The sequence below is a fragment of the Mytilus galloprovincialis genome, chromosome 4, assembly GCF_965363235.1.
Source record: "Mytilus galloprovincialis chromosome 4, xbMytGall1.hap1.1, whole genome shotgun sequence".
Taxonomy (NCBI): Eukaryota; Metazoa; Mollusca; class Bivalvia; order Mytilida; family Mytilidae; genus Mytilus; species Mytilus galloprovincialis.
In genome coordinates, this window is record NC_134841.1 from 29891464 (window position 1) to 30035642 (window position 144179).

Sequence of the window (144179 nt, forward strand, 5' to 3'; positions counted from 1 at the left end):
GTGGAGTCTGCATGCACAAAGCGTGATAGATGTTGTTCGGAACCAAATTGCGTTCTGAAATTCTCTTGACTTTTTATTACTTTAACGTATTCCCAATCATTTATTTATTTAGTATATTGATATATAATTTTTGTTATTTTATGTTCAAGTCTTAAAGATCTTACTACCAGAATCACTTTCACGTAACTTTTTAAAGATCCTTGACAATGAGGTCAATGTTGTGGATATCTTCTTATATCTAGAATGTACATCTTACAATCATTCTATATGCCAAATATAGTTGATATATTGCATATAAATGTAGTACTTGAAAAACAGACCAAAACACAAAAAACTTAACATTGACCGTTAAACCAAAATATAGTTGACATATTGCGTATACATGTAGTCAGAGATAATGTATTGTATGTCTCTGATGTAGTACATGAAAAACAGACCAAAACACAAAAACTTAACATTGACCGTTAAACCATGAAATGTGGTGAATGGTCAGGTGAAATATGTCAGTATGCAGTTCTTATCCCTTAGAGTCTTTCCATACACCACATACGAAACACCTACTGCTTAAAGTAACCGAGAAAGGACCTTATTAAGTAACTTTAACCTTGATCACTGATCCATGAAATGGGGTCAAGGTCAGGTGAACTCTATTTAAAGAGCATGTAGACATTGCAAGGAACCATAATTATGTACCAAATATAGTTATCCTATTACTCATAAGTGAGATTTTTTTCTTCAAATAGTCGTTGCACCATGAAAATGGGGTCAAGGACATTGGACTTATGCCAGACAGAAAATTCGTAGCATGGACAAATCAAATGTCCTTTCAAAGGCAATTATGCGGGCACTCCGGCTTCCTCTACCAATAAAAACTGACCGCCACGAAATAGCCTAAATGCTGTGTTAAAACACAAAAAATCAAACCAAATCTTTCAAAAGCAAGAACACATGTAAAACCATACATGAATTGTATGTGTGTACATGAATTGTATGTGTGTGTCCTCGTTAAAAACCCTTTGTTTTAATGGCAACAATTTTCACTGTGTTTCACTTCAAAGAAGAATAGTTGTTCTCAATGCATAGAGCAATTTTGAAGTTTGCACTTTTCATTTTGCTCTCATAGTTTTTCACGAGATAAAAGACAAAACGGTAAAGAAGTGCATTTTATGGACAGCAACTATTCGAGTCTTTAGATAATTTCTACAAAATGTCAACATTTGTAATGTAGACAGTGAGGGTCTGATATTTTTTTCGGAGCCTAGGTTTTTTTATTTTTTATATAAGTCAACACAAGTTAAAATGTTTCACCTGCTTAACTTATCATTATTGAACTTATATTGAGTTTTTAATATTTTTACAACAAGTTTCACATAAACTTAACAAGATCATTGGTCCATATACTTGAGACAAAGGTCAGATGAACCCTACCAATTACAATCATAGCATCACCAAATATTGTCAGCCTATTGGTTAAAGCATCTGAGAAACTGACCTCATTACGATAAATGAATAATAAAAAAAATAATATGGAATGTGTCCTTAGGGACACAGAAAATACTTCCGCTAGCATGTAACATAATAAAGGGGCATAACTCAAGAACTGTAGAGTGATGCTTTTCAAAAACATTGCATTTTATAAAGCATTGGTTATAGTTGTTGTAAATTAATTTTTAAAATTGGGAGTTATCTTCCTTTGTCCCTAACTTTAGTTGGTTAAAAATCATTTTTTTTTTTAAATCTTCCTTTGTTCATAATTAATTATTTTGTTTAACAATTATACCATTGATATTTTCAGAACAGATATCGGTTTCATTTTTTTCCATTTGGAAAGGAGCATAACTCTAGAACGGTGGAAGTGACACCACAAAAATTCAAACTTGATCTGTATTTTGAGGTAATAAGCATTGTGTATAAGTTGAAAAACATTTGGTTGAAGCAAACTAAAGGTAGAGAACAGAAACAAAAACAAATCAGTATTTTTTCATTGGTAAAGGGGCATAACAAGACAATGGTAAATGTAACGCCATCAAAATTCAAACTTGATGTTTGTTTTATCGTAATAAGCAATTTGTATAAGTTTGATAACATTTGGTTGAGGCAAACTTAGGTAAAAGAACAGAAAGTAAATTTTTTACAATTTTTCCATTTATAAAGGGCATTACTCTAGAGCGGTTCTAATGACGCTACCAAAATTCACTCTTGACATATTTTGTGATAAGCATTGCGTATTAGTTTTATAACATTTGGTTGAGGCAAACTTAAGTTAGAGAATGGAAACTAAAAATTAAGCAAGTTTTCCATTTATAAAGGGGCATAACTCTAGAACGATTAAAGTAATGACACCAAAATTCAACCTTGATCTGTGTTTTGCGGTGATAAGCATTGTTTTTAAGTTTCATAACATCTAATTGAGGTAAACTCAAGTTAAACCAGGTGCTCCGCAGGGCGCAGCTTTATACGACCGCAGAGGTCGAACCCTGAACAGTTGGGGCAAGTATGGACAAAACATTCAAGCGTGATACAGCTCTGAATTTGGATTGTGATCAAATTTTTGACATTACATGGGTTTTTTTACACAAAACAAATGTCAAGATTTTACAAATCAATTAAAGATTTCTTCTTATTTAAATCTAAAATTAAATAGTTGACACAGCATAGGTTTCTGACACAGAATGAATGTGGTCTAATGAACTTAAAAGTTTTTTTTTGCCTTTGAGCAATTGACTATGCTGTTGAATATTAATCCTCTCAAAAAAATGTTTGAAGAAATTTTCTTTTTATTTATGAAATCTGAAATGAGAAAAATTTAACCCCCCCCCTTTTTTCACATCCCCGTTTCCCTTTTTCCAAAACTGATATCAATTCAAATTTCTAATGGAGTTTGCAACAATAACTACTCTTTTAAATACATCATAAAATATTAAAATGTAAAATAAAGTGCTTGTTATCACTGAATGGTAAAGATTGGTTGGTAGTAAAAGTGAATATACATTGTTTATTGTATAAAACAATAAAAAAAACTTCATCAGCAACATTTTATATTGGCAAATTTCCAATGAAGTTATTTACATAAAGTTATTGGCAAATAAAAATAGAAAATGACATCATAGTCATGTCTGGCAAATTTCCAACATACATTATCTAAAACATTTTAGATAAGATAAGGAAAAAAAGCTTCATCAGCAACATTTTATATTGGCAAATTTCCAATGAAGTTATTTACATAAAGTTATTGGCAAATAAAAATAGAAAATGACATCATAGTCATGTCTGGCAAATTTCCAACATATATTATCAACTACTATTCTATACAAAGAAAGATAACTCCAATTGAAAATTAATTGCTATTGCACAATATTGTGCAATTAGATATTTCTTGCTATTGTGCAATACTGTGCAATTGAAAATTTCTTGCTATTGCACAATACTTGATATGGAATCCTGATTTGGACCAACTTGAAAACTGGGCCCATAATCAAAAATCAAAGTACATATTTAGATAAAGCATATCAAATAAGCCCAAGAATTTAATTTTTGTTAAAATCAAACTTAGTTTAATTTGGACCCTTTGGACCTTAATGTAGACCAATTTGAAAACTGGACCAAAAATTAAGAATCTACATACACAGTTAGATTTGGCATATCAAAGAACCCATTTATTCAATTTTTGAAGAAATCAAACAAAGTTTAATTTTGGACCCCCATTTGGACCAACTTGAAAACTAGGCCAATAATTAAAAATCTAAGTACATTTTTAAATTCAGCATATCAAAGAACCCCAAGGATTCAATTTTTGTTAAAATCAAACTAAGTTTAATTTTGGACCCTTTGGACCTTAATGTAGACCAATTTGAAAACGGGACCAAAAATTAAGAATCTACATATATAGTTAGATTCGGCATATCAAAGAACCCCAATTATTCAATTTTTGATGAAATCACACAAAGTTCAATTTTGGACCCTTTGGGCCCCTTATTCCTAAACTGTTAGGACCAAAACTCCCAAAATCAAACCCAACCTTCCTTTTATGGTCATAAACCTTGTGTTTAAATTTCATAGATTTCTATTTACTTATACTAAAGTTATGGTGCAAAAACCAAAAATAATGCTTAATAGGGCCCCTTTTTGGCCCCTAATTCATAAACTGTTGTGACCTCAACTCCAAAAATCAATCCCAACCTTCCTTTTGTGGTCATAAACCTTGTGCTAAAATTTCATTGATTTCTATTTACTTATACTAAAGTTATTGTGCGAAAACCAAGAATAATGCTTATTTGGGCCCTTTTTTGGCCCTTAATTCCTAAACTGTTGGAACCAAAACCCCCAAAATCAATCCCAACCTTCCTTTTGTGGTCATAAACCTTGTGTCAAAATTTCATAGATTTCTATTCACTTAAACTAAAGTTATAGTGCGAAAACCAAGAAAATGCTTATTTGGGCCCTTTTTGGCCCCTAATTCCTAAAACGTTGGGACCAAAACTCCCAAAATCAATACCAACCTTCCTTTTGTGGTCATAAACCTTGTGTTAAAATTTCATAGATTTCCATTCACTTTTACTAAAGTTAGAGTGCGAAAACTAAAAGTATTCGGACGCCGGACGACGACGACGACGACGCCGACGCCAACGTGATAGCAATATACGACGAAAAATTTTTCAAATTTTGCGGTCGTATAAAAACAGAAACCAATTTTAGGACTTTAGGACGTATGTACGTACAGACAGGCAAGCTCCCTCCGCTACAGCAGGCGCATAAAAACATAAAATGAGGTCAAGGGCATATGATCTCTGCAAGACACCATGTACATGTAATCATTGTCAATATTTACAGAAAACTCATCAGTCGAAAAACAAACTAAGAATGCCATGGCAAAAGACTAAAAACAATCAAAAGACAAACACTGCACAAAAAACAACATGGAAACTGAAGACTGGACAATATGAACCCCACCAAAAACCAAAGTGTAAAGAAGCTGACATAGTTTACTATGGTATATATTTTGCTCTTTGATGAAGGCCAGGTGGTGACCTATTGGTGTTAACTTTGTCATTTGGAGACTGATAAATATTTGTCTTACTTGTTATCATACCACAATTATTTTCAAAATGTATTTTGTAATAACCAGATGAAATTAGACATCATTGAGATGGGAGTCATCTCTGTGAGCCCACTGTGAATAACGTGTGGTAAAATATGTGTATCTTTACCTCAGGACATGGGGATGTCAACTGAAACCAAGTTTTTGACTTTTACCTTTGAACTAGGATGTTGTATATACACTATGACACATCCTCTGCTGTTGGTTAATATTTATGTCAAGTATAAACTTTGAAATTATAACGGTTCTCAAGATATTGAGCGAACACAATCTTAACCATAGAACATGGGGTTGTCAACTGACACGAGTTTTTGACCTTAACCTTTAAACTAGGAAGTTGTATATACATTATTACACCCCCTCTGCATGGTGTTGGTTAATATACATGTGAAGTATAAACTTTGAAATCATACATGTACTCTAGATATAGAGCAGACATAATTTGTTTTGGACACTGATCAGTACAGGGCGACAAAGCCTTTCAGCTGGGGTCTTACTCAGACATCTATTTCACAGTCAGACAGATTAAAATAAATTGCTTTGTAACAGTAACTGCTGGGGCACAGGGCAAAATATTCGCGCTTGAGACAGGTCTTAATTTTGATTGCAATTCAATATTTGAAACATAATACATTTCTGACACAGAAAACTGTAGTCAAAGAGCTTAGAATTGGTAATATGATTTGAATTAATTTATATTCAATTTTTTGATATTGTGCAGTACACCATGCGTTTGGGAATTGATCCCCCTTAATTTTTTATTTAAAAAATCACCCCTTTTTTTTAGTTTGTGCAGTACACTAAGTTGTTGAGAATTGACCCCCCACACCTATTTTTTTTATTACACCCCAACCAACCCTTTTTTTTTGGCAAACATAATAATTAAAGAAATTTTCTTTTTCATTTTTGAAATCTTTAGAAAAAATTGTCCCCCCCCCCCACACCTTTTCATAAAAAAACAATTCTTTCCCTCAAGATATGGACATAATCTGAATGCAAATTTCCAATGAACTTTGCAACCATAATTACCCATTTAATAATTTTAAAGCAGTGTAAGGAAGGTAATCCAAATTTTACTTAAAAGTAATTGTCTATTAACCAGGACCCCTTTTTCCTAAATGGTTGGAGCCATAACCCCCCAAACTGCAAAGCCAATCATTACCATCCCTTTCTGGTATGGAACCTTGTGGTATATTTTCAGAGAGATCCATACACCGTTCCCTTATTCCTGACTGTTGGGACCATTCCACAACACCCTAAATCAATCCCTTTTGTGGTTATAAACCTTATGTTTAAATTTCAAAGATTTCTATTCACTTATACTAAAGTTATTTTCCAGAAAACAAGTGTCTTCTGATGACGAGGACAACCTGATAGCAATTTCATCTGCAAAAATTTTGCATTCGTATAAAAATGTGTCTGAATGATACAGCTCATCCCTGTCAAGCTGCTGACAAAATATCTTATCAGTAGTACATGTACATGTACAAACGAGAAATGTGAAAGAATTTTTTAATGTATGAACAGAAGGACAGACAAAGAAAATTCATTTAAGACCACACTCCTAGAGTTGGGGTACAAGCTTGACTAAAGTTTTTGTTGGATAACTGATGAAAAGACTGACAAAGTAAATGCATAATACCCCACTACTAGAGATTAAGAACAACTGTAAAAGATTTCACAAAATTTATTTATCATTTTCAAACATGGAAGTTCAGAAAAGACAGCTATAACGACAGATATGTATATACAAAACAATAACAGAGTGAGTCCATGTGTTTGAAAAGAAAGATAAATTTCACAAAACATACAAAAATACACAATATTAACATGTAAATGTTTTTACCAAATCACCAGGCATATAAAAATAGTTTATCAAACAGATAAAATATGATAGAAGTTATACGGTCTGCCATGAGTTTTAAAGATATACATTTGAACAAAATATATAACTTGTTTTATTTTTCAAAGGACAAGGTTCACTTATGGCCCAAAATGGCCTAAAATATCAACTTTATTATAAAACACCAAAACGTTTACAAATGGGTTCATAAATGGGTCTAGTTCAAAAGTCTTAATGCTCAATAAATCAGTTCCTTTCATAAAAGTACATAATACACTCTAAATTAGGCCCATTTTGTCAAATTTTGATTATTTTGGGCAATTTTCAGACCTAAAAGCTTTAAGAAAAATTTGGCCGCCACCTACGATCTAAAATGTTTTGTAACCAAAAGATTCCCAATGTGATATAGAATTCATCAATATAAAAACTTTTTGGGTCGTGGATGGCGGCCAAGGTTAATTATGCCAAAAACTGTTAACATTTTGGATAAAATTGACCAAAACTGACCCAAAATACAAATAATGTATATTTAATTAATTTAATAAGGGGTCATAGCTCCAAAACATTTAAAGAAAGGTGCCAAAAAAGTATATTTTAGTCTTAATAGTCTTATCATAAGTATTTTTATTTGAAATTTGTAATCGTTTGGCCCAATTTAAAAAACATTAAAAATTTAGGGCCAATTTTAACCCTTCGTGAACCTTCTCCTTTAACACACCAAAGTTACTTTTTCTATTTAAAGCAATTGTTCAAAGAAATAATAAAATTATCTAGTTTTAGTCACCATTGTTTCAAGGATTTTTAAAACATGAAGAAATTCCAAAATTGAACATACTTATTATGTATACGTAGCATTATTGTAATACAAATCTACCAGGTAGTTTAGCATGATTAATGATAATCTGAAGATGGCCATTGGCGGAAACATCTACCAGGTAGTTTAGCATGATTAATGATAATCTGGCAATGGCCATTGGCGGAAACATCTTCAAAATGTTTTTTACTGCAAAAGTTATTTAGAAATTTTTGCTTATGTGATTCAACCTTTGTATATCTTTGTTTTTTCCCCCATCAAATTTAATAGATTTGTTTTTATTAATTTTGTAATGTTTGTAACTACGAAATGTAATACAACTACAGCATTACAAAGTATACAATTCTAAAATAGAAGTAAAGATTGTCAACTCTGGATGAAAAAAGTAGGTACCCTAAGAAAAATTATGTTTTTCTTGTTGCTGATTTGACCCTCAGGTCAATTGGATGCTAGTACATTTGTTTTTGCCTTGCACAGAAAGTGTTTAAATCGAAGTTACACTGAGAGTCTTTGCTACATCAGAATATCTAGGATGTATTTAGGTCAGGTTTAGAAATTTATTGTAAAATGTTCAGACACCTTGGATGTCTTCCTACATTACAGGGTAAAACATTTTGCCCCATTAATTTCTTTTCATATTAGATTTCAATAGCTTATATAGGCTGGTTTGCCAAAATTAAAGTAGATTCTAGATTTCTTTTATTTTCTTTTGAGACTAAAATAATACCAAAGCAAATACAAGCTTAAAGTGAGCTAGTTTTTTCCAGTAATTATTTTTTTTTAGATATCTCAAAAAGGAGCTGATCAATAACCTATCAATATTTCTAGATATGTTGAAATGATATTTCAGCTAGTGTGTAATATTACCTAACAAATCCAAAAGATATAACGAACATGGTATTAAAGGGCTAATGCACAATAACAAAAGCGCTAAAAATAAGTTACATTTTTTTTAATACATTCTTGACTGATTTCTGAAAAACAATTAAGGAATGACTGTAATATTTTTCTGTCTATGAAGAAATAACATAAAAAATGTGGTGCACACTGAATAACGCGCGTAGCGGGTTATTTAACAGTGTGCACCACATTTTTTATGTTATTTCGAATAGATAGAAAAAATATTACAGTCATTTCTTATAATTCAATTCTAAATTCCATTTTAAACCGTAGAAAACCATGAAAAAACGTTGATGATGTCACGGTCACATGACTAAATTATGTCTATGGGCTCATAACAAAATAACATCAGCCAATCAGAAGACGCGTTACATCCAAAATTAAATTATTTCAATATAATAAAGACAGCAAAGTTTTAAACATGAGATTTTATAAATATATTTTTTTTTTTTTATCAAAACTTGATTATCAAACAGGAAATTATTTGTAATACAGAATATACAATAATTTTAGTTTTTGTTGCTATTTAACAGTGCAGCACCAATTATTTATATCATAATAAAACACAGTTACACATTTTACATATTCTTTTAGCAAAAGTTTAATCAAAATACAGAATATCATCAACATAGGTTAACATATACTGAATTATATAGGTTTATAATTATTACCTTAGTACAAATGTATGTTTGATTATCTGCTGAAAAATTCCACTTAGCAGTGAAAGCACTAACATTCATACAATTTTGATTCACATAATCACAATGATTGGTCAATACATTTATTTACTTTAAACACAAAAATTATTGGGATTTATTACATGTATGAAGAATGAACAAACATGCCAGATTAGTTATTGCAATTTTTTGAAACACTGAATAAAGAATTTAAGATATATGTATCAGATACCAGAATGTAAGATATCATTAGTTGCAACAATTGCAAGAATATCTCTCAATAATTTCACAATTTATAGTTTTACAATCTTTTTGACATTTTTAATAACATTCCACCAAACTACTGTCTTTTTAACAAAATTCTTTGAATGCAAAATGTGTTGCCTGACACAGCTGGTAAATTTGTTGAAGGGTGTAGGAATTCATAACTACTAATTCGATAGGTTACAATTTGGTACTAAAATGTCTTACATGGTTCTTTTTTTTTAGTTGTACATCTTCAGTACCATATGGTACTTGTAAAAATAGTGATTAAAGATTGGGAGCTAAGTTTTATCAAATGGTGTATTTAAAGATTTAATGGAGTAACAAAAGTCAGTATGACAGGAGTAACAAAAGGTCAGGATGATAGTGCTTTATATTTGTGGACTCTGCTGTACATTCTTTATGTACAATGTCCCAACACAATGTATGCATACTATGATTGATATAAATACAGCTATTGCAAATGAACACTTCAAGGTAAAATGTAACAAGACTAGTATTGCTTATACATGTATGGGTAAAATAGTATCATTCCTGTTTCAGAGAGAAAGAAGTGTTACAACTTACAGACAATGTACACACTATTTTAACTGTAATGGGCAGTTGTCCTATTTGAAAGTGCCTTCTATGTGTACCATGTTTTTAAAGAAACAGCACTATGGCTAAAATTCTTGGTTTTTGTTCTTTAAATAAAAAAATATAATAAATGTAGATCAAACATTGGTAGTGATAAATGAATATAACGACAAAATATTCTACAATGTCACTTGAATGTAAATATATGTATATCTTTGCACAGTGAGATGATGTCCACATCCTTATATAACATGTATAACATGTATAACTATATTTGTAGGTTGGAGAATTAAGAATATAGGAAATCTAATTAAAAAATATAAGATGAAAACTAACCAACCATGATGTTAGTTAGTTTATAAATACTGAAATATCACCGGCAGTAACCTGAACCTTAGTCATTGGCACATGGCTAGCTATATACTTTTTTTCTTTCATTAATTTTGTGTTAGTTTTTTTCATACATTAATTTTGTATCAATTTTCCAGATTCAAATAATTTCTTGTAACAATGTATATGAGTTTTATAAATAACTTTTGCCTATTTATGATTCCTGGTTATCATCTGACACTAACACTGCAGCAGCAACCTTAAGACCTGAACATATTCAACTTCAATTTAATAATAAAGCAAAAATATTCCCTTTCTAATTATATCAAAAATTATTCATAAACAAATTCTATTAAGGAATAGAACAAATGTATATAAGCTTCTCATCTATCAAAATTCAAGTGTGTGATAACCTGTGTAAGAAAACTTATTGATTTTTTTTTGCGTAATCATGTTATCAGATAAATGAATATAAATAATTATATAAAATCATAACTAGAGGCTCTAAAGAGCCTGTGTCGCTCACCTTGGTCTATGTGCATATTAAACAAAGGACACAAATGGATTCATGACAAAATTGTATTTTGGTGATGGTGATGTGTTTGAAGTTCTTACTTTACTGAACGATTTTGCTTCTTACAATTATATCTATCATGAACTTTGCCCATTAGTAACAGAGAACTATATTTGGTAAAAATTTACATAAATTTACCAAATTAATGAAAATTGTTAAAAATTGACTATAAAGGGCAATAACTCCTTAAGGGGTCAATTGACCATTTAGGTCATGTTGACTTATTTGTTGACTTATTTGTAGATCTTACTTTGCTGAACATTATTGCTGTTTACAGTTTATCTCTAACTATAATAATATTCAAGATAATAACCAAAAACAGCAAAATTTCTTCAAAATTACCAATTCAGGGGCAGCAACCCAACAACCGATTGACCGATTCATCTGAAAATTTCAGGGCAGATAGTTCTTGACCTGATAAACATTTTTATTCCCTGTCAGATTTCCTCAAAATGCTTTGGTTTTTGAGTTATAAGCCAAAAACTGCATTTTACCCCTATGTTCTATTTTTAGCGGTGGCGGCCATCTTGGTTGGTTGACCAGGTCACGCCACACATTTTTTAAACTAGATACCCCAAAGATGATTGTGGCCAAGTTTGGATTAATTTGGCCAAGTAGTTTCAGAGGAGAAGATTTTTGTAAAAGATTACTTTAATTTACGAAAAATGGTTAAAAATTGACTATAAAGGGCAATAACTCCTAAACGGGTCAACTGACCATTTTGGTCATGTTGACTTATTTGTAGATCTTACTTTGCTGAACATTATTGCTGTTTACAGTTTATCTCTATCTATAATAATATTCAAGATAATAACCAAAAACAGCAAAATTTCCTCAAAATTACCAATTCAGGGGCAGCAACCCAACAACCGATTGACCGATTCATCTGAAAATTTTAGGGCAGATAGATCTTGACCTGATAAACATTTTTATTCCATGTCAGATTTCCTCAAAATGCTTTGGTTTTTGAGTTATAAGCCAAAAACTGCATTTTACCCCTTTGTTCTATTTTTAGCCGTGGCGGCCATCTTGGTTGGTTGACCAGGTCACGCCACACATTTTTTAAACTAGATACCCCAAAGATGATTGTGGCCAAGTTTGGATTTATTTGGCCAAGTAGTTTCAGAGGAGAAGATTTTTGTAAAAGATTACTTTAATTAACGAAAAATGGTTAAAAATTGACTATAAAGGGCAATAACTCCTAAACGGGTCAACTGACCATTTTGGTCATGTTGACTTATTTGTAGATCTTACTTTGCTGAACATTATTGCTGTTTACAGTTTATCTCTATCTATAATAATATTCAAGATAATAACCAAAAACAGCAAAATTTCCTCAAAATTACCAATTCAGGGGCAGCAACCCAACAACCGATTGACCGATTCATCTGAAAATGTCAGGGCAGATAGATCTTGACCTGATAAACATTTTTACCCCATGTCAGATTTGCTCTAAATGCTTTGGTTTTTGAGTTATAAGCCAAAAACTGCATTTTACCCCTATGTTCTATTTTTAGCCGTGGCGGCCATCTTGGTTGGTTGACCGGGTCACGCCACACATTTTTTAAACTAGATACCCCAATGATGATTGTGGCCAAGTTTGGTTTGATTTGGCCCAGTAGTTTCAGAGGAGAAGATTTTTGTAAAAGTTAACGACGACGGACGACGACGACGACGACGGACGCAAAGTGATGGGAAAAGCTCACTTGGCCCTTCGGGCCAGGTGAGCTAAAAATCATGTATGTATTACAAGGAAATTTGGTGTACATGTCATGATTCAGAGTAAATTACAAATGTTGTTTCAGATGAAGAGATAATTCTTCCTGGACATCCTTGGCCTCCCATCTACCTCGTATTCACCAACACTGAAAGATCATGGTAATGGAACTCTAACTATTCTTCTCCATGAATAAAAATGTGTCCTTTCACAGTCAAATGACACGATAGAAATGAACTGAATTCAGTACACAATATACTAGTACATTGTATGGTAAGGGTTAATACCATCAGATCCAATAGTTATTGTCCTCACTGATTCAACTGTTTTAGAATACATTTGAATGCAATTTTGTTTCCTGTTATTTCTACGTTACTGGTCTTCGAAACAGTAATATATGTGGCTCTGAAAAAAACATACAAAAAAACATTAACATAGTAGTCAAACTAGTCATATACATGATATTTCTGACTGAAAATGTATTTCACTAATTAACTAAATCATGGAAAACAAACCAATAAACTAGGTGCAACTCACTGCTTTAGTGTCATTTATAGAAGTCACTAAAGGCTATTACATGTATAATATACTCTCAATGAAATTGACATTCAGTAATGTAATTTGTATTTATGTATTAATATTCATAACCAGCTGTGTTTCAATGATTGAAGATAACGTTTGATTAATATCTTTATGAAACATGCTTTTTACATGTTATCATTGCACACAATAAATGACCTTTTCATGATTGGCACCCTGCCCTTCAGAAAACCTATCTAGGACACTGAGTCACAAGCAGTGAATGTACCATGTAATTGAGATTAAGGATTATGCACATATAACAGACTGAAATTTAGTTTCATAAGGCATTTTTTTTACGAGGTGTAGGCATGAGATCATTTACAATGTTTTTCCATTGTATTTCTCGTTCAAAGAGGAACAACTCCTGCAAAACTGTAAAATAATACTGTGGATTCATTTATTTTCGTGGGTTCCAATTTTCGTGGATTGAAGAAACTTTGTATGTTTGTGCATATTTGATTTCGTTGTTTTACTATGGTCTGCATACAAGCCTATAAACTAGTTCTTGTTTGAACATTTGAATTCGTGGTTTATTAGAAACCACAAAATCCACCAAAATTGGTATCCTACGAATAATAATGATCAATCCACAGTAGATCTAAACAAATATTAATGTACACACAAATTTTCAAACTCACCCCAAGACATTGCTGATATAAATCTATGATATAAATTTAATAACAGTCCTACAAGAAATAAAGGTGTGAAAAACTATTGAACTTGTCAAGAGACAGCTGTCTCTTTCCATGTCACATAATACACAAAATATACCTATACATTATATACATACTTGTATAAGTGTATTTTATTCACTTGAAGAAGTAAAAAAAAATATACACATATAAGTAAATAAATAATGTTTGAATAATCTCCCCTTAATTTTCTAAAAAATTTTCTTGTACAAGTAAATTTTTCTTACAATCACACAAAAATCCTCAAGTTTTGAGATGTAAAATCCTGCCTTTAATGATTTTTCCCAGGTTTACTCAATGTTTTTCATTAAAGTTCAATGTTTCATTTCATTAATTCATCAAAGAAACTGATTGAGCAAAGATCTTGTATATATATTTGCACAAGGCAATCAAAAATTGCTCCTTTGGGGCTTGTAAATGAGCAGTGTTATGAAGATAACAGACAAATGGGATTTTCATTGTCCATGAAATTACACTTAAACGATTAGTAAAGACATCTGTAAAGGGTACACAATTTAAAATTTTATTAGAGTAAAGAAATCTGAAGAATTCAAGAAAAGAAGAAAGGATGATTTTTTTACTTATACAAGTAAAAAATTATGAATGCCTTATGGACATAACTAAGCCAATTTTATTTTTACCTATACAAGTAAATAAAATTCACTTGTAAAGTATCCTACAAATTTACTTATATGTATATATTTATTTTACTTCTTCAAGTAAATAAAATACAGTTGTACAAGTAGTACCCCTGACTGACATTGGGGACATAAACTGTTCGTTTAAAATTTTTAAGCAATGCATACCAATATATAGATGCCAAGTATTTCTATGTCCCCTGTAATTCATAGCAATAGCTACCCAGTATTCATATCCCCCTGCAATGCATAGCAATAGCTACCCAGTATTTTCATTTCCCCTGTAATGCATACCAAAGGATGCCAAGTATGTCTATGTCCACTGCAATGCAATGAATGTCCCCTACAATGCATAGCTAGCACATGGACAATATAACTTGCACAGCATTGGGAGACATTTGCCAGATGTTTCCATTTTTATTTGTCAAATATACCTGGATCATGTCTCATATAGTGAATCCACCCTACACTCTGCTGAACTCCTAAACTTCTCCATTCTGTTTCTGACATTAAATGCGTCTTTGGCACCAATTTAGCAATTTCTTTTGGTAGCATTACATGCCTGGAAAAAAAAGATCACCTTTTAAAATTTTGAAAAATAAACAGACAACATATATATACCAGGTGCTCCGCAGGGCGCAGCTTTATACGACCGCAGAGGTCGAACCCTGAACAGTTGGGGCAAGTATGGACAAAACATTCAAGCATGATACAGCTCTGAATTTGGATTGTGATCAAATTTTTGACATTACATGTTTTTTTTTTACACAAAACAAATGCCAAGATTTTACAAATCAATTAAAGATTTCTTCTTCAAACTTTTTAAATCTAAAATTAAATAGTTGACACAGCATAGTTTTCTGACACAGAATGAATGTGGTCTAATGAACTTAAAAGGTTTTTTTTGCCTTTGAGCAATTCACTATGCTGTTGAATATTAATCCTCTCAAAAAAATGTTTGAAGAAATTTTCTTTTTATTTATGAAATCTGAAATGAGAAAAATTTAACCCCCCCCCCCCCCTTTTTTTTCACATCCCCGTTTCCCTTTTTCAAAACTGATATCAATTCAAATTTCTAATGGAGTTTGCAACAATAACTACTCATTTAAATACATCATAAAATATTAAGATGTAAAAAAACTGCTTGTTATCACTGAATGGTAAAGATTATTTAAATTAATCAGTTGGTAGTAAAAAGTGTATATACATTGTATATTGTATATAACAAAGATTTAAGTTGATTCTGGACAAAGAAAGATAACTCCAATTAAAAAAAATTCTTGCTATTGCAATATTGTGCAATAGGATATTTCTTGCTTACTATTCTGGACAAAGAAAGATAACTCTAATTAAAATTTATACGACCGCAGAGGTTGAACCCTGAACGGTTAGGGCAAGTATGGACACAACATTCAAGCTGGATTCAGCTCTAAATTTGGATTGTGATTAAATAGTTGACACAGCATAGGTTTCTGACACAGAATGAATGTGTTCTAATGAACTTAAAATTTTTGTTTCTCTTAGAGCAATTCACTATGCTGTTGAATATTAATCCTCTCAAAAAAATGTTTGAAGAAATTTTCTTTTTTATTTATGAAATTTCAAATGAGAAAAATTGAACCCAATTTTTTTAATCACATCCCCCTTTCCCTTATTCCAAAACTAATCTCAATTAAAATTTCTAATGGAGTTTGCAACAATGACTACTCATTTAAATACATCATAAAATATTGCTTGTTATCACTGAATGGTAAAGATTATTTTAATTTATCAGTTGGTAGTAAAAAGTGAATATACATTGTATATTGTATATAACAAAGATTTAAGTTGATTCTGGACAAAGAAAGATAACTCCAATTAAAAAAAAATCTTGCTATTGCACAATATTTTGCAATTAGATATTTCTTGCTTACTATTCTGGACAAAGAAAGATAACTCTAATTAAAAAAAAAAATTGATATTTCACAATATTGTGCAATTAGATATTTCTTGTCATTGCACAATACTGTGCAATTGAAAAGACTTGCTATTGCACAATACTTAATATAATAATTTTAGATCCTGATTTGGACCAACTTGAAAACTGGGCCCATAATAAAAAATCTAAGTACATTTTTGGATTCAGCATATCAAAGAACTTCAAGATTTCAATTTTTGTTAAAATCAGACTAAGTTTAATTTTGGACCCTTTGGACTTTAGTGTAGACCAATTTGAAAACAGGACCAAAAATGAAGAATCTACATACACAGTTAGATTTGGTATATCAAAGAACCCCATTTATTCAATTTTTGATGAAATCAAACAAAGTTTAATTTTGGACCCCGATTTGGACCAACTTGAAAACTGGGCCAATAATCAAGAATCTAAGTACATTTTTAGATTCAGCATATCAAAGAACCTAACTGATTCATTTTTTGTCAAAATCAAACTAAGTTTAATTTTGGACCCTTTGGACCTTAATGTAGACCAATTTGAAAACGGGACCAAAAGTTAAGAATCTACATACACAGTCATGACAGTTAGATTCAGCATATCAAAGAACCCCAATTATTCAATTTTGATGAAATCAAACAAAAGTTTGATTTTGGACCCTTTGGGCCCCTTATTATGTTGGGACCAAAACTCCCAAAATCAAACCCAACCTTTCTTTTATGGTCATAAACCTTGTGTTTAAATTTCATAGATTTCTATTTACTTCTACTAACGTTATGGTGCGAAAACCAAGAAAAATGCTTATTTGGGTCCCTTTTTGGCCCCTAATTCCTAAACTGTTGGGACCTAAACTCCCAAAATCAATACCAACCTTCCTTTTGTAGTCATTAACATTGTGTTTAAATTTCATTGATTTCTATTTACTTAAACTAATGTTATTGTGCGAAAACCAAGAATAATGCTTATTTGGGCCCTTTTTTGGCCCCTAATTCCTAAACTGTTGCGACCAAAACTCCCAAAATCAATCCCAACCGTTCTTTTGTGGTCATAAACCTTGTGTCAAAATTTCATAGATTTCTATTAACTTAAACTAAAGTTATAGTGCGAAAACCAAGAAAATGCTTATTTGGGCCCTTTTTGGCCCCTAATTCCTAAAATGTTGGGACCAAAACTCCCAAAATCAATACCAACCTTCCTTTTGTGGTCATAAACCTTGTGTTAAAATTTCATAGATTTCCATTCACTTTTACTAAAGTTAGAGTGCGAAAACTAAAAGTATTCGGACGCCGGACGACGACGACGACGCAGACGCCAACGTGATAGCAATATACGACGAAAATTTTTTCAAAATTTGCGGTCGTATAAAAACAATATTCCCTGACTAGTAGTCAGCTGGAGCTTCGATTTCAAAGTTAAAACTGTTACAGAGTTGCTATATTTTATAATATCGTATGCTCTCCCCAAAATGATTTGAAATTTGAAAAGTTAAAGACTAAAAATCCTGCATTCTGAGCATACCTGGGAGTGATTTAGATGCTAGCTATAGGGAAAATGTAAATGTTGTCTTATTTTTGTTGTTGACTTCAATCACATTTGAAAAAAAAATAAAAAATGGGAATCCGCAGTCCTGGCAAGGTTAATCTATATTGATTTTTTTTGTTGGGAAGGTGTCTTTTGCATGTAAGACAACTAATTAAGGAAGTCTGTTTTTGAATATAGGTAAATAATAGGTGAAATATTATAATTTTATTTCAATAATAATCGAATTGATCAAATATCTTGGACGATTTATTTTGCGTACGTACTTAGTGACAAATGACCCCCTTTTTTCTCATAAGACTTGTACATGTATTTAAAACATGTTTTCAAGCTATGTCCTTTTATTTTTTTCTTATTTGTTAACTGTCCAGTAAGCAGTAAACTAAAATTCTTTTGAACTAAAGATATTTTTAACCAGATGCTCCGCAGGGCGTAGCTTTATACGACCGCAGAGGTTGAACCCTGAACGGTTGGGGCAAGTATGGACACAACATTCAAGCTGGATTCAGCTCTAAATTTGGATTGTGATTAAATAGTTGACACAGCATAGGTTTCTGACACAGAATGAATGTGTTCTAATGAACTTAAAATTTTTGTTTTCTCTTAGAGCAATTCACTATGCTGTTGAATATTAATCCTCTCAAAACAAGAATGTGTCCTCAGTACACGAATGCCCCACTCGCACTATCATTTTCCATGTTCAGTGGACCGTGAAATTGGGGTAAAAACTCTAATTTGGCATTAAAATTAGAAAGATCATATCATAGGGGACATTTGTACTAAGTTTGAAGTCGATTGGACTTAAACTTCATCAAAAACTACCTTGACCAAAAACTTTAACCTGAAGCGGGACAGACGGATGGACAAACGGACGGACGAACGGACGGACGCACAGACCAGAAAACATAATGCCCCTCTACTATCGTAGGTGGGGCATAAAAATGTTTGAAGAAATTTTCTTTTTTATTTATGAAATTTCAAATGAGAAAAATTGAACCCAATTTTTTTAATCACATCCCCCTTTCCCTTATTCCAAAATTAATCTCAATTAAAATTTCTAATGGAGTTTGCAACAATAACTACTCATTTAAATACATCATAAAATATTAAGATGTAAAAAAAAACTGCTTGTTATCACTGAATGTTATTTATTATAATTTATCAGTTGGTAGTAAAAAGTGAATATACATTGTATATTGTATATAACAAAGATTTAAGTTGATTCTGGACAAAGAAAGATAACTCCAATTAAAAAAAAATCTTGCTATTGCACAATATTTTGCAATTAGATATTTCTTGCTTACTATTCTGGACAAAGAAAGATAACTCTAATTAAAAAAAAATTTGCTATTTCACAATATTGTGCAATTAGATATTTCTTGCCATTGCGCAATACTGTGCAATTGAAAAGACTTGCTATTGCACAATACTTAATATAATAATTTTAGATCCTGATTTGGACCAACTTGAAAACTGGGCCCATAATAAAAAATCTAAGTACATTTTTGGATTCAGCATATCAAAGAACCCCAAGATTTCAATTTTTGTTGAAATCAGACTAAGTTTAATTTTGGACCCTTTGGACTTTAGTGTAGACCAATTTGAAAACAGGACCAAAAATGAAGAATCTACATACACAGTTAGATTTGGTATATCAAAGAACCCCATTTATTCAATTTTTGATGAAATCAAACAAAGTTTAATTTTGGACCCCGATTTGGACCAACTTGAAAACTGGGCCAATAATCAAGAATCTAAGTACATTTTTAGATTCAGCATATCAAAGAACCTAACTGATTCATTTTTTGTCAAAATAAAACTAAGTTTAATTTTGGACCCTTTGGACCTTAATGTAGACCAATTTGAAAACGGGACCAAAAGTTAAGAATCTACATACACAGTCATGACAGTTAGATTCGGCATATCAAAGAACCCCAATTATTCAATTTTGATGAAATCAAACAAAGTTTAATTTTGGACCCTTTGGGCCCCTTATTCTGTTGGGACCAAAACTCCCAAAATCAATACCAACCTTCCTTTTATGGTCATAAACCTTGTGTTTAAATTTCATAGATTTCTATTTACTTATACTAACGTTATGGTGCGAAAACCAAGAAAAATGCTTATTTGGGTCCCTTTTTGGCCCCTAATTCCTAAACTGTTGGGACCTAAACTCCCAAAATCAATACCAACCTTCCTTTTGTAGTCATTAACTTTGTGTTTAAATTTCATTGATTTCTATTTACTTAAACGAAAGTTATTGTGCGAAAACCAAGAATAATGCTTATTTGGGCCCTTTTTTGGCCCCTAATTCCTAAACTGTTGAAACCTAAACTCCCAAAATCAATCCCAACCGTTCTTTTGTGGTCATAAACCTTGTGTCAAAATTTCATAGATTTCTATTAACTTAAACTAAAGTTATAGTGCGAAAACCAAGAAAATGCTTATTTGGGCCCTTTTTGGCCCCTAATTCCTAAAATGTTGGGACCAAAACTCCCAAAATCAATACCAACCTTCCTTTTGTGGTCATAAACCTTGTGTTAAAATTTCATAGATTTCCATTCACTTTTACTAAAGTTAGAGTGCGAAAACTAAAAGTATTCGGACGCCGGACGACGACGACGACGACGACGACGCCGACGCCAACGTGATAGCAATATACGACGAAAAATTTTTCAAATTTTGCGGTCGTATAAAAATTATTTGTGGTCGACAATATTCTACTTTCGTTATTGACCTTCATTCTCTGGACACCATGTGGTCGTGGGCTTTAAAATGTGAACTACAAAAGGTGGTGATTTCCAGATTTTTGACAACAACATTATATATTATACTTTCTTTTATTTGACTGATGTATTTTCATAACATGCTATTGTCATCTTTGGCTTATTCCTTCTCTTGAAGCCAAAACCAAACAGGATCATAATGTCCATCGGAACGTCTCTCTTTTTATCTTTGCAAACATACGAATCCATGTCCGTCCACCCTGATTTCAGTTCGCCCTAGTTCCGTTTCGCCCTGATTTTTATTTTTTATTATAGTGTTGTGTTGTGTGTATTTAATTGAATATGTTGAAGTCAGTCTACAATTTCGCCGAATATTTACGATGTATTATACTTCCATATACCATATATATAACAAATTTGTCAAAACACACTTGAGATCAAAGAAGCCAAGCTGCGAAAAAAATTTCCCTTTCATGCCTAACAATTTGTACATCAGTGTTTTTACCCATCCAAGCTGACTATTTTATTTGAGAAAAATGTTATTTTCATTATTACAGTCTTCCAACTAAGCCCTTCAGAGTGAAAATTTCATATCTTCTCTCTATTAGGGGACAGATGATATTACATATAACAGATGTTTAAAACAAAAACTGAGTGTGTAAATTTTTGATAAACCCTCAAGTTAAGAAATTACAAAAGTAAAAAGTAAATATTCGGATTTAGTTTTACATCTACACATTACCTCATCAGATATTAAAAAGAAGCATTAGTTTTGAATGATGTATTATTTTTCATAGTTTTATATATTATATTTAAGCTTTGAATCTTTAATATGGACCATAATTTGCTATTGGGCTCGTTTCCTATAACGATAGAAAAGTGATAAAAATGTGTATTACTGTAAGAAAAGTTGTTACTACATCTAAAGATGCCTTTATTTGTATCAACATACAAGTGTATGCTACTCTTCCCTAGAAAAAAAATTGAAATTAACAAATTTCAAAGATTATACGACCATATTTTTGTGTCGTTTCTCCCGTTACTTTTCGCTTCCGAAGTGCATAACGCTGACTGATTTATAGATAATTGTCACCAGCAAATTCGTAACTTTTGCTTTCAAATAATAAAGAACATCGACCAATAAGAATAGTCAGAAGAAAATGCCGAGAACTATATGTATTTCTGTAGCAGGTGTAAGTACACTAGTGTTACTTTGGTTTCCGATTTCGTAACGCAAATTTTAGATGATGTAATCTGCTTTGTTGTAATAGAATTCTTTATAACAATATGCAAATATGAACTCTCGCAAGATGTTAAAACAGGTAAATCAGAGATGATTTACATTCTAGTTTTGTTCTTCGTAATAATTTAGTTAGAAAAATGACGTTATGCGTTACATTTCACACGAAACAGAAGTCCAGTTATTTCCTTTTTTTTTATTAAAATTGTTTTTGTCGTTAAGTTCTAATCATTTCTGGTCATACGTGAAACATGTGACTAACATGTGATCACGCCGTTACGGCCGGATATATGAAATACTAAGTCTAAACATTGTTTTTGTTTCCAACGGGATGTTAGCAAACATAATCTGTAGACTTGTTTCGTCTTGTTTAAGAAAGGAAAATACAATTTTCAGAGAGATTGCGCCGGGGGCCTATTATTTTTCCTATGTGCATAATGTTACATACGATCTTGTGTGAAAATAAATGCCCAATGACTTGACAAAATCGATTTCAGATTTGACAGACGTTATAACACACTTTGTTTCCAGATAACGATGTAAAGGGTCCTTGGAAAATTCAATCAACATTACGTCTCTTATCAATGTGTCGATGCTCGTTGGATTGAGTTTGCTTCAGCAGTAAATATTACTGGATATTTTAGGTGAATAAAGATAATTTAATAAAAAATACATGTTAATATACCGTTACACTTGGAATGTACAAAGTTGGTATCTTTGTCACAATTTTTAATTATTTTTTTTTATTCATGTTCTGCAAACACTTTTCAGAAACGCAATAAACTTGTCAAAGGAGAAGTAAATTTTTACCATGCATGACTTGAAAGGAAGTACTTTATTGATTTTAGCCCACTAAAGTAGGTTAAAATGTGGAAACCATGTAAATGGTGTACAGGTCACAAATATCCCATGGTGCCTATTTTAAAGATTTTAATTACAAATTAAAAGTTTTTTTCTTTACTGGATTTAAAGAATTTTACATTGCCAATGATTTGGAATAAATTGTATATAACTGGAATTTCAAAACCAAATATAAATACATTTTTTTGGCTAAAACATCAAGATACAACGATTATGGTATCCTGTATCAATGAAGAAAATATGGAAATTTCTGAATAAATTGTACTAATTGTTTTCAAAACAAGCACATATTTAGGAGTTTTATAATACTGTTACATTTAAGATGGATTTTAAGAAAAAGTATACTGTTCAGATTATTTTGAGCAGATTTTGCAATAAAATAAAACTAAAAAAATGCTTTCGGTTTCTTATGGTTTCCTGTCGCGTTTAAAAAAAACTTTAATTTAACATTGAAAATAGATTTCAAATATTAACATGAATTAAGTAACACTAGTAATGGTGTTCATTTATGTCTTTTGAAATATATTGTGCAAAATAAAGAAAATAAAGATTGGTTTCCTGTTTGGTTTCCTGTCACGTAAACGGTGAATCTAAATGTATTAATTTGTTCTTGAAAAACTCAATTGTTCCATTAATACTATTCTAACACCAACACAACCCACAGAATAAAAGTTAAAGTTTTAGAACTTATAAAAAAGGATACAAAAAGAAACCAAAGGCAGAATACCAAATTATGGTCCATATGGTAAATTTCGGAAAATTTCAACAGCTTAATTAGGTTCATTACATTAACATTAATTTGTTGTTACTAAAACACTATGAGAGCTCAACCAAACCCTCTTATTGCATGTATTGATAGATTGTCAAAAGATGTTAAGAAGAAAAAAAAAAGAAAAGAATATAAGAAGAACAATTAGGTCTTTTCTCATCTAGGGGATAGATCCAATTGATACTAAATGATACCTCAATATTTTTATGGTAGGGGTGTGCCATTCTGGCCTAAAAAATGTACCAATTTTAATATACATGTAACATAACGTTCAGCACCTATAGTCAGGAGCAGATCCAGAACTTTTTGTAAAAAAAAGGGGGGGGGGGCTGACTGACCTAATAGGGGGCCACTCTAGTCATCAGTGATTCCCTAATTAATCAACCAATTTTTCCCATTAAAAAAGGGGGAGGGAATTGGAGCTTATTTTGAAGGTGAACTTTCATATTAATTCATATATTAGTTTAATTTAGTATAATAACATTAACTATGTATAATTAAGATTCTGAATAGCATATTCATATATGAAATGAAGATCATACATACCCCAAATCAATATATACTATAGTTATCAAACGTAAATGCATTTTTATATAGTATGTTATAAAAAGGAGGGTCATTTTTTATATAAAATCTCTCAAAAAAGGGGGAGGCAGTGCTGTGTATTTACTATTAATCCATTTATACAACAATTACCACTTGTGGATCAGGATAAAATAACATGTGCTTCCTGTCATCTAACAAATTTTAATTGGAGTGACAGTTTAATTTGAAATTATGTTGTTTTTTTAAGTGGTGCAGATGATAAGCCCAACATCATTTTGATGTGATTTCTCGGGCTTAGTTGCAAGACTGTATTAATCCATCAAAGACAATTCATATACCAATCAGTGATATCAAAGATTTCAAATTATACCTAATCAGCAATCAAAATTCAATCAACAGTACTTAAAAGTAATTATAAAATAAAGTGTAACAATGCAGCCAAGAATCTTATTTAATTAATATTCTGTATTTAACTTTTAATAGGTATACATAAATTTTAATATATAAAAATATATATTTCTTTCATTAATGCAACATATAAATATCATAAATGAAAATAGGGCGAACGAACCCAGGGCGAACGGATTACCAGGGCGAACATGTAATCAGGGCGAACGATCCCGATACCCAAACATACAATACTTTCCGACTTTAAATAGACAACCAATCAATGGACTGCATTTACATGAACTATATTTAGTCAATGGTAAACACTGATTTACATCCTTGTTTATCGAGACTTTAATCGTGGAAGCTGATACATTGAGCAATTATTTTTTAATATTAACCTGACTATCTTTTTATCTTTATTTTTTTTTTTACTCATGCAAAAATAGCTGGCGGGAAAAGGACAATACCCGGCGAAAATCGCCGGCTGCCGGCTTTTAACGACATCACTGCCCTATGGGCAAAAAATTTGAAGAAGTGTCCTAGATAGTAGTGTTTGGGTTTAGTGGTAGTAGAACTTGCTTTTGTGAGTGTGAAAGACTTGTGTATATTTCAAACTCTGTTTAATACTATAGTACTGACTAGAAGTGTTATGCATACAAAGCACAATAATCATATGACATTACAATATGAGTTAAATAAGAGTTGTATAAGTTAGTGTCTCTGTATTGGGGCTGATTCATAATATACAGTGGTCATTTTCTTAAGGTAGTTTTAATCAATTTATTCACTTATTGCAATAAATTCTGTATATATTACACGTTTTAGACCCGATCTGATGCCATTTTATTATAAAACCGATGTGTGTACATGTAGCCTACGAACGGCAACTTTACTATTTGTACTTCCATGCAGGTACACGCAGACACTGCCTTAAAGAAATGGAGGTAAAAAGGGGGATTCCAACCCCCAGAAATTACAGGAAACATATTCACCAGTGATAATGGATATCAATTTCGAAAAAAATAATACTCTGGACTCTTGTCAGGGACTTCTATACTAGTATTAGTATACTATAGAAAGTCCTTACTTTTGTACAACACAACCCCCCCCCCCCCTTTTTTTTTGTACACATTTATAAATCAAACCGTTTTCCTTCCAAGTATCCTGTTATCAAACTAAAATGACGGATACGAAATGGATATAGTTAATAGTTCTTTCATATATATATCTATCTATTTTGTAAAAAAAAATATCGCGATTGACATGTACAGTCAGGCCGGATCGGTCCTTTTAACTTTTTGTGTTGGACAAGAAATTATAAATTCGCGACAACCATGAAACGAAACAAGTTTCGACACGTTTCTTTTCCTCATAGCGGAATTCTCACCTGTATTCATATTCGTCGTCTTTATATTTATCTGAATAAAATATGTCTTTGGAATGCGACATTTCAACTATGGCAGCAAGAAAATTGTGGTTTAGTTTGAAACAGTGAATCGCATGTGTTTTTGGCAACTTTAAATTAGACGGACAAATGTGATTGGTCAAAAAAGTACCACATGACAAAAGGTTAACTGAGGTTAACAAGGTGGACCAAGGTGCGTGTTTGTCACTAACTCGATAGATTTATGTTTTGCATAGAGGGGACGTGCAAAAAAGCGACGAACGAATAAAAAAGTGTCTCATGTTAAAAAAAGTTATCCATCTTTTCTAGCAAAGGGGAATAACCGACATTTTCTTTCCCGCCTTTTCATCTTCTGGATGCTGAAACTCTAAAAATGAGAATAGAATGGATTTGTTTCCTGATGTGTGAGTGAAGTTGTATAAAATGACAAAAAAAAATCAAGTTACACAGTTGAATTACTTGCACGAATTAATGGTCTTGATTCCATAAGAGAAGGGGTTTAAATGTAGACAAGAAATATTTAAAAGGCAGTGGCTATTTGACCGGCATCGGCAAAATAACAAATTTGCTATTTAGCCGGCACTGAATAAAACTGTTCATTGATGTGATTAGTAGAGACAAAAAAATTTTAATAATAATTTAAAAGAATTTTATCACAATATCAAGCATTAATAGTACAGTACAAAAAAAATTAAAGATTTTCATAAATAAATAATTTATGTCTTTATAATATTAATTAAAAGCATGAAAACACATTTGTAAATACATTATTAAATAGATTTTTTTCTAAAATATTTATAAAAAAGTTGATTTTCAAATCTGTGTAAAATCTATGGTTAAAATATCCTGCCAGTGATAAAAATAGTGTTATGCAAAACTACATCATAAAACAGACATGACAGACAATATTAATAGTTGCTTGCTTGGTGTTAATCGTGAAAAATCCTGCATTCTCACAATTTCCTGGGACTTAACATGACCTCACAAAAATCATATTTTCAGCAGTTTAAAATCAACTTTTGAAACTCAATATATGATAAATATAAATTTGAAGAAAAAAATAATTAAGACTTAGAGAAAAACAAATTTCTAATGTGTATTGGGTTGAGCTAGATTAATAAGGAACACTGTCTGTGTAACTTGCATGATATTTTTTAAATGAAAAAATACAAAAATAAATACAATTACATTTTTATGTTTTAATCTTTTTTTTCAACTTTCAATTCTCAAATATAAATATAATTATAAAAATTATAATTGTATTTCTCAAGTCTTCTCATGGTACTGAAGCCTAATACCATTCTGCCATTGCATCGGCAACACAATCACAATGCTGGTTCTGTTGACCTGGCCAACCAACCAAGATGGCCGCCATGGCTAAAAATAGAACATAGGGGTAAAATGCAGTTTTTGGCTTATAACTCAAAAACCAAAGCATTTAGAGCAAATCTGACATGGGGCAAATTGTTTATCAGGTCAAGATCTATTGTTGGGTTGCTGCCCCTGAATTTGGTAATTTTAAGGAAATTTTGACTTTTTTTGTTATTATCTTGAATATATAGAGATAAACTGTAAACAGCAATAATGTACAACAAAGTGAGACCTAAAAATAGGTCAACATGACCAAAATGGTCAATTGACCCCCTTAAGGAGTTATTGTCCTTTATAGTCAATATTTAACAATGTTCATAAAATTTGTAAATTTACTAACATTTTCCACTGAAACTTAACTGGGTCAAGTTCATTATAGATACAGATAATTGTAAGCAGCAAGAATGTTCAGTAAAGTAGGATGTACAAACACATCACCATCACCAAAACACAATTTTGTCATTAATCCATCAGCATCCTTTGTTTAATATTAACATAGACCAAGGTGAGTTTTTAACTTTGCAAAATAAGGGGAGATAACTCATAATCATAAATAAATGGAGATAACCCTGATAAAAGTAGTTTCATAATGAAAGTGTTTGGAATTTACCTATTTTAATATGTAACAAGAAAACATATTTGGTGACCCCATTTTTAGCTCACCTGGCTCGAAGGGCCGTAAATCTTAGTAATCTATTACAAAAATCTTCTCCTCTGAAAGTACTGAGCCAAATTATTTCAAACTTGGACACAATCATCTTTGGGGTATCTAGTTTAAAAAATGTATGGTGTAACCCGGCCTACCAACCAAGATGGCCACCATGGCTTAAAATAGAACATAGGGTGAAATGTAGATTTTGGCTTCTATCTCTGAAACCAAAGCATTTAGAGCAAATCTGAAATGGGGTAAAATTGTTCATCAAGTGAAAATCTATCTGCCCTGAAACTTTCAAATTAATCGGACAACCGGTTGTTGGGTTGTTGCCCCGAAATAACTAATTTGAAGGAAAATTTGCAGATTTTGGTTATTATCTTGAATATTATTATAGAAAGAGATAAAATGTAAACAGCAATAATGTTCAGCAAAATAAGATCTACGAAAAAGTCACATGACAAAATTTATCAGTTGACCCCTTAAGGGGTTATTGCCCTTTATAGTCCATGTTTACCAATTTTTCGTAAATTTTTGTAATCTTTTACAAAAATCTTCTATCAGTCCTGTCAAATCATGTAATTTCGCTACCTCCAATGGTAGACGCTACAACGATGGGTGTCGTCAAGAAAGGTACGATTAAAGGAATCCCCTAGGAATTAGACGATCGCCATTAGTATAGGTGAGTTGTTTAATAGTTGTTGCATTGGGATAAATGCATGTTTTGGATTAATTCATAATCAGAAATAGCTAGGAAGAAAAGAAACATGTTGCTACGTGAACCCAGAAAGGCCGGGACGAATTTAAAAAAAAAATCTAGAGACGATCATTCTGAGTGTGCCACCTGCACATTCAAACGTGTACACAAGCACAGTATTCCCTATCTATGTAATGTGTTTTCATAATTATGTGATATAGAGCAAAGAAAGGTAGCAGTTTTTTGTGTCTTGTTGTTAAGCATTTCCAGGGGAGATAATGTTATTTTTCAATTAACTGAATTTCAATTATTCTATTTACCGTGGTGCTATTGCATAAGACTTCAGAGGTTCATATCACTTATATTCAACGTTTTTATATCGGATTTTTTTTTACTATTGATGTTGAACGGTTCATAGTAAAAAAAAAATCCGATAAAACCGTTGAATGTAAATGATATGAACCTCAGAAGTCTTATATATTGTCCTTTAATATAAGACCGGAGGTTCATATCATTTACATTCAACATTTTTTATCGAATTTTTGTTTACTTTCAATGTTGAACAGTTCAACATTGGGCCAACATTAAAAATATCTTTGTTTCTCCTCTCCCGACTGAGGTTGTTAGGTAGGTAGGCAAATTATTTTATTTTATTTCTTGATATGGTTTTCTATATTGAATTTGTACAAAATTTAACAGGTAAGGCTCAAGTCAAGAAAAGTGGGGTATTCCCTGTATTCTAATTCAGTGGACACCCCAGTTTTCTGGTGTTAAAAAAAAACAGTATACAAGGACCTCCTTTTTTTCCCTATTCATTTAATGTAATGAAATCTATAAAAGCGCACATTCTACTTGTGATAACAATGCTTAATGATAGCAAGTGTTTTTTTAGTTAAAAAATCAAGCTTATTTCAAGTCTAATTTGATGCATAACTCACAACAAAACAATTCCTTTGTTCACCAATTCATACCTTGATCATCAATTATGAGATGACAAAAAGATACAGGTATGTTAATCACTTGGAAATTAAAATTCAATGAATAATTTTTTTCAATAGAAGTGAACATAATTCAGTTATGTTCAGTTACACCTGGATCATGCAGCTTGGTCAATTGATTTCTAAACAAAGATTTGTATGTTTTTTCGAGTTCTAGAAGAAACAAGGCTTCACTTTATGTTCATGTTTTGTATTTCCTAAAATGCTTTTAATAAGTATTTACGAATTCTACTGATGCAGTTATAACGTCCCCCTTTGTAATTTTCATGCCAGAAATGAAAAAAAGGAAACCCCATTTAAACTGGGTTTGTTTTACACCAGAAAACAGGGCCCACATTTCCTGACTTGTGCCCAACCTGTTCAAAGACAAAGTAGATAGATTTTAAAGCATGAGTCGGGCCATTTTTACTCAAAGTCTTTAAGATTGTATCCTTTAAACAGGAACAGAGGTTAGACACAAAGCAAATATAGATGCAATCAGCCGGTTGAAAGATGCTTCAGGTTTTTTTTTATTTTTAAAAAAGATCACCCTTGCACACAAACAAATCGTGTGGCAAAGCATTTTGTTTCCGAATCATGTAGACGCTTCAATGCACAAATACCTTGATTTTAAACGCTCGTTGACTACAGCATCGGAAAGATATCACAAATAACCAACAATATAAAAAAGAAGATGTGGTATGCCAATGAGACAACTGTCAACAAGATACCAAATGACACAGACATTAACAACTCTAGGTCACCATACGGCCTACAACAATGAGCAAAGCCGATACCGCATAGTCAGCTATAAAAGGCCACAATGAGACAATGTAAAACAATTAAAATGAAAAAACTGATATCTGTTTACAGAATGAGAAATATTTCGTATTCTAAAACTAATGTTTCTCACATGTTTGTTAGACATGTTGAAAATACAGACAAATGTTTAGTACGTATAACCATCCCCTCTTTTTCAATTCATCATTAGTTCAAGATACAGCTCTGAAGAATATGCAATAACCTAACATTGATAATTTAGCTAACAATAACTTCAGTACATTTTTCTAACAAGTGAAGTGCATTTTTCTAACAAGTGAAGACCAATGAAAACATTTGATATGATTTGAAAACATGGCCAATTAAGTAGGATCTTGTGGTTTTGTAGACATAAATGATAATTCAACATTTTCTATTTATATTTTTCTTTATTTCATATTCTAGTATATTTAATAACATGTTTATATTTTGTGACGCATCTGATGTATAAATCCAGTGCCAGATCCGGGAAAGAGCTCTTTAGTTCCGATCCGTTTGTACAGGGAACTTGTGGTTGCAGCCCCCTCTTTAATTGTTCCATTTTTTGTTTGCAGTGTCGAAAAGGGAGTAAGACAGCAGTTTTATCAAGAAGTTGTGTGAAAGTTCTGCTATACATCTGACAGCCAGGAATTATTCTGAAGTACACAAGTCGACCAGAGACATGGAACAGAGAGGAGAGGTTTTAAAGTACCAGATGCTTATCTGAGATTCCAATTTGAACTAAAGAAAGCAATATATAAAGATATGTAGGAGAAATAATCTATATGAATAAAGTTATGCCACAAAAGGAACTTGTTTTTTTAGCTCACCTGGCCCGAAGGGCCAAGTGAGCTTTTCCCATCACTTTGCGTCCGTCGTCCGTCGTCGTCGTCCGTCGTCGTTAACTTTTACAAAAATCTTCTCCTCTGAAACTACTGGGCCAAATTAAACCAAACTTGGCCACAACCATCATTGGGGTATCTAGTTTTAAAAATGTGTGGCGTGACCCGGCCAACCAACCAAGATGGCCGCCATGGCTAAAAATAGAACATAGGGGTAAAATGCAGTTTTTGGCTTATAACTCAAAAATCAAAGCATTTAGAGCAAATCTGACATGGGGTAAAATTGTTAATCAGGTCAAGATCTATCTGCCCTGAAATTTAAAGATGAATCGGACAACCTGTTGTTGGGTTGCTGCCCCTGAATTGGTAATTTTAAGGAAATTTTGCTGTTTTTGGTTATTTATCTTGAATATTATTATAGATAGAGATAATTTGTAAACAGCAATAATGTTCAGCAAAGTAAGATTTACAAATAAGTCAACATGACTGAAATGGTCAGTTGACCCCTTTAGGAGTTATTGCCCTTTATAGTCAATTTTTAACCATTTTTTGTAAATCTTAGTAATCTATTACAAAAATCTTCTCCTCTGAAACCACTGGGCCAAATTAAACCAAACTTGGCCACAATCATCATTGGGGTATCTAGTTTAAAAAATGTGTGGCGTGAACCGGTCAACCAACCAAGATGGCCGCCACGGCTAAAAATAGAACATAGGGGTAAAATTCAGTTTTTGGCTTATAACTCAAAAACCAAAGCATTTAGAGCAAATCTGACATGTAGTAAAATTGATTATCAGGTCAAGATCTATCTGCCCTGAAATTTTCAGATGAATCGGACGACCTGTTGTTGGGTTGCTACCCCTGAATTGGTAATTTTAAGGAAATTTTGCTGTTTTTGGTTATTATCTTGAATATTATTATAGATAGATATAAACTGTAAACAGCAATAATGTTCAGAAAAGTAAGATTTACAAATAAGTCAACAAGACTGAAATGGTCAGTTGACCCCTTTAGGAGTTATTACCCTTTATAGTCAATTTTGAACCATTTTTTGTAAATCTTAGTTATCTTTTACAAAAATCTTCTCCTCTGAAACTACTGGGCCAAGTTCATTATAGATAGAGATAATTGTAAGCAGCAAGAATGTTCAGTAAAGTAAGATTTACAAACACATCACCATCACTAAAACACAATTTTGTCATGAATCCATCTGCATCCTTTGTTTAATAGACCAAGGTGAGCGACACAGGCTCTTTAGAGCCTCTAGTTTTATATACAGAATTTGTCAAACGTATCCATAACAGAAGAGATGTAAATGCATCCTTTATATAGCCTTACAATAGTGATGGTAATAGTTTATATAATTTCTGAGATGATATAGCAGTGCCATTGGTTTCCCCTTTCTCCTTCTTCAAAGAACTTGATAATCTGAACCTTTTTTTTTTTTAAATTGTAGCCCTGTTCAAGAACAGTTAAAAGAGCATATATATGCTTAATTTTGGTTATTTTTTTAGAATCATCATTTTTTTTTTTAATGAAACAGGTTGTACATTCTACATAAAATATGCCAGTCAACCGTAAATGTTAACATCCCAAAAAGGTCTTTAGTATATTCTTTTTTCAACTTGCAGAATGTGTCAAAGGTTTTAAGCATCCCAAACATTACCATGTGACTTGAGTTTTTGATTTGTCAATATCAAGCAAACTCGATATTTTCCATAACATCATAATAGTTCCGTGTTTATATTAAAAGCAAAAAAAAAGGACTAACTCTTGGACACAACTGTAACAGATTATCAAAGACTGTCTAGTAAGTACAATTTTAACCCAAGCCCCTGCTCTTTTAAGCACCGTCTTATCAACAGCTTGGTCGATTGTTAGTGTTCGGTGCAGAGACTGTAGACTTGAGACATGACATGAAGGTAAGTATATATAAGAACAACGTTTTCAAGAATATAGGCAGATTCGAGCGGGGGGACTTTAGTCGGAAAATTTTGTTAGCTTAAACATACGGGATTCAATGAAGCATGACTGGAGCGAGCTCTCCTAAGCTCAGTCAGCGCCCACCCCCCTCCTAATGTAAAATTCTGGATCCGCCACTGAATATTAGTTTTAACAGTGCAATGTAAGTCTTCAAATGAATAAAAAAAAAAAAAAATAATGAAAGTCTTTGTGCTGGTTATTTACATACGGGAACTTCAAATTGTGAAAAACAGTGAGGGGTAAGATTCATTAAAAAAAATACTGTCTAAATATTATGAATTCTGATCTTCTAAAACCTTATAGTGTTAAGTTTTGAAAGAAAAAAAAATGATTGATGGAGGCGGACAATAAACGTTCGTGCTCAAACAAGAAAACCATACCCCCTTTGAAGTTAAAGGATTAATTTACTTCCTTGTTGATGGATTGTTTCCTGGCTTGCTTTGGTAGAGTATTGTTGCAGGTTTCATACTCGAGTAGTATATATATATATACGCATGTGTTGTACATGAAATATGAAGACAACGGTGTACTACTATAGTACTTGACAGACTTGTAATAGTGAGCATGTATGAGACAAATAGAGTGAGCTACTGTATACAGTAAAAAGTCATATAAGGGAACTTTGATATCCTTGAATCTGTTTCTGAGTTGTGAAGAACTAACATACAACTAACAGTGGGACGGTTATTCAAGAAAATTACTACAATAAAATTGAGTCTAATGTAAAACTGTTAAATAAGTAAAGACTCTTAATGTCTTGCAAATTTTTGACTGTAGGTATACTATTAAGAAAAAAATAAGATATAAATAGTAAATTCAAATCGTATGAATCGTATGAATAATATTGGCGAACAAAAAAAGTATCACATTATGTCGTCGGACATATGTAAGATGCTATAAGATAGACTAAAAATGTATCGAAAATATAACACAAAAGAGATCATGAAATAACTTTCGCAATTTAAGATGCAAACACATCAAAAGGAAAACAAAATAACACCATATCTCCACATGACACAAAACAAAAAACCAACTGCAATCAGCAAATAAGGCGCAAAGAGTCACAAGAAATAAAAAAAATCCATTTGTGGGCAACTTCCGACATATTATACTGTATGATCGAACACAAACATAGCCAAAATATGACACTCAAGAAATAAGACGCAAACTACATTACAAGAATTGCTAGATCAATAAATGATGTATAAAAAATAATTCCGAACGACAATTGGTTAACACAAACAAAAGGAATACAACGATATAAATCCTTGCTACCCCAAAAACTCAACTTCACAATAGTCAACCAATCCGGGTTACTGTATAACTAAGGTGTAACAAAATGTGTAACAAAACTTTTTTAAATAATACAGTAATTATGACTGTCGGTGTAATTGTAATTGTTTAAGAAAAAAACATGTCAAGCATGCAAATATTATTTTAAAAAAATAGTTTTAATCACTTAAAGGTCATGTGATGTTACATATATAGGACGGGTGTGTTCGATGCATAAATTAATTAACAAAACCCTGTCATATAACATGCAACTTTGAAGTTGCGTCCAAATGTCAAATTTAGGTGTGCCACTTTGGGAATGGTCTTACACGATTGACAATTCATTTTTCAATTTTTGTAATTTTTCCCAGATTTTTTCTATGTCGAGCAAAAAAAAGTAGCAGTTTATAAGGAGACCCCCTAAATGACGTAACAGCTTGACTTATGGTTGTTGTGAACAATTGTACAATATGAAAATTAAACAACGTGAATGCAAATATTTATAATGACTTTACGGAAAGTAACTTTTGTGACATCTTGACAACCGTATACAAAGTTCATTACACTTTTCTACCTTCTAAACACAAGAGGTCTATTTCTTTTGTTCTATTTAAACCGCATATCGGACTGCTCTGAAACTGCTAGGCCAAATTTTACCAAACTTGGCCACAATCATTATTGGGGTATTTAGTTTAAAAAATGTGTGGCGTGACCCCGCCAACCAACCAAGATGGCCACCATGGCTAATAGAACATAGAGGTGAAATGTAGATTTTGCGTTTATCTCTGAAACCAAAGCATTTAGAGCAAATCTAACTGGGGTAAAATTGTTAATCAGGTCAAGATCTATCTGCCCTGAAATTTTCAGACAAATCGGACAACCTGTTGTTGGGTTGCTGCCCCAGAATTAGTAATTTTAAGGAAATTTTGCAGATTTTGGTTATCTTGAATATTATTATAAATAGAGATAAACTGTAAACAGCAATAATGTTCAGCAAAATAAGATCTACAAATAAGTCAACATGACCAAAATTGTCAATTGACCCCTTAAGGAGTTATTGCCCTTTATAGTCAATTGTTTACAATTTTCATAAATATTTGTTAATTTTTGTAAGTTTTTAGGAAATATTTTCCACTGTAATTACTGGGCCAAGTTCATTATAGATATAGATAATTGTAGCAACAAGAATGTTCAGTAAAGAAAGATCTACAAACACATCACCATCACCAAAACACAATTTTGTCATGAATTTTTCTGTGTAAATATGCACATAGACCAAGGTGAGCGACACAGGCTCTTCAGAGCCTCTAGTTTCATTTTGAAAGCATGTTACAAGAGCTATTTTATCACACACAATTTAATTTTCTATGCATAGTCTATACAAAATTTCTAACATTTAGTTTTTATATCTTTTTCTTTATTGTAGCATTACTGTGTAGGTGTACAGGTCAGAACTGCACTATAAACTTGATGGTTTCAGGAGTGGGTGATACTATGAATTCTATATGTAAATACTGGAGCAGGCAAGATGTCAGGATCACTACTTCCATCAAGTCAGACTGTTTACTGAACAATATACAGTACTACTGGACAATTTATCTGCTTTTTTATAATGATGAAGCAGATGAAGAGTTTAATAGCAGTTTGCTCAGTTTGGAATCTGTTAATAAGACTCGACCAACTCTCTTCATTGCCAAAAAGGAACTAAGGAAAGAAGGAGATTATGCAAAGAAAGGAATTTATGCTGTCAAACTTGGTGTGATTGCTTATCTGGGAAATATTTTAATTAAACCAAAAGTAATGGTATGTTTTTAATTAAAGTTGATTTATTCTTTTTAGTACTGGTTAATGAAATCATAACAGTGCATGTGTAATAACTTGTAATTATTGAGTATTGACACACCTACATATGTACAATGTAGCTATTGAATATGCATGAATTGATAGAAAAGAACAACACATAAAGCCAAACACTGGGAGTTGAGTTGTAAATTTGTAGCGTAAGTGTATACAGATATATAGTTTATATTATATTTCTGATTCTGTGAGCACATAGAGACAAACATACGGTGTCAATATTTTTTTAGTACACCAGATCCGGATTTCGACAATAAATGTCTCTTCAGTGATGTTAGGGATATATACAACTCGTCTAAGCATCAACCCAACAATATAAGATCTGTAAATTTGCTTTTGCAAATTTTTTTTTTTGTTCTTCCCTCGCCGGGATTTGAAATCATGCTACTGAGATATTGTGACACCAAATCGCCTGCACTAGACCACACGACCACCTAGGCTTCAAAATAAAGCTTTCAGGGCCGTGTGTTACCTTCCCTCGTCAGTTTTAATCTAGCGGCGTACTACAGTACATGATATATAAGGCATGGAGATTTTATTGTTACAGATCAGCTCAATTGTCTATAGTAAAGGATCCTACAAATTAATGCAAGATACAGTCACAAAAAATAATTATATTTATAAGTACATCTGAGTCAGTGACAACTCTACAACAGATTTATCGATTGGATCACCAGCAATGATGGTGATACATGGCTGTGTACATTATGTATATACAACTAGTCTAAACATCAACCCAACAATGTTAGATCTGTAAATTTGCTTTCGCAAATTTTTTGTTTTTCCCTTGCCGGGATTCAAACTTTAACTAAATGTTCCTTAGGGTATATAGTTTATAAATTGTATCCGAAGTTTTAATCCATCAACAACTATGGCCACCATGTCTAAAAATACAACATAGTGGTCAAATGCAGTTTTTGGCTTATATCTCAAAAACTAAAGCTTTTAGAGCAAATCTGACATGGAGATAACTGTTCATTAGGTTAAAATGTATCAGCCCCTGAAACTTTGGGATGAATCGAACAACCCATTGTTGGGTTGGCCCACTGAATTGGTAGTTTAATAAAAATTTTGTTATTATTTTGAATATCATTATAGATAGATATAAACTGTTAACAGCAATAATGTTCAGCAAAGTAAGATCTACAAGAAAGTTAAATGACCAAAATTGTCAACTGACCCCTTAAGGAGTTATTGCCTTTTAAAGACAATTTCACACAATTTGTTCATCAAGTTTGCTAACATTTAAAAATCTTCTCCTTCTCCTCTGATATACAGGTGAGCGATTCAGGCTCTTGAGAGCCTCTTGTTTTAAATCCATTGTGTTACATGACATTAACATTCAACAACCACAACATAATTCAGTGTACAAATTATTGGCATTAAGATCATACATGTTACTTTATTAATCATTAGTGTTATTATAATAATGTGCATTCAAGAATGAAACTACACATATTTTTTTATGTCTTGCTATGTCTTGTGTCACCACATTTTGATAAAGGACATAGATTTGAGAAAAAAATGGCATTTGATTTGAGTTATTAAATTACCTAGATTTGAGACATTAAAAGACATAAATTTGAGACAATAAAGGACATAAATTTGGAAAAGTCTATGATGCAATATTTAAAAGGACATAGATTTGTGAAAAGGACAAAGATTTGAGGCTTACCTGATATATAAATAATATGGTTTTTTTTGAGAATACAAAATAATTCAAGAGATATAGTTTTTAATTTTGATAATCAGAACAAGTATTTCACAGATCTATGATCAGGAATTTTTCTTTTCTCCTAAAAAGTGTGCCTGTAACAAGACTTAGACATGGTGTTTCTGGCATTATCTGTGAAGTCAGCAATTGTTAGAGTTGGTTATCAATATTAAAATAAGATGTGGTACATATAAGGTATAAAACATGAATGACACTGTTATTATCCGAAAAACACTTATAATTACCGAATAACACTTGAAATTTTGATATAAGTGTATATTGGTGACTTTTAAACATTGATTATTAATTGTTTTAGGTCTAGTAGTGTCACAATGCAAATTCCATTTCTGTTTGAAGTCAGATATAAGTTATGCATAGAAAGCTATAAAAGACCCGGCCCCTTAATGACAAATGTGAAATAACATAAACAAGACAACCTGATTTATGCACAAAATAAAAAAACAAATATGATAATAACATCAACAAACGACAACATGTGAAATTCTGAATTAAAGGCTCTGAACTTTGGACAAGCACAAAGAATGTGACAGGGTTGACCACATTTGTGGATGCCTAAGTCAGTTTTAAGTTCAGTTATTGGTGGACCAGTGATGTTTATATCATATTTGATATTTTGTTTTGAGGATGGTTTGACTGTTTAGCCCTGTGGATTACAATGTACCATTTAAGGTGGTTTCTCATCACTGGCATCTAGCTTCTTTTGTCATTAACTTTTACAAAAATCTTCTCCTCGGAAACTACTTTGCCAAATTATTTCAAATACCTCCGCCATCAATTGATGCGATATTGTCACTTCATTACCATAGATTTCTGAAATTCTTTTACAAAACTATGACAATAAAATATTGAGAATGGAAATGGGAGTGTGTCAAAGAGACAACAATCCGAGCAAAAAGGAACCAAAGGCCACCAATGGGTCTTCAATGCAGCATGAAACTCCCGCACCCGGAGGCTTCTTCAGATGGCGCCTAAACAAAAATGTATACTAGTTTAGTGCTAATGGACCTCATACTTAACTCAGAAATACACACAAGAAACTAAAATTAAAAATCATACAAGACTTACAAAGGCCAGAGGCTCCTGACTTTGAACAGGCAGTCATATTTTTTCCATTCATCACAAAAGAAATTAAGAAAATAGAATGTTATCAATTTATAAATAAGTCCACAAACTAAAGCTTGTTTTGGGTTGAACAAATATTATATTTTTAGACATATCACCTTAGACCTGGTTGTTTTTATCTTAATTACCAATATGGCTATGGGTGTGATTGGATTGAAGACCAGATGAAAGAATTCGGGATTAACACATCATTTAAAGATACAAAGTAAGTTTTCCTTCTGTAACTAAAAATGTTTATATCATATGATTTTGGGAAATAGATAAAGGCATGGATTTTTTTCTTGGCTGCTTATAAATTTTGCAAAGGATATTTGTCTTGAAAACTAATATAATTTTCACACTGACAGAAATTTTCAAACTTTTCAAAAGTTTGTTTCATCAAGTTATTAGTATAGAAATGAGGAGATTTTGTTTTGATATTTGTTACTCTTAACAGATAACTTAGTTCGTCTATAGATTTTGTTATAAACTCTGCTATTCACTGAGACATTTGAATTTCTTCTAAGAGAAATCTATCACTCATTAATTTATACCTGAGTAAAAATTTTGTCTGCTAAATAGATAGAAATAACAGGTTTACCATTATAAAAAATTGCATGTGAGTTTATATTTATGTATATTCAATCTGTTGAATGTAAACACTTATGTGAACATAAATGAAAGATGATTTCTGACAAAATTTTCAGCATTATTCCTACATTTTAAAAAACATTTGACATAAAAACCCTAAAAATGATGATATTTATATTAAGGCCTTCTTAAAAGTATGCTATAACTTAACAAAAACTAAAAAATGAAAATTTCGATAGGAACAATACTTATGTTTTTAAAAATGAACATTTTATGATTAAATTAGTGTTTATTTTAAACAAATTGAAAAAAATATTACTAAAATTGAATAAACACAAAATCACATGCGTTCTTAATGGTAGACCTGTGATTTCTATCTATTTAGCAGACAAACTTCTTACTCAGGTAGATTAATCAATGAGTGATGAGTGATAGACTTCTTTAATAGTTATCCCACGAGGATGCGGTGTGTCAGTGTAAGATCACAGATGGCCGAAGGCCAGAGGGTGATCTAACAGGCCCAAGACCACAATTAATGACCCCGCTTTTTTGTTGTCCACGAATATAGTTCCTTTTAATTAGAGTGTATTTTTCCTTAACTTTTTTTCTTTCCCTTCCTCACTCATTTCTTAGATTTTTTTGGGTGGAAATGAAAGAAGAGAGGTGAAATAAATTTTTGGATGTTGTATTTAAACTGATTTTGATATGGAATGAGTGATTAGGCCAAGTGCAAAAAGGTCATATTTACAGTTTTCGGAACATCTCTTGACTTGTCAATAGGGGTATGGATGTGTTATGGCTAAATTTGTAAAAGTGATTGCTTCCATCTTTCTGAATTTTGGATATATATTTGGACTAGGACTATACATTACACACACAAAAAATTTAACAAAAGTGCATGGTGCAATTTTTTTAATGATACAAAACGTTATAAAGAACTGATAGAGGAATTAATTGTGGTCTATGGCCTAAGAGATGCATTTCAGCAAATTTTGAATTTTTACTTTAACATCTCCTCTGAATGATCTATTGGTATTAATTTGTCAAACTACATGAGAGGAAATGATTTTCACTTTCATTTGATCGAAATTTTGTGAAAAAGTCACTTTTCAGGTTAAATAACCAAAATGTAGCTTTTTCACTTTTTTCAATATTTTTGCAAAATCAGCATGCTTAATTTCTCTCTGACAGGTTTTTTCTGATATCTATTTGTGTTTGTGGTATTTATTTTAGTTGTTTTACTCATTTGTGAACTCTGAACACAAAAAAAAGTAGATAAAAACTTAAAAAGAGAGCAAAATGTGCTGTTTTAATAGTCTAAGTCTAACGGTCAGTATGCGCAGCAGGTGAAATGTGAAGTTCTATGCACTTAAAAGTTGTATTCCTAAACAGATTGCACTGAATCTATATCAAAAACACTTATTACTGGTTGTTTTACCATTTCTGTTTCACAGACTACCTTTATTTTCTTCTGTTGGATAGCTAGTGGTTAAAATATTGGCCTTTTGAGGCTTAAATTTCATTCAGGTTTTAAACAGTAAGGTTAATAAACTTTGCATCAGACCATACTGTCTACATATATAGTTGAAAGTGACAGTCTTGTTACATCCAGGCTCCATGTTTTGTCATATCTAAGCACAGATTTAAGCAAAAAGAAGCATATCTCCATCTCCCATATCATTTATATGCTTTTTAATATGCAAGTGTGGGGAACGGCCTAAATTGACAACCAGTTTTTTTAAGCTTGATATTGCTAAAGACCATTTTATCCACATGTGTTATGCTATTTGAAACATATATTTCCATTAAAAGTACATTTATAACATGTTAAAGTTTTTTTGATAACTTAACAACTTCAGAAAATTGTGGTTAGTGAAAAATATTACATTTGATATAAGGCCTCACTTTATTTGAAAACCTCTATTTTTTGGCACAGGCCCATATAAAATTAACTTCTGGCCATTTTTCATAAGTCTGATACATGAAGTATGCTATCTGTTGCTTTAAATAAATGATAACTTATACATAGAGACATCAAAAAGTGTTAGTTTTGGTATCTTGGTTTTTAGAAGCTCAAATTTGATAGTTGAAATTGTCCTAATTCAATGCCACAATTCAGCACCCAAAGTTTAGATATAAAAAATGCCACATTTTTATATTTGGTATCATATGGCTTTGAAACTTTGTAAACTGTTTTATAATATACTAAGCTTAAATCATGCCAAGTTTGATCAGAATTAGTCAAGTTTTAGGCCCCTAATAGGCCCAAGTCCACAATTAATGACCCTGCTTTTCGTTGTCCATGAATATAGTTCCTTTTAATTAGAGTGTATTTTTCCTTAACTTTTTTTCTTTCCCTTCCTCACTCATTTCTTAGATTTTTTTGGGTGGAAATGAAAGAAGAGAGGTGAAATAAATTTTTGGATGTTGTATTTAAACTGATTTTGATATGGAATGAGTGATTAGGCCAAGTGCAAAAAGGTCATATTTACAGTTTTCGGAACATCTCTTGACTTGTCAATAGGGGTATGGATGTGTTATGGCTAAATTTGTAAAAGTGATTGCTTCCATCTTTCTGAATTTTGGATATATATTTGGACTAGGACTATACATTACACACACAAAAAATTTAACAAAAGTGCATGGTGCAATTTTTTTAATGATACAAAACGTTATAAAGAACTGATAGAGGAATTAATTGTGGTCTATGGCCTAAGAGATGCATTTCAGCAAATTTTGAATTTTTACTTTAACATCTCCTCTGAATGATCTATTGGTATTAATTTGTCAAACTACATGAGAGGAAATGATTTTCACTTTCATTTGATCGAAATTTTGTGAAAAAGTCACTTTTCAGGTTAAATAACCAAAATGTAGCTTTTTCACTTTTTTCAATATTTTTGCAAAATCAGCATGCTTAATTTCTCTCTGACAGGTTTTTTCTGATATCTATTTGTGTTTGTGGTATTTATTTTAGTTGTTTTACTCATTTGTGAACTCTGAACACAAAAAAAAGTAGATAAAAACTTAAAAAGAGAGCAAAATGTGCTGTTTTAATAGTCTACGTCTAACGGTCAGTATGCGCAGCAGGTGAAATGTGAAGTTCTATGCACTTAAAAGTTGTATTCCTAAACAGATTGCACTGAATCTATATCAAAAACACTTATTACTGGTTGTTTTACCATTTCTGTTTCACAGACTACCTTTATTTTCTTCTGTTGGATAGCTAGTGGTTGAAATATTGGCCTTTTGAGGCTTAAATTTCATTCAGGTTTTAAACAGTAAAGTTAATAAACTTTGCATCAGACCATACTGTCTACATATATAGTTGAAAGTGACAGTCTTGTTACATCCAGGCTCCATGTTTTGTCATATCTAAGCACAGATTTAAGCAAAAAGAAGCATATCTCCATCTCCCATATCATTTATATGCTTTTTAATATGCAAATGTGGGGAACGGCCTAAATTGACAACCAGTTTTTTTAAGCTTGATATTGCTAAAGACCATTTTATCCACATGTGTTATGCTATTTGAAACATATATTTCCATTAAAGGTACATTTATAACATGTTAAAGTTTTTTTGATAACTTAACAACTTCAGAAAATTGTGGTTAGTGAAAAATATTACATTTGATATAAGGCCTCACTTTATTTGAAAACCTCTATTTTTTGGCACAGGCCCATATAAAATTAACTTCTGGCCATTTTTCATAAGTCTGATACATGAAGTATGCTATCTGTTGCTTTAAATAAATGATAACTTATACATAGAGACATCAAAAAGTGTTAGTTTTGGTATCTTGGTTTTTAGAAGCTCAAATTTGATAGTTGAAATTGTCCTAATTCAATGCCACAATTCAGCACCCAAAGTTTAGATATAAAAAATGCCACATTTTTATATTTGGTATCATATGGCTTTGAAACTTTGTAAACTGTTTTATAATATACTAAGCTTAAATCATGCCAAGTTTGATCAGAATTAGTCAAGTTTTAGGCCCCTAATAGGCCCAAGTCCACAATTAATGACCCTGCTTTTCGTTGTCCATGAATATAGTTCCTTTTAATTAGAGTGTATTTTTCCTTAATTTGTTTTCTTTCCCTTCCCCACTCATTTCTTAGATTTTTTTGGGTGGAAACGAAAGAAGAGAGGTGAAATAAATTTTTGGATGTTGTATTTAAACTGATTTTGATATGGAATGAGTGATTAGGCCAAGTGCAAAAAGGTCATATTTACAGTTTTCGGAGCATCTCTTGACTTGTCAATAGGGGTAAGGATGTGTATTGGCTAAATTTGTAAAAGTGATTGCTTCCATCTTTCTGAATTTTGAATATATATTTGGACTAGGACTATACATTACACACACAAAAATTTAACAAAAGTGCATGGTGTAATTTTTTTAATGATACAAAACATTATAAAGAACTGATAGAGGAATTAATTGTGGTCTGTGGCCAACACTGACACACCAAGTCCGTGTGGGATAACTATTTAACATCCCAGCTGTTTTAGATTAGACGAAAAACCATTTACAATTCATGAAATCTAGTTTAGAACGCCACACAACCATTATAATATACTTTATATATTACTATATGATGTATACCCTTTATGACCCTCGAACACGATGAGTAGATATCAAGCTATGTCAACTCGCCCCACTTGCCAATCGGACCATACTATATCGCCACTTTATAAAAAAATCGCCCAACTCTTGTTTACCGACTCGCCCTACTTTTGAAAAAGTGTAAAATCAAATTGAACAATCAGTCTGACAACTCACTTATTAACGAAAAAAGGTTTTAAAGGTTTAAACCCCACTGAATAAAGGTCTGCCAACTCGCCCCACTTATATAAAGATTTTGCTTCCTTTAAGTATGTTAAATTACTGTTAGTTCGTATCCAGTCCTCCTGGTGTAGTGGTATGTGTTGTGGCTGGATATGCTAAAGGTCTTGAGTTCGAATCCCAGCATATACACTGGATTTTTTCTACGTGAATTTTGCTAGATAGTCGTTTCTGATAATTAATTATAAGTTTTATAGTAGATTTGACATTCCTGCCAAAATGTTACAGAACAAAGGAAAGCATGCCTCCCAGCTCCTTTGTTCTAACAGGGGTGATCTGAGCCGGATCACCCTACCAGATCACCCAAGTTTGAGTTTTTTTGTTATGCATGCTTTACTTTGTAAAAGACTATCTATATAGTGGGACGTTATTTTTATAAAGTGGCGATATAATGTGGGCCGATTGCCAAGTGGGGCGAGTTGACATTGTTTGATATCTACTTGTCGTGTTTGGGGGTCAAAAAGGGTATACATCATTTAGTAATATATAAAGTATATTGTTATGGTTGTGTGGCGTTCTAAACTAGATTTTATGAATTGTAAATGGTTTTTTGTCTAATCTAAAACAGCTGGGATGTAAAATAGTTATCCCAGTCGGACTTGGTGTGCAAGTGTTAGATCACCCTCTGGCCTCCGGCCATCGGGGTGATCTTACACTGACACACCGCGTCCTTATGTGATAACTATTAAAGAATTTCAATGTCTCAGTGAATAGACTACACAGAAAACAATACTTTTTGTATTTGTTCAATGGGACAATAGAACTGACTAAATTTTAAATGAACAGGTAACTATCAGGTGAATCTATGGAAAGGTACAATTGGGTTCGCAATAAAATAATCAGTGGATATTGTTATGGCTGGAGTAATCATACAGTCAACTTAAAAAAGGCTTTATGCAATTTCATATTTTGTTCCCATGGTTCAGTGAACTAACAGCAAGAAAAAACTAGATAAAGAACATGTAAGAGCCTGTTTGCACTTTGTGTTTGAGGCTCAAAGACTGATGCATACAATTTAAGTTGCAACTTAAAAACACCTTGATTGGAATTGATTTACCTTGTGAGGTAGGTCTAAGATATCACTAGCACGTTCTATAAGTTTAAGATTTTTGTTAAGTTTATGGGTGCATGTGCTGCCTAGTAGCGGCATTAGCCTGCTCTTGTTACGAAAATGGTGTCTTCCTCTAATGCCAACATTTTGTATGTTACCTATTCCTTGAACGCCAACAAAAATATTTCAATAGATGTTTATAAAATTATGATAACAATAGGTGTTTTTATAACTATTTTAATGTTTTATAAGTATAAAACTGTTAAAAATAATTAATGAACTTGACAAAATTGTAGATTTTGGGGTTAAAATTGAATTTTTTAAGAAATTGGAAATGTTTATTAAAATAAGACATATTGGACATATTAAAGAAATTTAAGTTTAATAATTCAAACTAAACAAAAGGCTCTCAAGAGCCTGTGTCGCTCACTTGAATCTACTGTTGTTTTGAAAATCATGGAAAATAAGATTTAAATTACAATGAATACTAAATTAGGAACCCTGATCATGATTGAGGCCAAGTATGGTTTAATTTGGTCCTGTCGTTGAATTAAAAGCAGGTGATGCCATTGTAGTTTTACAATAGTCACCGAAGACCCTTATCATAAAGGGGATAGCACCAGGAACCGTTGTGCTTGTAGTTCGATGTGTTAACCACTGCACCACATCTCTCCAATTTCACAGTCCACTGAACATAGATAATGATAGTTTAAATGGGGCATCAGTGTACTATGGACAGATTCTTGTTTTTTATATAACCGCAATTTTTTTTTAAATAAATGAGTGTATAATGGTATTATGTCGTCATCATCTTCGGAAAACACATTGGTTTCTGGATAATAACTTCAGTTTAAGTGAATTAATCTCTATGAAATTTTTTAAGAAGGTTCAATACCACAAAATTAAAGGAAGGTTGGATTGATTTTGGGATTGATGGTTAAGGTAGCACTCCACAGTTAGAAAATAAAATTAAAAATGAACCACAAAATGTTTAATCATCTCCTATTCCTGGATTTCTAATACATTAACCTAACTGTTTGTGTTGTACATGTGCATATGTATGTAATCAGTATCTTCCATAGATTTGATTTTCAAAAGTTAAAAGGATGAAATATAATTCCTTTAATGTGTATCCATGGCAACAATCTGCATTTATTTACCATAAAGTATTGCAAAAAGGGGGGTGAAACTGTCACATATCCCCCCCAAAGTTTGAATCAAACTAGAATTTCAAGGCCCATGAGTGATACCTTTATAGAAACTGTTGACATTCATCTTCTAATGATCAAATAAAAAATGGGTGTCTTTCACCTCATTTTTTCGTAGAATTTAATCACAAAGTTCGTGCGACAAAAAGTTGGAAAAAAACCATTACAATAATTGCTGAACCAGCAATGTATGGTATGGATATGCAAACACGGACTCTCATACAGAAAACAGCCTATATTACATACATTACATACTCTCAATGGTCATATAAACCCAATAGGAAGGCTATTTTAATCATTAGCTATCCAAAAATGATTTTTACTCCACACTAGCTCTCATCTTTGAAAAATCCACAGGGGCCAAAATGCGAAACTACACACCTAACTGTGGAGTGCCACCCAAGGAATTAGGGGCCCAAAACAAGTTGTTGTTTTTTTTTTAAAGTTTAAAGAAGAAATCTTCTATTGCACAGTATTGGACAATAGATTTGTAAGATCTTTGACCACACTTATTTTTTGTCAGAAACCTATATTATGTAAAAGATTTGATCACAATCCAAATTCATACAGTATTAAGCTTAAACATTGTGTCTAAATTTGCCCAACCTGTTCAAGGTTCAACCTCTGCATTTGTATCAGGCTGTGCTCAGCAAAGCATTTTATTTATTCTATTGGGGGAAAAAAGTCTTTACAAATTTTCTAGATGTATTCACAACAGCATTGGCAAATAAATCTTTTAGTACCATTCACGCATTCTTATTATCTTAATTGTTTTTTTTATAGAAATTAAACTTTTGATTGATTACTCATTAGAATTATAAATAATCATATTAAAATATGTTCATGTATTACTATTTAACATGAGGGTCCTAAAGGAATTCTAAAATTGCCCTGCAAACAATGTATTTTCCTGAGCAATTTTTGTATACATCAAATGAATGTACCACCATAAATGACCAACAACTTTCATCTGTTTTTCCTTCATTTTAGGCATTGTGAAAATGTAGCAGTTAGAAAGACAAGTATTTTTGACAAAATTTCAGGTATGACATGCGTTCTTGAATCTTCTGGTATTTGAAGACCAAATATTATTGTTTTAGACAGATGATAAGATTTTGTTATATTATTTTATCATTATGTGTGTGTGTGCAATTCAATGCATCAACACTTAAATTCATTGCATCAACACTTGTTATACAGAAAAAGGGAAACAATTCAATCTAGCTCAGATAATCAAAATGTCTATAACTGATAATTGTTAAAGGGAAACTCCGCAAAAAAATCAAAAATTGATATTATGTCCATTCTGTATAAAAATGCTCAAATTCATAGATATTAAAGTTTTATTTTGCTAGATAAGAGATAACGATCGATTTTAAACTTGGAGTATAATGACAATTCAATGTGTGCTGCCATTTTGCCATCTTCTCCGATTAAGAAACCACGATATGTCTATGAACCACAAAGGACCAAAACTACAGTAACCGAATGTAGTAGTAATTTCGTGTCGATATCTTGTACGGCAATCATATGGTTGTTTTATCCGACTAACTAACTTGATCCGGAAAATAATTATTTTTTTTAGAATAACCATGGTCTGTCGGTTTTAAACTGTTTATATGGGAATTAGTTAAAAAGTCAAAGGTCAAAGTCATAAATGATCATAAATAAGTGTTGCGTGAAAATTATTATCGAAAATCTTGTTTGTTCATAATTCTTTTAATTTATGAGATAAACTTATTCAAATAAATTCAGATCTTCCCTTATCTGATCACCAGCATGGCAAAAGGTGTTACTCCCAAAGGTTTTGTAAGGTGACACGTCCAGGTATTCAAGTGATTTCATGTCAGACTTGCAAGTTCATGCATCGTTTCACTTCTGAGGGTATTGATCTGTGTACACCGCAGATAACTTGTAACTTTCCATTTTGAACTATCAGGTGTATAATATATACATTTCTGTCTTGCGTGTCCGATAGTGATATACTAGTCATTATACCAAACTCATACGCTTGTCTGGTGTAAAGAATATTATTTAAAAAAATCTAAGTAATTCCCCATAAAGATTTGGTAAAATAAAGATCTTCCAGGATAAGATTTTTTTCAAAACTTCATAGTAAAAGTGGTACAGTTTTAGCCGTAAAAGGAGTTCCTATGGGAAATTGCATTGTCATTATTTACAGAAATATTTACAGAAATGCAACATATATAGGGTGAAAAAAGAGAACATTCAGAATTTAACCAAATTTGCTTTATCTCACAAATTTTAAGGAAATTAACTCAAATATGAAGTTTTATAAATATTTCATGAAGATTGATAGAATCCTGGGTCTTAGATATGATGACTCAGCATAAATTCACAGTTTACAGTATGTATAGTTTACTTAATTAAAGTCCTGAATACAAAATTAATTCATAATATTTGCATATTTGTAAGTTAAAATGTTAAAAAGTGCTTATATTTATTCTTCACAGTCATTGAAACTCATCGGTCCTTCCTTAATATTATTTATGGGGTGTTTGTGTCCTGTCGATAACCCAAAAGTAAGCTGTACCACCTAAATCTGCTTTTTTGTCACCACGGCATGAAAAATACAAGCTAGAAATACAAAAATATCTCAACAAAACTTACAATAGTGTGCTCTATCCTGAATATGTACTAAATATCCCAAATTGCTAGAAACAGCAGAATAATTTAGGAAATTTGAGGCCCCCAGGGCAAAAAACATAGAAAATTGCCTACCCCCTGGGTCATAAAACAGATAATTTAACTTGTAAATGCTATGATTTTATGATTTTTTATTTTCTTGATATAGAAAACAATAACTATGCTTGAAAGTTATGCAAAAATCAGATGTTAGCAGTCATCTCTATAACATTTTAAGGGAATTTATATCTCAGACTGGTAACTGCATACATGCAACTATTGCAAATATGGCTTTGCCCGTACAGAAATTGCTAACAAAAGCACATAAGTTTCACATGTGAAGCACATGAATTGCAAGTAAGAATTGTATGCAAATCAGATGGCTCACGTGTGCAGTTTGGTAGTTCATATATGTGCCCACAAAAATCTAACATAATGCTCATATGTGCAATTCAAACCTCAGGTGAGCTTTTATCATCCATGTTAGTTTTATGTTAGTTTTGTACTTTGAAAGTTTGTCCATTCTTCTAACCATTCAAAACTAACCTACATCATTGCTCATATGAGCTTTTTCAAAATGACATGCCCAGTCATGTACTTTCTGTAAATTCAAATTCAAAGCATCATGGCAATTTGGAGGTGGAGATGAAAAATTTTAAGCCTTATTTTGTGCTATTTGACGTTAATGGCATTGTTGGAATCTTATAAAACCAGTGTGGCTGTGGTTAATTATTTGTAAGTTATCATTTCTATTTCATTATGTTAATTTTTGTGTTAGATTTTGAAATATATTACAATTTCAAGTCCTTTATGGGGACATGTTTGAACACTTCTAGTATATGTATTAGGTAAATTGTGTCAGATATATGGTTTCAGATGATACTGTTGTGACAAGAATTCTAAATTGACCTTTTGAGGTAGAAAAAGTGAACTTTAATGTACAAATAGGCATACAGTAAGATGTGGACTATAGACAGAGGCAGGATTGGATATTTTATATAATCTTGAATGTTGTAATGATTGACTGTTAAACATAACATTTATAGTATTCTGATATGCTTTCAATATGCTATCAAAACAGTTTTAAACAGGTTCTAGGCATTTTATATCAGAAAATATGCAAATAGGGTAAGCTGGCAATAATTAAAGTCTTGTTTTCAAATTCTTTTAAAAATTGAAACCGGGGAGGGGTATACAATGTTCAGAAAAAAAAAAATGATTTCTTTCAGGCTATAATTCTGATATATGAGTATTAATGTGAGAAAAACAGATTTTAGAGAGTTTTCTATTTGAATAAATGTTTGTATAGGTTGCACTTTGTAAATACAGCTGTTTCTCAAACCACGCCTCTTTTGGGGAGATTTAGAATATTCATAGAAAATTAATTTTGTTTACATACTGGTTCCCAGTTATGCTCTCTGTGTTCCATCTCATAGAGACATAACTTAGGAATGTTACCAGTGCATATTATTGTTTACATTGAAATCTGTAGTAACCCTTCATTTGAGGTAGGGGTAGTTCAGAAAATTAGTGTTAGTTTAAACTCTGAAAAGTTCAGGGCATATAAACCTTGAAAAAATGCCGCACAGGCCTATATTTTGACCTTTGAAAAAAATTGTAGTGCATATGAACTTTCAATTCTAGGATAAGATTTTTTCAAAACTTCATAGTAAAAGTAGAACAGTTTTAGCCGTAAAAGGAGTTCCTATGGGAAATTGCATTGTCATTATTTACAGAAATGCAACCTAAAGCCAATTGAAGACTATTCTGCACAACAAATTTTTAAAAAAAATGGTGTATTTTACAAATTATATGACTTTTTTTGTGTATTACAGGAAAGTTATTGAAAAACAGTACTGTAATGACCACACATGATGACTTTGTACGATCAAATAACTCTATAGAAGATGTCAGACAGCCCATAGAAGATAACAGACAGAATGTTTATGAACCTGTACCATGTAGATGTATTATCTCCCCTAACGAAGGATATTCATTGATCACACAGTTTAATATTACTTGTCGTGCCAATACTACTGGTCTCCATGATACTGTTTTATATAATGTGTATCAAACATCAGAAACTGGTATTAAAAATTAATATAGATAACTTTTTAGATCAAGAAACAACATTCTAAAGCAATAAATTCTTTCAACAAATTAATGACTTAAATGGGTTACCTGTTTTGTTTGTTTTACATTAGAATATAAATGACTTTATAATGAAGACCAAGATTAAAAAATAATATATATATGTCCTCATAGGCAATAGTAATTAAGCAGCCATGAATGCAAGATTTTTTTTAGCTCATCTGGCCCTTTGGGCCAAGTGAGCTTTTCTCATCACTTGGCGTCCGGCATCGTTTTACAAAAATCTTCTCTGAAACTACTGGGCCAAATTTAACCAAACTTAGCCACAATCATCATTGGGGTATCTTGTTTAAAAAATGTGTCCAGTGATCCGGCCAACCAACCAAGATGGCTGCCATGGCTAAAAATAGATCATAGGGGTAAAATGTAGATTTTGGCTGACAACTCTAATACCAAAGCATTTAGAGCAAATCTTACATGGGGGGTAAAATTGTTTATCAAGTAATGATCTATCTGCCCTAAAATTTTCAGATGAATCGGACAACCGGTTGTTGGGTTGCTACCCCTGAATTAGTAGTTTTAAGGAAATTTTGACGTTTTTGGTTATTATCTTGAATACTATTAAAGATAGAGATAACTGTAAACAGCAATAATGTTCAGCAAAGTAAGATCTACAAATAAGTTAACATGACCAAAATGGTCAGTTGACCCCTTTAGGAGTTTTTGCCCTTTATAGTCAATTTTTACAAAATATTTTCCTCTGTAATTAAAGGGCCAAGTTTAGTATAGATAGAGAAAATTGTAAGTAGCAAGAATGTTCAGTTAAGTAAGATCTACAAACACACCACCATCATCAAAACCCAATTTTGTCTTGAATCCATCTGTTTTTTGTTTAATACATGTATGCACATAGACCAAGGTGAGTGACTCAGGCTCTTAAGGTAGATCACAAGTATATATTTTTTGAGACAGAATTTTTTCATAATTTGCCAAAATGAAGATTTTATTATGCTCTTTTCAAAAATTTAATAAAAAGTATGGGTCACCGTGCTATTTTTCAAGCTATGGGTCGTTGAAAATTGCCAAAATTTGGTTAGTTTGTTCATGAAAAAACACATTAGTGTGCATAAAAAAAATTCTATGAGATAGAATTTTGAAATAAATTGTGAGAAGAAAGGTTTCATAATATGTTTTAAGAAAATAAAAAGAAAACATGGTGTCACCAAACTTGTTTTCTTGCTACAAGTAAAAATAAAAAATTTCCCTATTAGCCCAGTATAAATTTTGTACTAAAAGAGTTATTTCCCCTTAAATGGCTCAATTGAAAAAAATAATTTTTATACCAAAAAAATTGATATTTGTTAAAATATTTTGAATAATACGATTAATTAACAATTTGTCTTCAAATAGAAAAAACAGTCTAACAATTGAATTGCAAATCTGTATCCAAATTCTCAGATTTAGGCAAATAATTATACCGATTATGTACTGCGATTGTGCAATCCAAGATGGCGGTATACCATGAATCTACCTTAAGAGCCTCTAGTTAAATATTTTATTGAAGAATCATTTTTTCACTGGTACAATAATCTTCAATTGCTTTATTTTTCAGGAAAACACAACATGATTTATTTAGAAAACATTATTTTATTTTTCAGGTAAGGCCGAGAAAAAAAAGATCAATGTTTCCGGTAACCCGACCGACCCTGTTTTTTAGCCCTGACCCTAACTTTTTTATTGGATCTTCAAAAAAAAAAAAAAAAATTGTATCAACCGACCCTGTTTTTGACACAGGCTTCTGATAGATGACATAATATTTTTTCTCTCTTGCTTCTACTTGCATAGAAAGCCAGTAAAACATTTTATTAATGTCAAAAGGTATTCCAAATAGGTTAAAATCCAAGAAATTTGCACAGCAGGTGCTTCAAAAACATTGCAAATGGCACTCTTCCGGTTTTTGAAACTAATTACGGATCCGGACTTGGAAAAACCATGATAATTTTCCAGATTTCATTTACGATGTCAAAAAAAAAGAATTCTGACCTACCGACCCTATTTTTCAAAATGAAGGTACCGGAAACACATATCTTTTTTTTTTAGGCCTAAACACAACATGATTTGTTTAGGTCATATTGCTTTCTTTTTCAGGTAAACACATGATTTATTTAAGTAACATTGCTTTATTTTTCAGGTAAACACAACACGATTTATTTAGATAACATTGCTTTATTTTTCAGGTAAACACAACATATTTTATTTAAGTAACATTGCTTTATTTTTCAGGTAAACTTAACATTATTTATTTATGGAATATTTCTTTGTTTTTTAGGTAAACACGATATGATTTATTTAGGTCATTCACCTAACATGACTTTCCTTTACCTGCATGCTGGACATAAGAATGAGAATTATACATATGATATAAGTATATCGGTAGACAAGGAGCATGGCTTGTATATAGTTGGTAAATGTACAGATCTAGAAGTAAAGGTACTATAAAAGAGGAATATTTATAAATCAACATATTTTATTTAGTCCTTGTATATTTTATTGAATGAAAAATGTAAAGATCAGAACAGAGATGGATATTTAAGTACAAATATAAACTTTTTTGTATGTTAAAAGCTGAATTCTGTCAATTTTTCACTCAAAACTTTAGAATTCTTACAGTAACAGCATTTTGGGCAAACAACACAGTATGTTAAGCAACATTACAGATTTTGATGAAATATCTTAGGATAAAAAACAGCATCAATTTCTTTTTTCATTTATACCATTCATTTGATTTTAGTCTTTAGTACCTCAATACATACCTCATTTTTATTTCACCTGACCTGAAAGTGACCTGAAAGGTCAAGTTAGCTTAAAAGTGTATAATTTTATCATGTGCTTTAGTTTTTAGAAAATCAGACCAGTAACGGAAAGTTTTCTATATGATCCATCATATTTGTGAAAATTGGAAGCCTGTTTACTTAATTTGGATATTCTTTGAATGGTTTAGTTGACAAAAAAAAAAACACTGGACAACATGATTTTTGAGGGGGTTGAACATTCAAATTATAGTGTTTTATTGGAAGAAATAAGAAAGAGTGTTTAAATGGCAATAGTTGGTGCATTATATATTTTAGTTGATACTGAAACTTAAAATTTTCCAAAAAGATTGTTGAATATAAAAATAATTGCTGGTAAAAGATGGAACATGGAAATTAGACTTTTTCAGATATTGGCTCACCTGTATGTGTAGCCTCTAGTTTTGGATTATATTTTATTTAATTTTGACAATAAGACATACTTTGTAGGTTTTTCCAATGAGTATGTATACCAGTGGTGATGTGAAAGATGTAATAACTGATCTGATTGGCTCTCTTTGTAGGTTTTTCCAATGCATATGTATACCAGTGGTGATGAGAAAAGTGTAATAACTGATCTGATTGGCTCTCTTTGTAGGTTTTTCCAATGAATATATGAAAGATGTAATAACTGACCTGATTGGCTCTCTTTGTAGTTTTTTCCAATGAATATGTATACCAGTGGTGATGTGAAAGATGTAATAACTGATCTGATTGGTTCTCTTTGTAGGTTTTTCCAATGAATATGTATACCAGTGGTGATGTGAAAGATGTAATTACAGATCTGATTGGCAGTGATGTAAATTCTAATGACAGTGTTATCAATAACCTCATGGACAATGGAGACTATTCAAGTATGTTCATTGAAAATATATATCCTTGTTTTCAAAATTCCAATAGGGAACATACCTTTTATAAAAGGTATGAAAATATATATTCAAGCATAGGTTTAAAATTTCATGGTAAAAGTAATACAAATGTATTGCCATTCTTAAGGTAATATTAGGTTTAATCAAGACATATGTAAAATATAGAAATGGGAATATATCAAAGAGACAACTGGATTCAATATTTGGCAGTCCAGTTGGAGATGCACCGTTATGAAAAGAGTTATTCTTTTAAGAAGTATTTGAAAAATAATTTGAATTTTCATAATTAGTGCTACTGATAAAATGTATGATCTCATATTGTTTTCTTTCAATGCTTTTTGAATCCAGAAAATAGTAGGGTACTCTAAGGTATGCGGCCATCTGTTATAAAATTAATGGTCAACATATCCATTTACTCCACAGGTGGCCATTAAACAGCCAATCTGTTCCTGCAAGTTTTCAAATGCAAAATGTTATCTCCAAATATAAGATGCTGTAAATTTGTGAGGAATGATGATTTAAATTTCGATAAGCCATAAAACATACAATTACAGTCAAACCTCGTTGTGTCGAAGTCGAGGGGACCGAACCAAAGTATTAGACTCATCCGAGGTTCGACTCATCTGAGGTCGAGTGTGTCGTCATAAATTTTGAATGCATGAAATACCGTATGAGAATTATGTAAACTAGATACAATGAACAGTGTGCCTTTTTTTCTCGATAAGACACTGTATGATTGTGTATTCAATCTCCATTTTTGGTCCTTCGTAATAATTAAAAACACAAGTACAGATTCAAATCATGCACAAATAAAATCAATAGTCTACACAAATGTTTACAAAGGTCAGTCGCTATAAATTATGAAATCACTCGCGGCACGAAATAAGTTTTGAACGGTCTCTGATGAGGTCATCTGCTTTACATTAAATTGTCATGAATTTATTATAATTGTCCTAATCCTTTTATTTATGGTAATTAATGAGTTTAAATCTAACGATTCATTTAATCTCGGCTTGGGTCAACTAAATTCGTTTTGTTTTATCTCAGATGAAAAATGTTCAACACACTAACATTCCGCTTGAATGATCAACAAAGGTGTTAATTAGCGGTCACCATAAACATGTCATTTTAACTGTTATACAAACAATTATGTTTACTCAGCTTTAATCTCTTGAAAATGATTAGGTGACATATAAGAAATACATCAGATTTGAATTTTTATCATTTAATTTAGGTCTGCATCTTTCGAAAATTCTTACGTTGAAGGTCGAGACATTGGGGTCAATTAACATTATTTTACTTCGACAGGACTATAAAGTTTACTCAACTTAACTGAGTATTCAAATCAACCGAGTTCGACACATCAGAGGTAATTTTACCGGGACCGAGAAATTACTTCAACTCATCCAAGTTTTCGACACAACAAGGTTCGACTGTACAGTATTGTAATTGACTTAGCAGGTTCATATTTATTGACGATACGACCCACAAAGTGGAAAGGGATTAATATAAGTTGCAAAACTTTTTTCCCAATCCACTATATAAAATAAATATGTTTAAACTAAACTATTGACGATAATAATTCAAACATGATAAACAGTATACTATTAACTTACAGGTGCTGTTAACATCTTAGGAGGTGTGGCGTCATCATTGAATGATAATGTCAACAAATCAAGTGGGGAAGAAAGTAAACAGGTAATTATACAACTTATATTTTTATGCCCCTGCAACTGAAAGTTTATTTCCATATTTTACAGATAAATGGACTGAGATTTTTAAGAGTATACAGTTAGATCCAGCCTACTCAGTGCTGTAGATTTATTTATTGTCATGGGTATCAATTTTCTTGAATTGAGGAAACTTGCATTTCTTGTGGATATTGGATTTTCAGGTTCTGCAAATCTCTGCATGCAAAGCCAATAGGACATATATAATTTGTTGGACATTTGAATTAGTGTTTCTCCTGTACCCACAGAACCCACCAAAATAAGTATATAACAAATGATAATGAATCCACAGTATAATGTAAAAGTTTTAAATCATCAATAACCTTTTTCAATCTTAGGAAATTTGAGGATGCCCGTTAGCGAGCTTCTTTATAATCAAGAGACACCATCAAGAGTCTAATTTAGATTTGATTTTTCCATAGTTTAGTCATAAATAAACCTACATGTAGATTTCTGTCAACATACAAGTTTTAAGTCAATGTTAGAATATCTAATTACTTGTATAGATTTGTCAAATGTTCATGGAGTTTTACAAAATTTTGACCGAAGCTTTTTTCATCAAATTTAAACAAATGATAGTACCTGGGTTAGAACTTTGGTTTTGTTTTATTCATATTCTAGTTTTTGTTGAGCCTGCGACTTTTGTCACAGAAAGCTCAACATAGGGATAGTGATCCGGCGGCTAATGCAGTGGCGTTAGCTAACTTCAAATAAGCTTCATACTTCAAAAGGTGGATAACCTGGATGCTTCATACTTTGTATATAGATGCCTCATGTAACAAAGTTTTCGTCAGTCACATGTCCAATGTCCTTGACCTCATTTTCATGGTTCAGTGACTACTTGAAAAAGAAGTTAAGATTTTTTGTAATGTTAAATTCTCTCTTATTATAAGTAATAGGATAACTATATTTGGTATATATGCATACCTTGCAAGGTCCTCATGTCCGTCAGACAGTTTTCACTTGACATCGACCTCATTTCATGGATTAGTGAACAAGGTTAAGTTTCAATGGTCAAGTCCATATTTCAGATACTATAAGCAATAGGTCTAGTATATTCAGTGTATGGAAGGACTGTAAGGTGTACATGCCCAACTGTGTCATCTGACCTTGACCTCATTTTCATGGTTCAGTGGTTATAGTAGAATTTTTTTTGTTTTGGTCTGTTTTTCATATACTGTATGCAATAGGTCTACTATATTTGGTGTATGGAATTATTGTAAGGTGTACATGTCTAGCTGGTAGGTGTCACCTGACTTTGACCTTATTTTCATGGTTCAGTGGTCAAAGTTAAGTTTTTGAGTTTTGATTATTTTATCTAATACTATATGCAATAAGTCAACTATATTTGGTGTATGAAAATATTTTATGATCTATATGTCAGTCACTTTTTTGACCGTGACCTCATTTTCACAGTTCATTGCTCAGTGTTAAGTTTTTGTGCTTTCATGGTCTGTTTTTCTTAAACTATCTATATACAGTCGACTCTCGTTATCTCGAAGTCAGACAGACTAGAGAAATATTTCGAGATACACATAGTTCGACTCAAACAAAAACCGGAAGTTTGACAGAACAGGGGAAACAACTCTTGCTTACCTTGGTAAAGCTGAAATAAATCCAGTGAATATGGGAAGGGGATCGATATTCTGGTATCAGATCGATGTATTTGTATGTTATGGTCTTTCATTATTATAAAAAACATTATTTTTACTTATTCAATTGGATTTTATCACAGAGAGTAGTTTCCAATCGATAGTTTCGTTATTCAGGTCATTTATAGTTGACAAAATTGTTTATTCTCGGGTACAAGAGATTTTAGAAAATTTAGATTTCTCTTCATTTTGTTTTATCTCACTCTTTCTTTTCAAAAGAAAATACAACAAGATTAAAGACGCCGATTGAGTAGTTATTAGGTGATCATCAACGGAAGTCATAATCCTTACTTTATACACACCCAAGCTCATTAGTGTAAATCACAATTAATTGTTGTGTAAACTTTTTAAATACTTTTTCATGAACATTAACAACGTATCACTGATCATTTATAAAAATTCTATAAAAGATATTCTTAGGTAAACACTCGTTTGAATAGCATGTCATTAAATCAATACAATGGTCAGGGACTGGAAATTTAATTACACGTGTATTGTCAGATTAACTCGTCAATCTATTTAAATGCTGGAGGTCATGTTTTGACATATGTGTATTAGTTCGAGATAAATAATGAATTTTGAATGCTTTTGTTAACCTTGGCATCGTAAATTTAGTTCGACTCATCCAATTTCGACTCACCAGGAGTCGAATTACATACATTTATATGGAACAAAGTTCGGGACCACGTGAAAACTTGACTCATCCGAAATTTTGAGTCAACAGAGTTCGAGACAACGAGAGTTAACTGTATAAGCAATAGGTCAACTATATTTGTTGTATGGAAGAATTGTTAGCTGTACATATCTGCCTGGCATGGTTCATCTGACCTTGACCTCATTTTCATGGTTCATTTGTCAATTTTTAGTTTTCTGAGTTATTGTTAAGTTTATGTGACAGTTGTAATAAAGCTTTATATTTAGAACTGTCAACATAATATCAATGATTAGTAAAGAAGGCGAGACATTTCTTCGTGTGCACGCTTGTTACTAAGACTGTAGATTCATTATTATTCTTTGGATATCAATTTTTAATGGGTACTACAAAATTCAATATTAAATGAATGGAAGATTTTCTATATATGCAGACTTGATAGAACCACCAAATTAAATATTCACAAACATGTAAGTTTTCCTTAATCCTTCAAAATTCGGTACCTTTGACAGTTGACCTATTTTTATATAAAATGGATAAACTGGATAAACATAAAGATAATTACCTTTGAAACTATCATATTCCTGCAGCTTGATTGGTTGCACCGATGAAAATTGATGAAACTTGAACACTCTAGAATTCTTTTAATCATATTGCTGTCTTTTTTTTCAAAAGACCATAGTGAAACTTGTGCACACCCTTTCATGATATTTGGTAAGCTTATGATTCATATTTTTAGCTCACCTGGCCCGAAGGGCCAAGTGAGCTTTTCTCATCACTTTGCGTCCGGCGTTGTCATCGTTAGCTTTTACAAAAATCTTCTCCTCTGAAACTACTGGGCCAAATTTAACCAAACATAGCCACAATCATCATTGGGGTATCTAGTTTAAAAAATGTGTGGCGTGACCTGGTTAACCAACCAAGATGGCCGCCATGGCTAAAAATAGAACATAGGGGTAAAATGTAGTTTTTGGCTTACAACTCTGAAACCAAAGCATTTAGAGCAAATCTGACAGGAGTAATATTGTTTATCAGGTCAAGATCTATCTGCCCTGAAATTTTCAGATGAATCTGACAACCCGTTGTTGGGTTGCTGCCCTGGAATTGGCAATTTTAAGGAAATTATACCGTTTTTGGGCTATTATCTTGAATATTATTATAGATAGAGATGAACTGTAAACAGCAATAATGTTCAGCAAAGTAAGATTTACAAATAAGTCAACATGACCGAAATGGTCAGTTGTCCCCTTTAAGAAGTTATTGCCCTTTATAGTCAATTTTTAACCATTTTTCGTAAATCTTAGTAATCTATTACAAAAATCTTCTCCTCTGAAACTACTGGGCCAAATTAATCCAAACTTGGCCACAATCATCTTTGGGGTATCTAGTTTAAAAAATGGGTGGTGTAAACCCGGCCAACCAACCAAGATGGCTGCCATGGCTAAAAATAAAAAATAGAGGTGAAATGTAGATTTTTGCTTACATGTATATCTCTGAAACCAAAGTATTTAGAGCAAATCTGACATGGGGTTAATTGTTCATCAAGTGAACATCTATCTGCCCTGAAACTTTCAAATGAATCAGACAACCTGTTGTTGGGTTGCTGCCCCGAAATAAGTAATTTGAAGGAAATTTTGCAGATTTTGGTTATTATCTATAATACTAAAATTACGAGGTCCAATTTTTCAGCCGTCATCACGTAAAAACGACGTTTCAAAGAATTCAACTTTATATACAACTAATATAGTACACAGGTGTAGATTAAAAATTACGCCACTTCAGGCCTTTTTGTTTTCCACGTAATTAATATTGCCAATAATTAAGAAGTTCCGGGTCGAGTCCGAGACCGATACCAATAGTATAATCACCTGTTACCTATTACCTTGTCTGTACGTTCCGCATCTGACAGGCGCACCACGAAACGGTGTATTCAGGATTAATATGCTATTTACACGGGTCATAATCACAGGGTTGACACTACTAAATTGTCAAATTGTTACCTATTGTAGTATTTTAATCCGTAAGACTTTCTAAGATAACAATACGAATACTAAAAATCTGGACTAAAAATAAGTTTCAATTTGTTAGCGGGCATGACGTAAAACAGCTAATCAAAGAATTCAACTTTATTTATAACTAATATAGGATAATGCTGTTGATTAAAAAATACTCCATTCCAGGACCTTTTGTTTTCCAAATAATTGATAAGTTCCAATTCGACGGGTTCAAACAGAAAGATTTGAAAGCAGAGAAAATTGTGTATCTTATAATCGGCATGACTTTATCAGATGACAGTACTAATACTAAAATAAGGCTTGCGCATAGCTATATACTTTAATTCAGTCATGGACCAGCGATATCACGGGTGTGTTCTAGTCTTGAATATTATTATAGAAAGAGATAAACTGTAAACAGCAATAATGTTCAGCAAAGTAAGATCTACAAATAAGTCAACATGACCAAAATTATCAATTGACCCCTTAAGGAGTTATTGCCCTTTATAGTCAATTTTGACCAATTTTTGGTAAATTTTTGTAATCTTTTACAAAAATCTTCTCCTCTGAAACTACAGGGCCAAATTTAACCAAACTTGGCCACAATCATTATTGGGGTATGTAGTTTAAAAGATGTGTGGCGTGACCCGGCCAACCAACCAAGATGGCCGCCATGGCTAAAATAGAACATGGGGGTGAAATGTAGATTTTGGCTTATATCTCTGAAACCAAAGCATTTAGAGCAAATCTGACGGGGTTCAATTGTTTATCAGGTCAAGATCTATCTACCCTGAAATTTTCAGACAGATCGGACAACCTGTTGTTGGGTTGCTGCCCCTGAATTAGTAATTTTAAGGAAATTTTGCAGATTTGGTTATTATCTTGAATATCTTTATAGATATAGAGATAAACTGTAAACAGCAATAATATTCAGCAAAATAAGATCTACAAATAAGTCAACATGACCAAAATTGTCAATTGTCAATTGACCCCTTAAGGAGTTATTGCCCTTTATGGTCAATTGTTTACAATTTTCATAAATTTTTAGGAAATATTTTCCACTGTAATTACTGGGCCATGCTCATTATAGATAGAGATAATTGTAGCAACAAGAATGTTCAGTAAAGAAAGATCTACAAACACATTACTATCACCAAAACACCAATTTGTCATGAATTTATCTGTGTTCATTGTTAATATGCACATAGACCAAGGTGAGCGACACATGCTCTTGAGAGCCTCTAGTTTTTGTTGTCCCCAAGCAATGTGTTATTTCAATAGAAAAACTTGAAGGCTGTGCATCTGTCTGTCTGGTCTTGGTGCTCTTACTTGCACAGTTCTTGTCGGATTTCAATAAAACTTGTATCATAGCTTTATATTTGCATTGTCTTTAGACAATTTTGAAAATCAGTGCCTGTCAATAAGTTTTAAAAGAATTTGCCCCTTGGAAACATTAATTATTTCATTGTTAGCACTCTTACATGTGCCATTCTTGACAGATTTTTGGACATGTACAGTGTAACATCAAAGGTATCAGCAATGTCTTTGATGGTTTAAAAAATCAATGGCTATAAAATATTTTGAAAACTTTGAAAAGTTATGCCTGGTTCATTATATCTAAAATTGCATTGCATTTAATTGTGCTGAAGCCTTCATTTCTGTGAAGATATTTCCCAAAAGATAATGGCCAGATAAAATATGTGCAACCAAGGGTACATTGGAACTCTGTTCTTTTATATTTTATATTTGTTCCCTATTTTTTAAAGTGCATATCCACCTTTTCTAAGGAAAGCAGTTTACAGCTGTGCCCAAATACAGGTATAACCCTTGCAGGTTTATTGTACAATATTGTAAAAGATAATGCAAAAACAAGAAACATACATCCACGAATATGTAAAATTTGATATTTTGTTTTAGATTAGAGAAGTCATTGTCGTCAGTTTAACAAAAGTATCAGTTACAAGTTTGGATGATCTAGATTTAGTGGCTGGAGTGCTGAATTCAGCTACATCAATATCAGATGAATTGACAGATTATACTCAGGTATACTTCAGCTACATCAATATCAGATGAATTGACAGATTATACTCAGGTATACTTCAGCTACATCAATATCAGATGAATTGACAGATTATACTTAGGTATACCTACCTAGGTTCTGCCACCTGCAATCCAGTCCAGATTTAGGATTTTGGACAAATATTGTTTCATTTGTCACAGTATATTAGTCTTAATCTTCTTCGCAATATTCACTGATCATTGATACTGTAAGCCAACTTATTTTCACGGATACATTATTTCGCATTTTGCCAATACTACCCCTTTTCACTGCTATTTAGTTTCGAGATTGTACAAATACAGAAAGATTCAAGTTATAAATATTTGCGTTATTTCTCTACTTATAAAAATTAGTTTGTTTACAGTGATTATATAATGTACAATTTATATCAAATTCTTTTCAATATGAAGTTAATATATGGGATCTTACAATGAACTGAGCAAGATGATACAGGTAGAACTGTAACTTATAAATAGATACATTATAACATAAATCGCTCCAAGTCCAGATCAGATTGAAATATTATCATATCTACTTTAGATGTTGATTTCTATGGTAATCATGGTAATGGGTACATGGATCTTTTGTGACTTAATTAATTGTTTGTGAACATCAAATTTATATTTTGGTTTGAACTTCTTCTTTTATCATAATGCCTTTTTGCAAATAGTTTAACTGAATAACAGAAGAAGAGGCAAGGTTTTATTTTTGAAATAATAATCCTTTATTGAACATGTTTATTGTGTGTGGATAAGATTGAATGTGTCTTCCTTTTAGGATACAGCTTTAGATATGTACTCAAGTTTAACAGGAGTATTATCTGATCAGATTAACATCACAGCTACAAATAAGGGAGAAGAATCTGTTGGGTAAGGATTTAAGACATGTCTGTTATTAATGAAAAAAGTACGACAATAGTCAAAGGTTCGTCCCCCCTCCCCCTCCACACCTTTCAATAAAGGATGTATGAGATTTTGCTAATCACTAAGCATCCTTTATCAGGCATTCAACATAACTTTTCAAAGGCAATTGTCTCTGAAACTATTGAACCAATTTCAACCACACTTTGGGTGAAGGATCTTTTGTGTATCTACTTTTAAAGTTTTTTTTTCTTTATTTTTATGGTCAACAAACATGGCCTATAATTAGAACAAAAGGAAGAAAAATTAATGATTATGTTATAACTTAAAAACCATATAGGAAAATCTGTCATGAGAAAAAATGCTCAGAATGTCACGATCTAAGGTTTTACAGTAGTTCAGCTAAAGAAATTGCAGGGATGATGCCAGGTGTCTTCAAATGTGTCCCTTGAACATCAAATTGGGAATTTTTATCCTAATTAGGAATATTTTATACATAAAATCGAAGACGAAATAATATTATTTTCCTGTTAAGAATGGAAAATGTATATTAGGTTTCACCTGTACACTGATGTTGTAACATTTTGAATAATTCTGGATGGGCTACTGATTATGATATAAATGATAACCAGATAGCTTGACAGTTATTGGATTGAGACCAGGAAAGTTTGTTACATGATTACCATTGCACATGATAAACTATCATTCATCTTAGCTATTAGAGTAACCTAGGCCTATTACAAACACATGTATATCAGCTAACATAAACCACTGAAAAAAATCATCCATTGGGTATGTTTTCAACAGCAGGTCATCTTTATAAATTTACCTTGATTCAAATGAATTTCAAATTCAACTGGCCCATTGTCGAATTCTGAAAAGCAATTACTAAACATACTTAATTGATAAGATATTTAAAGCAATGAACAAGTGTGCTTTAAAATTATTTGTATCATCTTCATAACTTTTGAAAAAGTTCCATAAGGCCAAAAATAAAATATTGTTTGTTTCCCCTCACACGACCGACCCGGTAAAATCACCGCTACCCGAAAAATTTTATTGGCCATTCTTGTCCACTATTTTGTTTTTTGCTATGTTGGTTATTGGTGATATCTTTCCGATGCTGAAGTCACCGATCGTTGGGTTTTGGGGATACCTTTCCGATGCTGTAGTCAACGAGCGTTTTAAATCAAGGTATTTTTGCATTGAAGCGTCTACATGATTCGGAATCAAGGAAAACAAACAAAATGCTTTCCCACACGATTTGTTTGTTTGCAAGGGTGATCTTTTTTTGAAAATAAAAAAAAAATGGCGCATCTTTCAATCCGCTGAGTGCATCTTGATTTGCTTTGTGTCTAACCTCTGTTCCTGTTTAAAGGATAAAATCTTAAAGACTTTGAGTAAAAATGGTCTGACTCGTGCTTTAAAATCTCATGATCTACTTTGTCTTTGAACAGGTTGGGCACAAGTCAGAAAATGTGGGATACATGTATTCCCTGCTTTCAGGGAACGTCCCTGATTTCTGGTGTTAAAAGAAACCAGTTTAAATGGGATTTCCTTTTTCAATTTATGGCATGAAAATTACAAAAGGACACGTTTTAACGTTATACCTGCATCAGTAGAATTCGTAAATACTTATTAAAAGTATTTTAGGAAATACAAAACATGAATATAAAGGGAAGCCTTGTTTCTTCTAGAACTCGAAAAAAAAAACATACAAATCTTTGTTTGGGAATCAATTGACCAAGCTGCATGATCCAGGTGTAACTGAACATAACTGAATTATGTTCACTGCTATTGAAAATTTTTATTCATTGAATTTTAATTCCCAAGTGATTAACATACATGTATCTTTTTGTCATCTCATAATTGAAGTCAAGGTATGAATTGATGAACAAAGGAATTGTTTTGTTGTGAGTTATGCATCAAATTAGACTTGAAATAAGCTTGATTTTTTAACTAAAAAAACACTTGCTATCAATAGGCATTAGTATCACAAGTAGAATGTGCGCTTTTGTAGATTTCATTAAATTAAATGAATAGGGAAAAAAAAGAAGGTCCCTGTATACTGTTTTTTTAACACCAGAAAACTGTGGTGTACACGGAATTAGAATATAGGGAATACCCCACTTTTCTTTACTTGAGCCTTACCTGTTGAATTTTGAATTGTACAACCATATCAAGGAATAAAATAAAATAATTTGCCTACCTACCTACCCATACCCTAACAACCTCAGTCGGGAGAGGGGAAACAAAGATATTTTTAATGTTGGCCTAATGATGACATAGTATTTCATGAATGGTCTATCATCAACATTATTTAAAAAAAAAACCCGCTCATACTTTTGTCTTTTTGACTTTTGAGGAAATAGAGCAAAACAAGTTTTCATCATATTATATAACCAGCTCTGCTGGTCGATCTGCTTTTATGAAAAATTTTAAAATTATAGTTGCCTAAATAGGTGATGGAAACTTTTTCCAGATATATTGATTTTTATTTTATCTTCCTGAATGGGAAATTATTGCATATACATGCCCTAAACTATATGTTATCGCAACGCGAGTAAATTATCACGTTGTGATTGGTTTAACGCCGTCACGTAGTGACCCCCTATGAGACCATATGGGGTTAGTAAATTTCATAGGGTTCATGACACGTTAATGGTGACGTCATCAATCGATGTTGTTGTGTTTCATTGTTTATTTTTCAACATAACGCAGCAGAAAAAGTCCAGCGTGCGATAAATTCGTTATACGGTTAACTAATGACCCTCTATGGATCCGTATGGGGTCAGTAGCGAACCATATAACTTGAAATCATCCCTGAATTGTGTCAGAGTGATCATATGATTATATTTGAATAGTTAATTTTTCACATGATGAAACCCAAATAATGTATATAAATGGGAATGAATGTCCAGTAGACTTTGTTGTATTTTGTATGATTTCAGCCTATTGTTGGACGGATTGTCATCCATGTTAGATACTAATACAAATAAAGGATCAGAAGAAATGGAGATCACCACAAATCATAGCCATGTTGATACTACAAAGGTCTCAAAGGTAAATAATGGCACATCATTGCTGTGAAAATAATAAATGGAAAATCTTGCAAGTGATTTCATTAGAAACCTGAATTATTTTCTAATTTCAGGCTTTGGATTTTGTCAGTGTTATTTGATAAGCACATAAAGGTTGAGACACTTAAAGATCTAAGGCAAAAGAATATTTGAAAATCTATAAATTAAGACTTATAAGTATAAGTCATGTTTATGTTGTTAAATTGTTGCTATAGACTTACCTATAAGACAGTTATTTTTAGTTCTGATTTTCAAGGCTTTTGATTGGCTGTTAAGTAATTATGACATCATTGATCGTTTAACATTGTTACTGCCAGGTCTTGTGTCTTATCAAAGTTTATACATCATTCTATATTTTATTACAACTTATTTATACTATTGACATTATTATCATCATTCGATATATATACGTTTTCCAAGGATATAACTGTTCTTAGATTATTTGCGAAGTGGAATTTAAACATAAACACTCGGACATTGACCTTATATCAGTGATCATGGCCGATCGCCGTGCACCTCGTTTTAGACAGAGGTCTAATCAGTGGGACAGTTCCGACCCAGCCAACTGGACTGCTAACAAATTGAAAGTTGAATTGGAAAAAATCAACATCTTTGTTCCTGTTTCTCTGGGAAAAAACATGCTCAAGAAAATCTACATGGAGAATATTTGAAAATCTATAAACAGTAAATGTCTTGTATTTTAATGAATTTAAATTTATTTAATAGTATCACTATTTGTTTTTATCAAACAACAGAAAACAAATGAATTCATTTTAGGCCTTGCAATGGTAGCTATTAAGTTTGACCATTATAAAATATTAGTTATATATTATGTTGTAATAGATGCAGTATTTTCTAGCTATATTGAAGACCCATTGGTGACCTTAATCTGTTTTCTGCTCTTTGGTCGGGTTTCCTCTTTGACACATTCCCCATTTCCATTCTCAATAGATAGTTAAATTACTTCCTCTTTGCTTTCTTTTCAGGTACAGAAATCGAGTAAAAAGATTTTAACGTTGGTAGATTCTATAGCAGATGCTGCCTTGGCTATTACTAAGCCCGCTGCAGAACCTATAGTGTTTGTAACAGATAATATGAATATTGCTGTGATGAAAAAGTCTCCTGCCAACACATTAGGTCAGAATCTTGCCAACTCTAGATCATCTAATATTGGACAATTCTTACTACCTAGTGATTCCCGTTTTAGTGATGTTTTAGACAATCTGCAAGGAGACATTAGTTTACAGGTAAAAAAAGGACAATTGTTGTCTGTTGAATAAATTGAACCAGATAATAACTAAAACCTAATCTAAATACAAAAATGTGTATTAAGGATTTGCTTACTCACTCAGATCTAAACTTTGATATGGGACCTAAATGTTTTTAGTTCACCTGGCCGGAAGGTTTAAATAAATAATATTTGGGATGTAACATGTCTTCTGATTGGCATAAAGTTTATTTTTGTCTATCAGCTCATAGAAGTAATTTTATTATGAGGAATGACTGCAATATTTTTTCTGTCTATTAGAAATAACCTTTAAATGTGGTGCACACCTAAATGACTCCCTATTTCTTTATAGAAAACTATTACAATCATTCCTTTAATACTTATATTAGTATACATGCTGATATTTTTGTCATAAAAAATTGAACTGAATTGTTAATTTAAGAAATAGGTGAAAAAGACATTAAAATTTGTTTACCCAACTAACTCGCAACTCTTGAATTCTCCTCATTCTATATATATATTTTTGTATGACACAGATGATGCTAATTGATAAAAATCCCTACGTCTGGGACCAATCATCTCATGATGTCACAACACCTGTTGTATCCCTGAAAATGAAGACCAGTGATAAAAAAGTGGTAACAGTTACTGATTTACAGGAACCAGTTGAAATACAAATTAGTAATCGAGGTAAGATGAATGAATCTCAAACCCATCTTTAGCCATAGTGGTTTAGTGGGAATGAGCTTATACTGCAGATTCATTTTATTTTCCTGGGTATCAATTTTTAACAGGATTTTTGTGTCAAAAATGTCGGTTATTGATTTGGGGATGTACGGCGGGCGGGCGGGCGGCAACCAAATGTTGTCCGTGCATTTACTCATGAAGCGTCCAACCAAACCTTTTAAAATTTTTAAATGTTGTTACTGAGAACAAAATGGAGGTCAAGTTCAATAATGACGATTTTGACTTTTACCGTTCAGGAGTTACGGTTCTTGAAAGTTTAAAAAATGTTGTGTCCGTGCATTTACTCATGAACCGTTCAACCAAACCTTTTTTAGATAATTTCAAAATCCTAGGTAGATGGATTCAGTAATTTTTTCTTACTTTATGCATTAAGGGCACACAGTTTGTCCTGCTAGAGGTTCATTTTCTATCTAGTTTATATGTTGTTATTGTTGACAACATGGAAGTCAAGTTTGATATTGATAATCATAAATTTTACCTATTAGGAGTTTTGGTCCTTGTAATATTGATAAATGCCAGAACACAAATACATGTTAAAGAATCCGGTTTACTGTCATTTTGACAGCTCTTGTTGTAGATTAAGGAAAACCAGCATTTTTGTGGGTATTGGATTTCAAGGTGTAGCCAATCTCTGCATACAAAGCCCATAGAAAGTGTAATTCATTGAAAATTTGTATTCATGGTTTATCTGTACACACAAAATTCGTATCCAACGAATAATAATAAACCCTCAGTAAAATAAAAATGAACACTGGTAAAAATCTAGCTGACTTTTACTGGTTCAAGTCTATGGGTGGGATAACAACTATAGAATTTAAAAAAAAATAAAAACCCATTGTTACCGTAAATGTTTTGCAGGAAGCATTTCTTCTGAGATTTTTATTCAAATTGTCACAAACCTATAGAACCCATGTCACACTAATAGAAACTGATTAAAATACAAATTGATAATATCTCTTATAAACAGTTGTATATAATTTGCAGAACATTGCAAATGCAAGTTAGTGCATTGAATATTTGTTAATTTATTCTAAAGTCGCATGAATGTTATTGTTCTTCAGATTAATGTAATGCATTCTAGTTCTGTATTCAGATATTCAGCCTTTGCAAATGATGTACCTTTAAACACTGATTAGCTATCCTCTGTAAAGAAAAAAAATATAAAGACTACATGTTGAAGTATACAGATCTTTAAAAAAAAAATGCATTTTGAAACATAATTGAATTACATTAAGAAATATTTCTATTATTTATTGACATTAGAATAGAGAATTGAAGCTGGGAATGTGACAAAGAGACAATAACCCAACCTATGAGCAAATAGTCACCCCAAGGCCACTAGTGTCTTCAACATAACAGAGAAATCCCACACTCAGAAGGGGGATGGAGCTTCAGCTAGACTCTCAACACAAATGTTTACTTATTCAACAATGGATGTCACACTAAACTCCAAAACATATAAATGAACCAAAATCAAAAAAATACTTAAAGACTTAACAAAGGTCAGAGGTTCCAGAATTGGACAAGTGATTAACATGATTAAATGTTATTTGAGATTCCAAATCTTACATGCCATGAATTTAAAATTTGTTATATATTTTTTAGCTGTGACAGAAACTACACATTTCACTTTGGAGATTCCACTGCAGTTTCTAAATAATACATATCGTGTCGATAAGATATCCATGTTAAAAATGAGCACAAATCTGACTACAGGACATTCAATTATTATGTCTGTCAGAAGTCAACAGCTAGACTTCCAATTCAGAATTCTACACAAACCACACGGAGATCGGACAAAATTGAATTTTACAAGTGGGTCTCTGCTGAATGATGGAAACAATTTTACATTTATAAGTACATCTGCATCTACTGATGGCCTTCATTATACCTATATATCTCCAGTATTACACACTTCATCAGATGTATCATTCACTCCGTATGATCTCGCCAATAACTTTAATACGATTTGTGAGTCGGCGATAGCATGTGAAGATAATACCAAACTTCTGGTTAATTTAACTGTGGAGAGTTACAGTGTAGCCTGCTTGTATTGGAATGAAGAAAAGGAAGCTTGGAAGAATGACGGCTGTCAGGTAGTATACTATGAAAAAAGTATTCATTTATGTCCTAAGTACAGGATGTTTCATCTGATGATTGCACCAATGAAATTTATTAGTATTAAGCTTTATCTTTTATTCTTACTTTTTTTCATGTGTATACTTATTTTCATTACAACTACATTTGGTAAGGCCAACTAAAATTAATAAGTAGATTTTCATCCAAATTTTTAAAAAAAATGGGGCGGGTGGGAGGATTTTATTTTTTAAATTTTATTTCATATGAAACCTTCTTGTCACGTGTTATTCATATATGCAAGTGTAATAATAAGCTTATATCATGTAAATACATGCATAAGGTATTTTGTATGATTTTTCAAATGCTTAATATAAAAAAGAAGATGTGGTATGATTGCCAATGAGACAACTGTCCACAAGAAACCAAAAATGACACATACATTAACAACTATAGGTCACTGTACGGCCTTCAACAATGAGCAAAGCCCATACCGCATAGTCAGCTTTAAAAGGCCCCGATATGACAATGTAAAACAATTCAAAACGGTCTCATTTATGATCCCGATAACAAAAAGACACTAAGAACAGATCTGAGAGTACTCGCAGTTATCTGACAGCTAGTTCAAAGCCACTAACAACTAATAAAAAAAATCATGCATCTAACACTAAACTATCAATCCGTACACATCCAACATCAAAATACTTTAAATACATATCTCTGATTGGCCACCACTGTTCTACATGTAATTGCGGCTTTAGAAACCTATTTTATACTAAACAGCAGAAACATGGAGAAATGCTCTCTTCAGTTGGACTACCTACACCAACTTTATTTTGCTTTCTAAGCAATCGTTTGTTGTCCTAATAAAATGAAGCAAATGCATTGGTATGCAACACAAGTATTATAAGTACAGAATAAAATGAAAACTCAAACAGTGTTGAAAAATAAGATTGGTCCTTTTAAATATGCAAGATGCGAATATAATTACAATGTAGAACACAAAGTTGTTTAATGACTATTGTGGGTATTGGGACAGATGATGTTTGCTGTTTGTCTACAAAAATCGAAAGGCATGGCTAAATCTAAGGGCTTGCGATAAATTGATAAATTAAAAATGCGTATGTTTGTCGACTTTCTGAACTCAATATACGGTCACCAATCTAACAAGTTCATGTTTGTGTCAATTCCTTTATTCCAGTCATGATTTTTTGTACCAATGTGTTCCACGATTCTTACGCTTTTGGGTTTCATTCACAGTCCAAATTTCTTGACACAAAGTTATTGTATAAATATAATAAAATCCAAGGTGTTCTATTAAATCACAACGTGACATTTGTGACATACGGCGATTTGCGCTCTTGGACACAGCGTATTACTCGTAACCCGAATATTTCATGCCTTTCTCGTAATCAATCTCTATTCTCGGTAAATGATGTTGTCATCATAGATCAGCAGAATATATCGACTTAATAATTTAGTAAGAATACTCTAAGAAATACGAAAACCGAAATTGTGAAACAGGAAGTTTGATTGAAACGAAGTTATAGACGGTTACCGGTAACGGAAATGAACAAAATCCGGAAATCGTAATTTTTTCAAAAATAAAAAAAATCGGGGCGGGCGGGGATGAAAATCTATCAATTAATTTAGAATTTTATAATTTTTGCAAGGTAAACATGACTGTCATTCAGGGTTAATTGAAACCTTGACCTCATTTCAGGGGTCAGTTTTTAATTTTAGTAAGTTTTTAATACTGTAAGCATAAGCAATTGGTAAACTATATTTGGTGTATGGAATGATTGTAAGATGTAAATATCTTTCTGACAGGTGACATATGACCTTGACCTCATTGTCATGATTCATTGGTGAATGTTAAGTTTTTGGTGGTTAGGTCTGTTTCTCAGATACTATATAAGCAAAGGGTCAACTATATTTGGGGTTTTGAATTAGTGTAAGGATAAACATCTGCCAGGGTTCATCTAACCTTGACCTAATTTTCATGGTTCATTAATTGTTTAATGTTTGGCTTTTTGTGAGGTCTGTTCCTAATTTACTTTTAAGTTCACTAGATTTTGTGTGTAGAGATTGTAAGGTCATCATATTCATAAATGAATGGTAAAAGTTAAGTTTTCTTGGTAAGCTCCAATTCCTAAATAAGTTCTCTAAGCAATAGATTCCCTATATTTGTGTATGAAATGATTGTAAGGTGTGGTATATAAGAAAGAAGATGTGGTTTGCATGTTTGTCTGGCAGAATTTATCAAATAGGAACTATTTTTAGGCAAAACTTCTCAGAGTGTGTACTGGTTTTCACAATACTATAAAAAATTAAACAGTACACTCTAAAATCTTTATTGTTAACTGCCTCAGAAGAAGATTTGGAATGACAATGATTGGGAAAAGAAAACAAAAGAACAACCAATATGTCTTTTGTTCAGGTTGACAGATTTAATTTGTTGCATTATACACTTGTGTCTCTAAGTAATATATAATACTTGAGAGTGCTTCATGATAACACTTACATCTTTTCAGGTCTCAGAGCAGACAACACCAGAAGTTATTCACTGTCTATGTACACATTTAACATCCTTTTCTGGCAGTTTTTTGGTATTACCAAATATGGTAGATCCATTTGCAGATGCAGCACTATTCCTGACTTTCTTTGACAACCCTATAGTAGTATGTACTGTGATAGTTGTATGGTTTATATTCTTGGCGGGAGTATTCTGGGCCAGAAAAGCTGACAAAAGGGATGAGGCTCGGGTAAGGATATTAGTAATTTTATAGTTTATATACTTGGCTGGAGTATTCTGGGCCAGAAAAACTGACAAAAGGGACGAGGCTCAGGTAAGGATATTGGTAGTTGTATGGTTTATATACTTGGCTGGAGTATTCTGGGCCAGAAAAGCTGACAAAAGGGATGAGGCTCAGGTAAGGATATTGGTAGTTGTATGGTTTATATACTTGGCTGGAGTATTCTGAGCCAGAAAAGCTGACAAAAGGGACGAGGCTCAGGTAAAAATATTGGTAGTTGTATGGTTTATATACTTGGCTGGAGTATTCTGGGCCAGAAAAGCTGACAAAAGTGATGAGGCTCAGGTAAGGATATTGGTAGTTGTATGGTTTAAATACTTGGCTGGAGTATTCTAGGCCAGGAAAGCTGACAAAAGGGATGAGGCTCAGGTAAGGATATTGGTAGTTGTATGGTTTATATACTTGGCTGGAGTATTCTGAGCCAGAAAAGCTGACAAAAGGGACAAGGCTCAGGTAAAAATATTCACTTGTAACATTATTGTTTTATACACAGTTTGTGAAATGGATTTTAATATCTCTAGCATTTTATAGCATAATTTTGAACACTGAACTTGGGTTAATCAAACTTTGTTTGCAGATTCATTTGGAGGGAGGGGGGGATATTTATTCAAATTCAGGTTAGCCAGACCTTTACTTTATACAGATGTAGCAAATTTTCTTTCAGGCTGGTATTGTTATCCTATCAGACGCCAATCCTAACCATTGTACATTCTTAACTTACAGGCTGGTATTGTGATCCTATCAGATGCCAATCCTAACCATTGTACATTCTTAACTTACAGGCTGGTATTGTGATCTTATCAGATGCCAACCCTAACCATTGTACATTCTTAACTTACAGGCTGGTATTGTGATCCTATCAGATGCCAACCCTAACAATTGTACATTCTTAACTTACAGGCTGGCATTGTGATCCTATCACTTGCCAACCCTAACCATTGTACATTCTTGACTCACAGGCTGGTATTGTGATCTTATCAGATGCCAACCCTAACCATTGTACATTCTTAACTTACAGGCTGGTATTGTGATCTTATCAGATGCCAACCCTAACCATTGTACATTCTTTACTTACAGGCTGGTATTGTGATCCTTTCAGTTGCCAATCCTAACCATTGTACATTCTTAACTTACAGGCTGGTATTGTAATCCTATCAGATGCCAACCCTAACCATTGTACATTCTTAACTTACAGGCTGGTATTGTGATCCTATCAGATGCCAACCCTAACCATTGTACATTCTTAACTTACAGGCTGGTATTGTAATCCTATCAGATGCCAACCCTAACCATTGTACATTCTTAACTTACAGGCTGGTATTGTGATCCTATCAGACGCCAACCCTAACAATTGTATATATATCTTTTTCTTACAGGCTGGTATTATCATCCTATCAGATGCCAACCCTAACCATTCATACCAGTATTTAATGTGTGTAGTAACAGGATGGTGGGCAGGTGCAGAAACAACAGCTAAAGTCTCTTGTTATGTCAGTGGGAACAAAGGTCACAGTATTAAACATTGTTTGTCAAACTCAGTTGTTGGAAAAGGATGTTTTAAGGCAGGCTGGGAAGATTGGTTTATGTTTACTTCATCTCATCACCTTGGTGATTTAGATTCTATAACCATCTGGCATGACAACTCTGGAACTTCACCATCATGGTGTGTAATTGTTTTTTAACCGGATTTCTGAAGGAAAAATTGGTTATTGCTGTGGGCCATGCAGGCTGCTACCAAACAGTTTTTGTTAATTTTCATGATGTAATCTTTCAAATTAAAGTATGTATTTCATGTGACTGAATGAAGTTGAAGTTGATTTTCACGATTTTAGCTTTTATTGTTTTGAAAACTATAACTTCTCAAAAGACTTATTTCTATAGTTAAAATTAAGTAAAAGTCCTATTTATTAAAAAGTTGACCAATTTTGTAAAATTGTACAATCCTTACTATATATATAATTTTTTTAAGATGTATAAAAGGATTTTTTATTTCACTTTAGGTTTTTAACAAGAGTTCTGGTTCAGGACTTGAGAACAAATAAAGTCTACAGCTTTATATTGGGTGAATGGGTTGGTGTGGAGAGAGGTTCTGTCAAAGTTACTATCCCATGTGTAAAACCAGAAGATTTCAACACATATAAAAACCAAGAATTCCTTCTCAAATCTAGTCGGGACCTAAGAGATGGTCATCTATGGTTAAGTATCTTGTCCAAGCCATGCCAAAGTCATTTTACACGTGTTCAGAGGCTTAGTTGCTGTTTATCCCTACTTCTATGTGCTATGTTGACTAGTATTATGTTCCATGGAGTACCTACTGATGACCCAGACGATCAGGTTCAAGTGGCATCTATCAGCCTGTCATTGGCTGATATAGTTATTGGCATAGAATGTGGATTGATCATGTTTCCGATTAATTTGATCATTGTTAAGCTGTTTCTGAGGACTGGGCTAAAACCAAAAAAACGAAGGTCTTCTCGAAGGAAGTATCAGTTTGATGACTCATTTGAAAGGATAGAAATTGTTGAGGAAAAACAGCTTATAAATGATGATGATGATGATGAAGAGTTGATTGGTGAAGAGAAGGTTCAACAGGCAGAACCCAAAATGTAAGTAATACTTCTACATTTCAATAATTTCATTTTTATCTAGGAGCTGTGCCCTTTTGTACTCAGAATAACATACTATTGCAACAGTTTGTCACAACAGAATTTCTTGAATCTTTGTAGATAATTAGGATATTATAAACATAAGTATGATAAATGGTAAACAAAAATATTATTACTTTTTACTGATTGCACAAAAAGAGGGGTGGCATCATTTGGATGTGAGTTTAAAGCTTTGACCATTGCCATAAATGTTTCCATGATATTTGTAAAAGTTTCTGAGTGGTATATTTGTAAATGAAGCTTCATACTTTTTCATATATATTTTTCCCTTATATTTTATAGGTTGCCATGGTGGTGTTTATATATAGCCTGGACTATTGTCATAACTGTATCTCTGATAAATTCATACTTTGTTATGTTGTACGGTCTTAAGTATGGGTACCAGACAAGTGTGGAATGGCTTGTGTCATTTTTCACAGCTTTCTTCCAGAGTGCCTGTTTCCAACAGCCCATTAAAGTTTTTGCTATAGCAATGATTCTGACTTATATATTCAAGAAACCAGTAGAAATTGAAGGACTTAAAGTCGACATTTCACTCAGAGATGAAGGTAAATAAATTGTCTAAGAAGGACTAGTATTTGATTTGGCAATTTTATTGGAACTTGTCTTCTTAAAATGAGAAATTTAATGCACAAAAGAAAAAAACTCCTTTGTTGTGCAACTTCCATATATGTTTTATCTTGGTGTAAATCAGCTTTATAGAATATAGATCTTCTTTTAGTATGATATAAAGAATAATGGGATTTATTTTCATTTGTTAGGTACCTAATTTCTTGAAGGCAAAACAAGAATTTAAATATAAAGAAAGTACAAATTTCTTGTTTGCATGAGTGGAAACTTTGGCTAAACCATGAAATCAACTCAAGTATCATTAAAAATGTGAATTTTCTTCAATCCACAAAAATTTGGTGCCCCTGAAAATAAAAATATCGACAGTATTTATTATAAACTTGATTATTTTTGTTTGCTTTGTTTGAAAACTGCAGCAGGAAGCAGTGGACAAAGTAATAGCAATTGTTTGTCCTCTTCAGCTGAGACCATTGATATAAAAATAAGGTGATGAGAAAAACCTATGCCATACAGTGGCTTATAAAAGGCCCTGATATGAAACAATTCAATGGAGAAAACTAACAGCCAGTTAGCATTCATAGTAGGTAGGATAGTTTGAGACTTCTTTGACAGGGAAATAAAAACAGATTGCTGAATATTATGTTTGATTTTCACACATGTTACTACATAGTTAAAACTTCAAGATTTGGTAATGAAAACATTCTGCACGTATATATACAATGTATATATATTAACCAATAATATAATAATTACAGCATATCCACCAAAATGTTTACCTTTGAATGGTGGAGTTCATAGTAGATAACACAAAATGTCGTACAACAGCAAGTTACTGCCAAAAAAACAAAACAAAAACTCAAAAAAGACAACTTTCGCATAGGTAGGGAATTCTTTTGATGTATCATAGTCTCACTATTCTTAAAGTTAGAATATTTACTAAGTAAGGAATATTTTTATACTTTTAGTTCTTTATGAACAAGAGAAAGATGACGAAACATTACCCCAGTACATTGTTCCTGATCCAGCTTCCAAAAAACTGCTCCATAAGATAATGTCAAAGTTAGCGATGGAAGGAATAATTGAGGAACGCCTTAGGGAGATAGTTATGTACTTCTTGTTTGTTACCATAGTATTATTTGTCATCCATGGCCACAGAAATGTCAGGACATCGTTCTACTGTGGTAATGCTATAGAGGATATATTTATTAGAAAAAGTTGGAAGAAAGATCGATTGAGTTTCCCTGATGTAAGTAAACTTTAAAATATTGTTAAGGTGTAGGAGTTATTTAAAAAGTCCTTTCTTTTCCAGGAGGAAATATTCCAATAAGATTTGTAAATCCATTTACTGTATCAATTCAATGTATCATGGCCAATATCTATATACTGAATTTATAGACAAGAATTAGGCCGTGTTCACACCAAACGCCAAACTAAATGTAATGTACACTGGTTTCACATTAAATTTGTTCACATCTATACACCTGGTTTAGTTACCTGTGCATAAGTTTTGTTCACACTTATAAACTATATGTCATTTAAATGTTCATTATATAGAATCGAATTAAAATTTATTGCACAGCTTTTCTAGCAGTGATAAAAGCCATTAAGATGATTTGCACCTATTTTAAAAACATTAAAGATGTCTCGATTACCAGTGGCGGATAAAGGCATTTTTAAAATGCATGGGGTTCCAAACATTAATCGTCCGATTATACATTAAGTAGGCTAAAATGAAGAAGAAGGATAGAGATATTTAGAGTGTTTTACAGGTTAAGGTTTTTGGTCAAGGAAGTTTTAAATGAAGTTAAAGTCCAATCAACTTGAAACTCAGTACTCAAAAGTGACATGTATACTATGATATGATCTTTCTAATTTTAATGCCAAATAAGAGTTTTGACCCCAATTTCAAGGTCCACTGAACATAGAAAAAATTGATAGTGTAGTGGGGCATCAGTGTATCATGGACACATTCTTGTTTTATTTTTGTTTGTACATACACCTTTCGAAAGTAATTTGAAAGCAGCTTGATACCGTTAGATTCAGCATGGTTGACAATTTCTTATATTATATTTGTCTCTGGCTAAAACAACTTTCACTTATAATTAGTATTTTACAGGGATGATTAATTTCAGACTTCCACATAGAGACCTTTTAACTTAGATACATCACTTACGCATGAAATATTTGTTTTAGATAACAAACTTGCCTAAGTTCTGGGATTATATGAGAGTTAAAGCCTTACCAGGTTTGGATGATATAGAAAATGGAGACAAAACAGTAGAAACCCATGGAGATGATTTCTTTCTTGTTGGACCATACAGACTGAGACAGCTTAGAGTGAAACAAAGTAAACTTTGTACATTTTATAATGTTTGCAAACATTTAAGATATTGTTATGATTTTCATAAGTATACCTTTAGTCTCATAAGAGCCTGTTCAGAATTATATTAAGTTAATCCCTGACTTCTAACCTAAAGGCTACTATTATTATTATAAAGGTGGTACCTAACACATTGACTAAAATTAATTTGGCTCATTTAATTTCCATAAATTTTTACAAAATTTTACCATTGACCCTTTGACTAAAATATTAATTTTCAAAAACTTGAACATGTCACTTAATTGGAAAAAATTATTGGATATATAGCATTTTAACACACACTAATTTTGATCATTAAGAAGCTTAATATTTCCTATACAAAAGAATGCAGTGGCAGATCCAGAACTTTTCATAAGGAGGGGGGCTCCAGTCATGCTTCAGTGATTCCCTATGTAATCAACAAAATTTTCCCCATAAAAGGTGGGCCCTTGATCCGCCTATGGAATGTGATTTAAACGTTCAGCTGAATTTTAACAGAGTAATCTCCCTGAAGTTTTATGTACCACCATAAAAGAAATTTTCCCCTAAAAGTTTTTAAAATGTGAAAATCAGCTTTTGGTCCAGCCTTCGACTTTTGATAAAAGCAAGACATAGCGATCCTACATTCCGTCAGCGTCCACAAATATTCACTCTGGTTAAAGTTTTTGAAATTTTGATAACTTTCTTAAACTATCCTGTATTTCTAATAAACTTCGACAGAAACTTGCGTATGATCATTAGATAGTACATGTATCTAAAAGTAAATTTTGTGGAAAAAAAATCCTGTTTTCCGTATTTTACTTATAAATGGACTTCTGCCAGGAAACATTACATTCACTCTGTTATTAAAGTTTTAAAAATTTTAATAACTTTCTCAAACTATCCTGGATTTGTATCAAACTTGGACAGAAGCTTGTTTATGATCAAAAGCTAGTATCTAGAAGAAAATTTAACAAAAATCTTCATCTATATTTTTCTTATAAATGGACTTAATTTTTCCTCCAGTTAACATTTACATACAGTCTGCAGTTAAAGTTTTTAAAACATTTATTAGATTTTATAAACTATCCTGGATTTTTACCAAATGTGGACAGAAGCTTCTAGCAATCAAAAAATATTATCTAGAGGTTTTTTTTTGTTTATCCTCATTTCTGTTCAGCCTGCAACTAACATCAAAAGTAGGCGAGACACAGGGTTTCAAGGAAGCTTACGCATTTTTAGTATATGGATGATAACTTAAATTTGCAATATCATATGGGCCACATTAAGGCCTTATTTCCCCCTATTCCTTTTTCTTTTTTTTTTATTATCTTATATCTCTAATAGATAAATAGAAACCATAAAGAGTGAAAATGATCATCTGTACAAGATTTGAAAAATGGTTAAAATAACAGAAATTATTGGCCGACTCTTTTTGGAGTTATTGTCCTTAGATGTAGAAAGTAAAGTTATATCAAGCTTACATACTTTTATATATCTTTCTAGATACTTGTCCCACACCAGAATATATCAGACAAGCGTTCTCCTTAACTGTGGAATGTTCAGACAAATATTGGCTTGGTATTGAGGATACCAAACACTACAACCAAACATGGAACCAGTCTGTTACCATGGCTCCTCTAACAGCTGATCACTGGTCCTACCAGACAGCATGGCAGCTGAGAACCATTCCTTATTCTGGTACCCAGGCCACGTACAGTGGTGGTGGATATATTAAAGAGATCACCCCTAGCTCCATGTCACAACAGACAATAGACAAGTTAATGACTGATGGTTGGATAGATGGAAGAACAAGTGCTATTTTTCTGGAATTTAATTTGTATAATCCTCATGTTAATATGTTTAGCGTAGTTATGCTCCTGTTTGAATTTTCTGCCAATCGTGGAATTTTTCCATATTTTCAGATTTTTACAACGAAGTTGTATCACTATGGCAGCGGGACCGAGATTGCTGCAGCAGTTTGTGAAGTTTTATTTGCCGTTTTCACGGTCATTTTCACGTACTACGAAGGGAAGAAATTTAAAAGAATGGGATACAGATGTTATTTCACTTTTTTCTGGAATTTGATTGAGATTATAACCATATGCCTGTGTTACAGTGTTATAGGTCTGTTTTTTCAGAGAATGGTGACTATTACATGGATAATGGATAAATATAAACAAACCAATAGACTGGAGTATGTCAGTTTTTACTCTGCTGTGTGGTGGGATTTTATACAGTTATACGTAATGGCATTTCTTGTGTTCCTTGTCATTGTCAAATTTCTAAAAATTCTGTCATTTAATCAAAACATGCAGTTGTTATCCATTACCTTGAACCATGCCAAGGAATCACTGCGTAATTTTTCTCTTCTGATTTTCGTTTTAATTTTTGCCTTTGCCCACTTTTGTCTGTTAGCATTTGGGAATGTCTCTCCAAATTACAAGAGTGTTTCAAGTAGTATTTTGACATTATTTAATTTTGCTATTGGTGTTTCAGATTATTATGGTCTTCAGCGTGCCCAAAGGATTTTGGGTCCTATATTTTTCTTTCTTTTTGTATTTGCTGTAATATTTATATATCTTGCAGTTTTCATGTCTATTGTCAATTTTGCAATTACAAAATCCAAAGAAGAAAAAGGGAAGAAAAAGAATGAGTTAGAAGTGGTTAATTACCTTCTTACTAAGTTAGCTAATATCTTACCTGTAGAACTTTCTTCTAGAATGAAAGTGAAATATTATGAAAACTGATGCTTAGTCTTTAAACTGTAATTTTTTGTTGTAAAATAATATTGTTTTTTTTTTTGTGTTAAAAATGTAAAACATACTGTGGTTTCATTAATAATCATTGAATACCAATTTTTGGAGGGATTTTGTGGGTACAGGGGAACCATGAGTTAAAATGTTTGACGAATTACAGAAAAATGCAAGTTATCATCAATCCACAAAAATTGGTACCCACGAAAGTAAATGAATCCACAGATGAAGTATGCTTACCGTTATATTATTATTATTTTTAAGATAGCACAATACAAAGATTTTGTCACTCCCAATCAGACAACTTTAAACTGATGTAATTCATTTCATCCTTCGTTATATTTTATAAATGAGGTACCAAAAGAAAGAAGAAAGATTAATCTTTCAAATTGTGATAATTTCATTATGACATAATTATTATGTAATTAGTTGCTATATTGTGATGTCCGCACTTGAATGAATTTAGCTTCTTTGTTCTTCATAGCATTCCCAAATATTTTATAGATTCTTGTACAACACAGCTTGACCTCCAAAACTGTGTCTCAGATTTCCAAACACATCAATAGAACAAATTTTATACCCAATTGAATTTAGTGGTCTCTTATGAATTGATGTTGCAAACTTCATTGAAGATTTATGAGAGAATGAAATACAACAGGAAAAATCTGAGACACAGTTTGGGAGGTCAAACTGTGTAGTGCAAGAATCTATAAAATATTTTGAGATGCTATGAATAACAAAGAAGCTAAATTAATTCAAGTATAGACATCACAATATGGCAACTTATTACATAACAATTAATGATGTAATAATTATATCATAATGAAATTATCACAATTTGAAAGATTAATCTTTCTTCTTTCTTTTGGTACCTCATTTATAAAATTTAAAGAAAGATGAGTGGAATTACATCAGTTTAAAGATGTCTGATTGGGGATGAAAAATCTTTGTATTGTGCTACCTTAAATAACCCATAAATTGAAATGTATGTAATTTGTTAACTACTTCCTCATTTCTGTGGTAGGAAACATTATTAAACTTTAAATAATTATGATTATAAATTTTGTAAACATACCTAAATTAAGTACTGTAAATTCAGAAATTATTGGGTGCAATTATTATTGTGATTTTGTGATTTTAATTTTTGCAATATAGGGGGAAAACTGTTTTAATTTATATTAAAAAAATTCAAGATGGGAGTTTAAATTATTGCAATTATAACCCAGTCACATTTTTGGCAATAATATAAATATTGCAATAATTTCTGAATTTACAGTAGTTTGTTTTATTAAAATTTCAAGTATCATGTGATTAACTATTAGAAATCATGAATTTGAAATGATATTCAGCTGTGTTGTTGTATTAGAGTGAGATAATTTTGCTTCCAAAAATGGACTAACGTGTAATCATATTTTAGATCATGTGGTAGTTTGTCATTTTAAGACTAACATTGTGAATATAGCTTTAATTTTGTTGTTTTTACTTGTCAAAAATCTTTGAAAAATTGTTACATTTTAGGTCACAACAATTTATTACTTTGTTCAGCAAAGATCAAGTTGAGGGGTAATTAGACTTTTCAGGGGTATTTCTGTGTCCACAGCCAGATTTTAGAAACTACAAGAAATATAACCTTTTAAAGTGTGTTCTAATGTTGTGTCATTACATCACTGTCCTAGGTTTAAGGGGGGAGCACCCACATGCATGTTTAACCCTTCCTTATTCTCTATATGCTTGTTCGAAGTCCAGAGCCTGTAATTCAGTAGTTGTTATTTGTTGCGTTATATCAAATTATTTAAATAAATCATTTACTTGAATTGTTTAACATTTGTCACATCTGACCTTTTATAGCTTGTTATTATAATTGCTAACATCTATGACATTTTGTCTTTATTGGAAAGTTGTCTAATTGGAAATAATACCATTTCCTATTTGTAATATAATTTGATTCATATATGCATTTTGGACAAACTGGTCATTAGCCCAAGGTAAAGGTCACTCGACCCATATTACATGACATGTTAACAATTTTGCTTTACTTGTACTACAAAGTAAGTTTGGTAAAGACCCATATTTAATATCAAGTTCAATATTTCAAGACAAAAGATGTGCCCCATGTTTTCCTGTCGAGGCATGTGCCCCATGTTTTCCTGTCGAGGCATGTGCCGCATGTTTTCCTGTCTTATGGCGATTTACATGTTTTCACTGAATTTTCATTGAAAATCAGCTCAAGTGTTTATTGTGACTTCATGAATAGAATACTAGTAAGCACATTTTTCAGCCAAAAAAATATTTTTCATATAAAATTATTATATTAGCCATGATTCATTGTGATATTGGTCAATAAATCTTAAAAAGGAATTTGAAATTGTTGCTAGAAATAGGGGTAAATTTAGGGCCTTATATAGAGCTTTTCATTTTTACATCCAAGTTAAGGAAGTTTGCTTCTCAGTTTCATAGTAATTAACTTTTCAAATCACTATTTTATATTGATAGGGAATTGATAAAGGAATCCAAAGAGCAAACAAAATATATAGGTCACCGAGCTTGTTTTCGAGATATGAGCCATTGAAATTTTGGTGGGAAAAAATTCTCTCTTGACTTTTCATAGCTTTATCATTGACAAGTTGAAGTTCTCAAAAACTGTTAAAAAGTAATTAAAATTTTATAAGACTTACAGATGGCTTATCATTATACATGTAAAAGATTTTCAAAAAGAAAAATGGGGGTCACCGGGCAAATTTTTTCAAGGCATTTAAATGGATAAAACCAGAGGATTCCGAAATTCTGACAAAAATCCAAAACATGACAAGCCAGCTTCCTTAAGCTTTCATATGTTATTACTAATTTTACTTTGTACAAGAATTCAGTGAGGTAATTATGAAAACTTCTCCCAAAGAAATAGGTTAACTACATTTTAACTTTATTGATTTCGATTACATTTTATATCATATTTCGGATCAAACATACTAAAATATAGAACGTGGTGTTCACATTATAGAAACATCTGGGAGAGAATAATTGAATTAACAAAAAGTAGCTTTTTCTTATGGATTTAAGTTTTCACTTACTTGCATTAATTAAGTTTAACATCCAAGTTTGGTGAATATTAAAAATGTGTCTGACAGGGTACAAATGTATAAGAGTGTAAAAGGTTTCTTTGACCAGATATTATTATTTATAAAAAGTGTATTATTATATCTGAGCTGTGTTGTATAGAAATCGACCTTTTGCAAATGAATATCAATACATCTGTTAACTTATTTCAGGTTGAAAAAATCTTTATGAAAATTTAGTTGTTTTAAGACCAAAATTCTGATCAATTTATACATGTACATTTGTAAGTGTATGTTTACATGTACACATATACATGCATTTGCAAAAGATCAATTTCTATCCAACGCAGCTCATTGTTTGTTTCAGGACATTTGATCTCAGTATTAGTTATGCTTTTATTTTATTGAAGCAGTTGTTTATTTTGTTTTGTTGTATATTGAATTTTAAAATTTAGTTAAGTTTTCAAGTTTTAATGTTTATGTTAGGGAATTCTGACCTTTGATAATTCAAGTAATACTTTCAATTATGTTTTATCTTAGAAATAAATGCTGTTTTGTTGTCTTCTGTTTGCTTCTGTCTGTCCAGCTTCAGGTCAAATATTTTGGTGAGGTTGAAGTCCAATCAACTTGAAACTTAGTACACATGTTCTCTATGATATGGTCTTTCTAATTTATAAGCCAAATTAGAGTTTTAGCCTCTAATTTCACTGTCCACGGAATATAGAAAAGGATAGTGTGAGAGGAATATCCATGTATTATGGACACATTTTTGTTTTAACGTTTTTCTGCACTTAAAGCTATAAAAAGATAAAAACTTCAAACAACAAAAATGATAAATTAAGTGAGACCTACAATTAATGTTAGCATGATGGAAATGTTCAGTTGATTCCTAAAGGAGTTTTTTTCTTCCAATTAAGATTTTTACCCATTTTTTGTCTGCCATAATTGAAAAGGAGAGACAAAGGTATGATATTTCAAGCAGAGATGAAGGCAATAATATATTTTGTGTTAAGGTCAGTTTATGGGGAACCACCCGTGTGAATACAATAATATTTGGTTTCCAGTTGTATAAGCATTGACACATCTCATTTCCATAGAGATTATTTGACCCCAACCCCTCAACCATGGTCTACTGACTTTAAAACTTTTGCCTAGTTCACATGTATTAGTTTGTGATTCAGGTCAGATTAAGGGCAACATAAGTGGACGGTCAATGATATTTGGTATGAAGTTGAAATTGGCAGATCTCATTTCCTTGGAGATTGTTTAGTTCTGCCCTTACTTTCATAGTCTATAATTTTTTGCTTAGTTTACATTTTAAAGTTTGTGATTATGTCAGTTTAAGATGAAGCACAGCTGCACTAATGTAAAGTCAATGATATTTGGTATGAAAACTCTTCTATGGAGATAATGTGGCCCCAACCCCTAATCATGGTTCATTGACTTTCCGACTTTTACAGAATTTACAAGTAAAAGTCGAGGCCTTGGTGGCCGAGTGGTCTAAGTAGTTACTATTGTAATCACTAGCCAGTCAACACTGAGGTGAGTTCGAACCTCGCTCGTGCGGGTGCTCTCGACTCCAATCTTAATTGACTAGGATTGTCAGTTTTCCTATAGAAGGTCATGGTTTTCTCCGGGCACTCCAGCTTCCTCCACCAATAAAAACTGGCTGCCACTAAATGCAGTGTTTAAAAGTGGCGTTAAAACACCAAAAATCAATCAAGTGAAAGTCTGTTTAAATATTTCCATTTTAATTTTTTCAATATTTGCATTATGCTATCAAAATTAAAAAAATGTGAGAAATATTTCTGTGTCAACAGTTAATGTTTTTTTTTTTTGCAGAAACTGTAAATGAAGAGAAACAGCAAAAAAAAAATAAGACTTACAAAAAAGTCAAGATAACCAAAATCAACAATTGAATATGACCTCTACTAATAAGACATCACTAATTTTACTCTTACATGAGCAGCACAACAGGTGACACATGTGGAACAAGATCTTCTTACCCTTCAGAGCAACACAACAGGTGCCACATGTGGAACAAGATCTTACCCTTCAGGAGAACCTAAGTTAATAACCTTTTTAGCTCACCTGGCCTCTGAAACTACTGGGTCAAATTAATCCAAACTTGACCACAATCATCTTTGGGGTATCTAGTTTTAAAAATTTGTCCGGTGACCCAGCCATCCAACCAAGATGGCTGCCACGGCTAAAAATAGAACATGGAGGTAAAATACAGTTTTTGGCTTATAACTCAAAAACCAAAGCATTTAGAGCAAATCTGGCGGGGGTACACTTGTTTATCAGGTCAAGATCTATCTTCCCGAAATTTTCAGATGAATCGGACAACCCTTTGTTGGGTTGCTGCCCCTGAATTGGTAATTTTAAGGAAATTTTGCCGTTTTTGGTTATTATCTTGAATATTATTATAGATAAAGATAAACTGTAAACAGCAACAATGTTCAGCAAAGTAAGATTTACAAATAAGTTAAATGACCGAAATGGTCAATTGACCCCCTAAGGAGTTATTGTCCTTTATAGTCAATTTTTAACAATTTTCATAAAATTTGTAAATTTTTATTAACATTTTCCACTGAAACTACTGGGCCAAGTTCATTATAAATAGAGATAATTGTAAGCTGCAAGAATGTTCATTAAAGTAAGATGTACAAACACATCACCATCACCAAAACATAATTTTGTCATGAATCCATCTGCTTCCTTTGTTTAATATTCACATAGACCAAGGTGAGCGACACGGGCTCTTTAGAGCCTACAGTTTAAGCCGTAAATGTGTATTAATTACCATCATCTCTGCTATGATATAAGGGTATTTGTTTTGGTTAAGGTATTTATCATGAAGTTGTTATTTAGTCTCACTTTCTGAACGGGTCATGGTGTCCTATGGACAGGTATTCTGGTGATCCTTTCATCTCAACTTTTGGTAATTATTAGGTTGATGCATTACCTCAAGACGATGTGTTTTCCATTCGTTTGCTGCGTCTGAGCTTTTGAGTTTTCCTTTTGATAAGATAATTTCTGTTTTGAATTTTCTTTGGAGCGCGGTGTTTTTATTATTTACTTTAAATTGACATTGATTGATTTTATTACAAAACTATATGGTTCGTACCCTGAATGTCGTCCCTAGCACTCACTGTATCATAAATTGTTGAATAACTTGAATAATATCCGACCTTTAAGATGATAAGTCCAACTACCTATCATTTTCAGAATATTTGAAAAAAAAATCAAAATCATGTGGCCATGCATACCTTCAATATGTGTATGAACATCCTACAAAATATATAATGCCTCTGTCATTATAATATATGGAAAGGAAAATGCCTATAAATTATATATTTTTCATTTGGAAATCCAAAGTTAACTTGACCCCCTCACTATTTCCGATTTCCCAACCATTCAAAAGTTGGGTTTTTTTGTGGTGTTAATCCAATTTCAATGAAGTACAAGTAGCATTACCAATTTAAGAAAGCATTTAATCCAGCAATCTTGCGTTGCTTTATCATGAATAAATATATTGTTACAGATGTTTATTACCGATGAAAACATTGAGCGTTTCATTATCTTGTTCAACAACATTTTGAAAAAAAGTAGAAAGGCCGGTTTTAAAATCAGTACCTGTTCTGAAATTACAGCTCTTCCCTCTTGTTTTTATGTAATACACTGTTAAAATATATAAGGTCCAGATTTCTCAATATTTTCATGTATTATTACATTATATTTCAACAGTATATTACACAAAAACAAGAGAGAAGAGCTGTAATTTCAGAACAAGTATTGAACCAAGTGTGTAATCTGAAGGTATTATTCTTTTCTTGCGGGGTGTGGGTGCATTGATTTTTTGGAAAGTTTGCTATAGCTACTTTCCTTAGGCATCGGCCTCAACTATCTATCTATCAAACTGTTTCATCATAATAATGTTTCCAACTACTAACTATTCTGATTGGCTCAAGTCCTTGGCCTACTTGTTAAAACGATTCGGTATCGCTTACAATTAACGCTCTGTGAATAAATTATACATGAAGAAAACATTCTACCAAATTCGGTCGGTATAATGTTCTTGTATCCAACTTAATTAATGTCATTTTATGTGTAATATTGGCTATCTGCTCGTTGTCTTTTGTGCTATATTTCAGCAAGGACGTATATTAGTTAAATGTTAGTTATACGTCCTTGATTTCAGGCCTTTTATTCGCACTCATGAGGGAAACATACATACATTACATTTCACAATGAATTATTATATCTTGCTATGTGATCAGCATACTAGTAATATTAACAACAGTTCAACATAGAAACCTATTGGGGAAAAAAAACAACTTTTTGTCAGAAAACATTGTCAAACATTCAACATACTATCCACACTGATATGTGTCCACACTTGTAAAAAAAAAAATATTATGGATTATTTCGTCGATTATTTATACTACTTGTTTATGTAACTCCTCCTTAGTGGTGAACCGTAGAAACCACATCCGTTATACCCATACTGTATAGTGTATACTCGCATCCATCCATACTGAATGATTTGCCTACATATGCATACATTGCGTTTAATTATGATTACAAGTAGAGTCATCATTGCTTAATTTAATGTTTATTTTAAACTATTAATTTCATGTATTTGTATCTGTAGGAGCGTACAATTATTCGTCGTGTAGATCAGACATACTAACCAAAATTTACTTAATAACGAACGGCGTTCTATCGGTGTTTGTCTTCCCTGTTCTTGTTCTGAATTTGAAAGTCAGTGTTGGTAGTTGCTCGAGGGTAGTTGCGTAAATGAGTCTTCTTAACTTGGTTCAGGAACAGTTTGGTATTTTGTTTAGGTGGTGAGGATCGTGTCTTCTTCATTAGGTTAGAACATCGAACAAAATTATACTAACTGGATTCAGTTAGCAAAAATGCTAAGATATACACAAATATTAGAAATCCGACTAGAGACGTCGGCTTAGTGGACCGAAAGACATGATGTTTTACGTTTGATGTATTTTGTTTCTAAAGGTTTTTTTCCCAGAAGATGCGCCCACGAATATCCAGAATGTTTTTAAAGCAGAATTTTATTTTCAGCTATTTTGCATACCTTTATAAAAAAAACATGTATAAGACAATATTCTAGAGAAAGAACGCTTAAAAACTACTTTGATACTCTTATTTACATATATAAATCAGCACTTTGTTTTTCAGGTGCTGTGATGTTGTATTATAATGTCAATAAGATTCCAGAGAAGTATACCTGTCAAGTAGGCTATTATTTGTCATAAACCACTATCATCCTAGAATGGAATTTTCTACTACATTTTGTACTAGCAATATTCATTCCGGTTATGTTATACGGTGCATTTAGCTTATTACTTTGCACCTCCTAACAATCCCGTGACACAGCGGACAAATAAGATCTAATTGATGGAAACGATAACTATAGTTACGTTGTTTACTCTACATTTACTGCACTTTATTGTGGTCTTATTGAATTATTACAGTTCTCTGTTTGGACGGTTCCAACCCTGGAATGCGAAGGACCAGTCTCCGAGAACATAGTATGTGCAGTTTCGGACTTTTTACATTGAATTGTTGAAAATATTTTCGTTCTTACTTGTTCTGTTAGACAAACGTAAAACACAAAGTTCAAAACCTTGAATACTGTCTCCAATTCCCTGTTGAATAAATGTAACAGTAGTTTTCAATATGTTCTTGTTTATTATTGGTAAAGTGCGGGAAAAGATATGGAAAAAAAATACCGAATATGAATGGATTGAACATTAATCATGCAATTGGGATACAAGTGAAGTAAATCGCCATGACATTGGGGTAGCTGTAATTTTTAAAATGTGAAGGTGCAGTGTAATTTTAGCTATGTTGGATAGAGATCGACCTTATGCAAGTACACGTTCATAACCGAAATAAAAGATGATTGTTGGTCTGTTTTTTGGGGGTTCTTATATTGTCTCAACTTTCAAAAAGTTACAGACTTTGTATAGAGATTTTTTCAACCCGAAATGAGTTAACAGATGTATTGGTATTCTTGGTTAACAGATGTATTGATAGTCTTGGTTAACAGATGTATTGATATGAGTTAACAGATGTATTGAGTTAACAGATGTATTGATATGAGTTAACAGATGTATTGATATGCGTTAACAGATGTATTGATATTCTTGGATAACAGATGTATTGATATTCTTGGATAACAGATGTATTGATATTCTTGGATAACAGATGTAATGAAATGAGTTAACAGATGTATTGATATGAGTTAACAGATGTAATGAAATGAGTTAACAGATGTATTGATATGAGTTAACAGAGTTAACAAATGTATTGATATGAGTTAACAGATGTAATGATATGAGTTAACAGATGTGTTAAAATGAGTTAACAGATGTATTTATATGAGTTAACAGATGTATTGATATGAGTTAACAGATGTGTTGATATGAGTTAACAGATGTATTGATATGAGTTAACAGATGTATTGATATTCTTGGTTAACAGATGTATTGATATGAGTTAACAGATGTATTGAAATGAGTTAACAGATGTATTGATATGAGTTAACAGATGTAATGAAATGAGTTAACAGATGTATTGATATGAGTTAACAGATGTATTGATATTCTTGCATAATGTCGATTTTCATCCGACGCAGCTCAATTTTGGTATCGCGTAAATATGAAGGACCAGCATTTTGGTTTCCCCTACAATAACAGTGTAAACATTCTTATTTAGAAAAGTTGGGATCAGTTTGATAGACCTTTTTAGAAAAAAAGTTTGAAAGAAATCGAATTTTGTAAGTGTTACGTTGAACTTCTTGAAAAAATTTAGATGAAAAATCTGATTACTGCTACACATTTGTTCATCAGGTGTAGAATGATTTGAATTTATTAAAATTGAATTTATAATACTTATAAGGGATTATTCAAGTCCAAAATTAAGTTCACACGGAATTAAAATGTTTGCCATAAGAGCAAAATTAATACAAATGTAAAGTATAGTGTTAACTTGCTTATATTTCATCGTATATTTTTTATTCTTCCAACCAACGCCCTCTTCATTTAATACTGTAATGTGTGCGTTCGAATTACCTTTATACCAATTATTATGTGTTGCATTGCAATAACTGTGTTTTTATATGTTAATTTAAAGCTGCTCATATTTCATTAATTTGGATGCCTCCAAGCAACATCCTGTTTACTTAATACTTAAATGTGTGCTTTAGAATTAACTGCATACGCCACATATTTTATTTCCGTCTAAAAACCATTTTTAATTAGAATTTCATGTATGTTATATATTCAGATATAGAACTTTCAATAAAACCTTATTCATTCAACAAACAAAATATCATGTATAAGGCCTACTTGTAGTATGGCAATCCATCTGGAATCTCCAGAACTGGCATAATCGTGAGCAAAAAATCCCAGCAGAAATCTTAGAGTACCCCAAAATCTAAATACTATGAAGACGACACTGGTACAAAGGTCAATTTTAAGTTGGCTTCCTGAAGTGCTGCTTTCCGAGTTTTCTTTGCTTTGGTCAATGTAGTTCTCGACTGTAACATAGGTTAAGTGCACATTTATTCTACATACTGATTAATAAAGGAGTGTAGGAGTTAATGCTATAAATTATAAAGGTCATGTAGAATCTAAAAACCATTTTGCTATATAGTAATTATTGCAATTTTCAGGTCATAAATGTTTTTTTTCGAAATTTGCCGATGTTAGGGGGTCCGTTTCTTTCATTCAACTTCACTTTTATTATAAATGGATATGTGGGATAAACGCTATAAGAAGACAGCAACACACCAACAAAAAACCTAACCAAAATGCATATAGAGAGAACATATACATTCTTCATTAATAGACAGGTGTCTATCAATAAGTCAAGTTATAATTCGGCCAATGTCTATAAGAGTTGATTAAACAGAACCAATCAATGAAGAGTTGTCTAATTGGCAATCATACCATAACTGCTTATTTTCTATTGACATGGTCAGTGCGTTGATGGTATTGTTTTATGATACAATTTTATACTTTTAATAATTTTGCTCACATCCTCTGTGTGAAAGGTGAAACATTTTCACTCCAATCATTTTCGATTAAGCGATACTAATGAGTACGGATCGAAACACTAAGTACTGACTTGCCTTTCTCCACAAGAAGACGTTTACCATTGAATACAGTACAATAGTAGCAATATATGTACATATCTCCCAAAATTTCCCGGTGAAAAATTGCCAAAATAAAGCATGTGGTACTCGTGGGTCAATCCAACACCAGCTTGGCTAGTCAAGTGTTGTGTCATATCCTAACACGTTGGTTGACAGAGCGATGATCGTAATTGTTGCTGCAATTCATAAAAGACACGTGCATTATGTTTTTGATTCTGTTCAACTATGTAACACATATGCAAATAATAATTGTTGCTAAGAAATAAGATTATGTAAAGAACAGGATGTTGGCTGAATGTCAGTGAAGTATTTCTATCAGCGCAACAAAAAAAAAGCCCAACAAATTAAATAGAAACATAACTAGAGGTTAGCACGCGGCCTTCATATCTTGTGACAAGTGTCTTCATTGTAAGACAGACTCTCTTTCGCACATTGTAAAAAAGACAGCCAACCCCACACTGGCATTAAATCTCAGTAAGCTAAACAGAACATTTACATACAAAAAACTCGATGCGACGGAGACAACCACCAACGAGATACATGATTTGGACGTGCACATCGGAACGTGACTTTATTAAACTAGTTTTGTTAGTATTCTATCCTGTTCTTTTTTATCAACATATTGCCGTGAGTTTCTTTGTTCTACATTGGCTAGAGGTATAGGGGAAGGGTTAAAAATATCACAAAAAATGTTTAGCGCCGCCACATCTTTGCGCCTGTCCCAAGTCAGGAGCCCCTGGCCTTTGTTGATCTTTTTATTCTTGGATTTTTTTTTTTAAATTTTTACTTCATTTATATGTTTTGCAGTTTAATATGACGTCCATTTTCACTGAATTAGTACACATTTTTATTGATGGGCCAATAGGGTTGTTGTCTCTTCGACATGATATTCCCCATTTCCATTCTCAATTTTATCTTAAGAATAACTTTAACGTTACTTTAACTTGTGACTCTATTTTTTGTTTGTTTTGCATTAACTTTACTATAAATCTCTGTAATTTGCTTAATTTTAATAACGACAATTTCGTTCAAGGCCATTTCTGAGATATTTCTTACGTGGAACAAAATTACAATAGTGTACAGTTTTGGATATAAACTAAAATAAATTGTTTGAGGAGAAATTTTTTAGTACTTACCCGACAAAAGCCAGCTTATGATATGACAGTTTCATGTATTTGGACGCAAATGACGGCGATGACCTCACAATACTAGATACCAAGCATAAACCCATGATGACTGTCCAGGAAAAAGAAACTGTTACTTGAATATATAGTCATTCCACTTTGTAACTTACAGTAGGCCATACTTTTGTGAATGACTGAACTGTCGCGATGTATCAGCCATATTACCCCAAGAATATTTCCGAAAGCCGTCAGCGCGTCCATCAATGATAGATACACTAGTAGACAGTAGTCGTCTGCCAGGTGTACGTAGATCTTCTTACAGCACGTAAATTAACAGGCGCGTAGCTACGTTTACGTCAAAACGCCCGGGCGTACACTTGAATTTTGCACAAAAATTATTTTGATATACACAAATTAAATAGAACTGGTTGGAAGCACACGATCCTTGTAATTAATTCTTCGATGGCTTGTAATTGAAGATAAAAGTGACGAAATTTACTTTTTAATCAAATGGTATCATATGGTAGTTAACCCGAATAATGTCAGTCGTTATATTCCGCTGATCTCCGTCTAATCTCCGATTGCTACATTAACCTCGATAGGCTATAGGCCGCTAGAGGGCGCAGAATTATTCGAGTTATGGTAGTATGTGTTAATTTTCGGTCATAGTCCGGGGCCCGTATGCATAAAGCTACTGAAGTTAAGGTTTGTTCCGAACGGATGGCCGACTTTTCTTCATGTCCTACGATAAATAAGTACTACGATTGAATATCTTAACTTAAACTGTAACATTTATGTCGCGAAAGCAAGACAAAGCGATCCTAAATTTCGTCGTCGGCGGCTTCATTACTTAGACTCGGTATTAAAAACAATTTAAACACCAATAACGTTGTCAAACATTCATGAAAACAGAAGTTGGACAGAAGCTTTTTATGATCAAAAGAGTATGCAGAGCTTTATGATGAAAAAAAAAATATTTTACTGATAAAAGTTTTTAAAGCAATATATTAAGTAGATACAGTCTGGGGTTAAAGTTTGTTTCACATCAATTACTTTTTCAAACCCTCAACCAATTTTACGGAACTTTTGCAAAAGCTTTTTTCACGACTTATTTATGAAGCCAAATTTTAAAAGTATATAATTTTATTTCTTCATTTTTGAGTATCATACTGACAGACAGATTTGTCTTATTTTCAATTACAATTAACAGACGGTCTGGGATTAAATTTTTTTATATGATAAATTTATAAACGTTCACAGATTGTCATGAAATTTTGGCAGTAGCGCTGATATTCAAGATCAAGAAAAAAGATCTAAAGAAAACGTTTGATTTTTTCGAAAATTCAAAGTTTTATATATAAAAATATTGATCCGATAATGCTGTTCTACAGTTTCAGCTGCTGCATTTGCCCTGTGGCGTTGGCGTCCAGATGTTTGCGGTTTGTTGATCGTAATGTCGTTCTTATTTGCGATTGTAGATGCTCTTTTAAAAAGCCCATCAAAAGCTTCTTCTGCGTGTTCCAGTATCTCGAGAAAAGATGCAGCTAGTGAACGAGCTTGAACGTGTGCTTCCACAAGATCACAGTTTTCAGATCGAAGTTCTATGGACAAGGGTCTTAGGTATCCTAGTAGGAACTGGGTTACGACCGCTACAACTAATATTTCAAAGTTAAGAAGAGTCATTTTGTAAGATGTAGCATCTGAGTTGCCGACGGTTTGGTTTTGAATTTCATCAAGAATGTCAAGCACCTTGTCATAGTGTTTCAACAGCCAAGTTAATGTATCAGTTCGTGATGTCCATCGAGTTTCTGCTAGTGTTGGTAGTAGTCGTTTTTCCTGGCTGAATAAACCTTCTTCTGGATCATACATCAAATCAAATTGAATCGCGATTGACCTTCATCTTTCATTACAGATTTCATAATATTTTTGCGTTTACTGGACGCACTGATAAACCATGTGATTTTCCCTTAAATTGCCATAAAATTTCTGACAACTGCGACTGACTGACAACTGTTAATGTTCAACGACAAGATTAAGACAGTGCGATCGACAGTGCACGAAATACTTCGCATTTGAAAGCTCTTGAGTTATTCTCGTCTTGACACCAGATACTTCTCCAGTCATCGTAGAACATCCGTCATAACCTTGTCCTCTTAAACGGGTCAGGTCGAATCCCCATTCACGAAGTTTGTTTAGTATGCATGTTGATATAGTCTTTGCGTTCGTTTTAACAAGCTCTACAAAACCACAGAAATCTTCCGTTACATACCAAGCATCGTTTTCTGTATAACAATACCGGATACAGATAGAAAGCTGCGCTTGGTTCGAGCAGTCTGCGCATTCGTCTGCAATCACACTAAAGAAATTAGATTGATTACATCTGCTTACAATTTTACTTCTAATTTCCAATTCGCAACAATGTATGAATTCATTCTGAGCCAATGGTGACAAGTATTTCCCATAAGAACATTTCTGTTCAATATGTTCCTTAAGGACCAAGTCAAAAGAAGATTTCCAATTCACAAAAAACATGACTGATTTCAATCTTCCTCTGAAATTTCTTTGTTCCAATTCCCCCGTAATGCTATATTCCGTTTATCTAGGGTGATTATTACGTCTATCAGAGATAAAAGACTAGCTCAATTTTTTTCAACCTTGTCACTGTATGCTTTGCTAATAGACTGGACTATAGATGGCCTTCTCTGATCCGAAACCGATAGTAGAAGACCACTTTTTCAAGAGCTTTCAGGTGACGCTCGCTATTGGAATGGAGCGCAAGACGACCTCTCTTCTCTCCTAATGCGTTTTCCAGTCATTGTAAGGTATGGTAACAAATTCATTGTATCGTGGATTTTCACTAGGGTGATCCTGAAAAGCAATACATATAGAGAACAGTAAGCACCATCTTGTGAAGGAGAATATAGTAGCCAGGAATAGTCATTTTCCCATGATTTGTTGTAGCGACGATTTTGGTTATTTTTAGGATATATATAAGAATTAGACGATGGTATCCATTTTGTCTTCAGCAGTTTCAGTCGATCTTCATCTGATAGAGAGCGCTTGTTGAATTGGACGGGATCACTGTAATCGATTGGTGATAATAGTATCTCAGAAGATGTTAAAGGCGTGTTTTCACAGACACTGCATGCTAGCACAGGTTCTGCTTCGATCACTGATTCATTTGGGGATGGATTAATAGCTACTGAATTTTCATCGATGTCTCCCGTTTCTTCATTTCCCGCTTGTCGAGCAACTTTAAAGTAAGAATCCAAACTTCTTTGCTTGTTACTTGTTTGGCGTTTTGACCTGCAATAAAATTTCCAATGTTAAATTTCTAGTTTTTTATTATATGTCGGGCCTTCAATAATATGTAATAGGGGTGGATCTATTTGAAAAGGGGGAATTCCAACACATGCAATTCCTGCAAAGAAAAGGGGGAGGGGGTCAACAAAATGTTGCCATACGAAATGAATACATCGGTTGTCAAAATAAAAAGTGGGTCCAACTTCCTGACCCAAACCCTGGATCAGCAACTGTGTTCACAAAGCAATAAATTCATACAAGCGACAAACTCAGTTTGTTTGGGTAGGAGTTTATTTAAATATCGGTTTGCGGAAAATGTGCAGGATGTTAAATATATAATGACGGAATTAACGGGGGACTTCAAAAACAAGTGACAGCGTACAGGCTGTCTTTTGGAAATGTCTAGAAAAAATCACCCGACACTGATTAGGATCGGTTATTATAAATTGTATCAACTAAATTGAGGTGTCATATGGAACCTCGGCTCTTGACATAAAATTCACAGTTATACTTACATTATTAACAAGTTGGTTAATAGTCTATTCACAAATTATGACGATTCTTCTAGTTGTTAACCATTTAATGTGGCGCAACATCAGAACCAGTGGTCCAGTTTCAATCAACCTCGCAATTCGCTCCTCAGTGTGATATGATCTGATATGGCGAGACAGCAGGATTTTTATTATGCTCGCGAATGAGACACAGGAAAATCCCGTGCTACAAAATTGGCGGGAAATCTTTACGTGTGCAAAGGAGTTGGGTACCGTTCAGCACCTTGTTGGTCAAATTAATAACCGGTGCTATTAAAATAATGCATGATTTTAACCATTTTTTTTTATTTTCTGGGGGTTTTTTTCGTATTTTTTTTTGGGGGGGGGGGGGCAGCCCGCAATAGGAGGCAACTCAGTGCCTACATGACTCCATGTGATTTACGGCCCTGAAAGAACAGCGAATCCCATGTGTTTTGGCAACTTTAAATTAAATTAGACGGACAAATGTGATTGGTTAAAAAAGTACCACATGACAGAAGGTTAATTGAGGTTAACAAGGTGCGTGTAAACTTGTCACAAACTCGATAGATTTTGCATTATTTTTTGAATTGAGGGACGTGCAATAAAGCGAACGAATCAAAAAATGTCTCATGCTAAAAAAAAAGTTTTCCAGCGAAATGCGCCCGGGTGAAAAAAAAGCGCCCGGAGAAGAAAATATAGCGCCCGTGGAAAATATATAGATATTTTATTGGCATGAGCCAAGTTTTTTAAGTTATGAACATTGATTTTTTTTATTTTAGACAAGTAATTTGCATATTCAGATAATAGACATTTGTTATAAAGCACAAAAACAATAAAAATTAAATTGAGAATGGAAATGGGGAATGTGCCAAAGAGACAACAACCCGACCATAGAAAAAACAACAGCAGAAGGTCACCAACAGGTCTTCAATATAGCGAGAAATTCCTGCACCCGGAGGCGTCCTTCAGCTGGCCCCTAAACAAATATATACTAGTTCAGTGATAATGAACGCCATACTAATTTCCAAATTGTACACAAGAAACTAAAATTAAAATAATACAAGACTAACAAAGGCCAGAGGCTCCTGACTTGGGACAGGCGCAAAAATGCGGCGGGGTTAAACATGTTTGTGAGATCTCAACCCTCCCCCTATACCTCTAGCCAATGTAGAAAAGTAAAGGCATAACAATACGCACATTAAAATTCAGTTCAAGAGAAGTCCGAGTCTGATGTCAGAAGATGTAACTAAAGAAAATAAACAAAATGACAATAATATATAAATAACAACAGACTACTAGCAGTTAACTGACATGCCAGCTCCAGACTTCAATTAAACTGACTGAAAGATTATGATTTCATCATATGAACATCAGACACAATCCTTCCCGTTAGAGGTTTAGTATTATACCATCATAACATATATGAGAAGAACATAACTCGTGTCATGCCAACAACTGGTTTTTGAATAAATGTGTCTAGTTCCGATGCAAAGACCCTATAAGTGAATCAATATTAACGCCAAAATATGCAATCTTTAATGACCTGACAACAGTATCGTAACTATATCCCTTCTTCATAAGTCTATTCAAAGGTTTTGTTAGTTTTTGAGGTGAAAACTGACACCTTTGTGCTTTATAAAGAATATTTCCATAAAAAATTGGATGTGAAATACCTGAACGTATAAGAAGTATGAATATTTCAATTTTAACAATAATATATGAATACTTTTCAAAAGATTGATAATAATGGATCACAGTTTATGCGGAAGATTTATAAAATGTAAGACACCAAAAGACATGTTTTTCAAAAACGATATCAAAATGAAAAATGTAGAAGACAACCCAAATTTCACAGATATTAAATATTAATTTAATTAAAATTAAAAGAGGTACACATAATAAATCAGCACATGAAAAAAAAAGCAGTACTATTAAAATCCTGATAAGGGGACGACCATTTGATATTCGGGGGGGGGGGGGGGGGGGCAGGAGGATTTTGAAAATAGATAACTCAGCCATGATAATCATAAAAATAAATGGTTTGTTCTGTGGTAGTTTGAAAATAAATTACCTGACTGGCAATGTATTGAAAATAAATAACTCAACAGGTCTAATCGAAAGTATGAGATGGCACCAGATTCTTCGTAAATTCATCTTTTCCCCAAATTTTTTAATAATACAAGACTTAACTACATTTATGTGAATTCCATTTTTACTGTATCATGCACATTGGTCTTATGATGTTGTCCCTAGAAACTTAAGTCTTACACTGAATTTATACATTTTGCTTTGAGACCAAAATAGTGTCAAAAAGTTATTAATACAAAACTTGCATTTTCAGATTATGAAAGGGTCTTCGGAACACTCAGAAAGCATGATTTTGCATTATTTGTTCTATAGCTTCTTGGGCCTTCAGTGGCTCCAAAACCCTTTAAAAAAAATTATGTTTGTCAATACTTTTAAAAGAGGCAAACTTTAATACTATGTATGTATGCAATACATGTATATGCAGTTGCAAATATAAAAGATTCATTTCTGCAGATGATGATGCTTAATTCTGATTAAATGATGGTACATATTAATGACTTGACTATACATGTATTATTTATAATAAACAAATCATTTCAAACTTCTATGGTCCGCAAATAGTCAAAAAATAACATAAGGACCTATAAGAGCTACGGTTCCGCAGCTATCGTTTTCTAGCAAAGGGGAAATAACCAGCATTTTATTTTCCCGCCTTTTCATCTTCTAGAAGCTGAAACTCTGAAAATGAGAATAGAATGGATTTGTTTCCTGATGTGTAAGTAAAGGCATAGTCTCATAGAAAATACTAACAATAGTTGCACAATTCCACAAACATAATTTTAAACAATATTATTCCATCTGAATCTGAATCTGAATAAATACGTCGCAGGGCCAGTATAGAGGGGGGATAGGACCTTTAGGGCCTCCGGGATCGGATGTTTTTAAGCTCGGGATTTCAGGATTGACCCTTTCGGGTTCCGGGAATTCTTTTTTCGAATTTCGGGATGTCGGGATTTAAATTTATTTAATATCGGGACCTCGGAATTTCTAGTATTTAATCCCGGGATTTCGGGATCAGGACACCTCCTACCCTCCCCCACATATATGGCATCAGTGGCAACGGGAGAGGGTCGCTGGAAAATTAGTCCAACGTTGTGAGAGCCACCGAAGTTGAAGCACCGGCTGTTGTTTTGAGCAAATTTGTCTACAATGTATGTTGTTTTATAGTCCCTATATTGTTTTGATTTAATTTGTCGTTTTGGTCTCTCTTTGACTAATACTGAGTGTATAGCTGGTACCAACTCCCCAGCCACCTTGTATAGAAAAGTTAGTCTACTGTGACGACGTCTGTTTTCCAGTGTTGGAAGTTTTAGTTCATTCATAAGTCTCCTTATACTTCCTTAATCTCTGCTTTTATAATCCCCACTGATGAAACGTGCACTGCTGGTCTCTACTCGTTCAAGTGAGTTAATGTCCTTGATTAAGTAAGGGTCCCAGACTATGGACGCATATTCTAGAAGTGACCGGATAAGTCCTATATACGCCTGTTTCCTTCAATCCTTTAGGACAGTGGCGGTGGTTTTGTCGTAAGAAGCCTAGAGTGGAATTGGCCTTTTTCACGGTTTTGGCGGTTTGGGGCCCCACCTAAGATCATCTAAGATAATTACACGGAGATACAGATTTTGTTGTACCTGTTGCAGGATGTGATTGTCCAGTTTATAAAAATGAGATAATTTATTGTTGACGCTCATCAGGTAACATTTTTTGGCATTAAATCTCATACCCCATTTTTGGCCCATTCTTCCAATGAACAAGGTTGTGTTGTAGTAGTTGGTGGTCCTGTTGTGTTTGGACTTTCCCATATAGAAGGCAATCATCTGCGAATACTCTGACTTGAGATTTGACAGTTTCAGGTTTACAAGTCATTAATGTGGCATAAGAACAGCAGCGGTCCTAATACCGTGCCTTGAGGTACTCCTGATGCTACACCTACCGAGTCAGAATTTTCGCCATCTACCAAGACTCTCATAGATCGTTGTGTCAGGAACATGTTGAGCCAATTTAGTATTTGACCATCAATACCATAACTTTCAAGTTTGGCTAACAGTCTTTTGTGTGGGACCGTATCGAAGGCTTTAGAGAAATCTAGTATTACTATATCAGTCTGCAGGCCTTTGTCATGAAGTTGGAATAAATTGTTCATCGTTGTTAGAAGCTGTGTTTCACAGGAGAAACCTGAACGGAAGTCATGCTGGAGTGATGTAAGTATGTTGTTCCTTTCAAGGTGTGTCAGGATGTGTTTACATATAATATGCTCAAGTAGCTTGCAGGTAACGCAGGTAAGAGAAACCGGTCTATAGTTCTCTGGTGTGTTTATATTTCCTTTTTTAAATACAGGAGTGATATTTGCATTTAACCAATTAGTAGGTAGAGTGCCAGAGTTTATGGATTGCTTGAAGATGTGTCGCAGCCCAGGTGCTAGTTGTTTACAGCAGTTTTTCAGGACAATGTTTGGTAAATTGTCTGGCCCAATGGTTTTAAATGGCTTTATATTCTTCAAAATTTTTCGACTCCGTCTGTTGTTATTATTAGCGGTGGTATTGATTTACCAACTTTCTTATGATATCTATCTTTGGTGTTGCATTTAGAGTCTTGTAAAAACTGATTCAAATTTGTAACAAAAGTTTATCTTCTTGTCTTTACAAGCCTATAACATAGACTCAATATGAAATGCACATCTGATCTTGGCTAGGCCAAATATTTATGAGTGCAATAATTCAAAAATAATTTTGTGCAAAAACAAAACAAAAATTTAAACATTTACATATATTTACAAACAGGTTGGATATCTAAATATACTGACTTTGGATCAGTTTAAATGGATCAGTATTTTAAACTGATCCAGGGAGTTAACACTGATGGTGTTCTGTGGAAGTGAGTTCCACAGTATTCCACAGTACAACTGTGAATTGAAAAAAGCTGAAGTAATCTGTTCAAGATTGTGCTAAATGTTTGGTATTGTAATGAATTAGTGAATCTGGTGTTTTTGACTGGCTGTGGTAAAAGGTAAAGGTTTGGATCTACTGCAATGAGATTGTGTGAGATTTTGTACAGCATAATTTCTTCTGAAATTACTGGGCCAAATTAATTATTAAACCAAACTAAGTCTAAATCAACCTAAAGGGTATCATTTTTTAAATGTTTGCAATGACCCTGCCCTAAAATTTTCAGACACATCAGACAACCCATTGTTGAGTTGTCCCTGAATTGTTAATTTTAATGAATTTTTGGTTAATATCTTGAATATTAATATTAGATAGAGATAAACAATAATGTTCAGCAAAGTAAGATCTACAACTACAAATAAGTCCACATGACCAAAATTGTCAATTCACCCCTTTAAGAGTCATTGCCATTAAAGTGGGTCTCATTAGGGTCTAAGCGTGACGGGTGAAAGTAAAATTATTGTGTCGTGAAAACGGGAAATGAGGTCTAGCAGGACCCAGGAAATGACAAAAAAATGAGAATTGCTTATGTACATAGTGAAAGTGGGATAAGTGAATCTGACAAAACAGTAAGCGGGATCTGGGATCAGAATCCCCCAAAGAGACCCCCATTAAAGACAATTTTTTATAAATTTTCGTAAATTTTTGTAATTTTACATATATCTTCGCCTCTAAAACAAAACTTAGCCTATAAAATACTTAGGGTATATAGTTTAAAAAATGTATCCGAGGACCCCACCCATCGATCAAGATGGCTGCCATGGCTAAAAATAGAACATCGGGGTAAAATGTAGTTTTTGGCTTGCATATCTGGAATTTGGTTGATTTGTTAAGAATAAACTTAATTTTGATTTTAAGTTTCCTGTTTTCATGGTTTTGTGATATAAGATAATTTACATTTTAAAATTTAGTGGAAGTCTAATCTGGTGAAGACACATTGCAAGCATGCATATTACATATACTGACTGACTTCAAAAACACAACACTCATTTTGTTGATTGTTTTTACCAAATCATGTTTAAATATCATACAACTACTATTCATGCTTACCATACGTCTTTCTCTTTAGAAAAAATCAACATCTGACTTACCTGTGTTTATAGAACATACCAATTGTTAAAAGCCGCACGAATTTCTTTAAGCGAAATTTTGAAAGCCATAAAAGATTTTTAGCTCACCTGGCCCAAAGGTGCCAAGTGAGCTTTTCTCATCACTTTGCGTCCGGCGTGAGGCGTCATCATTAACTTTTACAAAAATCTTCTCCTCTGAAACTACTTGGCCAAATTTAACCAAACTTGGCCACAATCATCATTGGGGTATTTAAATTAAAAAAAAGTGTCCGGTGACCCGGCCAACCAACCAAGATGGCCGCCATGGCTAAAAATAGAACAGGGGTTAAATGCAGTTTTTGGCTTATAACTCAAAAACCAAGGCATTTAAAGGAAATCTGACAACGAGTTAAATTGTTTATCAGGTCAAGAACTATCTGCCCTGAAATTTTTAGATGAATCGGACAACCCTTTGTTGGGTTGCTGCCCCTGAATTGGTAATTTTAAGGAAATTTTGCTGTTTTTGGTTATTATCTTGAATAATATTATATATAGATAAGATCAAATGTATACAACAATAATGTTCAGCAAAGTAAGATTTACAAATAAGTCAACATGACCAAATGGTCAATTGACCCCCTAAGGAGTTATTGTCCTTTATAGTCAATTTTTAACAATTTTCATAAAATTTGTAAATTTTTACTAACATTTTCCACTGAAACTACTGGGCCAAGTTCATTATAGATAGAGATAATTGTAAGCAGCAAGAATGTTCAGTTAAGTAAGATGTACAAACACATCATCATCACCAAAACACAATTTTGTCATGAATCCATCTGCTTCCTTTGTTTAATATTCACATAGACCAAGGTGAGCAACACAGGCTCTTTAGAGCCTCTAGTTTCTGGTTGTTTTGCATCGTGAAACAGTTCTTTCAATCCTTGACCGCACTTTAATAAGTTAGAAATGTTGCATCTTCATATTGCCAAGACTGAGGAAAAAAAACTGAATCAGCCCATAATAAATCTGCAAACAGAAAAACGTGAACGTGCGGCAAACATACAGATTAACTTAAGAAACTCGTCTTACTGTCCTTCCAACAAGGATACAGGTAGACAGGATTTGTTTCTGACCATCAATGACCAGATCATTATGTAGGGACATTGCAATGTCAATAGAATTTGATAACGCAACGTCAATTGCGAGACATGTTTACGACTGCTACGTCAACTGCCATTCAAATTGCAGAATGCCATTGTGCACAGATTCATACCATAAATGTTTATCATCAACTGAAATGCCAAAGAATCGACGGAATAAAAACTTTAAATAAAAGCCCTTATGTTTCAACCGCATAATTGCCAAAACTCGTTGTAATGTGTGGTACAAAGGCAAAATCAGAAACATGTCGAACAGAATTGGTTGACCTTTTTGACAATCATTGTGGCTTTTGTTACAGGCAGTCACTGCTTTTGACGGTGACATATTCATTCAAAATTTTTAAAAGAATAATCTAGTGTTGCGTTTCTAAAGTCGGTCAGTATATTACTAAGAAAATTATTGCAAACCCAATTATACCTTTCCATAGATTCACCTGATAGTTGTAGTGTACACTTCCTGTAGTGAGGCTGTCCATTTAAACTTTTGGCAGTTCTATTGTCCCATTGAACAAATACAACAGGTATTGTTCTCTGTGTAGTTTATTCACTTGGACCTTTAGATTTCTTCTAAGAGAAATCTATCACTCATTGATTAATCTACCTGAGTAAAAAGTTTATCTGCTAAATAGATAGAAATCACAGGTCTACCATTAAGAACGCATGTGATTTTGTGTTTATTCAATTTTGAAAAAAATAAAAAAATAAATTTAAAGGTCTGAGTGAATAAACTACACAGAGAACAATACCTATTGTATTTGTTCAATGGGACAATAGAACTGCCTAAAGTTTGAATGGACAGGTAACTATCAGGTGAATCTATGGAAAGGTACAATTGGGTTCACAATAATAGGCCCAATTTTTCCTTCAAAGAAAAAAAAATAAAAATTTATGTACATTTATTAAATTGTTTTTATATACGGTACCATGTATACCATGTATACTAAATTATTAAATTATAATCAACAATTGTCATAGCCGAAGAGCTATTTAATAATGTAAAGAACCTTTTCATGAAATATCATTTCTTTTCTAAAATTAGCTCTTTAGCTTGATCACCTAATGTACATGTCACTGTCAAGAAAGCCATATATATATTGTTAAAATGTTAATAGGTATTTTAATTTTAAGGGAGACAAATTTAGTGGGAGATGCACTCTAATCAGTATTACTGTCTAATCTTTGAAATGATATATTTCTTGCGGTAATAATTCAAATATTATACAATTCTAGCCTTTGTATACGGTCGATACAAGGATATATTGACCTGAATGAAGTATATTGACTGAGGACGAAGTGCTAGGTCGATAAACTAAATCTTTTGGTTGATAAATCCTGTTTTGACCTCATATGTAGGCTATAATTGTTATATTATTAATTTCCAACTATATTTGTATCAAAATCGTCATTTGGAACTTAATAAATACTTTGTATACTGTCTCCTAGACATTAACTATCATTTACTTTTTTTCATGCTTTTTTTTATACATCTTATGTATTTGAAGGTTTTTCTTCTTCAATTAATCGATCATAGGTATTTTTTTATCAAACTTTTTAACAATAACATGAAATTCATTACATGATGTCACAAAGTATGTCGGTTTTTAGATATTCTAAAAATAACTGTGCAATATGCTTTTTGCTATCTGCAGTTTTCTATCTACATGTACCTTCGAAAATATAGTTTAACATGTGACTTTCCCTGAACAAATCAAGTTAGTTAAAATATACGAATTAATAATATTATAAAGTATCACACATGATCTTTATATCAGACTCAAAAGCTACATATGTCACATTGTGATAACCTATAAAAAAAAGCTTTTTTAGTATATATATGATAAGTTCATTAAAGTTTTATTTTATTAGCATGAAAGTTGAGTATATAGTCCCTGCACTGTGTGGTTGTTGTTGCCAACACTTAGTTTCATTTAGATGTTAATTTTTAAACATCAATAATCATCATGATCATGTCAAAACTGAATATTATTTTTTTTTATTTGAAGATATACAGACTAAAGTTTTTAAAATACATATATTTCCATTTCTAACCGGATTTTTGTGACAAAAATGTCGGTTATTGATTTGGGGATGTACGGCGGGCGGGCGGGCGGCAATCAAATGTCCGTGCATTAACTCATGAACCGTTCAACCAAAGCTTTTAAAATTTTAATATGTTGTTACTGACAACTAAATGAAGGTCAAGTTCAATAATGGCGATTTTGACTTTTACCGTTCAGGAGTTATGGTTCTTGAAAGATTGAAAAATGGAGTTTCCAGTCGTGTCCGTGCATTTACGCATGAACTGTTCTACCTAAGCTTCCCAAATTTTAATATGTTGTTACTGATGACAAAATGGAGGTCAAGTTCAATAATGGCGATTTTGACTTTTACCGTTCAGGAGTCATGGTTCTTGAAAGATTGAAAAATGGAGTTTCCAGTCGTTTCCGTGCATTTACGCATGAACTGTTCTACCTAAGCTTCCCAAATTTTAATATGTTGTTACTGATGACAAAATGGAGGTCAAGTTCAATAATGACGATTTTGACTTTTACCGTTCAGGAGTTATGGTTCTTGAAAGATTGAAAAATGGTGTTTCCAGTCGTGTCCATGCATTTACGCATGAACTGTTTTACCAAAGCTTCCCAAATTTTAATATGTTGTTACTGATGACAAAATAGAGGTCAAGTTCAATAATGACTTTTACCGTTCAGGAGTTATGGTTCTTGAAAGATTGAAAAATGGTGTTTCCAGTCGTGTCCGTGCATATTTTCATGAACCATTCAACCAAAGCTTTTGAAATTTTTATATGTTGTTACTGATGGCAAATTAGAGGTCAAGTTCAATAATGACGATTTTGACTTTTACCGTTCAGGAGTTATGGTTCTTGAAAGATTGTGAAATGGCGTTTCCATTCACGTTGTTGCATTTACTCATGAACCATTCAATCTAAGCTTTTCAAATTTTAAGATGTTGATACTGATGACAAAATGGAGGTCAAATTTGATATTGACGATTTTCACTTTCACCATTCATCAGTAATGGTTCTTGTGATATTGCCAGGACACAAATAAATATTAATAAATCCGGTTTGCTGTCGTTGTGACAGCCTCTTGTTATGTATTTTACTGATGAATGGACTTTTTCACAGGTAATATTTAGATGCCAAACATATCTTCACCAAACTTGAAAATTCCAACATCACTCAAATTTTGCCAAGTCTTTAGTTTCCTTTTTTATGTTTGTGTTCTTATTGTTTGTCTTCTGCTGGGATTTTTCTTTTATAACAATGGCATTTCCAGTTTATTTTTCGAGTTTGAATGTCCCTTTGGTATCTTGTGCCTCTTTTTTAGCAATGTTAATTTGATCATGTTGATATTAAACTAATCTGAATTTTCATTTATGTAGAGATCACGTTTAATTTGTAGAATTGTCATTTTAATGGAATACATTGGGGTCAGTAAAAAAATATTTCGAACACAGTTTTTGTAACTTTTTCTTTATTGTAGCATTACTGTGTAGCTGTACAGGTCAGAACTGCACTGTGACCTTGATGGCATCAGGAGTGGGTGATACTATGAATTCTATATGTAGATACTCCAAGGTGGAAGATGTCAGGATCACTACTTCCATCAAGTCAGACTGTCGCGTGACCATTATATTACACTACTGGAAAATTTATATTCACAAGAACGGTACCCAATATAGTCTCGAGTTGAAACCTATTAATAAGACTCTACCAACACTCTTCATTGCCAGAGATGAACTATTGAAAGAAGAACATGTAGGGGATTCAGGAAGAGGAGTTTTTGCTGCCAAGCTTTATTTTCATTTTTGGCTGGATGATTTTTCAGAAACAAAAAAATTAGAAATTATGGTATGCTTTTAATTTAAGTTGATTAATTCTTTTTAACATTGGTAAATGAAATAATAACCGTGTGTAATGGCTGGTCATTATCCAGTCTGTGATTTTTACACTCCTGCATATATAGCTATTGAATATGCATGAATTCATAGATAAGAACAGCACTTAAAATTATATCATGTCTACGTCATCAGACATGATGCAAATTAAGACAGTTTATTGAAATACAACAGTTTATAGCAATTATCGTGGTGCCGTTAAATTCTCTCAGAATATAAATTGATCCTGTCTGGCTGACTTGTCAGAAGCGCAAACGCATAGCTTTGGAATATAATAAACCAGGCATTACAGGCTCCTCAAAGCTGATACTGCTTCAAGATTGTATTTAAATTTGCACATGTCATAACATCAATTTTTTACATAAGAAACGTCGCACGATACTGGTGTTATTTTAGTGAAATCGCGGACAAGACACATTCAAGTCATTAATTAATAAACATTAAAAGTGATCTTCTAAAGTGTTATATATCATTTTAAAGCTTTTAAATTCTACTTTCAGAATATTGCAATTTTGTATATGGAACAGACTTTTTTCATTAAGTGAAAATCAATTAAACCTTCATTTTTTAATATTATTTCCTTGTCCCGCGTTACACTTTAAGTTTTGGGAAATTCGGAATATTGTAAAAAGCATATAAAAGATTCCACCAAACGATATAAAAGTCTGTCTAGAACAAGCACTACATAATTGGTCGATGGTGTAATGTCGGTTTTTTCTTTGAAAAGACGGAATTTCGAGAGAAAAGGATCTAGATGATACAAATTATGTGTCCCATGTACAAATATTGCCGTCATTTTTCTAAATTGTCCAATTAAAAAGGGACACCAGAGCAATCACCATGTCGTAAGTAAATAATTATTATACTAGTATTTTGTACAAAGCTCACACTTTTGCCTCATGCAATAATCAGGGATTTTAATAACAAATTCTTTTTATTCTAGTCGAATAAAAATGTCCGACAACTTGTCCCCTTCAAACCCAATTGACGTAGGGTTACGTTTTTCTGTTTTTTCGTGATGTTTATTTAATACAGTGCTATTCGCTACATAAAATAAAATATAAGGGAAAAAAGTACAAAAAGTTATCAATATTTTGATAGTAAATTCTCATAAATTTAATCTAAAATACGAGATATCGGATAAAACTATAATGTCCGATACAATGTCCCCACATACGATTTTAACATTATTTAACAAAATATACAAAATTTACGTCAATTGTCATTATAGCGGTTTTCACAGACGTTTCAGAATACGGGTAATTTTTGTTGCTTGTTGAGAAAACTTCAAATGTTTTAAGTAAAAGCTCAATACCGATTCATGGGAGGAGGCAATAATTCCTCGCGGAACTGCATGAAGTGTTTTCCGGAATTTATAATGATCGACAGGCCGATTCGCTTCAATACAAAATCAAAGAAAAGAAAACAGCTATTGTTCCCGCTGATTCCTTTGTAAATTGTATATATTTGTGCAGAACTTAATGGCACTATCATGCTATATATACCGTAGACCATTCGCCTCGACATTCTGCAGTGTATAAATGAGTGCACTATCCATGTTAGCAGTGCGTAGTGAATTTAAAAAAAATCCATTGCTTTTCTAATTAAAATGTTTATTAAACAAATAGTTTCAATTCAATTTTTATTAGCTCACCTTTCCAAAAGGAAATGTGAGCTTTTGCCATCCCTTGGCGTCCGTCGTCGTCATCGTCGTAAACTATTTCAAAGATCTTCTCCTCTGAAACTACTGAACCAATTCAAACCAAACTTCATCTGATTGATTCCTAGGGTATCTAGAATAAAGTTTGTGTTTTAATTCCAATTTCATAAAAAAACATGGCCGCCATGGCTAAAAATAGAACATAGGGGTAAAATGCAGTTTTTAGCTTATAACTCAAAAACCAAAGCATTTAGAGCAAATCTGACAGGGGTAAAATTGTTTATCAGGTCAAGATCTATCTGCCCTGAAATTTTCAGATGAATCGGACAACCCGTTGTTAGGTTGCTGCCCCTGAATTGGTAATTTTAAGGAAATTTTGCTGTTTTTGGTTATTATCATGAATATTATTATAGATAGAGATCAACTGTAAACAGCAAAAATGTTCAGCAAATTAAGATTTACAAATAAGTCAACATGACCGAAATGGTCAGTTGACCCCTTTAGGAGTTATGGCCCTTTATAGTCAATTTTTTACCATTTTCCGTAAATCTTAGTTATCTTTTACAAAAATCTTCTCCTCTGAAACTACTGGGCCAAATTTAACCAAACTTGGCAACAATCATCATTGGGGTATCTAGTTTAAAAAATGTGTCCGGTGACCCGGCCAACCAACCAAGATGGCCACCATGGCTAAAAATGAACATTGGGGTAAAATCAGTTTTTGGCTTATAACTCAAAAACCAAAGCATTTAGGGCAAATCTGACAGAGGTTAAATGGTTTATCAGGTGAAGATCTTTCTGCCCTGAAATTTTTAGATGAATCAGACAACTGTTTGTTAGGTTGCTCCTCGGAATTGGTTATTTTAAGGCAATTTTGCTGTTTTTGGTTATCATCATGAATATTATTATAGATAGAGATAAACTGTAAACAGCAATAATGTTCTGCAAAGTAAGATTTACAAATAAGTCAACATGACCGAAATGGTCAGTTGACCCCTTTAGGAGTTATGGCCCTTTATAGTCAATTTTTAACCATTTTCCGTAAATCTCAGTTATCTTTTACAAAAATCTTCTCCTCTGAAACTACTGGGCCAAATTTAACCAAACATGGCCAAAATCATTATTAGGGTATCTAGTTTAAAAATTGTGTCCGGTGACCCGGCTAACCAACCAAGATGGCCGCCATGGCTAAAAATAGAACATAGGGGTAAAATACAGTTTTTAGCTTATAACTCAAAAACCAAAGCATTTAGAGCAAATCTGACATGGGGGTAAAATTGTTTATCAGGTCAAGATCTATCTGCCCTGAAATTTTCAGATGAATCGGACAACCCGTTATTGGGTTGCTGCCCCTGAATTGGTAATTTTAAGGAAATTTTGCTGTTTTTGGTTATTATCTTGAATATTATTATAGTTGTAGATAAACTGTAAACAGCAATAATGTAATGCTTGGGGTATACAATGTTTTTTTATACTTTCGTCATAAATTATATTATGAACACGAGACAAACGAGACATTTCAATGTGTCCACTCTTGTTTTTGCTTTTGAAGAAGATATGACAGAATTGAAGAACCATTTATATAAATTGAAAACCCAAAATAATCATTGATGGAAGGTTTAAGCAAAAAATTTAAGGTGAGCGATTCAGGCTCTTGAGAGCCTCTTGTTTTTTTATTTGTTAATAAAAAGCTTAGTATGGTATCTAAGAAAACATGAATCTAAAGTTCATAAATTTCGCTCATAATATCCGTTAATTTTAGAAAGCCATCTGAAAAACGTGCCTTCTAACGTTTTTATTTTGGATAACGTCTTCAAGTGTGTAACGTTAGGTGACACCAGTATCTTGCGACGTTTCTATATATGTTATTGCAAAAGTCTTCTATATTCACAAGAATCAGACATTATGTGAATTAAAATATTTTATATTCAGTAAAATATGTGTGAAATTACAGTATGTTTGTAGAAAATTTCCATGGGGAGATAATCATTTTTTCTTTCAAAAAGTCCTTATTCAAAATAATAAGGTTTTAGGTTATCTCCACATGGAAACTTATCAATAACGTATTGTTATTTCACACATATTCTTCTGAATATATGATGTTTTATCTCAAATGATGTCTGATTCTTACGAATATAGTAGACTTTTCAAAAAAAAAATATATGAAAGCTTAGTTTGGATATATTTATAGCAATTCAAAATTACATTTCACCTTTTGCATGGTAATGACTAACGTAAAGGTACAATGTACCAAAATTGCACCGAGTACCCAAGTACCCAAATTGCACCTATTGAGCAAAAATAAGAGCGGAAAATCATTCAAGATTTCCTAGAGACTAAACAATTTGTATTTTAATGATTTGATACTATGCACATCTTTCAACATAGGTAAAAATATTTAGATATATGCACAAAACAAAACGTTCACAGTTATTATCAACAGATGAAGTGTTTACTGAAAAAGCAAAATGTACTGAAACATCGCCATGTCATGATGTGATGTCATCAAAACATCATCTTTTTAAAATGATCAAATACAATATGTTACAAATATCCATTTCTTAAAAAATGAAGAGTAAGCATGGACAAATATCCAATTGTTCAAAATATTTGAAGAAATTAAACAAAAGCTCTGTTATTAGACTTTTGACGATGCGAATTTAAGCATGGATGCAATTTGGGTACTCCTTATTTCAGAATCATTGATGGTTTGGAGGTCAGTTTAGACCAATTTTTTCTATGATTTCATATGGATTCAAAATTAAATTGGTGAAACCATCAAATAAATAATGATACTTCTACAGAATAAACATATAATGAAAACTTTTGTCTGAAGCATAAATAAACGTAGGTTAAAAACTGTCAAAATAGGTGCAATTTGGGTACCCTGACGTTATAATATATCTATACAAACTGTTAAACTAATTTTGTCACAACAACATTAAAGTGGAGTTATGGAAGTCTTATAGGATTGTAAGTATATTTTATTTTATCACCTTGCACTTTCAAATTTTGACTGAACAGTTTGTTCAAAGTTCTGACAAGTTGAACAGTGGTTTTATAAAACAAATTGCAATGTGGTCAGAATTTTGAATGAGTTGCAACTGTCGGATAGCCACACTAACAGTCAAGTCACTGTAAGGCCTTCTATCATGTATGTGTTATTTGTTTTTGAGGACGGTTTAAGTATTTTTCCCCTGTGAATTACAATATACCATTTATGTCTGTTTTTCATCACTTGCCTCCAGCTACTATTGTCATTAACTTTTACTAAAATGTTCTCCTCAGAAACTACTTTTCCAGATTATTTCAAATACCTCTGCCATCAATTGAAGCTATATTGGCACTTCATTACCATAGATTTCTGAAATTCTTTTACAAAACTATGACAAGCCAGTCATATTTTTTCCTTTCAAGACGAAAGAAATTATAGAAATAGATTGTTATCAAATTTTAAATAATACGACAAACAAAAGCTTGTTTTTGGTTGAACAACTGTTATATTTTTAGACATATCACCTTAGACCTGGTTGTTCTGATCCAGTCAAAGGACGCTGTGCTTGGATTAGAGACCGGATGAGAGAAAACAGGATTACCACATCATTAGAAGAAACTAAGTAAGTACTTCCTGATAAAAGAATGTGGCACATGGCTTGGCTCTCTGATAGAAGACTGTAGGTCGATAAGAAGTCAGATGCGTAGTCACAAAAAAATCAAAACAAATTTGGAGTATATGAAGTAATTTAATAAGTTCTTTTATCCCTTTCCTCTATATATATTACTTATGTTTTACACATTAGCATTGAGTTATAACAATTTATAAAACATTTTTATAAAGTATTTTACAACATTTAATTTAATTTATCATGTTTATAATCTCGATAAGTACATAATTTCTGTAATTTAGTCTTTTTTAGCTCACCTGGCCCGAAGGGCCAAGTGAGCTTTTCCCATCACTTGGCGTCCGGCATCCGTCGTCCGGCGTTAACTTTTACAAAAATCTTCTCCTCTGAAACTACTAGGCCAAATTTAACCAAACTTGGCCACAATCATCATTGGGGTATCTAGTTTAAAAAATATGTCCGGTGACCCGGTCAACCAACCAAGATGGCCACCATGGCTAAAAATAGAACATAGGGGTAAAATGTGGTTTTTGGCTTATAACTCAAAAACCAAAGCATTTAGAGCAAATCTGACATGGGTTAAATTGTTCATCAGGTCAAGATCTATCTGCCCTGAAATTTTCAGATGAATTGGACAACCCATTGTTGGGTTGCTGCCCCTAAATTGGTAATTTTAAGGAAATTTTACTGTTTTTGGTTATTATCTTGAATATTATTATAGATAGAGATGAACTGTAAACAGCAATAATGTTCAGCAAAGTAAGATTTACAAATAAGTCAACATGACCGAAATGGTCAGTTGACCCCTTTAGGAGTTATTGCCCTTTATAGTCAACTTTTAACCATTTTTCGTAAATCTTAGTTATCTTTTACAAAAATCTTCTCCTCTGAAACTACTGGGCCAAATTATTCCAAACTTGGCCACAATCATCATTGGGGTGTCTAGTTTAAAAAATGTGTCCGGTGACCCGGTCAACCAATCAAGATGGCCGCCATGGCTAAAAATAGAACATAGGGGTAAAATGCAGTTTTTGGCTTATAACTCAAAAACCAAAGCATTTAGAGCAAATCTAACAGGGGGGTAAAATTGTTTACCAGGTCAAAATCTATCTGCCCTTAAATTTTCAGATGAATCGGACAACCCGTTGCTGTTTTTGGTTATTATCTTGAATATTATTATAGATAGAGATAAACTGTAAACAGCAATAATGTTCAGCAAAGTAAGATTTACAAATAAGTCAACATGACCAAAATGGTCAGTTGACCTCTTTAGGAGTTATTGCCCTTTATAGTCAATTTTTAACCATTTTTCGTAAATCTTAGTAATCTTTTACAAAAATCTTCTCCTCTGAAACTACTGGGCCAAATTAATCCAAACTTGGCAACAATCATCTTTGGTGTATCTAGTTTAAAAAATGTGTCCGGTGACCTGGCCATCCAACCAAGATGGCTGTCATGGCTAAAAATAGAACATAGGAATGAAATGCAGTTTTTGGCTTATAACTCAAAAACCAAAGCATTTAGAGCAAATCTGACATGGGTTAAATTGTTCATCAGGTCAAGATCTATCTGCCCTGAAATTTTCAGATGAATTGGACAACCCATTGTTGGGTTGCTGCCCCTAAATTGGTAATTTTAAGGAAATTTTACTGTTTTTGGTTATTATCTTGAATATTATTATAGATAGAGATGAACTGTAAACAGCAATAATGTTCAGCAAAGTAAGATTTACAAATAAGTCAACATGACCGAAATGGTCAGTTGACCCCTTTAGGAGTTATTGCCCTTTATAGTCAACTTTTAACCATTTTTCGTAAATCTTAGTTATCTTTTACAAAAATCTTCTCCTCTGAAACTACTGGGCCAAATTATTCCAAACTTGGCCACAATCATCATTGGGGTGTCTAGTTTAAAAAATGTGTCCGGTGACCCGGTCAACCAACCAAGATGGCCGCCATGGCTAAAAATAGAACATAGGGGTAAAATGCAGTTTTTGGCTTATAACTCAAAAACCAAAGCATTTAGAGCAAATCTAACAGGGGGGTAAAATTGTTTACCAGGTCAAAATCTATCTGCCCTGAAATTTTCAGATGAATCGGACAACCCGTTGCTGTTTTTGGTTATTATCTTGAATATTATTATAGATAGAGATAAACTGTAAACAGCAATAATGTTCAGCAAAGTAAGATTTACAAATAAGTCAACATGACCAAAATGGTCAGTTGACCTCTTTAGGAGTTATTGCCCTTTATAGTCAATTTTTAACCATTTTTCGTAAATCTTAGTAATCTTTTACAAAAATCTTCTCCTCTGAAACTACTGGGCCAAATTAATCCAAACTTGGCAACAATCATCTTTGGTGTATCTAGTTTAAAAAATGTGTCCGGTGACCTGGCCATCCAACCAAGATGGCTGTCATGGCTAAAAATAGAACATAGGAATGAAATGCAGTTTTTGGCTTATAACTCAAAAACCAAAGCATTTAGAGCAAATCTGACAGGGGTAAAATTGTTAATCAGGTCAAGATCTATCTTCCCTGAAATTTTCAGATGAATTGGACAACCCATTGTTGGGTTGCTGCCCCTGAATTGGTAATTTTAAGGAAATTTTGCTGTTTTTGGTTATTATCTTGAATATTATTATAGATAGAGATAAACTGTAAACAGCAATAATGTTCAGCAAAGTAAGATTTACAAATAAGAACATGATTGAAATGGTCAATTGACCCCCTAAGGAGTTATTGTCCTTTATAGTCAATTTTTAACAATTTTCATAAACTTTGTAAATTTTACTAACATTTTCCACTGAAACTACTGGGCCAATCATTATAGATAGAGATAATTGTAAGCAGCAAGAATGTTCAGTAAAGTAAGATCTACAAACACATCGCCATCACCAAAACACGATTTTGTCATGAATCCATCTGTGTCCTTTGTTGAATATTCACATAGACCAAGGTGAGCGACACAGGCTCTTTAGAGCCTCTAGTTTTATTTCGATATTACATTTATTACCGCTATTTCTCCTATTAGTTCAACAGAAAAAAATGACATCAACAAAAATATATGTTTCTTTCAAAGGCAGATTGTGGGCGTAAATGAACGGTGACCCCATTTTTAGCTCACATGGCCCAAAGGGCCAAGTGAGCTTATGCCATCACTTGGCGTCCGTCGTCGTAAACTATTTCAAGAATCTTCTCCTATGAAACTACTAGGCCAAATACTTCCAAACTTTAACTGAATGTTCCTTAGGATATCTAGTTTATAAATTGTATCCGAAGTTTTGATCTATCAACAAACATGGTCTCCATTGCTAAAAATAGAACATAGGGGTCAAATGCGGTTTTTGGCTTATAACTCAAAAACCGAAGCATTTAGAGCAAATCTGACATGGGGGTTAAATTGATTATCAGGTCAAGATCTATCTGCCCTGAAATTTTCAGATGAATCGGACAACCCGTTGTTGGGTTGCTGCCCCTGAATTGGAAATTTTAAGGAAATTTTGCTGTTTTTGGTTATTATCATGAATATTATTATAGGTAGAGATAAACTGTAAACAGCAAAAATGTTCAGCAAAGTAAGACCTAAAAATAAGTCAACATGACTGAAATGGTCAGTTGACCCCTTTAGGAGTTATTGCCCTTTATAGTCAATTTTTCATAAATCTTAGTTATCTTTTACAAAAATCTTCTCCTCTGAAACTACTGGGCCAAATTGAACTAAACTTGGCCACAACCATCATTGGGGTATCTAGTTTGAAAATTGTGTCCAGTGACCTGACCAACCAACCAAAATGGCCGCCATGGCTAAAAATAGAACATAGGGGTAAAATGCAGTTTTTGGCTTATAACTCAAAAACCAAAGCATTTAGAGCATATCTGACACGGGGTTAAATTGTTTATCAGGTCAAGATCTATCTGCCCTGAAATTTTCAGATGAATTGGACAACCCATTGTTGGGTTGCTGCCCCTTAATTGGTAATTTTAAGGAAATTTTGCTGTTTTGGTTATTATCTTGAATATTATTATAGATAGAGATAAACTGTAAACAGCAATAATGTTCAGCAAAGTTAGATTTACAAATAAGTCAACATGACAGAAATGGTCAGTTGACCCCTTTAGGAGTTATTGCCCTTTATAGTCAATTTTTAACCATTTTTCGTAAATCTTAGTAATCTTTTACAAAAATCTTCTCTTCTGAAACTACTGGGCCAAATTAATCCAAACTTGGCCACAATCATCTTTTGGGTATCTAGTTTAAAAAATGTGTCTGGTGACCCGGCCATCCAAACAAGATGGCTGCCACGGCTAAAAGTAGAACATAGGGGTAAAATGTCAAAAACCAAAGCATTAAAGGGAAACTTCGCAAAAAAATCAAAATTTGATATTATGTCCATTCTGTATAAAAGTGCTCAAATTTATAGATATTAAAGTTTTATTCCGCTAGATAAGAGATCACCATCGATTTTAAATTTTGAGTATCAATTCTCTGCGTTCCACCATTTTGTCATCTTCTCCGATATGTCTATAAACCACAAAGGACCAAAACTACAGTAACCGATGTAGTCATAATTGCATGTCGATATCTTGTCAATCGTACGGTTGTTTTATCTGACTAACTTGATACGGAAAATGTTCTTATTTTTTTTTAAATAACCATAGTCTGTTATTTTTAAACTGTTAATATTGGAATTAGTTAAAAAGTCAAAGTTCAAATCATAAATAAGTGTTCCATGAAAATTGTTTTCAAAATCTAATTATTCATAATTCTTTAAACTAAAGTAATAAACTTTATTCAAATAAATTCGGATCTTCCCTCATCTGATCCCAGGCATGGCTAAAGGTATTACTCCCAAAGGTATTGTGAGGGGTGTGAGGTGACACGTCCATGTATTCAAGCGATTTCCTGTCGGGCTTGCAAGTTCATGCATCGTTTCACTTCTGTAGGTATTGGTCAGTGTACACGGCCGATAACTTATAACTTTCCATTTTGAACTATCAGGTGTATAATATACATCTCTGTCTTGCGTGTCCGAAAGTGATATAATATACTAGTCATTACTTAACTCATACGCTTGTTTATAAATAACATTTCTGGTGTAAAGAATATTATTTATAAAAATATAAATAATACCAAAAGAAACAAAGATTTGAAGAAATAAAAATCTATTTACATATTTTTTCCAAGGGTTAATTTGGGAAAATGTAATATATACTCGTTGTCAATAGTAAAGGACAGATTGGACATATTGATTTAAAACAATGTACGCACTTGTCGATGATTGGTTTGTACGCCTGGATAGAAAGTTACGGAACTATAGGCGCAATTTAAAATATATACATGTATACATTGAACATAAGAAAGAAACATACATTTTGTGTAAATTGGGGTAAAAGTTTTGTAAACAGACTAGTCCACGTATGCCAACAGTATGAAATCAACGAATTCGATAGACTAGTGTATACCAAAAGAAGATGAAGAAGAAGAGAACCAATTTGATTTAAATACAGGTCGATATATAACTTGCTTTATGATACACTTTCTAAGATTTATATGTCCAACAACAACCCGCTGCTCTACATGTGTTACTAACAGCCTAAGATAGCAATTCTTTTGTTAGGTCAATTCTCTTTCGTACAATACCAGAAAATATGAATATCATTTAGTACACTTCGGTCTATACAAATGCAGAATATACCATGATGGTTTGATTTCGTCAAAAGATATAAGAGATCTGACAAATAGATTATCACTTCGATATTGCAAGACACCCATTTATAACTTTGTACTTTTGCATAGTAAACTTCCGCAAAAAGATAAGTCATTAATTTTGATTAAATAAGAAGTTGTGGTTTGTTTTCTTGGGAGACACGTACCCAAATGATGTGGACTTAAGCAGCTATATAAGTCACGGTATGGCCTTCAACAGTGAACAAAGGTAAAAGTATATTGTTTAATTCAACTAAATGTGAACATGAAAGAATTAAAGCAGACATATATATTTTATCTGTACATATACAAAAGAATATTTTGAGCCTCAAATCTAGCATATGTCTATTTTACAACTATTCCGAGTCTGGCGTGTCACTTTCACATTCTTTGAAGCCTTCATAAACACCATCTTATGACGGAAATGTTTCCCTTATAATGTTAACATCACAAGCTGGAATAGTCACTCTGTTTGTCTTGCCATGTGGTTGCCCTTTTCTGACCCAACAAACAAACTGACGATAAGCCATTAGTCGGCTTTGGCTGTGAGTTAGCACGTCTGGAGCTTTCCTCTATGGCGCTTGTACCTCAAAAAACTTATATAGCTGGTTTCAAGATCAACCGGGTTCAGACAAACTGTTCTAAAATCGATATTGTCACTAATGCATTCACCCAATTCAATATTACCATCAAAGAGAGTAAATTCGTGGCAACAAAGACATTCCGTCAATAACGGCATAACTATTCATTTAGTACACGAACACCAATCTGTGTTAAACTGGCGAGGGTTGCTAAGGATATCTTGATTTCGGGAACTTTCTGCAGCTTCCATTTCATGGAGCTCTTCTTCGGTATACTCTGGCTCTAGTGCGTACCCAACCTCTCTTGACGGAGTGCAACCACTGCTAGTACTATAATTCTTTTTTTTTTTTTTTTTTACTATCATTCTCCGAACAAGACATTTTTAGTTATGATTTTATGATTGATTTTTGGACCATATATACACTGTCCTATAAAGAACATAATAATGAACATATTTAAACCATAAGTAAAAAATCGCGAATTTTCCCTTTAAGATCAAATCTGACTGTGGTTGAATCTATCTGCCCTGAAATATTCAGATGGATCGGACGACACTTTGCTAGGTTGCTGCCCCTGAATTGGTAATTTTAAGGAAATTTTGCAGGTCAAGATCTATCAGCCCTGAAATTTTCAGATGAATCAAACAACCCATTGTTGGGTTGCTGCCACTTAATTGGTAATTTTAAGGAAATTTTGCAGTTTTTGGTCATTATCTTGAATATTATTATAGATAAAGATAAACTGTAAACAGCAAAAATGATCAGCAAAGTAACAAATAAGTTAATATGACCAAAATTGTCAATTGACCCCTTAAGGGGTTATTGTCCTTTAATGACAATTTTTCACAATTTGTTCATCATATTTGCTAACTTTAAAAAATCTTCTCCTCTAAAACTACTCAACCAAATTCAATCAAACTTCATTTGAATGATCAGTAGGGTGTATAAAATAAAGTTTGTGTTTTATTTTCTATTTCATCAAAAAACATGGCCGAAGGCATTGTTTACCAGGTGAGCGATTCAGGCTCTTGAGAGCCTCTTGTTTTATTTTATTTTTCTATTAAGTATAAGATAAAGTTCATTTGTAGAAAAATATAGGGAAATCCTATATCAAATAAAAAAATTGATTTAGACCTGCGAGCTCCCTTAAGGAGTTATTTCACTTTATAGTCAATTTTTAACCATTTTTCAAAAAATTTAGTATTCTTTTAAAAAAATATTCTCCTATGAAACTATAGGGCCAAATTTAACTAAACTTGGACACAATCATCATTGGGGTATCTTGTTTAAAAAAATGTGTGGCGTGACTCGGCCAACCAACCAAGATGGCCACCATTGCTAAAAATAGTACATAGGGGTGAAATGTAGATTTTGGCTTATATCTATGAAACCAAAGCATAAGCAAATCTGATGTGGGGTAAATTGGTTTATCTATCTAACCTGAAATTTTCAGATAAATCGGACAACCAGTTGTTGGGTTGCTGCCTGCGAATTAGTAATTTTAAGGAAATTTTGCAGATTTTTGTTATTATCTTGAATATTATTATAGATAGAGATAAACTGTATACAGCAATAATGTTCAGCAAAATAAGATCTACAAATAAGTCAACATGACCAAAATTGTCAATTGACCCCTTAAGGAGTTATTGCCATTTAGGCCACACCAATTTGATCCCTTGTTCGACGGACCAGCCGCACCTATTTTTTTCAAAACAGAATTTTTTTTTTTTTTATATTCCCGCTTCCCGTTCCCGCTTCCCGCATCCGGAATTGTAATCATGTCCATTTCCCGCACCGTTTTTGTTTTGTAAATATTATAAAAAGATATCAACATTTGTTAAATCAGTCTAACCTGTATATAACGATTTTAAACATACAAGCACCCCACCACACTGTGTAAATATCTGTGAGAATATTTGTTTCAGCATGAAACCAGGAGTGCTCTGATAAAAAGTTTTAACAGCAGGTATTTCCGTGAAGAACAAAAAATTAGTTTCTTTCCCCCTTACTTGTATTCCCTATCAACAAATGTTCGTTGTTAGAATAAAGTACAAAGAACTTCTGAAAGATTTGCCTTCAACTGCATATTGTATGCTGTCGAAACAAAACTATCCATAGCCGCTGCATGTTTATGCACCTGTCCTGATTGATTCAGGAGCATGTCGTTCAGCAGTTATCGTTTGTAGATGTTGTTCATTGGTATTTTCCCGTTTGGATATATAAATTAGATCGTTGGTTTTGCTGTTCAAATTGTGTACGCTAATAATTTTGGGGTCCTTTATAGCTTGTTGTTTGGTCTGTATCAAAGCCCTATGTAAAAGGCCGTACTTTGACCTGTGTTTGTTATTATCAGGTTGAGAACAACCCTCCCTCAGACAAGGGGTCATTTTACTGATGTAGAAAAGAAAATAGAAATACCAAGGATTTGTATAGTTCTTAAAATTGAGAATGGAAATGGGGAATGTGCCAAAGAGACAACAACCCGACCATAGAAAAAAACAACAGCAGAAGGTCACCAACAGGTCTTCAATGTAGCGAGAAATTCCCGCACCCGGAGGCGTCCTTCAACTGGCCCCTAAACAAATATATACTAGTTCAGTGATAATGAACGCCATACTAATTTCCAAATTGTACACAAGAAACTAAAATTAAAATAATACAAGACTAACAAAGGCCAGAGGCTCCTGACTTGGGACAGGCGCAAAAATGCGGCGGGGTTAAACATGTTTGTGAGATCTCAACCCTCCCCCTATACCTCTAGCCAAAGTAGAAAAGTAAACGCATAACAATACGCACATTAAAATTCAGTTCAAGAGAAGTCCGAGTCTGATGTCAGAAGATGTAACCAAAGAAAATAAACAAAATGACAATAATACATAAATAACAACAGACTACTAGCAGTTAACTGACATGCCAGCTCCAGACTTCAATTAAACTGACTGAAAGATTATGATTTCATCATATGAACATCAGGCACAATCCTTCCCGTTAGGGGTTTAGTATCATACCATCATAACATATATGAGAAGAACATAACCCGTGTCATGCCAACAACTGGTTTTTGAATAAATGTGTTTAGTTCCGATGCAAAGACCCTATAAGTGATTCAATATTAACGCCAAAATATGCAATCTTTAATGACCTGACAACAGTATCGTAAAGTTATATCCCTTCTTAATAAGTCTATTCAAAGGTTTTGTTAGTTTTTGAGGTGAATACTGACACCTTTGTGCTTTATAAAGAATATTTCCATAAAAAATTGGATGTGAAATACCTGAACGTATAAGAAGTCTGTATGTTGAGCTATATTTACGAATGATGTCCTTATACCGATGATAAAATTTAGTAAATGTTTTGACTAGTTTGTGATATCGAAAACCCTTGTGTAATAACTTTTCAGTAATACATAAATTTCTCTCGTTAAAATCTAAAACATTGTTACATACACGAGCGAATCGTACAAGTTGAGATATATAAACACCGTAAGATGGTGACAAGGGAACGTCACCATCTAAAAATGGATAATTAACGATAGGAAATGAAAAATCATCTCTTTTATCATAAATTTTAGTATTCAGCTTTCCGTTAGTGATATAGATATCAAGATCGAGGAAAGGGCAGTGGTCATTGTTAGTATTAGCTTTATTTAAAGTAAGTTCCACAGGATAAATTTCTTTAATATACATACTGAAGTAGTCATTATTGAAAGCCAAAATATCATCCAAATATCTAAAAGTATTATTAAATTTGTTTATCAGATGTTGTTTCGATGGGTCTTTGCTTATTTTTGTCATAAATTGTAACTCATAGCAATACAAAAACAGGTCCGCAATAAGTGGTGCACAGTTAGTCCCCATTGGAATTCCGATAATCTGACGATATACGGAATCCCCAAAGCGAACAAAAATGTTATCTAGTAAAAATTCAAGGGCATATATAGTATCAAAGCATGTCCAATTGACATAGTTTTTTTGTTTATTGCTACTAAAAAATGACCTAAAAGAGTTTGAACATATATATTCACATTCTGACTTTTTAAATGCCCATTTAATTAGGTGTGTGAATTTTTTCTTAATGAGAATGTGAGGCAATGTGGTATACAGGGTAGAAAAATCAAAACTTTGAACAGATTTAAAATCACCAATATAAGCATGCAATTTATCAAATACTTCCAACGAGTTCTTGACACTCCAAAAGTAATAAATTCCACTATTTTCGAAGGCCTTATTTGAACAATTTATTATCAGGTTTTTAATTGTACCAAGAGTGCTGGTAAGAAGAATAGACAATTTAGTAGTGGAACAATGGCCTGAAGACGAAATAAATCTATATTTGTAAGGTGTTTTGTGTAGCTTCGGAAGCCAGTACATAGTTGGAACTTTCATTGTATTTGGCTCTGCTTGTAAAGCGGTAGCTAAAAGTTTATGTTTGTTACAGATGTCGTTTTCTGAAAATGGAGTCAGTTGGAATGTTGGTGAATTGGTGATTTCTTTTTTCAGAACCTCAATGTAAAATTTACGTCAAACAATAATAATATTCTTAGCAGCTTTATCGGCCGGGACAAGAACAAATTTCTTGGCTAGTTCTTTTAGTTTATGTTTGATACGAGAAATAGGTTTTTTGTGGTTATTGTTAATAGTAAAATGTTCTTTAAAATGTTGAATACGTATATCAACTATCTTCATTACTGAATTAAAAAAAGAGTCCAAAGATTTTTTGTCAGCTTTTTCCCGTTTTATCCATTTCATACAGTAAGTATGGAGTGAGTCGTGGATGATATTACGACACTCATTCCAATTAATAATTGACGGGGGACGATATTTAGGTCCTTTACTGAGGAATGATTTTAACTCTCGGTCTTGAACGATGTTAAGATCTCCTGTTATAACATGGGAAATGGGTCCATAAATATATTCGGAGGTACTACAATTACATGAAGTAGGTGTATTTTCACTGATATTAACATCTTTACACAGTTGACTATAATTAAACACAAATTTCCGGGTAGATTTCTTGTAAATATAACAAATAAGAGGTAGCTCAGTATTGTCAAAATATCCAGGAATTTGTTCTTTAACAGAATGGTCGTTAAATATACCGGCAATATTTACAAAATCAAAACCTTTATTGACATACTTTATTTTAATAAAATGTTTTTTATGATCTTCAGGGCGATCAATTTTGGGAAATAGTTTAGAATAACAATATGCCATAATAATTTGAACAATTTCATACTTAGGACTGCTATATGAAATTGTGTTGCAATCAATCCTCCAAAATTTTATTTAACTTATTAACCGGTAATGAACAGAGTTTTGTTAACAGATAATGTCTGCCGTTGTTTTTGGAAAGATTAGAACTTGTTCTAAATCTTTACTTAGGCACCAGCCTCCCTAACAACAGGACAGGTTAGCTACTGTTACTAAATGTATTCACACTGAAATATAGTTCCCTATGGTTCTGATATATGTGCACATAATACACATATAAACTGAAAAAAAACTGGGTATATTATTGGAGCAGTTCATTCAAGAATGTATGTCATTAAGGTGTGTTGGTGTGCAGGCTTTTAAAAAACATTTTGATTAGGTAACTGGGTATTGATTCAACTAGTATGATTGACAACTGTCATTATCACTAAACAATCAGAGACAAGGTGAACCTTTAATTACAATGCCCCAACTCCTAAACTGCCAATCAAATTGACCACACTACCTATCAACCTCAGTCTTACATAATTATACAGACCACTCAAATTATAATTATAATTATACCCCCGCTTTAAAAAAGGGGGGGTATACTGTTTTACCTCTGTCTGTCCGTCCATCAGTCCGTCCATCAGTCCGTCAGTCCGTCCATCAGTCCGTCAGTCCGTCAGTCAGGAACTACACATCCACCCTTTCTGTAATTTGGTATCAACATTTATATATGTCAGCCATACCGTGTGATGCGTTTTCAGATTCATCACTTGACAACTTCCTGTTTACTGAACACTTGTCTGATTTTACACATGATAGCCAAGTTGAAAATTTTTTCAGGAACTACACATCCACCCTTTCTGTAATTTGGTATCAACATTTATATATGTCAGCCATACCGTGTGATGCGTTTTCAGATTCATCACTTGACAACTTCCTGTTTACCGAACACTTGTCTGATTTTACACATGATAGCCAAGTTGAAAATTTTCGTCACATTTTTCTCAGGAACTACAATACAAGGATTTCTGAAATTTGGTTTCAGGATTTATATAAGTCAGCTATACCGTGTGATGCGTTTTCAGATTCATCACTGGACAACTTCCTGTTTACCGAACACTTGCATATTTTTACACTATTAATATTATCCACTTGCGGCGGGGGTATCATCAGTGAGCAGTAGCTCGCAGTTTCACTTGTTCTTAATACACAAGTATTTGACCTCATAATTGAATACACAAATGTGTATATTAGATGTTTGATATTTATAAGGATGATAGATTTATTTATTGCCAATTACTTTTGATCTACATTACATAAAGTGATGTAGTGGTTAGTGCATTGGACTACTAACACAAAGGTTCCTGGTTCGATTCCCGTCTGGGATGAAAATTTCAGGAACTGAATTTTCGGCTCTCCCTTGACACCATTTGCGAGTATGGTCTCGAGGAAACGATGATAGTCCGTCGGAAGGGGACGATAAGTGGCTGACCCGTGTTAAGAGAGCCATATCTCTTGCACGTTAAAGACACCCTTGTAGATTTCGAAAAAGAGCAGGCTAATGCCGCTACAAGGCAGCACTCGCACCCGCAAAGTGGAAAAGGATTAATATAAGTTGCAAAACTTGTTTCCCAATCCACTATAAATAAATATGTTTAAACTAAATAAAGTGATTCTGTAAATTATATCTGAAAGATAAATGATAAATGGATTAACAAGATCTTAAAAAAAATGAAATATGAATATAAATATGAATAAATAAAAGGTATTAAAGTAAGGCCTATAATTTACTTGATAAATTTCCAATAATCATCTGTAATTAATCAACAATTAAATTAGTACACTTTTTTTATCAGGAATTGGCTTGAAACAGTTTAAAAATTTTAAAACTTTTAATTATAACAAACCATTGTTTATTAGTTTATTTCCCATCAATCATTATGTCTATTTTAGTCATTTAAACTTTTATTAGAAGTGAATACATATGTTTGCAATCAAGAAAGAATTCACATTTCAATAAGATAAGTTTTTTAATTGGTTACGTTGAAAAAGTACATTTTCAATGCCCTGTGTTGAAAAATACTTTAAAAATTGATCAAAAGGCACTCTAAAACTTTTAATCTTCAATGCCCTATTACCTCTGTTTCAACTTACAAAATGCCCCATTACAACATTTTTCAATTTTGTTTGTTGACACTTTAAAGTTTTAAGCTGTTGGTCCAGATTTATGTCTTACAAGGATAGTTGGTAACATTTACTAGAAGAATTTTTGCATTTTTTTGTTTTTTTGAAACATGTTCAGAACCGGCAACATAATTTCGATAAGATATAAACTGCAGTTTAAATAAAATTGTGCAAATTAAGAGACCCATATTATTTAATTTGAGCTCATTTTATCTTCATACTGGAAAAGCAAGTTTCCTTCTAAAGACCTGCTGTAAATGCAATTTTCAGCAATAGTGCTTTATAAATGTTCATTTTCCCCCACAATATCTTAATATGAAATAATTCAAACTACTCTTCTAATCTTTCCATGAGTGATTTCCATCACTTTGATTTGAAATAGAAATTAGGTCCGAAATATTGGTATGATTGGTCCGAAATTTTCTTTGATTGCGATTTGTCCTACGACCGTGAGAACGGTTTTTACGAACAATTTTAGAAACTATATCCAAAATGTTAACGGAATCGGTTCTATACAAAACCTTTGAACACTTAGAATTTTGTACTCAAAAAGAGGAGAGTTACATCATATTTTAAACAAATTTTTAAAGAGGGGTCCACTTATTTTGAATAATATTAAACTGTTAAAGTAAATGTGTTAACATGGTTAAAGTCCAGGAATATAACTAAATTCTTGGACATGTTTTGACCATTTTATACCAGATAGATATATAGTTCTATGAGAAAATATGAGCCCTTTTGTACAAACAAATACATTATAACTTATATTGATCCCTCATAAAACATGTATGTAAAAGGGATAATTATAACATTAAGGGGTTGTCCCCAAACTGATTATGATTTGGATGGAGAATTGTCTCATTGTCAGTCACACATACATACCAGATTTAATTATTTCTTGGTGAACAGGGAAAAAATACTTCAGAAATTAAAGAAATCTCAAAGTACAAGTGATAAATCAAGTTTTAATATTGTCAACACCTATTATTTTATGTTTACAAAAAAAAATTATAATCACTCGCCTTTACTTTTCAAGCTTCGCCTCAAAAATTTGCAAATTAAATATTTTTTTATTAAAATCGCTCGCTCGTCCCATTTTTTTGGAGTCCAAAAATCTGTAGAACAAGAAATTAAATTGGTGTGGCCTTATAGTCAATTTTTAACAATTTTCATAAATTTATGTAAATTTTTAGAAAATATTTTCAACTGTAATTTCTGTGCCAAGTTCTTTATGGATAGAGATAATTGTAGCAACAATAATGTTCATTAAAGAAAGATCTACAAACACATCACCATCACTCAAACACAATTTTGTCATGAATTTATCTGTGTCCATTGTTTAATATGCACATAGACCAAGGTGAGCAACACAGGCTCTTGAGAGCCATTTAGTTTATAGAAATTAATCTTTTTAAATAATTAATCATTAGAATAATATAATCTCATAAAATATGTTCATGTATTACTATATAATTTAATTTTGGCTGTAAAGCAACTTCTGATTGGCTGACGTTGTTTTGATTATCAGCTCATAGACATAATTATATCATGTGAACGTTTTTTCATGGTTTACTCCGGTTTAAAATGGAATTTAGAATTAATATATTTTTAATTATAAGAAATGAGTAATATTTTTTCTGTCTATTCAAAAATAACATAAAAATTGTGGAGCACACTTTAGAATAAACCGTGTAGGGGGTTATTCAGTGTGCCCCACATTGTTATTCCCCTCTGCGATTTATGCCACCTATGATAGTAGAGGGGCATTGTGTTTTCTGGTCTGTGGGTCCGTTCGTTTGTTCATCTGTCATTGTCTGTGCGTGTGTTGGTCCTGTTTCAGGTTAAAGATTTTGGTCAAGGTAGTTTTTGATGAAGTTGAAGTCCAATCATCTTCAAACTTAGTACACATGTTCCCTATGATATGATCTTTCTAATTTTAATGCCAAATTAGATTTTTGACCCGACTTTCACGGTCCACTGAATATAGAAAATGATAGTGCTAGTAAGTTTCAGGTTAAAGTTTTTGGTCAAGGTAGTTTTTGATGAAGTTGAAGTCCAATCATCTTCTAACTTAGTACACATGTTCCCTATGATATGATCTTTCTAATTTTAATGCCAAATTAGATTTTTGATCCCACTTTCACGGTCCACTGAATATAGAAAATGATAGTGCTAGTTTCAGGTTAAAGTTTTTGGTCAAGGTAGTTTTTGATAAAGTTGAAGTCCAATCAACTTGAAACTTATTATACATGTTCCCTATGATAAGATCTTTCTGAATTTAAATGCCAAATTAGAGTTTTACCCCAATTTTACGGTCCACTGAACATTAAAAATGATAGTGTGAGCGGGGCATCCGTTTACTGTGGAAACATTCTTGTTGATGTTATTTCTTCATAGACAGAAAAAATATTACAGTCATTCTTTAATTAACATAACAGTCGGAAACCAGGTTGAAATAGAACAAAAGAATCGAAGCTCTTTGTTAGAGAAGGCGATAAATGTTTACTGTATTGTTTACTATAGTGACAAAATTTTTAAAAGTTAATATAAAACAAACAAAATTGCAATTTTCTTCTCAATTACGAGGTGTTTTATTTTAAAAACACCATTTGCATAAGTTTTCAATTTATCTAGTACATAGTTAAGCAGAACAATTAGATATCAAGTAGACGACATGGATATCTTTCATGTTGGATGAAGAAAATGCATAGCCTCCGATTTTTATGAAAAAATTACCACGGACGGAAAACATATCAATCTTTTAGTTCAGTAATTTTCGTGTCTGCCCTTCCATTATGTGACTGAAGAAAAAATTCCAAAAAATGGGTAACAATTGTATCGAAAAGAGAAAATCGAGTGCACCTTTTTATGTTAGGGCGTGTTTGAGTTGAGTATTTTGTCTTGATATCGTACAAAGTAAGAATATTTCATACATCGTCTCGCTTCAGATTCTATCATTTTTAGCTCACCTGGCCCGAAGGGCCAAGTGAGCTTTTCTCATCACTTGGCGTCCGTCGTCCGTCGTCCGTCGTCCGTCGTCGTCGTCGTCCGTCGTCGTTAACTTTTACAAAAATCTTCTCCTCTGAAACTACTGGGCCAAATCAAACCAAACTTGGCCACAATCATCATTGGGGTATCTAGTTTAAAAAATGTGTGGCGTGACCCGGTCAACCAACCAAGATGGCCGCCACGGCTAAAAATAGAACATGGGGGTAAAATGCAGTTTTTGGCTTATAACTCAAAAACCAAAGCATTTAGAGCAAATCTGACATGGGGTAAAAATGTTTATCAGGTCAAGATCTATCTGCCCTGAAATTTTCAGATGAATCGGTCAATCGGTTGTTGGGTTGCTGCCCCTGAATTGGTAATTTTGAGGAAATTTTGCTGTTTTTGGTTATTATCTTGAATATTATTATAGATAGAGATAAACTGTAAACAGCAATAATGTTCAGCAAAGTAAGATCTACAAATAAGTCAACATGACCAAAATGGTCAGTTGACCCGTTTAGGAGTTATTGCCCTTTATAGTCAATTTTTAACCATTTTTCGTTAATTAAAGTAATCTTTTACAAAAATCTTCTCCTCTGAAACTACTGGGCCAAATTAATCCAAACTTGGCCACAATCATCTTTGGGGTATCTAGTTTAAAAAATGTGTGGCGTGACCTGGTCAACCAACCAAGATGGCCGCCACGGCTAAAAATAGAACAAAGGGGTAAAATGCAGTTTTTGGCTTATAACTCAAAAACCAAAGCATTTTGAGGAAATCTGACGGGATAAAAATGTTTATCAGGTCAAGATCTATCTGCCCTGAAATTTTCAGATAAATCAGTCAATCGGTTGTTGGGTTGCTGCCCCTGAATTGGTAATTTTGAGGAAATTTTGCTGTTTTTGGTTATTATCTTGAATATTATTATAGATAGAGATAAACTGTAAACAGCAATAATGTTCAGCAAAGTAAGATCTACAAATAAGTCAACATGACCAAAATGGTCAGTTGACCCGTTTAGGAGTTATTGCCCTTTATAGTCAATTTTAACCATTTTTCATAAATTAAATTAATCTTTTACAAAAATCTTCTCCTCTGAAACTACTGGGCCAAATTAATCCAAACTTGGCCACAATCATCTTTGGGGTATCTAGTTTAAAAAATGTGTGGCGTGACCTGGTCAACCAACCAAGATGGACGCCACCGCTAAAAATAGAACATAGGGGTAAAATGCAGTTTTTGGCTTATAACTCAAAAACCAAAGCATTTTGAGGAAATCTGACATGGGATAAAAATGTTTATCAGGTCAAGATCTATCTGCCCTGAAATTTTCAGATGAATCGGTCAATCGGTTGTTGGGTTGCTGCCCCGGAATTGGTAATTTTGAGGAAATTTTGCTGTTTTTGGTTATTATCTTGAATATTATTATAGATAGAGATAAATTGTAAACAGCAATAATGTTCAGCAAAGTAAGATCTACAAATAAGTCAACATGACCAAAATGGTCAGTTGACCCCTTTAGGAGTTATTGCCCTTTATAGTCAATTTTTAACCATTTTTCATAAATCTAAGTAATCTTTTACAAAATCTCCACTGAAACTACTAGGCCACAATCATCTTTGGGGTATCTAGTTTGAAAAATGTGTCCGATGACCTGGCCATTCAACCAAGATGGCCGCCACGGCTAAAAATAGAACATAGGGGTAAAATGCAGTTTTTGGCTTATAACTATGAATTCAAAGCATCTAGAGCAAATCTGACAAGAAGTTAAATTGTTAATCAAGTCAATATCTATCTGCCCTGAATTTTTCAGATGAATTGGACAACTGGTTGTTGGGTTGCTGCCCTCCAATTGGTAATTTTTAAAGAAATTTTGCCGTTTTTGGTTATCTTGAATACTATTACAGATAGCGATAAACTGTAAACAGCAATAATGTTCAGCAAAGTAAGATCTACAAATAAGTCAACATGACCTAAATGGTCAATTGACCCCTTAAGGAGTTATTGCCCTTTATAGTCAATTTTTAACAATTTTCATTAATTTGGTAAATATATGTAAATTTTTACCAAATATAGTTCTCTGTTACTAATGAGCAAAGTTCATTATAGATATAATTGTAAGAAGCAAAATCGTTCAGTAAAGTAAGAACTTCAAACACATCACCATCACCAAAATACAATTTTGTCATGAATCCATTTGTGTCCTTTGTTTAATATGCACATAGACCAAGGTGAGCGACACAGGCTCTTTAGAGCCTCTAGTTATATATTAAAGCTACAGGTTGACTTTATAACACATAAAAGTCACAGTACTAAAAGATGAAATATATGGGTCAAGTGAAATACCTATCTAATGAGTCACAAAAACAGAGAAGGTGTGTTCGAATAGCTATTTTTTTACTGAAAGTACTTGACGACAGTCTTTTAAGTTGGATGATGAAAATGCATATCTTCGAAAAATTCTAATTTTTTGTGTGTGATTACTAGGGTTTATAGTCTTCATACACTAAAAAAATCTAGTCTGCCCTTCCACGAAATATTTAATTAGATTTTTTTTAAATGTTTATGAATTTTCAAAAATTCCACCTGACAACCGATCAGACAATAGTTTTAAGTTGAATCAATGCATACAAGATTATTAACTGATGCTCATTAGCTAGTTGATACATTTGTCTTTTAAAATACAACTGACATATAAGGATCGTAATGGTGCAATGTGGATAAATTTATCGGTTTCCAAGAGCAATATTGGTAGCGCGTCATCCCTACAATGGATTCCATTTCTACGATTGTGAAAATGAACTGGCGTAATGGGGAGATAATTTTGACGAAGTAGACTCCTGACTGATAAGGGTTATTCCATTACAATAGATGTATGAGGGTCCTAAGGGAATTCAAAAATTGCCCTGCAAACAATGTACTTTCCTAATCAATTTTGTGTACATCAAATGAATGTACAACCATAAATGACCAACAACTTTCATCTGTTTTTCCTTTATTTTAGGCATTGTGAAAATGTAGCAGTTAGATGGACAATTATTTATAGCAAAATTACAGGTATGACATCATTTTGATATGCGTTCTTCTAGTATTTGAAGACCAAATATTATTGTTTTATAGACAGTTGATAAGATTTAGTTAAATGATTTATCAATATATTGTGTGTGTGTGAAATTCATTGCATCAACACTTAAATTCATTGCATCAACACTTATCATACAGAAATACAATCCAGCTCAGATAATCAAAATGTCTATACTGTAAATTGAGAAAAATGCAATAGGGTTATTATAAACACAATACTTTTAACTCGCATTGTGAACTATTTTATCTGAATTGAACAGGATTTTTTTTTTATCGCAAAAATTAAAATAGGATTTAAGTCTTTAATGACAACATCGCAATAGTAAATGCACTCAATAATTTCTGAATTTACAGTATCTGATAACTGTTGAATTTACTTTATTTAAATACCAAACTTTTTAAGACTGATTTTTTTTTGACTGCAGTTTAATTAAAACCTCAGCAGTTCAAATTTGATTTTTAAATAATGAAAGATCTAGGACCACTTGAAATTTTAACTTAGGGTCCTCCATAAGAAATCAAATGTATAATGCACCAGTCTTAAGAATGGTAGGTCCTTTACTTTTGTTTTTGTAATTTAAAAAATAAAAAGTTCCCTTGTTGAAAAGATGGGTCCTCTGAACCACACTAACTTTGAACCCCTGAAGCTGGAGGAATGTTGTTTTTTTTTTTGGCGGGGTTGGACAAAGTACCATTCCTGCTATAGAGTGGTGGGTAAGGAAAGTGGGTATACCTTATTTGTGTGAAACCATAGAGCATGAATTTCATTAAAAAATTGCTTGTCTCCACCTGGACTCGACTGTGTTACAAGGCAGCGTGTTAACCAACTGACCTAAAGAAGTACTTCGTTAGCTCAACCGCTTACAGCTGAATAAGTATCTACCACATTTACTAAGGGAAGCACTCCTGTCACACTTCCCCCACCTCTCTGCTTACAAGATTGATATAAAAATATCAAGGAAATTGATGAAATTCAATAAAATAATATTGAGGGGAAAGTTCATTGACATTAATGATGTTAACCTGTTTCATATTTTAAGGTGGTACCTAACACTACAGGTAGATAACTCTTTAAAATCAGCTAAACGTTTTAATTACGTTGTATTGTTAAGGAAATATTAAGCTTCTCCATGATCAAAACTAGTGTTTGTCAAGCTGCTATACATCCAACCAATTTTTTCCCAGAAAGTGATTGATTCAAGTTTTTTGAAACTTTTATATTTATTTCAAAGAGTCAAAGTAAACATTTTTTCAAAATTTTATGGAAATTAAATGAGCCAAATTAATTTAAGTCAAGGTGTTGGGTACCACCTTATAGGTTGCACTTTGTAAATACAGCTGTTTCTCAAACCACGCCTCTGTTAGGGAGATTTAGAATATTCATAGAAAATTAATTTTGTTTATGTACTGGTTCCCAGTTATGCTCTCTGTGTTCCATCTCATAGAGACATAACTTGGGAATGTTACCAGTAAATATACATGTGCATATTGTTTCCATTGAAATCTGTGGTAACCCATCATTTGAGGTAGGGGTAGTTCAGAAAAGTAGTGTTAGTTTATAAACTCTGAAAAGTTCAGGGCATATAAACATTGAAAATGTGCCGCACAGCCCTATATTTTGACCTTTGAAAAAAATTGTAGTGCATATGAACTTTCAATTCTAGGATAAGATTTTTTCAAAACTTCATAGTAAAAGTGGTACAGTTTTAGCAGTAAAAGGAGTTCCTATGGGAAATTGCATTGTCAATATTTACAGAAATGTAACCTAAAGCCAAATGAAGACTATTCTGTACAACAAAATTTTTTAAAAAAATGGTGTATTGTGACAAATTATATGCCTTTTTAGCTCACCTGGCCTAAAAGGCCAAGTGAGCTTTTCTCATCACTTGGCGTCCATCGTCGTTAACTTTTACAAAAATCTTCTCCGAAACTACTGGGCCAAATTTAACCAAACTCGGCCACAATCATCATAAAATTGTTTACCAAGTCAAGATCTATCTGCCCTGAAATTTTCAGACTATCGGACAACCGGTAGTGGGGTTGCTGCCCCTGAATTTGCAATTTTAAGGAAATTTTGCCGTTTTTGGTTATTATCTTGAATATTATTATAGATAAAGATAAACTGTATACAGCAATAATGTTCAGCAAAGTAAGATCTACAAATGAGTCGACATGGCCAAAATGGTCAGTTATCCCCTTAAGGAGTTACTGCGCTTTATAGTCATTTTTTACCAATTTTTCGTAAATTTTTATAATCCTTACAAAACTCTTCTCCTCTGAAAATATTGGGCCAAATTTAACCATAATTGGCCACAATCATCATTAGGGTATTTAGTTTGAAAAATGTGTGCTGTGACCCGTCCAACCAACCAAGATGGCTGCCATGTCTAAAAATAGAACATAGGGTAAAATGTAGATTTTGGCTTATAACTCTGAAACCGAAGCATTTAGAGCAAATCTGACAAGGGGGTAAATTGTTAATCAAGTCAAGATCTATCTGCTCGGAAATCTTCAGATGAATTGGACAACTGGTTGTTGGGTTGCTGCCCCTGAATTGGTAATTTTTAAGGAAATTTTGCCATTTTTGGTTATTATCTTGAATATTATTATAGACAGAGATAAACTGTAAACAGCAATAATGTTAAGCAAAGTAAGATCTACAAATAAGTCAAAATGACCAAAATAGTCAGTTGACCGCTTGAGGAGTTATCGCCCTTTACAGTCAATTTTTAACAATTTTCATAAATTTTGTAAATTTTAACAAAATATTTTCCTCTGTAACTTATGGGCCAAGGTCGTTATAGATAGAAATAATTGTAAGTAGCAAGAATTTTCAGTAAAGTAAGATCTACAAACACATCACCATCACCAAAACACAATTTTGTCATTAATCCATCTGTGTCTTTTGTTTAATATGCACATAGACCAAGGTGAGCGACACAGGCTCTTAAGAGCCTCTAGTTTTGTGTATTACAGGAGAGTTATTGAAAAACAGTACTGTAATGACCACACGTAAGGACTTTGATGACTTTGTACAATCTAATAACTCTATAGAAGATGACAGACAGCCCATAAAAGATGACAGACAGGATGTTTCGGGATCTGTACCATGTAGCTGTATTATCTCTCCTAACAAAGGATATTCATTGATCACACAGTTTAATATTACTTGTCATGCCAATACTACTGGTCTACATGATACTGTTTTATATAATGTGTATCAAACATCAGAAACTGGTATTAAAAATTAATATAGATAACTTTTTTGATCAAGAAACAACATTCTAAAGCAATAAATTCATTCAACAAATTAATGACTTAAATGGGTTACCTGTTTTGTTTGTTTTACATTAGAATATAAATGACTTTATAATGAAGTCCAAGATTAAAAAATAATATATATATGTCCTCATAGGCAATAGTAATTAAGCAGCCATATATGCAAGCTATTTTTTAGCTCACCTGTCGTCTGTTGTCGTCATTACCTTTTACAAAAATCTTCTCCTCTGTGAAACTACTGGGCCAAATTTAACCAAACTTGGCCACAATCATCATTGGGGTATCTAGTTTAAAAAATGTGTCCGGTGACCCGGCCAACTAACCAAGATGGCTGCCGTGGCTAAAAATAGATCATAGGGGTAAAATGTAGATTTTGGCTCATAACTCTGAAACCAAAGCATTTAGAGCAAATCTGACATGCAGTAAAATTGTTTATCAAGTAAAGATCTATCTGCCCTGAAATTTTCAGATGAATTGGACAACTGGTTATTGGGTTGCTACCCCTGAACTGGTTGTTTTAAGGAAATTTTGCCGTTTTTGGTTATTATTTTGAATACTATTATAGATAGAGATAAACTGTAAACAGCAAAGTAAGATCTACAAATAAGTCAACATGACCAAAATGGTCAATTGACCCCTTAAGGAGTTATTGCCCTTTATAGTCATTTTTTAACAATTTTTGTAATCTTTTACAAAAATCTTCTCCTCTAAAACTGCTGGTCCAAATTTAACCAAACTTAGCCACAATCAGTATTAGGGTATCTTGTTTAAAAAATGTGTGCGGTGACCCAGCCAACCAACCAAGATGGTCGCCATGGCTAAAAATAGAACATAGGGGTAAAATGTAGATTTCGGCTAATAACTCTGAAACCAAAGCATATAGAGCAAATCTGACAGTGTTAAATTGTTTATCAAGTCAATATCTATCTGCCCTGAAATTTTCAGATGAATTGGACAATGGATTGTTGGGTTGCTGCCCCCGCATTGGTAATTTTTAAGAGAAATTTAGCTGTTTTTGGTTATTATCTTGAATACTATTATAGATAGAGATAAACTGTAAATAGCAATAATGTTCAGCAAAGTAAGATCTACAAATAAGTTAACATGACCAAAATGGTCAGTTGACCCCTTAAGGAGTTATTGCCCTTTATAGTCAATTTTTACAAAATATTTTCCTCTGTAACTAAAGGGCCAAGTTTATTATATATTGCTTTATTTTTCAGGTAAACACAATATGATTTATTAAGGTAACATTGCTCTATTTTTCAGGTAAACACATGATTTATTTAGGTAACATTGCTTTATTTTTGCAGGTAAACACAACATGATTTATTAATGTAATATTTCTTTGTTTTTCAGGTAAACACGATATGATTTATTTAGGTCATTCACCTAACATGACTTTCCTTTACCTGCACGCTGGATATGAGAATGAGAATTATACATATAATATAAGTATATCAGTAGACAGGGAGCATGGCTTGGAGGTAGTTGGTAAATGTACAGATCTAGAAGTAAAGGTAGTACTATAAAACAGAAAAAGTTATAAATCAACATATTTTATTTTGTCCTTGTATATTTTTTTGAATGAAGAATGTAAAGATCAGAACAGAGATTGATATTTAAGCACAGATATAAACTTTTTTTATGTTTAAAAAGGACAGAATTCTGTCAATTTTTCACTCAAGATTCTCATCACTTGGCGTCCGTTGTTGTCTCTAACTTTTACAAAAATCTTCTCCTCTGAAACTGTTGTCCCAAATTTTACCAAATTTGGTCACAATCATTTTTTTAGCTCACCTGGCCCAAAGGGCCAAGTGAGCTTTTCTCATCACTTGGCGTCTGTCGTCGTCCGTCGTCGTTAACTTTTACAAAAATCTTCTCCTCTGAAACCACTGGGCCAAATTTAACCAAACTTGACCACAATCATCATTGGGGTATCTAGTTTAAAAATTGTGTCTGGTGACCCGCCAAACCAACCAAGATGTCTGTCATGGTTAAAAATAGAAAATAGGGGTAAAATGTATATTTTGGCTTATAACTCTGAAACCAGAGCATTAAGAGCAAATCTGACATGATGGGGTAAAATTGTTTATTAAGTCCAGTTCTATCTGCCCTGAAATTTTCAGATGAATCGGACAATGGGTTGTTGGGTTGCTGCCCCTGAATTGGTAATTTTTTTAAAAATTGTCCGTTTTCGGTTATTATCTTGAAAATTATTATAGATAGAGATAAACTGTAAACAGCAATAATGTTCAGCAAAGTAAGATCTACAAATAAGTCAAATGATCAAAATGGTCAGTTGACCCCTTAACGAGTTATTGCCCTTAATAGTCATTTTTTACCAATTTTTCGTAAAATTTTGTAATCTTTTACAAAAATCTTCTCCTCTGAAACCATTGGACCAAATTTAACCAAACTTAGCCACAATCATTATTAGGGTATCTAGTTTAAAAAATGTGTGCTGTGACCCGGCCAACCAACCAAGATGGCCACCATGACTAAAAATAGAACATAGGGGTAAAATGTAGATTTTGGCTTATAACTCTGAAACCAAAGCATTTAAAGCAAATCTTACAAGGGGTTAACTTGTTTATCTAGTAAAAATCTATCTGCCCTGAAATTTTTAGATGAATTAAACAACTGGTTGTTGGGTTGCTGCTCCCCAATTGGTAATTTTTAAAGAAATTTAGCTGTTTTTGGTTATTATCTTGAATACTATTATAGATAGAGATAAACTGTAAACAGCTATAATGTTCAGCAAATTAAGATCTACAAATAAATCAACATGACCAAAATGGTCAGTTGACCCCTTAAGGAGTTATTGCCCTTTATAGTCAATTTTTAACAATTTTCATTGATTTGGTTAAGTTTTTACAAAATGTTTTCCACTGTAACTAAAGTTCATTACAGATAGGGAAAATTGTAAGTAGCAAGAATTATCAGTAAAGTATGATCTACAAACACATCACCATCACCAAAACACAATTTTGTTATGAATCCATCTGTTTCCTTTGTTTAATATGCACAAAGACCAAGGTGAGCGACACAAGCTCTTAAGAGCCTCTAGTTGAGTTTGTATCTAGTATAAAAAAGTGTCTGATGATCTAGTCGGCCAACCAAGATGGCTAAAAATAAACATTGGGGTAAAATGCAGTTTTTGGTTTATATCTCTGAAAGTGAAACTAAAGGCCAGCATTTAGAGCATATCTTTCAAGTGGAAAAATAATTAACATGTTGAGACTTCTCTGTTCTGAAATTTTCAGAAGAATCGGACAATTTGTTGTTGGGTTGCTGCCCCTGGATTGGTAATTTTAAGGATATAATGCAGTTTTTGCTTATTATCTTGAATACTATAGATAGAAATAAATTGTAAACAGCAATAATGTTCTGCAAAGTAAGAACTACAAATAAGTCACATACAAAAAAAAAGTCAATTGACCCCTTAAGGAGTTATTGCCCTTTATAGTAAATTTTTAACAATTTTTCATAAATTTTGATAATCTTTTACAAAAATCTTCTCAAAAAATACTGAGACAAATTAAACAAAACTTGGCCACAATCATCCGTAGGGTATTTAGTTTAAAAAATGTTTGATAACCCATTGTGAACCAACATGGCTGACATTGCTAAAAATAGAACTTAGGGCAAACTGTTGTTTGGTTGCTGCCCCTGAATTGGTATTTTTAAGTTAATTTTGCAGATTTTGTTTATTATCTTAAATATTACTATAGTATCTAAAAAAATATATAATATCTAATATAAATCTATAGTATGTAATAATCTAAATAGTGACTAATTCTATTAATTCTGATTTTAACCTTAATTTACATGATTTCCAAAAGAATAGTAGACACAGGTGAGCAACACAGACTCTTGAGAGCATCTTGTTTAGGATTATAGATTATTGAATTTCGACGATAGACATACTTTGTAGTTTTTTAGCTCACCTGGTCCGAAGGGCCAAGTGAGCTTTTCCCATCACTTTGCGTCCGGCGTCTGTCGTCCGTCGTCATCGTCCGTCGTCGTTAACTTTTACAAAAATCTTCTCCTCTGAAACTACTGGGCCAAATTAAACCAAACTTGGCCACAATCATCATTGGGGTATTTAGTTTAAAAAATGTGTGGCGTGACCCGACCAACCTTCCAAGATGGCCGCCATGGCTAAAAATAGAACATAGGGGTAAAATGCAGTTTTTGGCTTATAACTCAAAAACCAAAGCATTTAGAGCAAATCTGACATGGGGTGAAATTGTTTATCAGGTCAAGATCTATCTGCCCTGAAATTTTCAGATGAATCGGACAACCCGTTGTTGGGTTGCTGCCCCTGAATTGATAATTTTAAGGAAATTTTGCTGTTTTTGGTTATTATCTTGAATATTATTATAGATAGAGATAAACTGTAAACAGCAATAATGTTCAGCAAAGTAAGATTTACAAATAAGTCATGGTGACCGAAATGGTCAGTTGACCCCTTTAGGAGTTATTGCCCTTTTTAGACCATTTTTAACCATTTTTCGTAAATCTTAGTTATCTTTTACAAAAATCTTCTCCTCTGAAACTACTGGGACAAATTAATCCAAACTTGGCCACAATCATCATTGGGGTATCTTGTTTAAAAAATGTGTGGAGTGACCCGGCCAACCAACCAAGATGGCCGCCATGGCTAAAAATAGAACATAGGGGTAAAATGCAGTTTTTGGCTTATAATTCAAAAACCAAAGCATTTAGAGCAAATCTGACAGGAGTAAAATTGTTCATCAGGTCAAGATCTATCTGCCTTGAAATTTTCAGATGAATTGAACAACCCGTTGTTGGGTTGCTGCCCCTGAATTGATAATTTTAAGGAAATTTTGCTGTTTTTGGTTATTATCTTGAATATTATTATAGATAGAGATAAACTGTAGACATGCAAAAATGTTCAGCAAAGTAAGATCTACAAATAAGTCAACATGACCAAAATGGTCAGTTGACCACTTTAGGAGTTATTGCCCTTTATAGTCAATTTTTAACCATTTTTAGCTCACCTGGCCCGAAGGGCCAAGTGAGCTTTTCCCATCACTTGGCGTCCGTCGTCCGTCGTCCGTCGTCCGTCGTCCGTCGTCGTCGTCGTCCGTCGTCGTTAACTTTTACAAAAATCTTCTCCTCTGAAACTACTGGGCCAAATTAAACCAAACTTGGCCACAATCATCATTGGGGTATCTAGTTTAAAAAATGTGTGGGATGACCCCGCCAACCAACCAAGATGGCCGCCATGGCTAAAAATAGAACATAAGGGTAAAATGCAGTTTTTGGCTTATAACTCAAAAACCAAAGCATTTAGAGCAAATCTGACATGGGGTAAAATTGTTTATCAGGTCAAGATCTATCTGCCCTCAAATTTTCAGATGAATCCAACAACTCGTTGTTGGGTTGCTGCCCCTGAATTGGTAATTTTAGGGAATTTTTGCTGTTTTTGGTTATTATTTTGAATATTATTATAGATAGAGATAAACTGTAAACAGCAATAATGTTCAGCAAAGTAAGATTTACAAATAAGTCAACATGACCGAAATGGTCAGTTGACCCCTTTAGGAGTTATTGCCCTTTATAGTCAATTTTTAACCATTTTTCGTAAATCTTAGTAATCTTTTACAAAAATCTTCTCCTCTGAAACTACTGGGCCAAATTAAACCAAACTTGGCCACAATCATCATTGGGATAGATAGTTTAAAAAATGTGTGGCGTGACCCGGCCAACAAACCAAGATGGCCG

The 144179-nt window shown here is 32.7% G+C and overlaps 4 protein-coding genes and 1 pseudogene across 4 annotated transcripts in view; 3 read left to right on the plus strand and 2 right to left on the minus strand.

The window, feature by feature from the left end:
• Positions 1 to 6769: 6769 nt before the first annotated feature.
• On the minus strand, positions 6770 to 26252 carry LOC143071836 (cyclin-dependent kinases regulatory subunit 1-like). The gene is made up of 4 exons (XM_076246440.1): positions 26097 to 26252; positions 15140 to 15267; positions 12806 to 13198; positions 6770 to 10997 (listed from the first exon to the last, which is right to left on the minus strand). Exons 1-3 carry the CDS (start codon positions 26156 to 26158, stop codon positions 13161 to 13163), a joined length of 228 nt encoding a protein of 75 aa, XP_076102555.1. The 5' UTR covers positions 26159 to 26252; the 3' UTR covers positions 6770 to 10997; positions 12806 to 13160.
• Positions 26253 to 26348: 96 nt separating this feature from the next.
• Positions 26349 to 74475, plus strand: LOC143071835 (polycystin-1-like protein 2). Its single transcript, XM_076246439.1, has 15 exons — positions 26349 to 26518; positions 36133 to 36509; positions 39510 to 39625; positions 48086 to 48138; positions 51577 to 51828; positions 54162 to 54322; positions 55412 to 55535; positions 57169 to 57248; positions 63496 to 63621; positions 64415 to 64506; positions 67449 to 67560; positions 68564 to 68824; positions 69342 to 69495; positions 71158 to 71648; positions 74163 to 74475. The coding sequence occupies exons 1-15, from the start codon at positions 26488 to 26490 to the stop codon at positions 74415 to 74417; spliced, it is 2685 nt and encodes an 894-aa protein (XP_076102554.1). The 5' UTR covers positions 26349 to 26487; the 3' UTR covers positions 74418 to 74475.
• LOC143071834 (polycystin-1-like protein 2) lies at positions 74432 to 83503 on the plus strand. The gene is made up of 7 exons (XM_076246438.1): positions 74432 to 74561; positions 75821 to 76107; positions 76445 to 77050; positions 77393 to 77658; positions 78646 to 78926; positions 79874 to 80027; positions 81525 to 83503. Exons 2-7 carry the CDS (start codon positions 75875 to 75877, stop codon positions 82766 to 82768), a joined length of 2784 nt encoding a protein of 927 aa, XP_076102553.1. The 5' UTR covers positions 74432 to 74561; positions 75821 to 75874; the 3' UTR covers positions 82769 to 83503.
• A 7221-nt stretch (positions 83504 to 90724) lies between these two features.
• On the minus strand, positions 90725 to 97418 carry LOC143071007 (G-protein coupled receptor 157-like; annotated as a pseudogene).
• Positions 97419 to 101621: 4203 nt separating this feature from the next.
• The window catches only part of LOC143071837 (polycystin-1-like protein 2), a 76463-nt gene continuing 33905 nt past the window's right edge, over positions 101622 to 144179 (plus strand). Inside the window, exons 1-6 of the mRNA XM_076246441.1 lie at positions 101622 to 101760; positions 109706 to 110073; positions 115291 to 115397; positions 135067 to 135119; positions 138123 to 138383; positions 139785 to 139945. Coding sequence (XP_076102556.1) covers positions 101730 to 101760; positions 109706 to 110073; positions 115291 to 115397; positions 135067 to 135119; positions 138123 to 138383; positions 139785 to 139945 — 981 coding nt within the window. The 5' untranslated portion in view covers positions 101622 to 101729. The remainder of the gene's footprint in view (positions 101761 to 109705; positions 110074 to 115290; positions 115398 to 135066; positions 135120 to 138122; positions 138384 to 139784; positions 139946 to 144179) is intronic.

What these genes read in the sequence shown, in the direction of transcription:
- LOC143071836 (XM_076246440.1), bottom strand. Translation starts at nt 26,158, where the DNA reads ATGTCGCATTCCAAAGACATATTTTATTCAGATAAATATAAAGACGAC. An exon ending in GACGACGAATATGAATACAG is followed by an intron (nt 15,268 to 26,096) that starts GTGAGAATTCCG and finishes TTTTTTTTCCAG; the next exon opens with GCATGTAATGCTACCAAAAG. An exon ending in CTATATGAGACATGATCCAG is followed by an intron (nt 13,199 to 15,139) that starts GTATATTTGACA and finishes TGTTTTTTTCAG; the next exon opens with AGCCACATATATTACTGTTT.
- LOC143071835 (XM_076246439.1), top strand. Translation starts at nt 26,488, where the DNA reads ATGAGAATAGAATGGATTTGTTTCCTGATGT. An exon ending in GTACAGATCTAGAAGTAAAG is followed by an intron (nt 54,323 to 55,411) that starts GTACTATAAAAG and finishes TTCTCTTTGTAG; the next exon opens with GTTTTTCCAATGAATATGTA. An exon ending in AATTGACAGATTATACTCAG is followed by an intron (nt 63,622 to 64,414) that starts GTATACTTCAGC and finishes TCTTCCTTTTAG; the next exon opens with GATACAGCTTTAGATATGTA.
- LOC143071834 (XM_076246438.1), top strand. Translation starts at nt 75,875, where the DNA reads ATGTGTGTAGTAACAGGATGGTGGGCAGGTGCAGAAACAACAGCTAAA. An exon ending in CATTTCACTCAGAGATGAAG is followed by an intron (nt 77,659 to 78,645) that starts GTAAATAAATTG and finishes TTATACTTTTAG; the next exon opens with TTCTTTATGAACAAGAGAAA. An exon ending in ACAGCTTAGAGTGAAACAAA is followed by an intron (nt 80,028 to 81,524) that starts GTAAACTTTGTA and finishes ATATCTTTCTAG; the next exon opens with ATACTTGTCCCACACCAGAA.